The sequence below is a fragment of the Lepus europaeus genome, chromosome X, assembly GCF_033115175.1.
Source record: "Lepus europaeus isolate LE1 chromosome X, mLepTim1.pri, whole genome shotgun sequence".
In the NCBI taxonomy this organism is placed as follows: domain Eukaryota; kingdom Metazoa; phylum Chordata; class Mammalia; order Lagomorpha; family Leporidae; genus Lepus; species Lepus europaeus.
The window spans coordinates 61,113,259-61,256,408 of NC_084850.1; the positions used below are offsets into that span (position 1 = coordinate 61,113,259).

Sequence of the window (143,150 nt, forward strand, 5' to 3'; positions counted from 1 at the left end):
AAAGGCACCCTCAGGGTGGTGGTTGGTAGCAATCACTTCTGGCGATTTTGCTTGGATTTCTGAGTGGTGCGACAATGAGGCCGTGCCCTTTGAAAGGGATGGATTTTACTATTTTTGTTTATGTCAACTCCCCTAAGCATCTCCGCCCCCCCTGCCCCAGAGGATAGCTTGAAAAGCTTTGTGTGTCACACGCATCATTAGCTTTGTAGTTTATTATGAAAACCTGATAAAACTGAAACGCTTGCAAAGAAAATCATTGACAGTGCCTGAAGTCAACCGCTTCTATCGTCCATACTCCCCATTCCGATGGCTTACACGCAGACACTCATGTTTACACAGTTCTGATGTCTCAGTTTAAAATGTAAAAATATTACAGAATATAAAAATACAAAAGGGGCCCCTGCACTCAAGGTGGGAGACCAAGAAGCTTCTGGCTCCTGGCTTCAGATGGGACCAGCTCTGGCCATTATAACCATTTGGGGAGTGAGCTAGCAGATGGAGAATGAAAGATCTCTCTCTCTCTCTCCCCCTCCCCCTCCCCCTCTCCCTCTCACTCTAACTCTGCCTTTCAAATAAAATATTTTTAAAAACAGGGCCGGCGCCGTGGCTTAACAGGCTAATCCTCCGCCTTGCGGCGCCGGCACACCGGGTTCTAGTCCCGGTTGGGGCCCCGGATTCTATCCCGGTTGCCCCTCTTCCAGGCCAGCTCTCTGCTATGGCCCAGGAGTGCAGTGGAGGATGGCCCAGGTCCTTGGGCCCTGCACCCGCAAGGGAGACCAGGAGAAGCACCTGGCTCCTGGCTTCGGATCAGCGCGATGCGCAGGCTGCAGCGGCCATTGGAGGGTGAACCAACGGCAAAAAGGAAGACCTTTCTCTCTGTCTCTCTCACTATCCACTCTGCCTGTCAAAAAAAATTTTTTTTAAAAACAAGTGATTGCCTTTATAGTTGGATTAATTTCAGCTGGTTGAATATGTCCCCTCCAAAATTTAAGTGTTGAAACTGAATAGCCAATGTGATAACCATTAATGTGATTAGATTATGAGGGTTCCTCCCTCCTGGGAAGGAATAAGGTCCTTCTACAAAAGGCTTCACGTAACATTCTGTCGTTTGCCTTTCTACCTTCTGCCACATAAGGCCACAGGATTCCTCCCTTCCAAAGGATATAAGCATAAGGCACTAAAGAAAAACAAAGAGTCACGGAAAGCAACCCTCGCCTGACATGACATCTGCTAGAAACTTGATCTTGGATTTCACAGCCTCCAAAATTGTGAAAAATAAATTCCTGTTCTTTATAAGTTACCCAGTCCCAGGCATTTTGTTATAGCAGCATAGCAGACTAAGACACAGCCTAAGCTGCCAATTGTCATGAAAATCAGCATTGCAATGAATACACACCTCTCCCAGAAAATGATCTTAGAAAAAGAAAAACTTCTTCCTTTCAGCTTGGGTGAAAATTTGTCTATCATGCAGAAATGAATAATTTCAATATGACTTGTGAATTTGGGTTACAAAATTCAAAGTAATGAAGCTGACATAAGAGGCCATCCAGTGGGGAACAGCCATACTGGTTTCCATTTGCAATTTCCTTTGTGGAATAAACGGTTTGATCTTTAGAAAAGAAAGCAAAACAAAAATTTGAGCGATTCTCCGTGACCACCTCTCCTTGGTAATCCTTCCGATAAAAAAAATTCTTGAGAATCATACTACCATAAGATGTTAACGATAGAGGAAGCTGGGTGTGGGGTGTATGGGGACTCTGTATTACTTCATAATTTTTGCTTTGTAAGTTGAAGACTATTATGAGATTGGAAGTTAAAAAAAATTCTTTGGGTTGAGCATTTAGCCTACTGTTTAAGATGACTGTTAAGATACCCACAACCGGACTCAAGAGGCTTCCATAGCCTTGGCAGCTCGTGACAAGAGCTTTGGGTGATCACTGACGTCATAAATAGGAGTGTTAATTGTTAAATCAACAACAGAGTCACTGTGCACTTGCTCCTCATGTAGGATCTCTGTCCTTAATGTATTATACTATGAGAATTAAGGTACAACTAGTCTTCAAATGGTATGTTATACTTTGTGTAAAGTGTGTGGGTACAAACTGTTGAAATCTTTACTTAGTATAGAGTTGATCTTCTGTATATAAAGAAATTTAAAATGAATCTTAATGAAAAATGGAATGGGAGAGGGAGTAGGAGGTGGGATGATTTGGAAGTGGTAGGGTGGGTATGGGGGAAGAACCGCTATAATCCAGAAGTTGTAGTTCCAAAATTTATATTTATTAAATAAAAGCTTTCTATTAAAAAAAGACAAGCAAGCACAACCCACATTGGAGTACTTGCATTCGATTCCCAGCCCCAACTTCTTTTTCTATTATTATTCCATATTTTTTCTTTTTTAAAAATTTTATTTAAATTGAACATGTTCCATATATTTCATATATACAGATTTAAGAACATAGTGAGACTTCCCTCCCTCCCACCCACGTTCCAATCCTTCCTCCTCCTCCCTCTCCTAGTCCCATTCTTAATTTTTATGAAGATTTTTTTTTTGATAGGCAGAGTGGACAGTGAGAGAGAGAGACAGAAAGGTCTTCCTTTGCCATTGGTTCACCCTCCAGCTGGTGTGCTGCGGCCGGCGCACTGCGCTGATCCGAAGGCAGAAGCCAGGTGCTTCTCCTGGTCTCCCATGGGGTGCAGGGCCCAAACACTTGGGCCATCCTCCACTGCACTCCCGGGCCACAACAGAGAGCTGGCCTGGAAGAGGGGCAAGCGGGACAGAATCCGGCATCCCGACCGGGACTAGAACCCGGTGTGCTGGCGCCGCAAGGCAGAGGATTAGCCTATTGAGCCACTGCGCCGGCCGGAAGATCTATTTTCACTTTACTTAATGATTGTATGGTTAACCCTACACTAAGTAAAGAGTTCAACAAATAGTAAGAAAAAAAAAAAAAAAAAACCACTGCCTCTAGCTTCCTGCTAATTCACATCTTGGGAAGCAGCAGGTGATGGCTCAAGTACTTAGTTGCTGCAATCCATGTGGGAGACTTAGGTTGAGTTCTTGGGTTTGGCCTGGCCCAGTCCTAGCTGGTGCAGGCACTTGGGGTGTGAACAAGCAGATGGGAGCGCTCGCTCGCTCGCTCTTTCTCTCTCTCTCCCCCTTTCTCTCTGTATAACTGTTTCATCAGTTTCAGTTGCTCTTTTCTCTCTCTCTCTCTCTCTCTCTCTCTCTCTCTTCTCTCTATATCCCTGCCTCTTTGAATAAATAAATATTTTAAAAAATTGTTCAGCCATGTGGCTGGTGTTGTGGTGCAGCAAATTAAGCCACTGCCTACATCCTATATGGGTGTTGTTTTGAGTCCCAGCTGCTCCACTTCTGATCCAGTCCCCTGCTAAAGCACCTGAGAAAGCAGCAGAAGACAGCCCAAGTGCTCCGGCTCCTGCATGCAGGTGAGAGACCCAGATGGAGTTCCAGGCTTTTGGCTTTAGCCTGGCCCAGCCCTGGCCATTGCAGCCATTTGGTAAGTGAACCAGTGGTTGGAAGATTCTCTCTCTCTACATTTCTCCCTCTTTCTCTGAAATTGTTTCAAATAAATAAATTGTTTTTAAAAAAGATTGTTCAGCCAACCTGTTTCAGCCCATTTCCTTCTCACAAGCCACAGATGGTTTCCCAGTGAATAGGAGATAAAACCTCTAAGCAGAAATAGATTATCTGAATAAAGGTTGAAGAGATGTGTAGGAGGGAGAGATGATATAGGCAGTCATTGGAATACTAAAACAATCCAGGAACCTCCTGTTATCATCCATTCTCTTCCCCCTCCATTGCTATTCTCTGCCATACCATAGGCTCATGCTATTGTCTTTTAAAAACTATTTATTGTAGGGCCGGCGCTGCGGCTCACTAGGCTAATCCGCCGCCTTGCGGCGCCGGCACACCGGGTTCTAGTCCCGGTCGGGGCACTGATCCTGTCCCGGTTGCCCCTCTTCCAGGCCAGCTCTCTGCTGTGGCCCGGGAAGGCAGTGGAGGATGGCCCAGGTCCTTGGGCCCTGCACCCCATGGGAGACCAGGAGAAGCACCTGGCTCCTGCCATCGGATCAGCGAGGTGTGCCGGCCGCGGCGCGCCTACCGCAGCGGCCATTGGAGGGTGAACCAACGGCAAAAGGAAAACCTTTCTCTCTGTCTCTCTCTCACTGTCCACTCTGCCTGTCAAAAAAAAAAAACTATTTATTTGAAAGACTGAGTTACAGAGAGAGGTAGAAAGAGAGAAAGGATCTTCCATCCACTGGTTTACTCTCCAAATGGCCACAATGGCCAGAGCTGAGCTAATCCGAAGCCAGCAACCAGGAGCTTCTTCCAGGTCTCCCACATGGGGTCACATTCCACTGCTTTCCCAACCATAGCAGAGATCTGGATCGGAAGTGGAGCAGCCAGGACTCAAACTGGTGCCCATATGGGAGGCTGGCACTGCAGGCGGCGTCTTCACCCACTACGCCACAGTGCCGGCCCTTAAGATCCATTTTTTATTACCTTTATACACAGAACACCAACTCTATACTAAGTAAAGAGTTCAACAATTTTCACGGTAAAAAGAAACCCATAAACCAAAAAACAAAATTGTTCTTCAACAGCTGAGACAAGGGCTGTTCAGTCATTGCATATTGAAGTTAATTTCACTTTTTTTAAAGAATTAATTAACTTTAACGAAGTACCCAAGAATGATACATCTTTTGGGAGCACATAGACATAGTTATAATACAACTCTTTGAGGACAGAGATCCTGCATGGGAAGTTAGAGCACAGTGACTCTTGTTAATTTAACAATTAACATTCATGTATGACATCAGTCAGTGATCACTCCAGGCTCTTGACATGAGCAGCCTAGGCTATGAAAGCCTTTTGAATCCACAAACACTGTCAGTATTTAGTCAGGGCCATAAGCAAAGTGGAAAATTCTCTCCTCCCTTCAGAGAAAAGTACATCCTTCTTTGAGGACCATTTCTTTCCACTGGGGTCTCACCCACCAAGGTCCTTCATATGGAAGATTTTTTTGGATGCCATTGTCTTTATACCACACACTATACACACACTGACTTTCCTAAGCTTCCTTTTATGGTCTTTAATATAGGGGAGTCTGTAAGAGATCAGAGGAAAGAAACCTGGACCCTGACTAAGCACCTCTCCTATAAACTGTCTCAGAAATTATTAGGTCACCAGAAGTTCTTGACCAGACTACTCTGCATCACAATATGTCCTTGAAGAATGTTTCCTAATAGATTAAAAGCACGAAGTAGGAGGTCAGCATTTTGCTCCATTTCCAACTCTAGCTTCCTGGTAATGCCCACTCTGAGAAGGAGCAGAAAATGGCTCAAATGTTTGGACCCCTGCCACCCATGTGGGAGACCTGGATTGGCTTCCTGACTTCTGGCTTCAGTCTGGCCCAGCCCTGGCTGTTGTGGGCATCTGGGGAGCGAACCAGTGAATGGGAACATCTCCCTCTCCCTCTCCCTCTCCCTCTCCCTCTCCCCCCCCTCCCTCTCCTTCTCCTTCTCCCTCTCCCTCTCCCTCCCCCTCCCCCTCTCCCTTCCCCTCCCCCTCCCTCTCCCTCTCCTGTAAATTTAAGAAAAATTTTTAAAGAAATTACTAGACACGTCCGCTGGCCAAATCTGGGTAATTTGAGGCCCAAAATAATTAAGGATAGTAGTGAATTTTAAGCCATTGAAAAAAATAGGGAGCTGTAAGTCCACAGTGATACTAAGTAGGTAACAAGTGACAGAGAAGGGAGGGCCTTTACTTGTAGTATAATGTTGTGTGCTGACTGGTAAACCTGAAGGGAGTGTTGGAGTTGGAAAATTATCATTTAATAGGTTAATTTGGGCAAGAATTATTAATAGATAACCTAGGGGGAAGTTTTGGTGAGGAATACTATGGACTTATATGCTTGTATGGACTTATATGCTTTTCTCCACAGATTGTTTATTAATACCAAGGAAGAAAGAGAAATCCCTAAATGAGTATATAGTAGAGAAACTGCGCAACATCTTTAACTAACATATGAACATTCTATTTTTTAAAAAATAGAGTTTCCAGGGGCCGGCACTGTGGCTTAGTGGGTAAAGCTGCTGCCTGCGGAGCCGGCATCCCATATGGGCACCAGTTCTAGTCCTGGCTGCTCCTCTTCCGATCCAGCTCTCTGCTATGGCCTGGGAAAGCAGTAGAAGATGGTCCAAGCCTTTAGGCCCCTGCACCCATGTGGGAGACCTGGAAGAAGCTCCTGGCTCCTGGTTTCATATCAGCGCTGCTTTGGCCATTGTGGCCAGCTGGGGAGTGACCAGACCTCTCTCTCTCTCTCTCTCTCTCTCTCTCTCTCTCTCTCTCTCCCTTTCTCCCTCTCCTTCTCTCTCTGTGTAATTCTTTCAAATAAATAAATATTTAAAAAAATTTAAAAAATAGTTTCCATACCTTGGAGTGGAAGTTCTGGTTCATTTAGTAATTGTTTCTTAGGTATGATCTCCAAATCACAGGCAATTAAAAAAAATTGGACTTCAGCAAAATTGAAAACCAGCAGCGTATGAGTTTCACATCAGTAATATTTGAAGGTTTCAGTGTCTCCAGTTACTCCCCACCACTTGTTATTGCCTAATTTTTTTAAAAAAAAGATTTTATTTATTTGAGAGGTAGAGTTACAGACAGTGAGAGGGAGAGGCAGAGAGAAAGGTCTTCCTTCAGTTGATTCACTACCCAGATGGCCTCAATGGCCAGAGCCAGAACCGGTGCCCATATGGGATGCCGGCTCCGCAGGCAGAGGATTAACTACTGTGCCACGGAGCCGGCCCCTATTGCCCAATTTTTTAAGCAGACATCTTGGATGTGCAGTGAATGTTCATTGAGGATTTTCCTAATGACTAATTTGAACATCTTTTTTCTTTTTTGGACAGGCAGAGTGGACAGTTAGAGAGAGAGACAGAGAAAAGGGCCTTCCCTTTCTGTTGGTTCACCCCCCAGTGGCCGCCGTGGCTGGCGCATCGCGCTGATTCGAAGGCAGGAGCCAGGTGCTTCTCCTGGTCTCCCATGCGGGTGCAGGGCCCAAGCACTTGGGCCATCCTCCACTGCACTCCCGGGCCATAGCAGAGAGATGGACTGGAAGAGGGGCAACCGGGACTAGTGCCGGCGCCGCAGGTGGAGGATTAACCTAACGAGCCATGGTGCCGGCCGAACATCTTTTAATGTGCTGACTTTTTAAATATCTTATCGGGAGAAAGGTATATTCAGATACTTTCCCCATTTTAAAATAAACTTTTGTGTCTTAATTTTTTAAAGACTTATTTATTATTTGAAAGGCAAAGATACAGAGAGAGGTCTTCCATCCACTGACCACAATGGCCAGAGTTGGGCAGATCCAAAGCCAGGCGTCAGGAGCCTCCTCCAGGTCTCCCTTTGGGTGCAGGGGCCCACAGACTTGGGCCGTCTTCTACTGCTTTACTGCTTTTCTGGGCCATAGCTGAGCGCTGGATTGGAAATGGAGCAGCTGGGACTTGAACCAGCACCCAAATGGGATGCTGGCACTGCAGGTGGTGACCACACCTGCCACACCACAGTGCCGGCCCCAACTTTTATGTCTTTTTTAAAAAGATTTATTTATTTATTTGAAAGTCAGAGTTACACAGAGGGGAGAGGCAGAGAGAGAAGTCTTTCATCCGATGGTTCACTCTCCAATTGGCTGCAACGGACGGAGCTGCACCGATCCGAAGTCAGGAGCCAGGAGCTTCTTCCGGGTCTCCCACGCGGGTGCAGGAGCCCAAGGACTTGGGCCATCTTCTACTGCTTTCCCAGGTCATAGCAGAAGCTGGATCAGAAGTGGAGCAGCCGGTCTTGAACCGGCACCCATATGGGATGCCGGCGCTTCAGGTCAGGGCGTTTACCCGCTGTGCCACAGCACCGGCCCCATATGTCTTTTTAAAATAAAATAAACTAAGGTCTCAAAACTGTTATGAGGGGCAGGTGTTGTGGTGCAGCAGGTTGAGTTGCTGCTTGTAATGCCCACATCCCATATGAAAGTACAGGTTCAGGTCTCAGTTACTCTGCTTCTTATCCAGCTTCCTGCTAATGCACCTGGGAAGGCAGCAAATGATGGCTTCTGGATTTGGCTTGATGTAGCCTTGGCTGTTGTGGGCATTTGGGGAACCAGAAAATGGAAGCTCTGTCTCTCTCCTACCCAATCTATCACTTTGCTTCTCAAATAAATACACATCTTTAAAAAAAAATATCAATGTTGTGAGAGACAAAGAAAGGCTGTTCCAAAATGAAAGGAGACTAAAAAGGACACAGTGCATAATCCTGGACTAGATCCTGTGCTGCAAGGGTGTTCTTCAATAATGTAACAACATGAAATTTACTGGAGTTGACAATTATCTGTAGTTATGTAAAAGAATACCTTTATTATGTATGTCTATGTATGCATGTGTTTGTAAATATATATTTATATATAGCAAGAGAGCACACAAAATGAAACCAATGGTAGAACAATTGGGAAACATGTTATCAGTTGATGAGTCTGGGTCAAGTATGTGAATGGGGACAGATATTGTGGTGCAATGGGTTAAGCCGCTGCTTGGGATGCTGCCATCCCATATCACAGTGTCTGGGTTTGGGCACCACCTCCACTTCTAACCTGGCCTTCTGCTATTGCACACCCTGGGAAGCAGCAGCTGATGAATCAAGTACTTGGGCACTTGCCACCCACAGGATAGAGCAGGATGGGGTTCCTGGCTCCTGGTTTTGGCGTGGTCCAGCCCTGGCGATTGTGGGTATTTGGGGAGTGAACCCATGGATGAAAGCTCTCTCCTCCTCCCTTTTTCACTCCCTTTCTCTCCAGTTTCTCTCCCTGTTGTTCTTTCTTTCTTTTCTTTTTTTTTGACAGGCAGAGTGGACAGTGAGAGAGAGACAGAGAGAAAGGTCTTCCTTTGCCGTTGGTTCACCCCCCAATGGCCGCTGTGGCCGCGTGCTGCGGCCGGTGCACCACGCTGATCCGAAGCCAGGGGCCAGGTGCTTCTCCTGGTCTCCCATGCGGGTGCAGGACCCAAGCACTTGGGCCATCCTCCACTGCCTTCCCGGGCCACAGCAGAGAGCTGGCCTGGAAGAGGAGCAACCGGGACTAAAACCTGGGGTGCCAGCACCGCAGGCGGAGGATTAGCCTATTGAGCCGCGGTGCCGGCTTATATATACATTTTTAAAAAGAATATGTAAGTATACTTTGTACTGCTTTTGTAACTTAGTTTCAAAATTAATTATTTGTAAAGAAAATAGATTCCTACATTGGTGGAGAACATAAATCTAGCTACTTTTTAATCGTTGTATTGTATGTCAGCATTTTAGTGGGACCTCTGGAGGGCTATACCTGATCTTCCTACTCTTAGGAAAAAAATTTTTTTTTTGACTGGCAGAGTGGACAGTGAGAGAGACAGAGAGAAAGGTCTTCCTTTTTGCCGTTGGTTCACCCTCCAATGGCCGCTGCAGCCGGCGCATCTCGCTGATCCGAAGCCAGGAGCCAGGTGCTTCTCCTGGTCTCCCATGTGGGTGCAGGGCCCAAGGACCTGGACCATCCTCCACTGCCTTCCTGGGCCATAGCAGAGAGCTGGCCTGGAAGAGGGGCAACCAGGATAGAATCCGGCGTCCCAACTGGGACTAGAACCCGGTGTGCTGGCACCGCAAGGCAGAGGATTAGCCTGTTAAGCCACGGCGCCGGCCTACTCTTAGGAAATTTAATGTGACTTTTTTTTTTTTTTTGACAGGCAGAGTGGACAGTGAGAGAGAGACAGAGAAAAGGGTCTTCCCTTTCCATTGGTTCACTCCCCAATGGCTGCTGCGGCCGGCGCACTGCACTGATCCGAAGCCAGGAGCCAGGTGCTTCTCCTGGTCTCCCATGCAGGTGCAGGGCCCAAGGACTCAGGCCATCCTCCACTGCACTCCTGGGCCACAGCAGAGATCTGGACTGGAAGAGGAGCAACTGGGACAGAATCCGGGGCCCCGACCGGGACTAGAACCTGGTGTGCTGGTGCCGCAGATGGAGGATTAGGCTATTGAGCTGCAGCGCCAGCCAACTTTTTTTTTTTTTTAGATTTAAAACGTAAGATTTATTTAGAGTCAAAGACCTTCAGCCAAAGCGGCATGTTGGGGGGGGCTTAACGTGTCTTAAGGAGGATGGTCCCTTAATCAAGACTGAGAAGTCTGAAATTGGAAGAGATCATAATAGGTGGAAAGGGTCAAGGAGGGGCAGTTGTTTGGCACAGCATCCCATTTAGGAGTACCTGCTTCTAATCCCAGCTACTTTGTCCCCCCCCCCTTTTTTTAAAAGTTATTTATGGGACCAGTGCTGTGGCATACTGGGCTAAGCCTCCACCTGTGGAGCCAGCATCCCACATGGCACTGGTTCTTTTTTTTTTTAATTATGTATTTATTTGAAAGTCAGAGTTACAGAGAGAGAGAGAGAGAGAGAGAGAGAGAGAGAGGTCTTCCGTCTACTGGTTCACTGCCCAATTGGCCGCAACGGTCAGAGCTGTGCTGATCTGAAGCTAGGAGCCAGGAGCTTCATCTGGGTCTCCTGCGTGGTTTCAGGGGCCTAAAGACTTGAGCCATCTTCCACTGCCTTCCTAGGCCACAGCAGAGAGCTGGATCGCAAGTGGAGCAGCCGGGACTCAAACCGGTGCCCATATGGGATGTTGGTACTGCAGGCAGCAGCCTTACCCAATAAACCACAGTGCTGGCCCCATGGTGCTGGTTCTTGTCCCGGCTGCTCCTCTTCCGATCCAGCTCTCTGCTATGGGCTGGGAAAGCAGTAGAAGATGGCCAAGTCCTTGGGCCCCAGCACCTGCGTGGGAGACCCGGAAGAAGCTCCTGGATCCTGGCTTTGGATCGGCTCAGCTCCGGCTGTTGCTGCCAAAATTTCAAGAGTGAACCAGCGGATGGAGGACCTTTCTGTCTGTCTCTCCCTCTTTCTGTCTTTTCTTTAACCCTACCTCTGAAATAAATAAATAAAATCCTTAAGAATTATTTATTATATTTATGAGAGAGAGAGAGAGAGAGAGAGAGAGAGAGAGAGAGAATCCTCTACCTCTCCTCCTATTGGTTCATTCTCCAAATGGCTGCATAGCCAAGACTGGGCCAGGCGGAAGTCAAGAGCCTGGAACTCCATCCAGGTCTCCCACATGGGTAACAGGGACCCAAGTACTAGGACCATCGTCCACTGCCTTTCTAGGCATATTAGCAAGCAGTTGGAGCAGAAGCAGAGCAGCACTCCAATATGGAATGCTAGCATCACAAGGGGCAGTTTAACCCTGCTGTACCACAACACTGGTGCAGAGCTATTCTGCTTTCACTCCAGCTTCCTGGTACTGCGTACCCCGAGAGGCAGCAGATGACGGCTCAAGCATCTGGGGCCCTGCCAACCATATGGGAGATCTAATGGAGTTCCTGGCTCCTGCCCTGGCTGTTGTGGGCATTTGGGAAATGAACCAGCTGATGGAAGGTTACTCTCTCTCTCTTCTCATTCAAATACAATGAAAACAAACAAATGAGTTTTTTTTTTTTAATAAGGGCTTCAAGGAGAGATAGGGCATGAGCCTTGAAGGCAGGATTTAAATCAGAGGATATTTCAGAGTGAGCAGTTTGTGTAACTGTGGGAGAAGCCTGCGCAGAGACTGCATGGACTCCAATGGAGAATAGATATTAGCAAGTATTGTAAATAGGATCGAGTTACTAAGATGGGGCCAAGGGCAACATCTCTCTAGATCTCCTGCAAAAGATTTAAGTAAGTCCAAAAGATAAGGAGTTCGTCCCCAGTCCTATATGTAACAGTCACCGTTTAATTTCCATAGGTATTGAGTCCAGGGCAGAGGTGTGGGCACGGTGGGAAGAATGACTTTTTTCCTAATGTATTTATGAGCTACATACAAATTAAAAAAAAAAAAACACTGAAGCTAAATAAGAGGTAGTGCAAAAACAAAAGTGGATACCAAAGGATGGTGGCACAACATTAGGGAGTACTACTGTCCCAGTGCGTAACTGTTTCAAAGAGTGCCCGGAGTATAAAGGATTGGCCTGGCAAGAAGGCTGTCCTCTTAGCAGAAGGATGGTCCTCCCTAAGCAGGGGCATTTCAAATGGAAGACACTGCCACTCCCATCCATGTTCTAGCAAACCTGTATGTACATCTTAGGAAATTCAAACCTGTTTTGCCCTCTAACTTGTGTCAAAACTCCAGCCATTGGTGCTCATTTCAGATTTGAGAGGCTACTTGCTTGTGACACTTTTAGGCTAAACAATGCATAAACAAACATTGAAATGCATGAGAGGTAAGGTCACCAAACTAGCCCACATATCTGGCCCCAGTGCCTGTATTTCTGACCCTTGCAGTAAGAATGGTTATATATATATATATATATTTTTTTTTTTTTTGACAGGCAGAGTGGACAGTGAGAGAGAGACAGAGAGAAAGGTCTTCCTTTGCCATTGGTTCACCCTCCAATGCCTGCCGTGGCTGGCGCACCGCGCTGATATGAAGCCAGAAGCCAGGTGCTTCTCCTGGTCTCCCATGGGGTGCAGGGCCCAAGCACTTGGGCCATCCTCCACTGCAGTCCTGGGCCACAGCAGAGAGCTGGACTGGAAGAGAAGCAACCAGGACAGAATCTGGCTCCCCAACTGGGACTAGAACCCGGGGTGCTGGTGCTGCAGGCGGAGGTTAACCTATTGAGCTGCGGCGCCGGACAAATGGTTATATTTTTTAATGCTCGATAAAACCAAAAGAGGGCCGGCCCTGTGGTGTACAGGATAAAGCCACCCCCTGCAGTGCCGGTGTCCCATATGGGTGCTGGTTGGAGTCCCGGCTGCTCCACTTCTGATCCAGCTCTCTGCTAAGGCCTGGGAAAGCAGTAGAGGATGGCCCAAATCCTTGGGGCCCTGCACTTGCGTGGGAGACCTGGAAGAAGCTCCTGGCTCCTGACTGGCACAGCTCCGGCCTTTGCGGCCATTTGGGGAGTGAACCAGCAGATGGAAGACTTCGTTCTCTCTCTGCCTCTGTAACTCTGCCTTTCAAATAAATAAATCTTAAAAAATAATTCACAATATGTGGAAAACCCTGATTTTCAGATTTCAGTATTCCCAAGTAAAGTTTTATTGGCCCATGCTCACATTCATCCTTTTATGTATTATCTATAGCTGCTTTCTTTCATGCCATACTAACAGTTGAATGCAGAGATCATATGGCCTGCAAACCCCAGAATATTTACAAACTGGCCCCTGACAGGGGAAGTTGGCTGACTCCCATCCTAGAGCAATGTTCTCAACATGCGGCAGTTTTGTCCTCCAGAGGACATCTGGACACTTTGGAAACATTTTTGGTTGTCCCAACCATAGGGGATGGCTAGTGTGTTAGCAACACTTAGTGGGCAGAGGCCAGAGACGCTGCTCCATCTTCTACAATGCACAGGCCAGCCCCCACACAAGGAAGAATAATCTGGTCCCAAACGACCATGATATTGAAGCTGAGAAACCCTAGATTAGGGAACCCTAAAGTGAGTATTTCCTAGCACAAGGAAAGCCCCATTCTTAATAAGGGATCCCATTAGTAAATGCCTAGGTCTTTAATTAGATCAGACAGTCTTCACAATGATCCAGCAAGGGAGTCAATGGTATTCTCTTTTTCTAGAGAAGCTTTTTTTGTTTTGTTTTTAAAAAAACAAACCAAACTGAACCAAACTTGCCCCAGAACACACAGCAGCGTTTTTCTGGCTGCAGAGCTTGTACTTTTCCACAACTCAGTGTTGACTGAGTATTGTCTCACTCTGATGCCCCCTAGTGTGCAAAGAGCACAAAGGCAGGCTGATGTTTCTTCTGGAACCCACACAGGCCTCCAGGCTTCCGTATAAGGAAGATGCACACCAGTCTTGTCTTCGGCATCTGGCCATAGAGCAGATGAAGCGGAGGGAAGGAAACCTCAGCTCGCCTGCAACCAGAATTCTGAAAATGACCACTCTTTCACTTGGCCACTTTTCTCTTATAGACCCAGGGCACATATCTATAGAATGCTTTTCATGTCATAAAGAAGTCATATCCGTGAATTTAGGGGATGCTTACATCACAGGATTCAGCGTGAGAAGGCACGTAGTGCAGTTTTCTTTCTCCTTCCAGAATTGAAACTCACCTGAATAGTGAGTGTTCTGTAGGAGCTGGCGTTCCACTCCCTCCATCTATTATCCTAGGACCTAGATGATAATTAGCTCAATTGATCAGTTAATAAAGGAAAAGTAGAGGACTTCCTGCTCACTCCCACCCTATGTTGGTGGAAACTGCAGACCCAGATGGTAGAAGCGAAAAGACGCAGCCACCCTCCAAACAAGATTTTATGGGCTGCTGGTGCTTCCCCAAGCCCCTCCCAGTTGGGAGCCACAGCCACCCACTCCTCCTATGGCAACCACAGTGGGCCCCGTCACCTAATGATTTAAGATGAGATCACACAGTCATTTAGCATTTCTTTCGGTTTTATTGAAAATTGACATGAACATTAGAAAGGTATCAAGCTAAACAGTGCTGGTTCTGGGATGTTTCTCCTGGAGAATGAAAGCCCTGGAAGGGCAGTGACTGGTCACACCTTGGAGCAAAAAGAACAAAGGAGAAGAAAGGAAAAACAAACATAGATTCTGGAAAACATGCAAAGAGGCTCTCTCAAGAAACACTGGACAGTGGAATGGTGGTGATGGTGGTAGGGATCTGTGGGAGTGGGCACACTCACATGGTATTTTGATACAAGTTAAACCAGTGAATTCAAGGCAGGCGTAGCAACATCAAAGCTCTCCTTCCAGGTCCCAGGTTGAGCAGAAAGCTCTCTCAAAACCCCAAGTGGCCTTGGGTGGTTGAGTGGACCAATTCTGCTCGCACTAGGCTTAACCCCTCTCCTCTCTCCCTTCCCCACCTGAGTGTTAGTGGATCCAGTTTTCCCCGCAGTGGGGTTTCCAGAAGTTCTGTGAAAGCTGAAGGTGACATACATGTCACTTGAATTTCTCTTCTCTATTCAGAAACATGGAATAGTGAACGGAGATAGTCAACCCATTGACCCGAGAATGGTTGTTTCAAAAGAAAGGCATAAAATGCAAAGAAAAACTTGCGAACAACACTTGCACACCCACAGCTGAGGTCTCCTGCCCCAGTCACTTACACTTGGGTGAGTGATCCTGTAGTTGTCTCTCTGAGGATACATTTTGGTCCGTTTTCCAGCTCTGATGCTTCCTTTCCTGCCTTGTTAGTTTAGGACAAGACATTTCCCTTTAAAATACCATGTAAGTCAGAACAGAGCTTCTTGCCTGGCACAGGGACACATGGACACTTGCCGAGTGGTGTGTGTATGTGCGCGCAGTTTGAGGGCAGGGGGAATGGGTTGCTTTCTGGTTTAGACAATATGGAACCCTAACTCTTCTATCATGGCAGTCTTCTCCTTTAGACTTAGTGCAGCGGCTGAAGACAGGATTAAAAAAAGCTGGAAAGGGAGAGAGAAAGAGAAAGAACACATGAAATTCGCCAAAGAAAAAGGTCATTCCAAGTAAGACAGGGCAGGGGAGTGGGCAGCGTGAAGTAGCACAGATTCAACTTGGAGAAGACAGGCTAGGAAACTGGGTCACCCGTGGGCCATCATCAGGGGGAAATCTGCCGAGGAGCTTTGAAGAACACCACACACCAGTCTGTAGCTTCTTGTTTTAATGAAAAAAAAAAAAAAAAAAAAAAAAAGCACATATTAACAGCCGCAGGTGAAGGCCAAAGGAATAAAAGAAAAAAACAAAAACCAAAGTGATCTGCATTGGGAAAGCACCCTTGCTGGCTTCAGGGAAATAAAGGGTGTGTGTGTGTGTGTGTGAAGCCATTCCATTCCATTCCTTTCTGGGCAAATGAAAGCACAGACCATTTCTAATGACTGGTTGTGTTCACCAGAAGTAAACAGAGAAGTTAGGGTATTCTGTTTAAGAATAGTAACAATGGTATTTATTAAAAAAAATAAAAACAGCCTTTTCATGGAAGGACACAAAATTCTGTTTACTTTGGAAAAAAGAAAGCTATCCAATGGAATAAGCATTTTAATTCTTTTAATATGCTCACCCAGCCTTAGAAAGGCCTATCTTCACCCACAGGTTCGAGTTTTCTTTCCCCATCTTCCCTGATTCACAAGGCTCACCCAGAGCACCTGTTATGCGTCTACTCACCCTGTTCCAACCTTGGCGCCAAGGTGACCCACTCATGCCCCTGTTGGCAACAGCATGAGGTTAAGAAGCTGCCCAGGGGCCTTCACCTTGCCCAATGTCACCTCACACACCTCCTCCCAGGATGGTTTTCTGTGGGGAGAAAACTTCAAGGATCCTCTAATACCGACTACGCAGTTTCACTGAGCATCAAAAGGCCTTGTCCCCAGGAACATACACGAGTCTAGAGAGACCACCTGCATCCTTTGATACAGTGGACTGGGAGGCAAGGTGACCTGGAATCCAGTGTGGTTTCTGCTACAGGACAACAGCAGGATCCCAGGCATGTAAGTGCCTTCATTTCTCTGGGCTTCAATTTTCTCTTAGGAACTAAGTGGCTTCTATTTATCTTCCTGGCCAAAATTTCTCCCTTCAGACAAAATTCTTGCTTAGCTTCTCAAAGCCTCTCCAAGACTGTGTGGCTCTAACACTTTGGAAGTAGTTAGAGCTTCTCAAGTCTCAAGTCATCTGTGAACACATGCAAACGAAGGGGCCCCTGTTTGTAATGCAAATAATGACCCAGGTAGTAGTGGTTACCTGGTGGTAATCTCTGAAGGTAGACACACAAACATCAAAGCTACAGAAGCCTTTCTCAGGGAGACTCGGCAGCCCCAACTCAGCATCTCTCTGAGCTACTGGCTGAGTAGCCAAAGGGTTTTGGGGTTTTGGGTGCTGGGGCTGGTTGGTTCTTTTCTTACTTGAAGTCTATGGTCTCCTAAAATGCTCCACCCCGATTTGGCTTTTCCCATGAAATTACTTCTACATTGGCCCTATCACCTCCATACTTCACTGCAGCCACCAGCCAATCTGTGAGTTGCCAAACAATGCCTATCAAAACCACCTTCTTGCTTTGCCAACAAGAAAAAAGTGTGTGTGTTGATCTGCTTTCCATTTTGTCTACTTTTTGCTTATTTTTGGCTTCCCATGATGATCTATTATTGAAAAGAGAAAAATTCCTTCCTCTTTGCAAAAAGGCCTGGAAATTTGGCCTGGCCTTGTTTGCCTGTATGATTTGAGAGTAAGTGATCAAAAAAAAAAAAAATCAAAACAAAAAACAACCTTACAAAAAAAGAGAAAAGAAAAGGAGGTCACCGTCAGTGCCAGTGGGAGTAGGAGGCAGGAACAAGTTGCAGAACTCAAAAAGAAGTGGGGCTTAGAGTGCGAGGCAGGACTGGGGAGCCCAGCTGCCTGGCACCCCAAAGGAAAGCTGTCAGTTAAAATAGGAACCTTGGCTTAAAATGCTAAATGGAGTCCAGTCCAGCTGTAGCGGGGAATACTATTCGGTACACAGCCATGGGTTACTGCAAAGGAAGGGCAGAGAGACGGCATGTTAGCCACAGGTCATTGCCAGGTCACCTCCAGCTCTCATCCTGTCACTGGCCAGACACCAAAAGCCACTCTGCCTCAAGTTCCCTAAATCAAACTGGTTCCCAAAGAAGCCACTACTATATGGGAGCCACTGTGAAAATACAGGCTGGGATCATTTTTTTTTTCTTTAAATACCAAGACTGGAAATAAAGTTAAAGCCCTTCCAAGGCCTAGCACTTCTTTCCTTTGGTCCAGCTGGTCGTTTCTCCTGTTGTCATTGGGGGCAGGCCCAAAATGCGTCTTCAAAGTCATCACCACATTCACCAAATGGACTAGAAGACGTATCAGCGCAAACCCCAAATGCTTCTTCCTCTGTCCCTTTTGCCAGTTAAATGAGAGGAGCCCAAGCCACGTCAGGGGCACCCTGCGGGTATTCCCGTTGATTCTCCCTTCTGCACTGGGAGGCACCCGGAGTTAGAGGAGGGATGCTTTTGTTCCCCAGCAATTGTGGCTCACAGGAAGGGCTTGGGGTCCTTAACCTTTTTGCCAATTTTGAACACAGCTGGTGCACAGGGACTCTGAGTGAATGAAAAGCAGAAAGGGCTGGGTTAAGTGGCCAGAAGGAGAAGCCTCTCTGTGCCTCCCAAAAAATCTCCTGTTGGAGCCCTCTTTGAAGGGGCTGTGGCTTCTTGGGGGCAGGAATGGGGTAGGCCAGGTGAGACCAGTGTCTAGGGTGCCAGAGACTTGGAAAAGCTGTGCTGACCAGTGTGTACCCAGCTATGGTGGCTGCTACCCACTTCAGGAAACACAGGAAAGCTTGTGGGGAAGAGGAGCGGGTGAGCCCCTGGAACATGTTACAGTGTGCCCAGCACGGCCGGGGTGCAGATGGCTGGGGTGCAGAGAGAGATGGCTATTCTTGGACTCTCAGCTTTCTAGCAACCTTGGCAGGAAGGGGGTGGGGGTAGGGGGCACAGGTTGTATCCCCTGGACGTGTTAAAGGGGGATTAGAGAAAAGAGAGGCCTGGTTCTGTTTGGCAGGAAAGGGGTGTCTACGGGAGGCCCAAACTGAAAATGGAAAGAAAAGCTGGGTTAATAAATGGAGGGATTCATGGACAAAAAACAAAAAACAAAAAAAACCCAAAAACCAACAAGGGTCAGAAGCAAATCGTTTAAGTGACAACACGCAAGGAATGAACCAGAGGGTAGTTATGTTAGGTGGTCCTAAGGTCTTTTGGCCTTGGCTTTGGGAACATGCTTTCTCTCACACACCCACACACCCACACACACTGAATGGCAGCACTGGTGGCATGAACTGTCAAATAATGATTACCAGCTACCAAGAGACTTTGCTCTCTTCTTCATTACTAGGTTCTGACTGATGCCTTGTGCAGGAATACCTGCAGCAGATGTCCAGGTGGCTTCAGGGCCCCCGCCAGGGCAGCAGGCTCTCAGCACTGCATTTCCTTCTCCCATACAGAAAACAGCAGAAGCTGAGTTTTTCACCTCGGTTAACCTTTGGAGCAGTCGTGGCCAGTTAACTGCTCAGCTGGGCCAAGGCTTGCCTGGGAAGTGTGTGTGGATGCTTGCTAGGGCCTACCCTAGGGTCCAGGCCACAGTTACCCAACAACCTGAACTATGAAAATACCAATTATTGGTTGTGTTTGCATAGCACTTTGACCTCCCTCCTTAACTTTATTGTGTGACATACACAGGACAAGCCGTATTGATCCCTGATTCCCATATGAATAGACTGAGAAACACACAGAAGTCATCTAACTTGTCACAGAGCATCACGGCCAAGGTCAGAGCTGTTTAATGAAGACTCTTTCCATCCCACCAGTGCCACCAATAATTCCTTGGCCGTGGATCTGACCCCCTGTTCATTACCTCAAGAATATGTTTATCCCATTAAATAAAGACTGAGGTATTGGCAGTGGGGGCAGAAACATCTGCATATGTGAGAATGTCTCTCTTTCTCTCTCTCTCTCACACACACACACACACACACACTCAGGTGAACTACAGTTTATAGCAGGCACAGAAGTTCTGTGTTCTGGCTCCAGTTCCGCCACTACTGCATTTTCAGGCCTTTGCCAAGTTCCTGCTGTACTTCCTTCTCTTACCTCACAGAACTACTGCGAGGACAAATTGGGATATCACACAGCACAACCCTCCGAAAAAGTAGCAAATGCTAAAGGACGGCTCATCTCTTATCTGATTCTTTGACTTAGTCTCCAGGGAAAGAGTAACCTAAGAAACTCTGCACTGGTCTAGGTCCTAGGCTGAATGGGAAAGCTGGCATGTTTAACGTGTGGATACTGTCCACACACTATGCACCTCCCAAAGGGTCACTAAGCACTGGGAGATAGACAGTATCTGCCACTGTGTACTGGTCCCAAAGGAACTTCTTACCACCGGAGACCACTACTAGGAGTGCCCCAGGAACTTTCAAACCAGAGAGGAACAGCAAGCCTCACTCCGGCTGCTTGCTAGGTGGCCTTGGTGATCCAGCCCTGGGAGGAGAATCTGGCCTTTGCTGCAGATCCTGGGGAGCCAGGGCCTCCTCTGACTGACTGAGGGTCTGCTAGGGAGAAGCCTACACCAACTTACTTGGGGTCAGCTGTTGGCTGGCCCACCTGTTCACCAATTGCCTCTCATTTATCAAGTGTGGCTTTTCATTACAGTTTTGCCAGAACTCATTTTGGGAATGGCCACTAAGTTTACTTGGGTAAACCAGAATAAAACAGTGCCAAGCAATGGAGATGGCAACCCAAATGAACTGGGATTTAATTCAGCAGAGTACATTATCCCTGCTCTGCCCATTGAAAATGGGGAGGCAGGGGACGGGGCCCACGGGGTGGCCCAGCAGGTTAAGCCACCACTTGCTAACACCTGCATCTCCTATGAGCACAGCGTTTAGTCCTAGTCACCCTGCTTCCAATCCAGCTCCCTGCTAATGCACCTGGGAAGGCAGTGGAAAATGGAACGAGTGCTTGGGCCTCTGCACCCATATGGGAGGACAGGATGGAGTTCCTGACTCTGGGCTTCGGCCTGGCCTGGACTTGACTGTGGCTATTTGCAGAGTGAACCAGGGAATGGAAGATCTTTCTCTCTTCCTCTCTCTCTATTCATCACCCTGCCTTTCAAATAAATATAAAGAATTAAAAAAATAAAAAAGGGGCTGCCGCCTGCAGTGCCGGCATCCCATATGGGCGCCGGTTCTAGTCCTGGCTGCTTCCCTTCTGATCCAGCTCTCTGCTATGGCTTGGGAAAGCAGCAGAGGATGGCCCAAATCCTTGGGCCCCTGCACCCACATGGGAGACCCAGAAGAAGCTCCTGGCTCCTGATTGGCGCAGCTCTGGCCATTGCAGCCATTTGGAGAGTGAACCAGCAGATGGGAGACTTCTCTCTCTGTCACTCCCTCTCTCTGTAACTCTCCCTCTTAAATAAATAAAATCTTTAAAAAAATGCATATTTCCTCTTCCTCCACTCTTTGAGTCCAGTAGACAGACGGTGCTTATTCACTGCTCTCAGTTTCACTATAAATTATGTGACGCCAGGGACTGCTTTACGAGCTTCTCACAAAGACCACCTGCCTAATGTCCTTGTCAGAGGCTTTCCTGAAACTGGAACTTACACACTTAAATGTAAGGGATTCTCTATAGTATCTGGGGTCTCTTCACTGTTTTCCCTCTGTTTCTATTATGGCTTGTGGGGGGTGGGGGTGGGAGTGGGGCACAGAGCCAAAGGAAATTTGAGAAGCTCTCAGATAAGAAACAGCCACCAGAGGGAAATTGAGAAGGAAGCTAGTTCCTGTTGGCTCTGGACACTCCCAAAACCTGGGGAGAGGGTCAACGTGGGCTGTAACACTGAGGGACACGACTTGTAAACTCAGCTGTTTCTCTCATCACTACAGTTGAATTCCTTTATGAAAGTAAGAGTTATGGCTCTTTAAGAAAAAAACTGCCCAAATTTAAGCCTCAAATATCGATCACAGGATCTGCCTATGTTACCCAAATGTTTTAGTAGCCCCCCTCAAAAAATTGCACTCCCCCCACCCCCACCCCCACTTGCCATTTTAATCAAACAGGCAGGCATTCCACACGTGAAATCACCCCAGGCTATTTCTTAACATTGTAAGTCACAAGAGGAGACCAGCTAGCCCAAAGAGGCAGCTTCCTTTAGGATTAGATATGTGTGCTGGGGTGTGAGATTTGGGGAGTGATGTTCTAGAAGTCACTGCCAGTTCTATTTAGAGTTAATAAAGCTTACCAGGACCCTGGGCCTCATGCAGCATGCAGCAAACAGCAGAGTTAACTGTAAAACAGTAAGAGCTGATGAAGATGGGGTGAGCATGAGGAGAAATCAAATATTATGAGTTGACGCAAACAATGAAGAGTTAGAAGTCAAAGGAGATTAGGGAAAGCAGGTGGGGGGGAGGGGAGGCTGGACTGGTAGGGACCCCTGAAACACTGTTACTTGTTCCTAATCTCTTTAAGGACACCCAAAGGAAAGCCTTCCGGAATATGTGACTGCATTAGGGCCAACCTCCATCTCTCAAAAGGAACGTTGCTACCACCGTCTTTACCCTCCAAACTGCCACCACCGCCATCATGTGAGCAGAGCGACACAGGTCTAATGGTGGTGGGGGCGGGGAGGGTCTTCCAAAAGTTGACCAGTTGTTCATGGAACTCTGGAAGAAGCCCAGACCTGGGGCCACTTACACATCTGGGAGGATGAAGAGGATAAGCCCTTCCCGCTAATGTGAGGTGCCACAGAATTGGGGAAGCTTGCCATCATCAACCCACAAAGAGGACTGGAGACTGGAAAGGGGGTCTTTCTATATGGGGTCTTCGTTCTGGGCTAGGAGGAAGGCATGGGTGGAAAGCTTGGCCTGAGAGGAATTTTCACAGAACATCTCAATAGGGAATTATTCACATCCAGTTTTGTGCCAATGCAATATGAACAAACCACACGATCTCCCAGTCCCTGTGAGCAGGCAGTGACTCTGCCCCAGGATAGAGTTAACAAATACCCCAGGACTACCAAGGCAGCAGGGTAGAGCTGCAGGACAAATTTAGAGTTTTCTGATCTTAAAGACAGGAATCTATTCCTGCTGGTGCAACTAATACACCATGATGGATAAGTAAATATACGGTACATCCAAAGAGACTCTTTTCTAGCTAGCTAGATTGTGAGAAAATGAAATTAAAAAATTAAGGTATTATCAGATGAATAAAATTAATCAGTGAATTTGACACACAGGGATCTTCAAAAAGGTCATGGAAAATGTGTATTATGGAAAAATGATGCACAGATTGTTTGAAAAATTTGGACCAAAATAAATTTATCTTTTAATTTCATTTCTTCACAATCTTTTGAAACATACCCTTGCACAGTGTTAACACTCAGTAATAAATATCTTGACTAATGGGTAAAAAAATGTTCAAGTGACACCTATGAGTGAGGAATCATCAGACTGCAAAAGTGAGTACCTTCAAATACGAAATACTTTACTGCTACACGAAAGTCACCGTGTTATACCTAAGTGATAAGCTAGGCACAGAGGAAAGGGAGATGATTCTTCCTTCTAGAAAATATCCAATGGTTGAATCCATTGGATAAATAGACGGTCCCTGGACATCTTTCAGGTCTCCTAGGACCCTCTAAGTAAGGACATTGCTAACTGCTCCATCCGGGAGCCCCCCAAGTTACACTGCCCAAGCAACTAAAGAGCACAACAGGGCTGCTGGACACGTGCTTGGCGTGCTTTAGGCACCATCACAAATGTTTTTCTCCTTTGTGGTTCTGGGATGACGCACAGGGCCACTTCAGCAGGCAGAGAGCGGGGCTGGGCCAGTATGACTGACCCACATGCTGACCACGAGAAGCCCGTGATACCCTGGTCTTACCACATACTGGGAGAGATAGGATGGTTTTTAAATCATTTCTGGGACTGAGGGTGGGGGCACACAGAGCACACTGGCATCTGAGGGCTCCCCACTAAGTTCTTAGGACCCTAGGCTGGGTGCAATTAAGCAGCCAGCAGGGAGGGCTAGCAAAGGGGAGGGAACTCAGCCTGGGCTGCAGCCTCCAGTGGCAGCCGTTCTGCACTCTGGCTGCAGCTGCGGCGGGCAGGGCCGGACTACAGACATGGCATGGAGGCCTGTAAGTCACATCCCTTCCCTCCTGTGGGGCCGGGTGAGGGGAGGAAGGGGGTGCCCCGGGGCCTTCTACAAAACCACCGTCTCTTCCTCTGCCGTGCGCCCCCCCTTCTTTGTGTCTCTCTTTCTCAGAACTTTGGTCTTCTCATTGCTCCTTGCCTTCTGCTCTCTGAGGGCCTCTGCTTTTCCTCTTTGCCCTTCGGCTGTCATCTCCCTCGAGTTTGCAGGGTTTTCCTAAGCAGGCTGAGGGGAGAGGCTCAGCCTTGTCTCGTCTCAGCTCCCCAAACCCAGGGAAGCAAGGTCGCACAGGGACACTGAGACCAGCACCCAGCCTAGTTGAACAGCCCCATGGTTCCCCGCGGGTCACCAGCCCTCAGCCTCCGAGTCCTGCTCAGAGGGGGATGAGCAGGAGGAGAAAGAAGCCAGCAGTCCAGGGCAGCCCGATACTTACTTTTTCTTCTCTTTGTCTCTTTTCAGAGTCTGTGAGCCTCCAGCCTGGGAACCCTGGGACTGGAGCAGCTCGGCCGCCGTCTTTCTCTGTTTGAAGGCATTCACTTCATCATCCAGGGACTTCTTCTTATCTTCCAGCTTCTTCTTCTCATCCTGGTGCAGTTTCTTGAGGCGATCAAACTTCTCATGCAGCTGGCAGGGAAGCACAGGGAGCTGGGAGGGAGTCCTCCGCGAGCAGCCCCTAGCCCAGCTGAGCCCACGGTGGAGACCAGCAGGGCTGCAGCCCCGCAGGATTCTGGGGCTGCTGGAGACATTTCTGTCTGGGGCCACCATAGTAACACCAAAAGGGATCATGCTCTGGATAGTTCTCTGCTCCTGCCATTTTATCTCTAAGTCTCTGCTCCCGAATAAGGTCAAGGAACAGTGAATTCTGCTTAATCACCCATTTCGATTGAGTCCCCATAGTTACTACTCATGGTTAATAATGTCGATTATAGGCTGGCGCCGTGGCTTGACAGGCTAATCCTCCACCTTGCGGCGCCGGCACACCGGGTTCTAGTCCCGGTTGGGGCGCCGGATTCTATCCCCGTTGCCCCTCTTCCAGGCCAGCTCTCTGCTATGGCCCGGGAAGGCAGTGGAGGATGACCCAAGTCCTTGGGCCCTGCACCCGCAAGGGAGACCAGGAGAAGCACCTGGCTCCTGGCTTCGGATCAGCGAGATGCGCCGGCTGCAGCGGCCATTGGAGGGTGAACCAACGGCAAAAAGGAAGACCTTTCTCTCTGTCTCTCTCTCTCACTATCCACTCTGCCTGTCAAAAAAAAAAAATGTTGGCCGGCGCCACGGCTCACTAGGCTAATCCTCCGCCTTGCGGCGCCGGCACACCGGGTTCTAGTCCCGGTAGGGGCACCGATCCTGTCCCGGTTGCCCCTCTCCCAGGCCAGCTCTCTGCTGTGGCCAGGGAGTGCAGTGGAGGATGGCCCAAGTACTTGGGCCCTGCACCCCATGGGAGACCAGGAAAAGCACCTGGCTCCTGCCATCGGATCAGCGTGGTGCGCTGGCCGCAGCGCGCCTACCGCGGCGGCCATTGGAGGGTGAACCAACGGCAAAAGGAAGACCTTTCTCTCTGTCTCTCTCTCACTGTCCACTCTGCCTGTCAAAAATAAAAAAAAAAGTCAGTTATAATAACACAACATCCACTGAGTGCTTATTATAAGCCAAACCCCAACTTTTATAAACAGTTATTATCTCCATCTTATGAGGAAATAGGGTCTGAGAAGTTAAGGAATTTGCCCAAGGTCAACCCAATCTTTAAAGCATTACATAATAGGACTGCCCATATGTAAGAGGCCCTTGCCTTTTCTTATCCTCTGCAATCAAGAAAGATCACCAAACAGTGCAGAGAAAATTTCAGCAGTGGCAAAGCTTGACCTTGGACATGGAAGAGGGTTTTTTTTTTTTTTTAATTTTTTTTTATTTTTGACAGGCAGAGTGGACAGTGAGAGAGAGAGACAGAGAGAAAGGTCTTCCTTTTTGCCGTTGGTTCACCCTCCAATGGCCGCCGCGGTAGGCGCGCTGCGGCCGGCGCACCACGCTGATCCAAAGCCAGGAACCAGTTGCTTCTCCTGGTCTCCCATGGGGTGCAGGGCCCAAGCACTTGGGCCATCCTCCACTGCACTCCCTGGCCACAGCAGAGAGCTGGCCTGGAAGAGGGGCAACCGGGACAGAATCGGTGCCCCTACCGGGACTAGAACCCGGTGTGCCGGCGCCGCAAGGCGGAGGATTAGCCTATTGAGCCGCGGCGCCGGCCTAAAAGGGTTTTATAAAATGGAATGAGGGGGGCTGGTGCTGTGGCTTAGCAGGTGAAGTCAACAACCCACATGGGCACCAGTTTGAGACCCTAATGCTCCACTTCCAATCCAGCTCCCTGCTAATGCTCCTGGGAAAGCAGCAGAAGATGGCCTAAGCCCTTGGGCCTCTGCACCCATGTGGGAGACCCAGATGAAGCTCCTAGCTCCTGCCTTTGGTCTGGCCCAGCCTTGGCCATTGTGACCATTTGGGAAGTGAACCAACAGGTGGAAGATCTTTCTCTTGGCCTCTTTTCTGTCACTCTGCCTTTCAAATAAATAAATAAATAAATAAATCTTTAAAAAAATTTGTTTATAAAAAAATGAAATTAGTGCAGAGATCTCAGCCTTAACCAAGGAGAGGCCTCACTAGCCCTGAATACAACCAGATACCCAAAGAACAGCAATACTATTTTGGCATGCCGCTGTGACAAGTGGATCAGAGAACAAGGGGCACAGATGATCACAAACCAGAACACGATACGCTCCTCTGAACAGTAAGTGCAGGGCAAGCGTAATTCGTTTCACTTTATTGGAGGATCGAGGAGAGAACTGAGGATTCTGTGGCACATGTAGTATGCCATGAAGATCAGTCCTCTGGGTATCTGGGACTGTCACTTAGTAAATTCTGGTGTATAAACCAACTTTCAGTAGTCACTTGGCATGAGGCTGTCCCCTGGGCTGCCCATGAGTTGCTTAAACCTGGCATCTGTTCATTGCCCTTTTATTCATTCATCTTTGGGAGCCCCTCACCTCCTCCTAAAAGTTCTGGGTAACATTTTTCTTTACAAAACTGAAGCCAATACTCTGGGTTCTCTCCAAGCGTATAAAGTCTTTTACCTTCAAAAGTAAAACCAAAATAAAGTCACTATCCTCGCCACAGGCTTTGGTGATAAGCCTTGAGAATCAGATTAAAGGTGGAAGAGACTTGGAAAGCAATTCAGTGCTTCCCTGCTTTATGGTTAGGGGTTTTGAGGCTCAGGGAGGTGAAGCAGTGGCTGACGCAGGCAAAGCTGTGCCTTAGGCCAGTCGATGAGAAGGAGATGAACTGGCAGAGGACACCTTGGAGGCAATGCTATTAGGGGACTAACGATACAGGTTTACGGACAGCTTAGGTAATGAAAGCCCCCAGACAGGCCTATCAAACCTCAGGTTAAAAGCTAGCCAGGGGGCTGGGCAACTGACACAGTGGTTAACACGCAGCTTGGGACACCTGCATCTTGTTTCCAGTTCAAGCTCCTCTTTCAACCCAGCTTCCTGCTAATGAGAACCTTAGGAGGCAGCAGGTGATGGCTCAGGTACTTGGGTCCCTGTCACCCACATGGGAGACTTAGATGGAATTCTGGGCTGCTGGCTTTGGCCGGGACCACCCCTGGTGACTGAACCAACACATGGAAGGTCTCTCTCTCTCTCAAACAAGATTAAAATAAATAAACTTAAAAATCTGTGAAAACTCTCTAGAGCTGACAGTTGTTTAAAATGCAATGGAATAGACTGTGCAAGGGAATGGGAAATGCTCTCGCTGTTGATGTTTTAGCTTTCAGCAAATGACCCAGGACTGCCTGGGACCATCCTTCCTGACAGGATGAACGTAGGCTGTGGCAAGCCAGCCAAAAAAGTGCTCAGTTGTCCCTACTGAGCTCTGAACTCCCAGGAAGAAGGAAAAGAACCAGCCTGCCAGTGATAAGAGCTTCACTTGATAGCAGTGCAGCCCAGTAGCACTTTCTGTGACACTGGAAATGTTCTTTATCCGTGCTGTGCAGTCTGAGAGTCACTAGTTGCATGGGGACTGAGCAGTGGAAATGTGGCTAATGTGACTGAGGGGCTGAGTTTTACATTTTATTCTACGTTTCAAAATGGCCAAAAGGGTAGATTTTAAGTGTTTCACTCAAAACAGTCTGTGAGCTGATAACTAGCCTGATTTAATCATCCCATAATGTAAACTATGTCAAAGCATCACATTGTTTCCAATAAACATTTACAATTATTATTTGCCTTTAAAAATAAAATTTTAGGGGCAGGTGTTGTGGTACACTGGGTTAAGCCACCACTTGAGACACCTGCATCCCATTTCAGAATGCTGGTTTGAGGCCTGGCTACTCTGCTTCTTTTTTTTTTTTTAGACAGGCAGAGTGGACAGTGAGAGAGAGAAACAGAGAGAAAGGTCTTCCTTTACCGTTGGTTCACCCTCCAATGGCCGCTGCACCGCGCTGATCCAAAGCCAGGAGCCAGGTGCTTCTCCCAGTCTCCCATGTGGGTGCAGGGCCCAAAGACTTGGGCCATCCTCCACTGCACTCCCAGGGCCACAGCAGAGAGCTGGACAGGAAGAGGGGCAACCGGGACAGAATCTGGCACCCCGACCGGGACTAGAACCCAGTGTGCCGGCGCCGCAGGTGGAGGATTAGCCTATTGAGCCGCGGCGCCGGCCCTACTCTGCTTCTGATCCAGCTTCCTGCTAATGTACCTGGGAAGGCAGCAGAAGATGGTCCATGTACTTGGGCTCCTGCCACCCATGTGGGCTCCTGGGATAGAGTTCCTGGCTCCTGGCTTTGGCCTGGCCCAGCCTTGGCTGTTGCAGGCATTTGGGGAATAAACCAGCAGATGGAAAATCAATCTCTTCTCTCTCTCTCTGTCCCTTTATTCCCTCTCCCTCTCTGTCAAGCTGCCTTTCAAATAAACAAAATAATCTTTAAAAAATAGAAGTTTTAAAATTCAAAAAGCAATTTAAACAGCCCCCTATGGCTAGTGGCTACCACGTGGGACAGCAGGGCTCTGGAAAACCGAGTAGTACAGGATGGAAAACATCCTGGCCTTGGGGAATAGGGGTGACAGAGACCCAGCTCTCACAGCCCCTCCCAGGGCCAGCCAAGGCAGGGCTATAGACTTTACGCCCCAGCCCTGCCCAGGGGCCGCTCTCCTCCTGCAGAAGCCGCCATAACAGGCTTCCTTGTCAGGTGCAGCCGCCTCTCCCTTCCTGCCTGGCACCCCAGATCACGCTTACCTCTTTCTCTGCCTCTTTGAGTTCCGCTTCTTTCTCTTTGACTCTCTGAACGAACATCTGTCTCATCTCCTCTTCTTTCTTCTGCAGCTCCCCCAGGAACTCATTCCGTTTGGCCTCATATGTCTCCTGTAAACTGCGAACAGGGTCAGGTTACTCCCTCTGCCTTCACAACGGCTCCGATGTCATGAAAACTGGTCCTTGGGAATCTTCCCAGGGCTTCTCTGCCCCCCACCCCCTCCACTCCGAGACAGGCACAAAACCAGAAGCCCAAGGACAGTCGGCTCGGCACATGACAGCAGGATCACAGGGCTGCTTGGGGGCTGGCGCAGCCCTGGTGAGCTGGAGCTACCTAGAGCATCTGGCTCTGTCCTCTTGGTTTACAGATGAGGAAACTGAGGCCCAGAGACACGAGATGCCCTGCTCAAGATCACACAGCTAGTGAGAGGCAGAGCTGGGACCAGAAGCTGGGTCTCCTGGCTCTTCCTCTGGGCCCGCCCACTGCACTGCACTGCAAGGCGCCGGCTCTGAGACTGACCTCAGAAATTCACTATTTCAACAAACATCTGGTGGGACGCCACCACGTGCTGACCCACTATGCTCGTCACTCAACATCTAGAGCCAGTAGCCACTGTGCCCGCCATCAAGGAACTCAGAGTCTGGCAGATCCCTGGGCTAAGGCTCCCTGCCCCAGCCTGGGCTCGTTTGTAAAGAAATAGGAATTAGGCTGGCACAGAGAGTGAGAATTGTGCCCCCAAAGAAAGCAGCCTGGGTAAAGGCACAAGTGGAAAGAGAATGGCATCCTTGGAGACAGTTCAACATGGTAGGAGGGTGTCACGTAAGCTGCAGGGTAATCGTGAAAGATGAGGTTCCTGAGTCTGGCAGGGGACAGCAGGCGTTAGATACTGCATTAAAGAGTTGGACGTTGGGGGCCGGCGCTGTGGCATAGTAGGTTAAGCCTCCGTCTGCCATGCTTGTATCCCGTATGTGTGCCGGTTCTAGTCTCGGCTGCTCCACTTCCGATCCAGCTCCCTGTTGATGGCCTGGGAAAGCAGCAGAAAATGGCGCAAGTGCTTAGGCCCCTGCACCCACGTAAGAAACCCAGAAGAAGCTTCTGGCTCCTGGCTTCGGATTAGCCCAGCTGCAGTTGTTGCAGCCATTTGGGGAGTGAACCAGCGGATGTAAGACCTGTCTGTCTCTGTCTGTAACTCTACCTCTCAAATAAATAAATAAATCTTTAAAAAAAAGAGAGTTGGACATGTAGCTACTGCGTAATTTCAAGCAGGAAGACTGGATCCAATTTGAAAAGGAAAAGACCACTCTGGCTGTTGCAAAGGACAGATTTTTTTCCCCCAACAATCCAAGTAAGCAACGCCAGGATCTTAATGTTAAGAGCTGGTAGGGAATGGGGGAGCTGGAGGAACAGTAAGGGCAGCAGAACTCCTGGAACTTGAGAGGAATCAAAGATGTTTCCAGTGTTCGGCTCAGGCAACCACGTGGGTGGCAGTCCCATCAAGTGCCACCATCAAGTTTCCACAATGGCAACGTAGTATGTTTAAAACAACAAAAGATGAATTAGATAATGGATTGCTTGAGTTGCAAGTAGGACCTCTATGGAGTATGTGAGTGGAAAGTCCAGTATGCAACCAGACCAATGGGTTTAGAACTCAAGTTAGAGTTCAGCTTGGGAGTCATCTATTTCTAGGAAGTAATTAGAGCTGTGAGAGTGGAAAGGACCAAGCTGCAAGGAGAATACCGAGGGAAAGGGACAGAGGCCCAAGGAGAGACTCCTGAGGAAATAGCAACATTTAAAGCTAAACTAAAGTAAATGAGCCTGCAGAGGAGGGAGGAGGCTCAGAATGGAGAGAGACAGACAGGCCACTAATACAAGAGGCAAAGGCAGAGAGTGTTTCAAGAAGGAAAACAGTGGGAAATAGTATCAAATATCATATTGTGAGTAAAGAAGATGGAACTCAATGGCCACTCTAAAATTGGTCATACGTTCTTGATTGCTGGCCTTTGAGAGGCATTTCAGTAGAGTGCTCAAAGCAGAGGCACTGAGTTGAGCAGTCAGTGAGAGATTAGGAAGAGGATCTGGCAAATACAGTCAGCCCTCTGGATCCATAGGGTCTTCACCTAAAGGGTCAATCAACTGTGAATAGAAAATATTTGAAGAAAATATGTCTGGGGCAGGTGCTGTACCATAGTGAGTAAAGCCACTACCTGTGGCACCAGCATCCCACAAGGGCTCTCGTTCAAGTCCCAGCTGTTCCACTTCTGATCCAGCTCTCTACTAATGTGTCTGGGAAAGCAGTGGAAGATGGCCCAAGTGCTTGGGCCCTTACACTCCTGTGGAGACCCAGAAACAGCTCTTGGCTCCTGGCTTCAGATTGGCACAGCTCTGGCCATTGTGGCCATTTGGGGAGTGAACCAGTGGATCAAAGACCTTTCTCTCTGTCCATCTCTCCCTCTCTCTGTCTATAACTCTGCATCTCAAATAGATAAGATCTTTAAAAGAAAAAAAAGAGGGAAAGTCCCAATTCCACAACTCCCCCGCCCCCCATACCAAGGGAATGACTGCATAGTGCCAAACTTCTTGATAGGGCAGAGAAAGAGCAGAGTTAAGGGAGAGTTGCTCCAGGATGAGAACAGTTACACAGAAAGCAACCAGCAGAGGAGTGCAGAGGATAACATGGAAACAGAACAACTCAGTATGGAACCAAAGATGGAGGGAGGCGACTAAATAACCAGGGAGAAACACGTCTCCTCTTCCACAAATGCACGCAAAAGCTGTTGGAGAGGAAGGAGACAGGAGACAGAAGAGTTCTGGGGACTCCCACAAGGGAGAGTCAGGCATGCCTCCCTCCAACCTCAGCAGCTCCAGTGGTGCCTGTCCCTGCCTGTCCAGGAGCAAGGCTGCCCCTCTTGAGGCAGGCGTCCCCAAAGTACTGGCTGTGCTTAGCCCTGGGCCAGCTTTCCACTGTAATAGGTTCTCTGGGATCTGCAAGACCGCTGACGGCCATCTTCACCCACAAAGATCCCTCCCACTTGCTTAGCGATGCCTGCCGGTTCCTGAAAGGAATCCAAGCCACAGTGAAGGACAGCGCATGGTCATTTCCAATGTAAGGTTTATGTCACACATCATGCACAGAGCTCAGATGCTTCCACCTTGTTTGTCACTCTCATCACATAATAAACTGCTTTCACAACCTCCCCTTTCCCAGAAAGCATCTCAGATTCTGATTAAAGAAATATGTCGCTGATCACTAACATCCTGTGGTCAGAACAAAACTGGCACTTGAATGCAAACACTTGGGACAGGGAATGAAGAGCCTACAGTTCATCAACACACGGAAAGGGACTGCCACCTAAGTCCCATCTGGTTTTGTGAATGGGAAGGAGGGGAAAGAAGACAGGCGAAACCTGCGGCAGGAGCTGAATAGAGAAGATGGGGCAGAGGACAGCTACAAACTGCCACCCTGGGGAGCAAGGCCCCAGCTCAAGCTCCCCCCAGCACAGCTGACTCGAGTTGCTGGGTGCGCGTGTGTGTGAGTGTGAGCGCACGCACCAGCCTTGCTGCTCCCCTGAGCCTCCTCCCTTCCATCACTCTCACAAGCAGCACTACAGCACTTCTTAAGCCTGCCACAGCTCCCCTGGCACAGAGGGGATGGGCTAGTGGAACTAGCAAGTGAATGACCTCTGCTCCTCCGGTCATAGCACCCATGTCTTGCCTCTCCTGTGAATTCTCCAGGGCAAGGTGTCTACACCACCCGGGTGGGCTGGGTTGGGCTGGCATGAGTGGTACCTGAAGGGTTTGCTGTCAGGGTCAGTGTCCTTGAAGCCCATCTCCTCCAGCTTACAGCGGCGGTATAGCTCATAGTGCCGGGTGTGGGTCTGCTCCCGCAGATCCTCCATGTTGACCCGAATCAGCATCTCCCGCAGCTTCACAAAGTCGCAGTGGGCCTCGTTCTCAACTGCATAGCAGGATTAGGGTATTGAGACGATATTGAAAGCAAGGCCAGCAGAAGCAGAAATGGACAAAAATGAGAGGCAGAATGTGTAGCAGTTGACATCATCTTGCAACCTGGGTACACACAGCCTGCAAATTTATATCCTGATTCGCTTCTCTACTGGAAATGCAAGTGAAACGTTAGAAAAATGGCAGTAATGCAAAACTGTCATACCATAAAACTATCTAAGAAATGTTCAGAGCCCCTCAATACAAGTTCACCGGTCACAATCTCACAGGAATGTTTGCTCTGCACCACTTTATGGACAATAGCACATGTACACCCAGCCAGCCAGCCAGCCAGCCAGTCAAGATATTTGTGGAACCTCTGTTCCCAGTATTGTCCAAGGCACTGGAAATTTAGAAATGAACCATGGAGTCTTGCCCTTGGCAGTTTACAACTTAGTGGAAGAACAGATGTGCAAAGACAAATATAATACAATGTAAAAATCACAAAAAATGGAGCTATAGCCATCCTCACAGTGAAAGCTTGGAGGAACTCCTTGGGGAGTGAAGGCTTCACCAAAGAGACAACCCCCAGGATGATTCTGGAAGGAAGACTAGGGATTTATTCAGTACAGAAAAGAACACTCCTTGGAAGTTCTCAATGGGGTTGATGAGGGCACTTAGCTAGTAAGCTGCAGAGTTAGGACTCAAACTCAGGCCATGCAGGGGAGAGGCAAAGGCTACAAACAGGTGACGACATCTTCAAAGAATAGGGGGAGGGGGATGAGGGCACTGATAGATGACAGTGAAAAGGAAGGGAGTGGCCCAAAGGCATGACTCATCTGGATGGCAAAAGCTTCCAAGGCATATTTTAGAGGGCAGGTAATAGCCTGACAGCAGCAATGGTGATCAGGAGAAAGTGGACCCCACTTTCTGGCATGCATGAACAAGCTCCCACCTTGAGAGAATGTGGTAATGATCTATATATGGGTTGAGAATGACAGAGATGTGTGACCAAGTCATAGCAGGACCAAGTCATAGTTTCCAGCCAGAACAGAAGGTCCTGAACAGGCATGACTGCACTGTGTGAGATGTGGGCGTTTGACCTGACCATGTAGAACCAGTGGGGAACAGGTCCAGTCACTCCAGATTCTGGCTCGCAAGGGCTGGGAGAGGGTGATGCGGTAGCGAAGGGGTTCTGAGATCCAGGATCAGGGAGCGTTGTGGCAGACTGCCTTGCAGTCATCAGAGTAATCTTCTCAAAGCTCAACTTGACCCACATAACAACCCCTGTGCTTAGAGACCCGTTGCATTTGAGATAAAGCTCCCCGCTGTCCTGGAACATAGGTTAATATTAAAACTGGCATCGGGGCTGGCACTGTGGCGTAACGAGTAAAGATGTCGCCTGCAGTGCTGGCATCCCATATGGGTGCTGGTTCGAGTCCTGGTTGCCCCACTTCCAATCCAGCTCTCTGCTATGGCCTAGGAAAGCAGTAGAAGATGGCCCAAGTCCTTGGGCCCCTGCACCCACGTGGGAGACCTGGAAGAAGCTCCTGGCTCCTGGCTTCGGGTTGGCCCAGCTCCGGCCATTGCAGCCCTCTGGGGAGTGAACCAGAGGATGGAAGACCTCTCTCTCTCTCTGCCTGTCCTTCTCTCTGTGTGTAACTTTGACTTTCAAATAAAATAAGTAAATCTTTTTAAAAACACTGGCCTCAGCAAGGCAAAGTCTCAGGATCATGCTACATTCCATCTGCATGTCCATCTCCGGACAATGCCGCCTAGTACTCAGTCAGAAGGTGGGAGAGTCCCAGGCCCCTGCAGGCTGCCCAAACAACACACAATTGCTTCCTCATTCAAACCCAACAGTCAACACAGACTCAGAAGCAAAGCTTTCCAAATGCCCCTTGTTGGTTAGGTACAGGGTAGCTCAGCTCAGAGGAAATCACTCATTGGAATCGTGTCTGCTGGCTTCTCTTCCTCTCACCTCAGATTCCTGTCTCTTAGACCACAAAGCCATCCCAAGGTGGGACCATTGCTCTGGAAACCATTTGCAAGTGTTCCTGGTGGAGCATCTCCAGCCCTCAATGGCAAAGAAGAACACAGTTTAGCACACTTCTCATCACTGGAATAGTCCTATCTGTTGAAAATCCAGCTAGTTCCAGTGGGTCTGTAGTGTGCCCAGCTTTGGTATGTGATGTGGACAACTCACCAGCCACTGTCAGCTGTTTGCCCAGTGTTAGGAAGGAGCTTACAGAGAAGCTGCCACACTATCACATGAGGCCCCTGAGTCTGTGGCCCAGTTTACAGCTGTAGACTCTGAGGACCAGAGACCTCTCCCACCCATGGCAGTGTCTAGGCCCTGTCTTATTCACCGCACCAACTAGTCCCAAGGATAACTTAACATGTGTCAGGCAGACCACAAACGGAACATTCTTGAGTGAGTGTTCATACATTATGTCTCAGTTTTTTAAAGTTAGGAAGCAATCATACATAAAAAGAGTGCATGAAATGTGTAGGAGGGCACTCAGAGGTTCATGGAAATGGAATTAAAGATAAATTTGGGGCCTGGCATTATTGCACAGCAGGTTAAGCCACCACTTGTAACATTGGCATCCCATATTGGAGTGCTACTTCCAGTCCTAGAAACTCTTCTTTTTTTTAAGAAAAAGCGATATATTTATTTATTTATTTATTTATTTGAAAGGCAGAGTTTACAGAAAGAGGGAATTATTTTCCATCTGCTGGTTCACCCCCAAAAGGCCCGAATGGTCAGAGCCAGGCCAGTTTGAAGCCAGGAACCAGGAGCTTCTTCCAGATCTCCCACATGGGTAGCAGGGGTCCAAGCACTTGGGCCAACTTCCACTGCTTTCCCAGGCACATTAGCAGGGAGCTAGATAGAAAGTGAAACAGCTGGGGCTTGAACTAGTGCCCCTATGGGATGCCTGCATCTCAGGTAACAGCTTTACCACTATGCCACAACGCTGGCCTGGCAACTCTACTTTGACCCAGCTCCCTGCTAATGTACCTGGGAAGACAGCAGAAGATGGCCTAAGTACTTGGGTTCCTGTCACCCACCTAGGAGACCTGGAAGAAGCTCCTGACTCCTGGCTTTGGCCTGGCCCAGCCCCAGCTGTTGCAGCCATTTGGGGAGTGAACCAGCAGATGGAAGCTCTCTCTCTATCTGTCACTTTGCTTTTCAAATAAATAAATCTTGTTTTTAAAAGGATACATTTACTTGGGTGAAAAATATTTTTGAAACTCATTCTTTTTTTTGTAATGCATATTATCCATAAACTTTTTAACAGACACCTTGTATACACAATTTAGAGAATTAAAATAAAAAAAAAAAAACACTAATATCAATGTCTTCACAACCCAACTTAAGCATTAATAGTACCTTAGAAACTGCTGGTAACCCTTCAGTCTTAGGCCTGCCTCTCCATCCCCCACCTGCGCTGGCAAAGAGAGGCATCAACGGTCTTGACTCTGGTTTATCATCCCTTTGTCTTTCTTTACAGTTTTACCAGTGTACCGCTAAAAGTCTGTCTATCTCTTGTTTACTGTTGCCTACTTCTGGAATTCCCATCAATGAATCCTACAGCATGTACGCTGATTGATTTAGCTCAGCATTATGTTTCTGAGACTCATTCACGCAGATGTAACTATAGTTCGTTCATTTCCCTTCTGCGTAATATCCCATTACATGAGCATGTCAGTACAAACAGCACTGCTGAAAGCATTCTGGCTCACAGATTGATTTATTTATTGGGCTGCTGTGCATGCTTTCTTGCACATGCCTTCCTACCTTGCTTTTGTTTTAGGAGAGCTTTCGCCAGTAGAGACGAAAGGAATGAGCTCACATCAGAGAATCCAGGTAGGGAGCCAGAGTTTGCTTGCTAGCGCCCCCTACGAGCTGTTTGAGATTCTAGCTAAATGGGGACAAGTTAGGGATTTGTCATAGATAGTGGCTGGGGACAAAGAGACAGACAGAAGGTGCTGCTTTCTCACTTACCCTGCACAGTGCCCCAAGGGTACTGCCGAGCCTTCATCATCTTGTTGCCTATTTTCAGTTCTTCTGTGCTTCCAATGACAGCAAATGGCAGGTGAGCCTGAAACAGAAAGCAAAAACAAAAACTTGGGATTGCAGAGAAAGGCACTGAGTATGCCCTAAGGGCCTCTGGCCCCCGCTCTGCAATGCCCCTCACTGTCATCATCACCAGGCATGTGGGGGTAGACGAGGGCAGGGGGTGGGATCAAGAGAAGAGGACTAGTCCAAGCTTCCACTGCTCAGAAATGCCCAACAGAAGCTAACAACCCCATGGCCCAATGCACAGGGCACGGAGAAAGAGAAAATGAGCAGAATAACAGGCAGATACAGCGATCAGCAAGCTGTCCACTTCTAGCTGCTGTTGAGAGAAGAGCCCTTGGAACGTGAATGAATGGGATGAGGGGGTTAGGTGGGACACAGAGGGTGCAGGAAAACTAAGGGGCTAGGATCACTGGCCCTGTGCCCCTTCCCTGGAGGGTGAAAGCCCCAGGCGTAGTGTGTCCCTAAACCACACAGCTGGTTGAGCTGTACTGTCCCTGTTCTCATCTTTCCCTGCAGCAAGTTACATGCTTGCACCTAGAGGGCAAGTCACTTAGTGTCCACCCACATGCCCATGGCTGTGCTCGATTCTGTCTGGGATAGTGTAAGGGAGACAAAAGAACTGGGGGACGGGGGAGGGGCGGCAGCCATGTGGTGCTATGGCTTAGCAACTTAATCCTCTACCTGCAACACCAGCATCTCATATGGAACCTAGTTCAAATCTTGGCTGTTCCTCTTCCCATCCAGCTCTCTGCTATAGCCTGAGAAAGCAATAGAAAATGGCCCAAGTGGGACCCTGCACCCACGTGGGAGACCCAGAAGAAGATCCTGGCCCAGCTCTGGCCATTACAGCCATCTAGGGCATGAACCAGCAGATGGAAGACCTCTCTCTCTGTCTCTCCCCCTTTGTCTGTAACTCTGCCTCTTCAATAAATAAGTAAATCCTAAAAAAAAAAAAAAGTGGAAGATCTACTCCTTTACCCTCTAAGAGCTTAAAATCATTTTGGGGAAGCCACATCATACACACACACATACTCCAAGTCATATGAGATACCATGAACCCAAATGTAGGATCTGCTGCCCCTACATAGCAGGTACTTGTTATCTACTGCTTGAATGGCAGGGGAATGGCGGAAGAAGGAACAGCTTACAGATGAGGTGTGGAGCCTGGCTATGAGGTCGAGAAGCGGGGAGCCGCCCCCATTTGGGAGTGAGAGGCCTGGAAAACACTCACAGTGCCGTGCTCTGCAGGAAGCCAGCCAGAGGGAATCACGGAATAAATGCTGTTGACAACTGGGTGAGCCTAGGTGGGGCTTTCCATGGGCAGGCAAGGAGTCCACTAGAACAGGCTTTCTCAGCCTGCTTGGAGAAAGAGGCTACAGTCTCAGGTAGTCTCACCCATTTGCTCACTCATCCATTTCACAAATATTTACTTAGCAGGGGCCAGCGCTGTGGTACAGCAGGGTTAAAGGCCTGGCCTGCAGCATGGGCATCCCATATGGGTGCCAGTTCGAGTCCTGGCTGCTCCATTTCCTATCCTACTCCCTGCTAATATGCCTGGGAAAACAGCAGAAGATGGCCCAAGTACTTGGGTCACTGCATCCACGTGGGAGACCCAGAAGAAGCTCCTGGCTCCTGGCTTCAGAGCAGCCCAGCTCCAGTCCTTGCAGCCATCTGGGGAGTGAACCAGCAGATGGAAGACTTCTCTCTCTCTGTAACTGTCTTTCAAATAAATAAAATAAATCTTTAAAAAAAATTACATTGGGGGGGCCGTCACTTTGGCGTAGTAGGCTAAGCCTCTGCCTGCGGCACTGGCATCCCATATGGGCGCGCTGGTTCGTGTCCTGATTGCTCCTCTTCTGATCCAGCTCTCTGCTGATGTGCTTGGGAAAGCAGAAGACACTGGGCCCCTGTACTCACGTGGAAGACCCAGAAGATCCTGGCTTCATAGAGGCCCAGCCCTGGCTGTTGCAGCCATTTGGGGAGTGAACCACTGGATGGAAGACTCTCTCTCTCTCTCTCTCTCTCTTTGTAACTCTGACTTTCAAATAAATAAACCTCTTGTTTAAAAAAAATTACATCACTCCTACTGTGTGCTGGGCATTAAGGGGAATACAAGGTTGAAAAAGCAGAGAGCATGCCTCCAGAGAGCTGTAGTTTAACTGGAGGGAAAGAGGCATCAACAATACAGTAAGATCAGGCTCAAGGGCTGGGGGAACCCAAATTGGGGGCAACCAACTTTACAGGAAGTCAAAGCAGGCATCACAGAGTAGGTGGTAGCCATGGTACTAATAGCATTAGCAGCTATAGAAGCAGTAGCAGCAACAAGTTATGCATACAGAGCCATAGGCACTATGTAGCAGGTACTTTACAATGCATTATCTCATTGAATCTTTATGAAGTGGGTACTTATTATCTTCATTTTACAGATCAGGAAAGTGGGGCTCAGTGACTTGCCAGCAGGCACACAGCAGGAAGGGACAGAGCTCGGTGCACAATCTGCCCGCCCCTTCCATTTATGGGATTCGAGCAGCAGATGTGGGCATGCTACGCCCTGAGTAGAACTGGCTGTGCAAGGCCAGACTGAAGGAGGCAGTTCGATTCTGGGAACTGCACAGCGTATCTGTTGTTTGTTTAATCTGCTTGGCCTGTGATCTCACAGCCAAATCCTCCTTTCCACTCCTTTCTAGCTCTGGACCTCGAGAAGGTTCTGCAGAGTGGAAAAACACAGGATTTCGTCAGCGGTGCTTCTCCAGGACGGCCACTGATTCCCCCAAGGAGCTTGGCCATTAGCTGAAGCTGCTCCTCCTTCACTCTCCTGTCTCAGATGATCATCTCTGGTCCTCCCCAGCCCCTTCCAGCCCACTGAGTGTCCTTAAATAGGGACATGGGAAAGAGGGGAAGAGGAAGCTATGGATATGGAAGGTGGCTGTGGGAAAGGTCAGCCCTAGTAGAACGACCAACGGAGGTGACACACGGGGCATCCGGGGAGCCCTAAATTCCCGCAAACACTGCCCAAAGACCTGAGCATCTCCAACTTTACTAGCTGGCTTTGTAGAGACACACTCAGGGACTTCAGACATGTCAGAAGCCTCAAATCCACCCCCAAACACTTTCTGCAAAAGTGTTCCCCCTGCAGGGATGCCACGGCTTCAGCCACATGACACTCCGAGGGGCAGTGCCTGCAGAAGGCTAGACTGAGGGAGGAGGCGAGAAACAGAAACCATGTCACCTCTTGCTCATCGTGGCCTCTCAGCTGGAAGTGATGGAGGAAGAAGGTGTGTGAAGTGGGAGGTACTTTTCCTCTGCGCTCAAGACAAAAAGTGGAATAAAACCCAAGAAGGAAATAAAGGTATAACAGATGTCAGTCTTCCCTTGGGCTGTTATTCTTATCATCAAGAGATGTCATCAGTTAGAATGACAGGGTTGCTTGCTTCCCCTTTCTCAAACGACTGGCACCAGATTCCTCTAGCTCTGTCTCTGCCCTCAAATACACAGCCCTGACTAAATCGACTTCAGAAGCCTCCCCAGACCTCCCAGAGCACATTACTTTGCAACTGACATCAAAGTCTGCTTTGCTAAGCATATGCAAAGAGAGTGTTTCTGGGTACTCTCATTTCATTTGCTTCTAACAACAGCCTTCCAGGGCCATAATTACAAACCCCATTCGTGATTTGGAGGAATTGGGGCACAGAGGGGTTAAATGAGTCACTCAAGTCCCTAACCCCAGGCCCAGTTCTTGCCAGGGAGCAGTGTGGCTGCCTGCTTCCCCCAGCCACCCAGCACTGGCCTGAGATCCGCTCCCTTGCTAAATGGCATCTGCTTGAAGTCAGCTAACCATGACAGGCAGGAAATCATGGGGGACCAGGATATGTGTCCTGCTGCTCTGTGAGAGACAGATGGCTGTGATACCCAGAGTGCAGTTGAGCAAAGCAGGAAGGAGACACACCTTCCAACCACACCCCAGCTCCTACCCATGGCATCCAAATCTGAGGCTCAGCTCCCTGATTTTATTTTGTTGTTGTTTTTGCCAGGTCACTCCAAGAGACTGCCAGGAGTGACTTTTTTGTAGGTGTTGGCCCAGAGAGGAGACTGTGACTGATGCAAGGCGGTGTTGCTGCTGAAATGCAGACCGGCTCTCGTGGAGACAGATTCCATATAACTCTCATTTGGAGCTCCTACGGAGAGCCCAGGTGTCAGGTGTCCTCATCTCAGAAAATGCCAAACGGAATAGCAATGTATTTCTCACGGATCTGTAGGCTAGAAAGTTCAAAGTCAAGGTTCTGGCATTAGGTCTGATGAAGGCCTTCTTGCTGCATACTCACACAGCAAAAGGCAGAAGGGCAAGCCAATCAAATCCTACATGAAGGGTTTTTTTGTTTTGTTTTGTTTTTTGTTTACATTTTTTTAAACTTGAAAGGCAGAGAGAGAGAGAAAGAAAAATCTTCCATCCATTAGCTCACTCTCTAAATTCCCACTCCAGCCAGGGCTGGTCCAGGCTGAAGCCAGGAGCCAGGAACTCCATCTGGGTCTCCCACATGGGTGGCAGGGGCCCAAGCACTTGAGTTGTCAGCTGTTGTCTCCCAGAGTGAGCATGAGCTCAAAGCCGGATTGGAAGTGGAGGCAGCACTCAATCCCTGGCACTCCGATGTGGGATGTGGGTGGCAAGTAGCAGCTTCACCGCTGCACCAAACACCCACCCCGATGCTTCTTTTACAAGGGCCTGCATCCCCTACACAAGGAAGTAGTCCTCATGGCTTAATCACCACTTCTTAATATTATCACAGGGGCGACACTTGAAATTCAGAGGAGCACATCCAAGTTACAGTACTCCCTTTATTGTCTGTGTCTAACCTTAAATTCTTCTTGGTACATCTTTTTTTTTTTTAAAGATTTATTTATTTATTTGAAAGGCAGAGTTACAGAGAGGCAGAGGCAGAGAGAGAGAGAGAGAACTTCCATCCGCTGGTTCACTCCCCAATTGGCCGCAACAGCACAAGCTGCGCCAATCCAAAGCCAGGAGCCAGGAGCTTCTTTCAGGTCTCCCACGCAGGTTCAGGGGCCTGAGGACTTGGGCCATCTTCTACTGCTTTCCAAGGCCATAGCACAAAGCTGGACTGGAAGAGGAGGGGTCAGCGCTGTGGTGCAGTGGGTTAAAGTCCCTGCTTGCAGCACCTGCATCCAATATGGGTGCTGGTTCAAGACCCGGCTGCTCCACTTCTGATCCAGCTCTCTGCTGTGGCCTGGGAAAGCAGTAGAAGATGGCTCAAGCCCTTGGGCCCCTGCACCTGTGTGGGAGAGCTGGAAGAAGCTCCTGGCTCCTGGCTTTGGATTGGCTCAGCTCTGGCCGTTGCGGTCATCTGGGGAGTAAACCAGCAGATGGAAGACCTCTCTCTCTCTCTCTCTCTCTGTAACTCTGTCTTTAAAAATAAATAAAATAAAATTGTTAGTTCATGCTCAGCCAGGCTTTAAAAAAAAGGAAGAAGAAGAGGAGCAGCTGGGACTTAAACCAGCACCCATATGGGACGCCAGCCAGCACTGCAGGCAGCGGCCACATTACAGTGCTGGTCCCCATAATTTTTTTAAAATTTATTTATTTGAGAGGCAGAATTATAGATGGAGAGAGAGAGAGACAGACAGTAAGGTCTTCCATTTGCTGGTTCACTCCCCAAATGGCCTCAATGGCCAGAGCTGGAACGATCCAAAGCCAGGAGTCAGGAGCTTCTTCTGGGTCTCCCATGCGGGTGCAGGGGCCCAAGGACTTGGGCCATCTTCTGCTGCTTTCCCAGGTGCATTAGCAGGGAGCTGGATCAGAAATGGAGCAGCCGGGACTCAAACTGGCACCCATATGGGATGCTGGCACTGCAAGCCAGGGCTTTAACTCACTGCACCACAGCACCAACGACCATGATGGTAGTATTTTGATTGTGCTTGGCTTCCGCCCAGGGTGGACAAGCGAAAGTTTCCCAGGTGTTGTCCCTGTTTCAAGCTCCTACTGGCAGCTGAGAAAGATCATTACCTAATTTGCTCTCAAGTCAAGCCTTAGTGATTCTTCCAAAAGTACAGATGCTCCTTAACTTATGATGAGGCTAAGTTCCAATAACATAATCGTAAGTTGGAAATATCATAGGCTGAAAATGCATTTGAATCCACCTAACCTACCACATACCCTAGCTGAGCAGCACAGAACTCCGTTAGAGTCTCACTTGTTGCCCTTGTGGTTATGAAGCTAACTGGGAGCTGTGGCTGTTGCCACTGCTCAGCACTGCAAGAGACGATGGTACTGCACATGGCTAGCCCAGGAAAAGACACAATTGCAGATTCCGAAGTATGCTTTCCACTGAAGGTGTATCACTTGTCCACCATTATAAAACAGAAACATTCTAAGTGGAACCATTCTAAGTAGGGGGCCATTTGCACATGCCAACAGTCAAAATACCATTGCTGTCTCAGGAGAAGGGATGGGCTTGTACCTGTGGGTCTCCCTGTACCACAACGGCCAGCAATGTGCTCTCACTCGGCCCAAATGCCCTTTGCGGGAGTCAACTCCAAGACCTCAAAAACGGCCAATCAACTGAGCTTAATTGAATAATTGGGCTTTGCCCTGGTTCCTGGTCAGGATTTGAGACATTGAAAGAAAAACATTAAATTTAGACAATTTAGCAATTTTAAATATTAAGCTCTATTATATTAACCTTGAGAGAGATCAGAGCATGGGGTGCAAGTAGCATGCAAGAAACTCTCTCCCTTGTCTGGCCCAACCCTCCTCCCATCTGAAAGAAGGTTTTCCCGAGCCTTCCATGAGCAAAGTGAGAGGCTGAGATCTCACCACTCACATTTACTGCCATAAAAGCCTAGCGATGGGCAGGCATTTGGCCTGTGTCCCACACTGAGTACTTGGGTTTCAGTTCTGGCTCCAGCTTAAGTTATTAGGTCCCTGCCACCCAAACAGGAAACCTGGATTGAGTACCGAGTTCCTGGTTTTAGCCTGGCCCAGTCCTGGCTGTTGCAGGCATTTGGGGAGTGAACCAACAGACAGGATCACATCCCATCTTTGTGTGTCCATCTCTGTCTCATAAACAAACAAATAAATCTTAATCGTGAGCAATGAGATAGCTGGATAATCTCCACTTAGGCAACAGACTTCTTGCACTTCCTCCAATCTAGTTTCCATGACAATTGGCTGGGGTGGCTGAGGCTGTGGAGCTGGACTGTAGTCCAGAATTGAAAGGCCAGCACCCATTATTCCTACCGTCCAAGCACAGGTCTCTGATGAAGCAGCCTCATTCAGACAATCATGACTTGTCTGGGGATTCTGGGAAATTTTTAAAAGATTTATTTATTTAATTGAAAGGCAGAATTACAGAGAAAGAGGGAGAGAGACAGACAGAGATCGATCTCCCATCTGCTGGATCACTCCCCACATGGCAGCAACAGAAAGGGCCAGGCCAAAGCCAGGAGCTTCTTCCAGGAATCCCACGCAGGTGGCAAGGGCCCAAGTAGTTGGGACATTCTCTGCCGCTTTCCCAGAAGCATTATCAGGGAGCTGGATTGGAAGTGGAGCAGCTGGGATGTGAACCAGCACCCATGTGGGATGCCAGCATCGCAGGTGATAGTTTAACTAACCCGCTGAGCCACAAGGCTGGCCCTGAACTTGGGAACTTTTGCCACAGTGGTTCTGGTGGGCAGCAGGCTAAGCAATCCTGTGTGTGTATTTTATAGCAGTAACTCCTCACTCTTTCCGCCATCGCAGCACAGGAAGCACAGGGCACTCCCAAGCAGACCCTTCCCACAGGCATGCACAATTGCAGGCACACTAGCTGTGAGGCCACCCTTCTCTTTCCCACTGTGCTGGGGGGGCCGGCGCCGTGGCGCACTTGGTTAATCCTCCACCTGCGGCGCCGGCATCCCATATGGGCGCCTGGTTGCTCCTCTTCCAGTCCAGCTCTCTGCTGTGGCCCGGGAAGGCAGTGAAGGTGGCCCAAGTGCTTGGGCTCCTGCACCCGCATGGGAGACCTGGAGGAGGCACCTGGCTCCTGGCTTCGGATGGGCGCAGTGCGCTGGCTATAGCGGCCATTTGGGGGGTGAACCAACGGAAAAAGGAAGACCTTTCTCTCTCTCTCACTGTCTAACTCTGCCTGTCAAAAAAAAAAAAAAATAACCACCCAGCACGGTGGAGAACGGCTGCTTCCTGACTCAGGGAGCTTCTAGCCTTGTGATTGAAGCCACTGGAGGGTCAGTCAGGAGGCCAGAGCCGAGTTGAGAACAGGGAGCAGGGTAGCTGTCACTCCCAATCCAAATGCAGCGAGTTGCAGTTTTGTGTGTGACACCTTCAGAGTGCTGAGAACTCTTAGTCCTTTTTTATTCCCAGCAAAGCAAACCACAAGACCGGAAGCTGTTCAGTGACCTAGGGAAGCAGTCTGCCAGATCTCTATGGGGGCCGATGTGCGGAGGCCTCTGGACACTCCAGACATCAGTGCCAACGACACCCAGATAACACTTCTCAAAGGCTCCCCTTCTGCTGCAGGCCAGGCACCCTTTCAGGCTTCCCCAGCAGAATGCCCTAACTGCTCGTGAGGACAAGTGCTACTCTGCTGTTGACTGCCCACGGGCAAGCAAAGAGGACCTAGCTCCACCTCCCACAACCCCCTTGGCCTTACTCTTGAGCTTAATTTGCCAAAGAGGAGGATGGACCTCTAATAACAAACATATCTTGGGTGTACTGAGGTGCAGCAAGTCCAAGCGAGACAATGCCTTGCTGCCCCGCTATGCTGATTTGTTGGCCAACTCCTAGGGGGTGGCTACAGCTGACGCCGTAATGAGAATGTAGAGGGTGGCAGCAGCAGGAAAGTTTTCTAAAAATGGCTTTTATTACAAGGCTTTCCTGAGTTTGGCTGCACCCGGGCATTATGTCATTAGGAAAAAGTGATGCCTCTCAATAGAGAAAAAGAAATCTGTTCCCAAAGTGGAGGCTTTCTGAAAGCTAGTAACTGTCTCCTTGAAATCACAACAGCGAACATTTCACAGCAGCAGCATCAACACGTCGCCAAGAAGCATGAGGAGATGTTTGCCTCCTTTGGTGCTCATTTCTCCAGTAGGGGGCTGTGGGGGAGGAGAGCAAAGAGGGCAGCCTGGTTTTGTTATTCAGTCACACTTCATAAAGCAAAGCATCACCCTAATATTTAAAAACAACAAGTCTCGGCCGGCGCCGCGGCTCAATAGGCTAATCCTCCATCTTGCGGCGCCGGCACCCTGGGTTCTAGTCCTGGTCGGGGTGCCGGATTCTGTTCCGGTTGCCCCTCTTCCAGGCCAGCTCTCTGCTGTGGCCTGGGAAGGCAGTGGAGGATGGCCCAAGTCCTTGGGCCCTGCACCCCATGGGAGACCAGGAGAAGCACCTGGCTCCTGGCTTTGGATCAGCGCAATGCACCGGCCACAGCGCGCCGGCCGCGTTGGCCATTGGAGGGTGAACCAACGGCAAAAGGAAGACCTTTCTCTCTGTCTCTCTCTCTCACTGTCCACTCTGCCTGTCAAAACAAAAATTTTTTAAAAAATTTAAAAACAACAAGTCTCTAGACAGCACGAAGTTCAAGGCTATGCATCATGTCTAACTCTCAGGGCAGGGGACTTGATGGTCTGAGTGCAGATTATCCCTGAGTCTGCAAAACCAACGAACTTTTCACTTCTTTCACTGCACCGATTCGCCCAGCATTGTTTTGGTCAGAGACAAAGACCTGCTTGCATTCCTGCAGGCCCATGGGGACTCCCTGGCCTAGATCAGAGGAGAATCGAGGAGATGGATGGGTGGAGGGCGGGATTGATTTCCCTGCTCCATACTCTTCCTGGAGCCAGCCTTTGCCTTTCCCTCATTCTTTGGCTGTTAACCTTGGCATCTCTGAGGCTCTGCAGCAGCCACCACCAGGAAAGAGGAGATGTCTGGGTTCTGGATCTTCTCACAAATACCCAAGAATTGATCATTGAGAGTTGACTACACTAAGATGGATGGCGAACATGCTGCACTGGTAGTATGTAAAATAACAGTGACAAAGAGAAAATGACTGGAGAGTTAAACCTCTCTCTTCCCACTCACATTCATGGTTCCATTGATCTCTGCCACCGATTCGTCGTCTGTAGGGAACTGATAGATCTGGACGCCGTTGCTGACAAGTTCACTGGTGATTTTGATTTTGAACTTCGTTAGCTCACTCTTAGAGATGGCATCTGACTTGGCAATGATGGGGATGATGTTCACCTAAGGAAAGGAGGAGCAAAGTGGGACTGTTGTTGGTAACTTGCACAAGTGACGGCAGCATGACCTAGGACTTGCAGCAGCCATCAGAGAGAACAGCTCAGCCCAGTGGTCTAGAATGACCATCTCTGCAGACAAACAATATAATCAACAAAAGCAAAGGGGATGTACTGTGTGTTGGGCACTGAACCAAGTATTTCAAATGGATTAATCGCATTAATCCTGAGAGAGTAATATCCAGGGGATATGATGACCACTATTTTACCAATGAGAAATTGAGGCATTGAAAGGTTCAGTAACTTGTCCAAGGTCAAAGGGGGCTGGCACTGTGGCATAGCGGGTGAAGCCACTGCCTGCAGTCCTGGCTGCTCTATTTCCGATCCAGCTCTCTGCTATGGTCTGGGAAAGCAGTAGAAGATGGCCCAAGTGCTTGGACCCCTGCATCCACATGGGAGACCTGGAAGAAGAGCCTGGCTCCTGGCTTTGGATCAGCCTAGTTCCGGCTGTTGTGGCCACTTGAGGAGTGAACCAATGGTTGGAAGACCTTTCTCTCTCTGCCTCTGCTTCTCTGTAACTCTGCCTTCTAAATAAATAAATATATCTTTTAAAAAATTAAAAGAGTAGGCAACTAGCAGAGCTGGAATTCAAATCCAAGTTTACCCTTATCCCAAGTTCACAGTCTTAGCTATGAGCCGCATACCAGTTCAGATCCTAGTGGATGAGCTATGTGATATCTTGGAATCAAGGTCACTTGCTGGGTGACTGGAAGTAGAAAGATGATAGTTGGGAATCTATGGTTGCCAGGGGGAAAGGTGGCCACTCCTTGCTAACAGTAAATTGTGTCAACCCATCCAGCCAGCTACACTTATTGTAATATGGATCCATATAGGAGATGGCAGAGAAGGGAGGTAAGAGCAACACACAGAGGGAATGTAAACCTGGCTCTCTTTCCAACAACAAACAACAATGAACCAACCTAGTTAGGTGAAGACTTTCTCAGTTACCTATTTGATATGAATCTTATGCAAAATAGTTATACTGCCCGAGTCTCTTGGCTAATTTCCGGTAAAAGAGCAGATCTAAATGCTGTATTTCAGACTGCAGGCAAAAGACTTACTGTCATCCTGAAGTTCATCGCACCTGAACCCTGATCCTTAAAATTCCTCCAAGAGAGGACAAAGCTTTTACTGTCTATTTTTTAAGGTTTACTTTTATTTATTTGAAAGGCCCAGTTACACAGAAAGAGGGAGATGGGGGGAGGGTCTTTCATCCACTGGTTCACTCCTCAAAGGCCACAATGGCCAGGGCTGAGCCAAGCTAAAGCCAGGAGTCAGGAGCCCCTCCAGGTCTCCCACGAGGGTGCAGGGGCCCAAGCACTTGGGCCATCTTTTACTGCTTTCCCAGGTGCATTAGCAGAGAACTCGATTGGAAGAGGAGCAGCCAGGACTAGAGCTGGCACCTATATGAGATGGCAGCGTTGTAGGTGGCAGCTTCACCCACTCTGCCACAATGCCAGTCCTCAGCTTTTACTGTCTAGAGGTAAAGAATCCTGAAATGTACATGGCTGTGTGAGACAGAGCACATCTAAGCTCAGATTTGCAGGGAGAACAAAATAGTTTCTGCCAGCAGGCCTCCGTGGGGCAGCACGGGTGATGCTCAGGCCCCGGGGTCTGGGAGCTCTAGACTTGGAAGATCAGTCTTGCCTCCTCTGCACTTCAGCTTCGGGGTGCTTCTGAAGGCTGATATCACACAGGATTCAGGATCCGGACCTTGGGGGCATTCCCTGGAAGTCTCTGGGGACTAGGGGTGGGGTGACAAAGCCCTTACCAAGGTGGAAGGGCAGACCAAGGCAGTTGTCCTTGTCGCTTTCTACCGAGTTCCCATCAGCACATCATACACAGATGTCAAAGGCTGCTCACAGCACCCAGCCCATCCACCAGGCCACCAGTCATATGGCTCGCTGCTGCCATATTTAGGGATTGCAGGGCCTGGCAACATTTCAAAAGCAGCCTCTTACTCATGGGCTGTGAGTTCACTGCTGCAGCCAGTGAAAGACGGCTCCTATTCTAGCTTGAACTGAAGCTCAGTTTTTACAGTGGATGTGCTACTAAATGGCAGAGCTAAAAAGTAGAGTTTTGTAACACAAAATACCTTGCAGTCAGAAAGAATTAGGTTCAATCCCAACCCCATTCCAAGTTATCTGGCTTCGAGCAAGCTACTTGATTCTCTGCACCTCCGTGTCTTCATATGTGAAATCTGAGTAATCACAGTTCTACCACATTGGCTTATTGGAAAGTTTCAATAAAAGAATGCGTATAGGGCTGGAACTGTGGTGTAGCGGGTAAAGCCGCTGCCTGTAGTGCTGGCATCCCATATGGGCGCAGGTCCAAGTCCCAGCTGCTCCGCTTCCGATCCAGCTCCCTGCTGATGCACCTGGGAAAGCAGGGGAGGATGGCCCAGGTCCTTGGGCCCTTGCACCCATGTGAGAGACCACAAGAAGCTCCTGGCTCCTGACTTCAGACCAGCCCAGCTCAAGCCATTGCAGCCATTTGGGAAGTAAACCAGTGGATGGAAGATCTCTCTCTCTCTCTCTGTCTCTTCTTCTCCCTAACTCTGACTTTCAAATAAATAAAGCAATCTTTAAAAATGCATATAAAGTACTCATCATACTACCTAACAATACTAAACGTTAGGGAAAAAGGACCAGATATTAGACTTTTGAAAAGAATCCTTGGGGCCGGTGCTGGGGCACAGCAGGTAAAGCTGCTGCCTGCGGTGCCGGCATCCCATATGGGCGCCAGTTCGAGTCCTGGCTGCTCTACTTCTGATCCAGCTCTCTGCTATGGCCTGGGAGGGCAGTGGAAGATGGCTCAAGTCCTTGGGCCCCTGCACCCACATGGGAGACCTGGAAGAAGTTCCTGGCTCCTGACTTTGGATTGGCACAGCTCCGGCCATTGTAGCCAATTGGGGAGTGAACCAGAGGATGGAAGACCTCTCCCTCTCTCTCTGCCTCTCCTTCTCTCTCTGTGTAACTCTGACTTTCAAATAAATAAATACATCTTTAAAAAAAAGAAAGAAAAGAATCCTGTGGTCAGTTCCTTTGTATAGCAAACAATCGTTTAGCATGATGAATTATCGCCTAATTATACATGGTGTAGGGTGCAGGATATCATGGGGCCATGGATCTGGATTCAAATCTAGGCTCTATCAGTAGCTGGCCATATGACAATGGGCAAGTCATTCAACCTCTCTTCTCTTTTGTGGTGCTCATCTCACAGGGATGTGAGCAATCAGCAAGATTCTCCATGAGATGCATAACGCAGTGGTTGGCATATAATCACGGTTTAACAAATGCTGGCTGCTATTATACAGATTATTATTATTGATAAGAATAATGACAATTCTCAATGTCAAGTTTGCATATTCGATTCTAGCACAGGGCAGTTACTGTTGGGAGAAAGAAGAAGCACCTTTCCCTTCTTCAAGGCTTTGCTCCTAGACCTGCACAGCCATCTTGCACCCTCCTTCCCAAGAGGGAGCAGGGCAGAAAGAAGGCTCGGGGCCATGCCAGCTCCAGTACTAGGAAAATAGATGCCAAAGCCTAAGACACAGGTGCTGGATCCATAACACCATCCTTCTGGAGAAACGGGGAATGAGGGGTGGGAGGAGGATGCCACAGAACTTCTGAAATCTGGCATCGCCTCTGCCAGGAGATCAGGAAGTGTGAATGCAGCTTGTCCAGCCTCCCAGCCCCGCCCCACCTCCATACCTTACTGTCCAGCTTCTTCATTGTCACCAGGTCCAGCGACTTCAGGGAATGACCGGTGGGGGCAATGAAATATAAGCAGGCATGGATTCGAGAGTCATGGTAGGTGTGCAGCACTCGTCGGATCTTCAGCTCCTCCTGCAGGTAGGCCTCAAACTGTGCATCAATGAATTCCACGATGGGCTTGTAGCTAAGGGCGAGAGCAGGGAAACAATCAGAGCCCTTCAAACCCTTGACACAGTCCCTTTAGAAGTTTAAAATGCCCTCCGGAATCTGACTCTCCCCCATCCACATGGACTTGCCCATCTGCCCCTCAGTAGGCCTCCGATCCTGTCAGTCTGGTCACATACCTGGTTCCCGTATGAGCCAAACTTAGGCTCACCTGTGCACCTTGCCTCTGAAGAGCCCATGTCACTCTCCTCATCCAAATCCTGCCCTCCCAGACCTCAGGGCTCAGTTTAATGGCCACCTCCTCCCTCCAGGCAGAAACCCCCTCTGTGAGCCAGGAGCATTAACAATTATATACGGTAACAGGTTCTTAGTGTTGCTTTAGAAGGATCAGTGCTCTCTCAGTCTAACTGTGTCCTCCTGGAGGGCATCTCTTCTCCCCACAGGGTCCCAACACAGTGTGGCGCCTACTGGTAGCATCCGTGGATGAACTGATTGTCCTCCAAGCTGGCCCCGTGTCTTGGCTTTGTGTCTCTCCCCACCATGGTACCCAGGGTGAGAGCTGGGTACACAAGATCTCTCCTTGACCTCCTGCTGGGAAATGCTGGCAGAACACTCTGGGACTTTTGCTAGGATGAGTGGAGCTCCCCAAAGGTTCATATAGTTTTCCAGTTCTCATTTCCTCCACTGTTGTGCCACTGAAATCGAAGTATTCGGGCCACATGTGATAAAGAGACAACCCCCCCCCCCCACACACACACATACACCTTGCACACGTGTGCACACGCATCCCAGCTCACTGTACCCACACACAGCCTTCCTTGGGTGGCCTCCAAGTCTTGCCAAGGCTTCTTAAATGATAGTCAGCTCCCTACTCCTCTGTGTCCAGGGCCCCTCTGGGATGCTTCCCTCTCTCCCTGGACCATCCCCTCCCAGGCCGTTCCCACCACCCCCACAGCCTGCTTCTGCTCTATCTAGGTCAGCTTAGCTTCAGCCCTGCCTCTGTTCTCACCTCCCCTGTCTATCCGCTGCCTCTCCACCTGAGGGGCAGCCTCCCTTCAGCCCAGAAGAGCTTTGTTAACTGGGCACAGGGCAGGGAGCTCGCAGCTCCCACTGGCATAAGGGAACAGAATCAAAGGAGGAACTAGGGCCAAATCAACACCTCCCACCTTCAGAAGCCTCCATCCTGAGCCTTTCTGAAAGATCCTCCTAAAAGAGAAGGGGGAAATAAGTTTAAAAAAAGAATCCCAGAATCCTAAATTCTGAGAGCTGCAGACAGAGGAGAGATCCAGGCGCGAGGAGCCCCAGAGACAAATCTAAAAATATAGTCCATCCTGCCTTCCTTTGATCCTTCCCAGTCCACAGTGTTCTGAAGGGTAAGAGCATCAAAGAACCTGTTGGTTGCAAAGATCCTTAGAAGGTTCCCAAAGAATTCAGAGTGAGGGAGGCGGACATATCCCTTAGCTTTATCTAATTAATTTTTGGATGACTGGCTGCTTTGAATTATCTGAACATGGCACTATTTCATTTTTTTCCTCCATTATATAACTTTTTTCTTTGTAAAAACGATCAAAGGAGGGGAAAGAAAAAAGTAGGTTTTTAGCTTTTCTCTCCCTGAGTCTCTAGTGATACCCTGTGCCTATCTTACTGCCTCTGGCTCTCAGAGTCTCTGAAGATGTGTGTGATCAGCCCAGTTAGACCAGCCAATCAGCCAGCAAGATCTGCTTTAGACGAATCCTAGATGGGTGACTCAGCTTTGTCTTAGTCATCTTTGTGTCCTCAGTGTCTAGCCTGCTGTCTGGCAGGAACCACTCTGTGCTCCCCTGCCCGCACCCCCAGTGGCTCATCTTCCCACAGTGCCCATCGCTCCCCTACTTTCCATTGTGCTCTCTGGACCCTGATCCACGATAAACAAAATCCATTCCCCCACAGGCGGCAACCTCACACCCTGCTTCTTTTCCAAGTGATACCTCAGGTCCTTCGACTGGACATTTATACACCTCCCACACCTAAGTTCTAAGGAGGCAGAGAGAAGGCAGCTCCCCTAGCTCTTTCTTCCCTGCCTTTCTGTGAGGATCCCTTTCATCTCTGACAAAGACCACTTCCAGCTTCCTTCTTAGCCGCTGTTACTCTTTTTGACCTTGTAAGACAGCAGTTCTTAACCTGGGGTCCAAGGATCAGAAGATCCTTGAACTTGGATGAGAAAAAAAAATCTCTTTTACTGATTTCTAACTGAAGTCCAGCAGTTTCTTTAGTTGCAAATGTAGGTAACTATCTACAGTGATGTTTGCAGTACCTGTGATTGTATAACCAAAAAAAAAAAAAAAAAAACAAAACAAAAAACAAAAAACAAAAAAACACACACACACAAAAAAAAACAACCCACTGTTATTTTCATTTTCTGTTCCAGTTGTTGCAAATATCTCAAGATAGCATTTCTGCTCATAACAACTTCTAAATTGTTATCATTGTTAAGCCTGCATATGGATATGGAATTAGCAGAGAAGCACATGGCTTATTAAATCGCGATGCTTAAATATTTGGGTAACTGCATTGTTTGTATTAGTGGCATTATCCAGGCACTTAAAAATGCCTTTTGGACAATGAACCCATAGATCTTACTAGGTTGCTAAAGGAGGCAAGGGCACAAAATACCCCCTGATCTAGAGAATATCTATTCATTTCAAATAATGATATGTATCTATTACACACCCATCTATACAGCTCTGTTAGGCCTTCAGTCCTGCTGAAGCCCATCTTTCATTTCATACAGGCCTCTGTAGCCTCACTCTCTCCATTATCTCACAGGATATCAGTCCCTTCCTGGCCTCATTTCCTTGTTTGCCCAGGCTGAATCCCATGATTAATTACATGAGCCACTTTTTTTATCAACACCCTCATCTCCATTGCACCCCTGACCTTCTACTCTACTTGTCTAGCAAAATTGCTCCTCTGAATTAAGTTGCAGGGTCTGCTTGCTCTGCTGAAGCTGGCTAGAGAGAAATGCAAAACTCTAGGTGTTGACACTACCACAAGTTTACAGTCTCCTATCTCAAATGGGCATTTAGAGCAAAATGACAATCCTTCCCATCGACTGCACTGACCATTCCAAACTTCTACCGCCTTCAAACTCAACTTCCAAAACTTACTTGTAACTCCTTCACGCTCACAAGATGACTGTATCTTCTAATTTACCAACAAACTTGGGGCCATCAGGCTCACTCCGCCTTCACTCTCCATCCTCTAAAAATGACTCCTGGGGCGGGTGTTGCGGGGTAATGAGTTAAGCCACCATTTGGTATGCCTGCCTCCTGGACTGGAGTGCCTGGGACTGAGACTAACCTCCACTTGCGATCCAGCCTTCTGCGAATGCATCTGGGAGGCAGCAACAATGCCCAAGTTCCCGCCACCCACATGGGAGGCCCAGATGAAGATCTCAGTTCCTGGCTTTGACCTGGCCCAGCCCTGGCTGTTGGGAACATTTGGGGAACACGGATGGAAGATATTCTGTCTCTCTCTCACTCTGCCTTTCAAATAAGTAAAATTTTAAAATGCTAAAGTTCACCTTGGTGCAAAACATCATTTTAATTAAAATGAACCAAACTTTCCCTGTTTCTGAACATGAAGGGTTCCTTATCCTGGTCAAGACTCATTGCCCCTGGTGGACGTAATCTCAACCCTTTCAGGCTCTGTGAGATCCTTGCTTCATCTACCTACTTCACCTCCTACTGACTCTTTTCTGGTAACTAATAAACATTCTTAAGTCTTCTCTCATTTCTAAAAAGAACTTTTCTCAACCCATTCCTCCCCAGCCACCCATTTCTGCCCAACTACTACTTCTTTATGTCTTTCCTGCCCTTCACAGCCATGCTTGTCTTCTGCATCCCACACACACAATAGGTACCCAATAACTATTTAATAGATGGATGCAAATTTCTTCAAAGAATAATTTACTCATATATATATATATATATATATATATATATATACATATATATCACATTCTCATGCAGTCTTCAACACATTGTAGGCTGTATTCTATCCTAATACCACCATCCTAGGAAACATATTCGATGGGCACTTTTGGTTTTAAATGATGAAAACTTACAGATATTCTATTTTTTCAGCAATGTATATTTCATTCATTCATGCATGCATTCATTCATTCAACAAATATATACTGAATATCCACCATATGCCAGCTGATCCTGTACTCATCCTACAAGACTTGAAGGCTGAGTTTAGCCTTTCCTGATGACCTGTTCTCCTCTCTCAGCAACCTCTACCCTATACTCTCACCAGCAGACTTGACCAATGGACGCCCTTCCTGTCCCACAGTCCCCCTCCACATACTTGTTACTGTACTTAGCACATTAGGTAGAATCTGCGTACATTTTTGTCCCTCCTCTAAGCTGAGAGCTCCTTAACTGAAGGCAATGCCGTATTTCTTTTCATCTCTAGACTTGCACACTACCTGGCACATAGTAGTTATTTAGTAGTTGCTAAGCTGCACTAGATCCCTCACAGCGACATGGCTACTAAGTATTTTTTTAAAGACTTATTTATTTATTGAAAGTCATGGGCCAGAGCCATGGTGCAGTAGGGTAATCCTCCGCCCGCGGTGCTGACATCCTATATGGGTGCCGGTGCTAGTCCCAGCTGCTCCTCTTCTGATCCAGCTCTCTGCTATGGCCTGGGAAAGCAGTAGAAGATGACCCAAGTGCTTGGGCCCCTGCACCCACGTGGGAGAACTGGAAGAAGCTCCTGGCTCCTGGCTTCAGATTGGCACAGCTCCGGCCATTGCGGCCATTTGGGGAGTGAACCAGCGGACGGAAGACCTCTCTCTCTGTTTCTCCCTCTCACTATCTGTAACTCTACCTCTCAAATAAATAAATAAAAATCTTTTCTAAAAAAAGTCAGAGTTCTTTCTGTAGAGCTTTGATGTCCCGGGACTCCTCGGGGTTTTGCTCCAGCTTCTCCTCCAGCTTCACTGTGCCAGGTGGGGCAGCGCAGGGCTCAGGGGAGGGCCTCCTCGGAAATGCTCCCCACGCCGGCCCCTGCCTTGCCCTCGGGCTGAGAGGTCTCCAGGCCGCCTTGAGGCACGAGGCCCATGGCGAGCTGCAGGGCGCAGGACGCCATTGCTCTGCAGAAGTCATACAGCAGCAGGCACGTGGGAATCCCCCACACCTTGGCGCCCGGCGCAACCCCTGGGAGGGCCCTAGAAGCTCAGCCAGGTTCGGGTGTCCACCCAGCCTGGTTCCGGCCCTCCCGGCCCATCACCGCCACTACCAGTCTGAAGCCAGATGTCCTGCCAGGAGGGAAGGGGGTCTGATGAAATGAGGGCTCCCTAGGGACTGCTCAACACCTCTCTTTCCAGAGAAAGTTTTTAAATGAGCAGTCTAGGGGCCGGCGCTGTGGCGCAGCTGGTTAAAGCCCTGGCCTAAAGCGCCGGCATCCCATATGGGCACCGGTTCTAGTCCCGGCTGCTCCTCTTCAGATCCAGCTCTCTGCTGGCCTGGGATAGCAGTAGAAGATGGCCCAAGTCCTTGGGCCCTGCACCCACGTGGGAGACCCTGAAGAAACTCCTGTCTCCTGGCTTCGGATCGGCGCAGCTCCAGCCATTGCGACCATCTGGGGAGTGAACCAGTGCATGGAAGACCTCTCTCTCTGTCTCTACCTCTCTCTGTAACTCTGTCTTTCAAATAAATAAAAAATAAAAATCTTAAAAAAAAGTGAGCAGTCTACACCCACTTTGCTTCCTTTCTAAAAACTTCATTCTTTTCCATTTATTTTTAATTATGCAAGAAACGCATGCACAATAACTCTTCCCTCATCAGAGGTAACCACTATTTTCAGTTTGTTGGTTACCATGCCAGATCTTTTTTCTATGCATTTACACACATAAATAGAAATGTCTCTTATTTTACTGGGAATAGAGGGGCAGATCTATACAAATGGCTTCATGATCTGTTTATCACTCTGCAACTTTTCTTTTTTCACATGTGCTGGAAATCTATTCAACTGTGTACATACAAGGAGACTTCAAAAGTGTGTGAAAAATAAAATTAAAAGATAAATCAATTTTGGTACAAAAAAATTGGAAATCCATACAGCTGAGGGATTTTATTTTTTATTTATTTTTTAAAAGATGTACTTATTTATTTGAAGGTCAGAGTTACAGAGAGAGAGGAGGAAAGGCAGAGAGAGAGAGAGAGAGGGAGAGAGAGAGATCTTCCACCCACTGGTTCATTCCCCAAAATTGCCACAACAACCAGGGCTGGGTGAGCCAGGAGCTTCTTCCAGGTCTCCCTTCTGGGTGCAGGGAACTGGATCAGAAGTGAAGCAGCTGGGATTCAAACCGGTGCCCATATGGGATGCTGGCACTGTAGGTTGTGGCTTAATCTGCTGTGCCACAGCACCAGCCCTGGGATTTTCAAAAAGTTTATGGAAAATGGGTATCATGAAAAAAAACTATGCGAGAATTTCAGAAGTTATTCTCATCAAAATAAACTTCTTTTAATTGCATTTTCTACAAATTTTTTGAATTATCCTCATACAGATCTACCTCATTCTTTTAAACTGCCAAATACAATTCCATGGTGTAGCTAAACCACAGGTCATTTAATTGCTCTATTGATGGATATTTAAATTGTTTAAATTTTTTATTTTCAAAATTTAAAAAATTTATTTATTTGAAAAGCAGAGGGGACCAGTGTTGTGGTGTAGCAGGTTAAGCCACTGCCTGCAACACTGGCATCCCATATGAGCACCAGTTCAAGTCCCAGCTGCTCCACTTCAATCCAGGTCCCCGCTAATGTGCCTGGAAAAGCAGCAGAAGATGGCCCAAGTACTTGGGCCCCTGTACCCACATGGGAGACACGGATGAAGTTCCTGGCTCCTGGTTTTAGCCTGGCCAACCCCTGGCTGGTGTGGCCATTAGGGGAGTGAACCAGCAGATGGAAAGGGTATCTCTGTTTCTCTCTCTCTCCCTCTCTGCCTCACAAATAAATAAATAAATCTGTTCTTAGAAAAATAATTAAAGGCAGAGAGACAAACAGACAGAGATCTTCTATCCTCTAGTTCACTCCCCAGATGCTCAAATCAATTAGTGACTGCCCAGGACAAAGGCACCCAAAACTCAATCCAGGTCTCCACTGTGGGTGACAGGGACTCAACTACTTGAGCCATCACCTGCTGCCTCCCAGGATCTGCATTAATAGGAAGCTGGTTTTGGGATCGAAGCAGGGACTTAAACTCAGGCACTCCCATATGGGATACAGGAATCCCCAGTGGTGCCTTAACCACTGTATCAAATATCTGCCCCTGTAGAAATTTCTCAAATTTGATAACCAGTGCTGAAGTAAACACCCTTTTTGTATGCTTCTTATGAACACATACAGTTGTTTGCCTGGGCTGTTTGTTTCAAAGTAGAACTACTGGATGCTAAGTCGCTCACACTTTCCATTATAATAGACTGCCAAATTCGTCCTCCAAAGCCTGTAACAATGTACTCTCCAAGCAACATGAAATGACCTCATGTCAGTGGGCATATGTCATCTTTTTTTTTTTTTCAAATATGATGAATAAAACGCATTTCATTGTTTCCTGTCGTATTTCCTTAATTACTGGAGAAGCAGAATAAGCATCATTTCATGTGCTAATTGGCCATTTGTAGTTCCCTGTTCTGTCAATTATCTGTTTATTTCTCAGTGAATTGTAGAAACTCATTTTATCTTTCAGAAAAATCTTTTGTTATACAGGTTGCAAATATTTCCTCCCTATATGCATATAGCTTGTTTTTACATTCCTTTCTGATATCTTTCAATGTACAAAGTTTTTTTAAAAATTGTTTTAATGAATTTAAGTCTGGCAGCCTTCACTTCTACTACTTTGGATTTGTGTGAAAATTGGAAAAGCTATCATTAGCCCCAAACTGCAAAACTATTATCCAATATTTTCTCCCTATATTTTTAGAACTTACTGTTTTAGTCCGATGAAAATCTGTTTTTGTGAATGGTGTTTGTGTGGGAGGGTCTCATTTTTTTCCCCTAAACTGATGGCCTATTTTCCAAGTTTCAATTTGAATAGTCCATTGTTTCCCTGCAGACTTACATATGCTAAATTTCCACATAAACACGAGTCTGGTCTTGGACTTACTCTTCTGTTCTGTTGTTCTTTTTGCTATTTTGATACCTTTATGTCCTCACTTCCATGCTCTGGGTAGTCATGTCAATCTATCCACATTACCCTGGAAATTATTATTCCTAAACATAGCAATGACCTTCATGTTGCCAAATCTAATAAATAGTTTTTGGTACTTATCTTCCAAGACACCATTTTTCATGCCTTCTCATATACTACATGATACAACACTCCCTTGATTCTTCCATCAATAAAAATCATGATCAGAGTAATACAGTCTGTTTATTAGGTAGCTCTTCTGTGCCATGTATTGCTAAAGTATTTCATGAGCCATACACAAGTGTGTTTCACCACGACCTTCTAAGGCATTATTGTTAGGTAGGAAGTCAGTTATGAGCTTATGTGTGTGTGACAGGCCTAAAGAGAAGACATCTATATGCATCTGCATCTCAAAGTCATCCTAACAATGTTTCAGGGGAAGCCCAGATTTCGCATCCTGCCTGCCCTGCCCCCTTCTACCTGATAACCTGCCAGGTGCAGGCCCTCACCCCTCCTGCTTCCTGCCTGATAAATCTTCCACAATCTCCCAGGTGCAGCCCAGTATCTGCATCTCAAACACCCTGCTCGCTTCCTCAGGTCTGATAACATTTGCATCCATAAAGTCCTTTGTTTCAGACCTTCAAGAGAAGTTTTTCTATTTACATCCAAAAAGCCCTTTGTTCCAAGAGGAGCAGAGGTGGGGAAGCAAGACCCATGTCCTTAAAAACCCCCAGCCTCAACTGGACTGGGCGCTCAGCTCTCTGCATCTTTGCTGAGCCGCCCGCCTGGCCTGGCCGGGTGTACTCTCCACTCACCCATGCAGCCCCCCCACTCTCCCCCAGTCTGAGGGACTGGGCACTCTCTCTCAGGCCCTGTCTGGAGAGGTGCCCATCCGTCCTTACAGATGTTCCTTCTTAATAAACCTTGCTATTTTACCTCCCACTACTCTCTGTCTCACGCCTGAATTCTTTCTTGCGCGAAGACAAGAACCCTGCAATTTCTCCGGTAACATTATTATCTTTTTTAAGTTTATTTTTATTTTTTATTTATTTGACAAGTAGAGTTGTAGACAGTGAGAGGGAGAAACAGAGAGAAAGGTCCGTTTCCCAAATGGCCACTATGGCCGGTGCTGCGCCGATCTGAAGCCAGGAGCCAGGTGCTTCTTCCTGGTTCCCATGTGGGTGCAGGGGCCCAAGCACTCGGGCCATCCTCCACTGCCTTCCTGGGCCACAGCAGAGAGCTGGGCTGGAAGAGGAGCAACCGGGACTAGAACCGGCACCCATATGGGATGCCAGCGCCGCAGGCAGAAGATTAACCAGGTGAGCCACGGCGCCAGCTCCTAAGGTATTATTATCAACATCATCATCCTCACCAAATAGCTGAGAAACATCATCATCTTCACTAAGTGAGAAAACTGAGCTATAAAAAATTTAAGTCTCTTTTCCAAGATCCTTAGGCTAGCAAATGGTGAGATGTGATTTGAACCCAAGCCCGTCCTCAGTTTTCCCCTTTGGTTCCCTTCTTTCCAGCATTCTTTGGTAGCTTTTCTCACAATCCAGCCATCCACCCTTAGTCACTGATCTTTCTAGTTTATTTTATTTTATTTTTTATTTTATTTTTTTGACAGGCAGAGTGGACAGTGAGAGAGAGAGAGAGAGAGAGAGAAAGGTCTTCCTTTACCATTGGTTCACCCTCCAATGGCCAACGCGGCCGGCGCACCGCGCTGATCCGAAGGCAGGAGCCAGGTACTTCTCCTGGTCTCCCATGGGGTGCAGGGCCCAAGCACTTAGGCCATCCTCCACTGCACTCCCGGGCCATAGCAGAGAGCTGGCCTGGAAAAGGGGCAACCGGGACAGAATCCGGCGCCCTGACCGGGACTAGAACCCAGTGTGCCGGCGCCGTTAGGCGGAGGATTAGCCTGTTGAGCCCAGGCGCCGGCCTCTAATTTATTTTTAAAATGAATTTTATTTGGGGGCCAGCATTGTGGCGCAGCAGGTTAAAGCCCTGACCTGAAGCACCGGCATCCCATATGGGCGCCGGTTCTAGTCCTGGTTGCTCCACTTCCAATCCAGCTCTCTGCTATGGCCTGGGAAGGCAGTGGAAGATGGCCCAAGTGCTTGGGTCCCTGCACCCACGTGGGAGACCAGGAAGAAGCACCTGGCTCCTGGCTTCGGATCGGCGCAGCTGCGGCCGTTGCAGCCATCTGGAGAGTGAACCAGCAGATTGAAGACCTCTCTCTCTCTCTCTCTCTCTCTCTCTGCCTCTCCTCTCTCTGTGTAACTCTGACTTTCGAATAAATAAATAAATCTTAAAAAAAAAATTGGTTTTATTTGAAAGAGGAGAGACAGAGGTATCTCTAGCTGCTGGGTCATTCCCCAAATGGCCTCAACAGCTGGGGCTGGGACAAGGTGAAGGTGGGAGACCAGATCTGAATCCAGGTCTCCCACATGATGCGTTTCCTGAATGAAGCAGAGCATTCTGATGCTGGGCTCCAACGTGGCCGCACTGACCTTTCTGTGCTAGAATGGCCCTGACAGTATGCAGAAAACACTGCTTTTAGGCCGGCCCCACGGCTCACTAGGCTAATTCTCCGTCCGCAGCACCGGTACCCGGGGTTCTAGTCCCAGTTGGGGCGCTGGTTCTGTCTGGTTGCTCTTCTTGCAGTCCAGCTCTCTGCTGTGCCCCGGGGAGTGTGAAGGACCCTTATGGGGGAGAGGGACAGGAAACTAGGCCTGGGCAAATATCAGGGGCTTCTTAAGAGGTTAGATGCGCCCCAGAGCAGAACTGCCCCTCCCCTCCAGGAAACCTCTGGGCGCGCCCCAGAGCAGAGCTGCCCCTCCCTTCGGAGGGTCTCTAGGTGCACACTTATGATGTCACTGCGACCGGCCAATCCTGTAACACCTTAGCACTCTCCCTCAGCATTCTCCGGTATGCTAATTGTCCCTCCGAACCAACCAATCCCGTGCCACCTCTGCATTTTATACCAGCACTCTCCACCAGCATTCTTCGCCAGCATTCTCCCATATGCTAACGGTCCCTCTGAACTGACCAATCCTATACATGCGTTAGGAATATGCTAATTCGTTGCCTATATAACCTGTGTAAAACTGCCGCTCGGGGCTCTCCTCACTGCCTGAGGTGGGGGGCCCGTTTGCGCAAACGTACAATAAATACCTCATGCTTTTTGCATCAGCTGGTTTGGAGTCTGGATTTTTGGGCGTCCTCTCGAGCAAGTGGGCATCTCTACTACTGAGGGGCCCAACATTTGGCGCCCAACGTGGGGCTCGAGGTCGCCCTCAGACCCATTCTCTGCGGACCAGTTGGAGGTATAATTAAGTGTTTTCTGTCTGTTGTTGTCTTCGTCTTGAGTATTCTGACTGGCCAGTATCTGACCTGACTCTGTGGGACCAGTGGGGGAGGCAGGCGTGCCCAGCAACCCCTGGCCCGTTACCCGGAGGACGCTCCGGGTTATGAGGGGAAACCCTCGGTCTGTTCCCCCGGAAGACGCACTCGGGGTGGTCTGGAGGTGGGTCGGAGACTAAGTCTCCCTCCTTCCCGGGGAGGGCTGGTCAGGCAGCCGCTCCCAAAAATAGCGCAATAGCGTTCGATTTGTCCTAGCCATGTGTTTTGTCTTGCTTACTGTATATGTCTGTGCATTGGCTGTTCTTTTTGTTTGGGCTGAAATCCTTACACGCAAGGGTCAACAAATAACCACCCCTTTAAGTCTCACTCTAGATCACTGGAAGGACGTTCGAGAACGCGCGCGCCACCTCTCAGTGGAGGTTAAAAAGAAACAATGGGCAAGATTCTGTTCCTCAGAGTGGCCGGCCTTCGAGGTCGGCTGGCCAAGGAACGGCACTTTTAACCTCGATATTATTTTACAGATTAAGGAGCGCGTCTTTCAGCCAGGATCCGATGGACACCCTGATCAGGTGGCCTACATTACCACGTGGGAGGATCTTTTCACGTAACCCCCCTCCCTGGATAGAACCCTTCTCCTTCCCGACGGAGCCCATACGGACCCCGATACCCCCTCCTCCTATCCCGGTTGTGCCAACCTCCTCCCTATTCCCTCTGAAGGAGATTCGAGGTCCAAAACCTGACAAGCCACCGGTTCTTCCGGCTGATCAGGACTTTCTGCTCCTTGACTCTCCCCCACCCTATCTTCCCAGCCAACCTGCTCCCCCGCAGGAACCCCCACTACAACCAGAGCGGGATGTGCAGCCTTCTGCACCATCCCCTGATTCCACGAGGGCAGGGGAAGAAGTCTCAGCGCCTTCCCCGCCCTCCAGCCGCCTGCGCCTCCGTCGGGGGCAGGCAGGGGGCTCGGGAAGCGTCTGGACTTCGCAGGCTTTTCCTCTTCGCTCGGTGGCTGGCCAGATGCAGTACTGGCCATTCTCTGCTTCCGATCTTTACAATTGGAAAACCCATAACCCCTCTTTCTCTCAAGACCCCCAGGCTCTGACTGGGCTGATCGAGTCAATTTTATTGACTCATCAGCCCACCTGGGATGATTGTCAGCAGCTTCTGCAGACCCTCCTCACTACTGAGGAAAAGCAGCGCGTCTACCTCGAGGCACGGAAAAACGTCCCTGGAGCAGATGGCCGACCGACCCTACTGCCAAACGAAATCGAGGAGGCGTTTCCCTTAACCCGTCCTGATTGGGACTACACCACCGTTGCTGGTAGGGAGCGACTTCGTCTTTACCGCCAGGTTCTCCTTGCGGGTCTCAGAGGGGCTGGAAAGCGCCCCACCAATTTGGCCAAGGTACGTGCAGTAGTGCAGGGGGCTGAGGAAACGCCGGCAGGCTTCCTAGAAAGATTAATGGAAGCCTACCGTATGTACACCCCGTTTGACCCCCTGGCAGAGGACCGGCAGGGAGATGTAATCATGTCCTTTATAGGACAGTCAGCGCCGGACATCCGCAATAAATTGCAGCGGCTAGAGGGGCTTCAGGGATATACTATACAAGATTTAATGAAGGAGGCAGAAAGGATTTACAACAAAAAGGATCCACAAGGAGCAGGAGGAAAGGGAAGGCCTGCACTGGCCTGAGGGAGGCTCGTAAATCCCCAGAGGCAGTTAAAACTAAGGTGGAGCCTTCAGGTGTGGCAGCAACCCCTAAAAGCCCAACACTGCCTCAAGGCACTGCGCCTCCAATTCCGCCCATGTGGCCACCCCTTTTTGGTTATTCCCCTCCCTTGAATCACCCGCCGCCATCTTGTAAACAGCGTGCCTACCCAACCTCACAGCCAGTCCTACTAGGCCCCGACGTGCACAGTCTTCCCTGTAAATGGGGGACCACGGCCTTTCTCTGCACTCTCTTCCAGTCAGTGTAGCCTGTTGCACCCTTGCAGACCACAGCCAGATACTCTAGGGGAGACTAGTCCTTGGGCTGCTTTTTTTCCTCTCCATTTACAATTCAATGCTGTCCTCACTAGGAAGAAAAAAATGCCTTTGGCTACCACTGGCCTTACCTAAAGGAACAAAAACCTTCATCCATTAACCCTTTCCAACCTAATGAGTCTTTATTTGCAGTTAATGAAACTTTTTCTCCAGCACTACGGAAGCCTCTCATTCCCTGCCGCTTTGTTTCAGATGTGTTTCCCTGTCCTAAGCAACGGGCTTCTATGCTGATGACCAGCTCTTTTCTGTGCTGCTGTAGTTAACTTATCTAAGAGTTTGCACGTGTCTTGAAGGTTTCGTGTTTTATTGGATTTGTCTGTCTTTAATGTTTGAGTGATTACCTAACTCTGATCAGATCTGCCCCACAGCTTTGGTTAAAATATTCAGGTTATACGTACTAGTTTTTGGCTAAGCGGTTGACTCTCTAACAGTTTAAATTCTCAAATGGAGTCTAACAACTTTGGGACTTCCAGTAGGATCCCTGGAACTCTCAAAGGATGGGACTCTAAATTTGTTAAAGTAACAACTGTTTAAGTCTATTTAAATTATGCAGTGTATTAAAATATTGTAGATGATGTCGGACCTATGTTGTATTCGTGTTTTTGCTTTCCAGCTAAGGTGGTCTTACAAGTTTTTATATGTCCTTAATATGCTTTAAACTTGTTTCTTTTACAGATCTGCTTTTGCAAAAACTATAGTGTCTCTTTTTAACAGTGTCTGCTTAGTGGGTTACTCTGCCATTTCTAAAGTTAGGTCATGTAAGCTCTTTTTAGCTCTGTTAAATAGTTCTAAGTTATGTGCGGATTTTGTGTGCTAACTCTTATGTTCAAGGTGTTTATTTCTGGTTTCCAAGGTAATCTAGTGTGTACTCCAAAAAAGCCTCTTTTGGATGAGCCTTAATGGACTCTTTCCCTACCTCTTCTCTCTTCTTGGACTGCTTCTTGCCCTGCTTTTAATCCTTGCTATTGGCCCATGCATAACGAATAGGCTTATACAGTTTATACAACAGCGCATAGAGGCAACTAGGGTAAGACAGGTTGAGGTTCATTACCAGAGGCTGCTAGCCACAGAGGGCTATGATCCCCTGAACTGGGGAAGCACCCCCGGTGCTCTCCACATTGCCAATGACGGGTAAGATTCCGGATGGACCGGAACAACCTAAGACAGGCGGTGGAGAAAGCTCACCACGCCCCCATAATTACAAGTCACGCGACACCCCAAGACGGGTAAAGCACCCAGCGTCCTGCACCAACCTAAGACAGGGCTCATGGCCAAGCTGCCTGGGTTACCAATGACGGGTAAGGGCAAGGACGGCTGGGGGCAACCTAAGACAGGGACCGCGTGCTAAAACAAAAAGGGGGAATCTGTGGGGCATGAGCGCGGCCAGGCCAGGCCAGGCCAGGCCCGGGGGCTCTGCATGCGCAGCTGCTCCAGGGTGCCCCCGACCGAACTGCGCGAAACGAAGCCACGCGGAGCCAAGTAAGATGGCGCCCAGAGGAAGTAAGATGGGCGGAATCCAAAGTTGTTTACCACTAAAACTAATTGGCTGCGCAACAACAAGGGAGGTAACAAAACTAGTAACAAGTGTATAGACATAGGGCTAGTCCTATAGAAATCCCCCCCCCCAAGGTGTTTTTTAAGTAATTGGTTGGTCCTTAGCCTTGCCCCAATGACTCTGCAGTTTTGTGTTATAAAAGGTACTATTATGCAGAAGGTGACTGAGTCCTTGCTAGACTTGACTCCCCGCTGCGTCTGATTGTCTCCGGGACCAGGAGGCTGGGGAACGGGCGAGCGGCGCGCACTTACCTTTCCTCGGACCCAGTCCATCCTTGTACGGGTGGACTAAGACCCAACATCTGGTGCCTTGACCAAATTAGCGTTGGAGACTGGCGTTAAAGACTGGGTCCAACTCCTCCCTATGGTGTTGTTCCGGGTCCGAAACACGCCCTCTCATTGCGGACTGACACCATGCGAGGTCCTTTGTGGAGGGCCCCCACCAATAGCAGGCTTGCTTGACCGTGCCAGTGACTCCGTTGCCGATGCCCCTAGGTTACAGGCCCGGTTGAGAGCGCTCCAGATCATCCAGAACCAGGTCTGGAAACCTCTTGCAGCAGCCTACCAACCCAAGACGACAACTATCCCACATCCTTTCCAAATCGGTGATGCCGTGTATGTCCGAATCTAAAACTCTAGAGCCCCGGTGGCAAGGCCCTTTCACTGTGCTGTTGACAACTCCCACCGCTCTCAAGGTCGACGGAATCGCTGCGTGGGTCCACGCCTCACACGTGAAGCGAGCACCACCTCCCCAGGGCCCCGAGGATCCGGATAGACCAGCCAAATGGAAGCTCCAGCGCACTCAGAACCCGCTCAAGCTAAGACTTTCAAAAACTGTTTAATATTTGTGATGTTCCTGGCCTTTCCCCATTGTTTTTCCAATCCCCATGCTCCACAATTGTTAACGTGGGAAGTAATTTCCTCCACAGGATGGGTGGCCTGGTCTGTTAGTGGTTACATACCCCCAGGGCATGGTGGCCCACCTTATACCCGAACGTATGTCAACTGGTTACTGGGTTAGATACCTGGGATGTACCTGACCAGAATAATTTGACAAAAATCCCTAAAAATAGTCTTAACTATTGGGGCGTGTATGGCTCCCAGTCCCCAGTCAGTGGGACTCAACCCAGTCCAGCAAGAACAGAGTTCCCTCCCTCCAGTGAGGCAGGCTCTCCCCAGACCACCCCTCTTGCCAGCCACCCTTTCGCCTAGCTTGGCAAGTTTAACTCCAAACCCAGGTGCTGACTCAACAGTACCAGTGTCAAGCTTCAAAGATCTCCGAGGTCCAATAGATTTTAGGATTAAAATCTGTGCAAAGAGAAAAGGAGGGAATGAAGGACCCTTATGGGGGAGAGGGACAGGAAACTAGGCCTGGGCAAATATCAGGGGCTTCTTAAGAGGTTAGATGCGCCCCAGAGCAGAACTGCCCCTCCCCTCCAGGAAACCTCTGGGCGCGCCCCAGAGCAGAGCTGCCCCTCCCTTCGGAGGGTCTCTAGGTGCACACTTATGATGTCACTGCGACCGGCCAATCCTGTAACACCTTAGCACTCTCCCTCAGCATTCTCCGGTATGCTAATTGTCCCTCCGAACCAACCAATCCCGTGCCACCTCTGCATTTTATACCAGCACTCTCCACCAGCATTCTTCGCCAGCATTCTCCCATATGCTAACGGTCCCTCTGAACTGACCAATCCTATACATGCGTTAGGAATATGCTAATTCGTTGCCTATATAACCTGTGTAAAACTGCCGCTCGGGGCTCTCCTCACTGCCTGAGGTGGGGGGCCCGTTTGCGCAAACGTACAATAAATACCTCATGCTTTTTGCATCAGCTGGTTTGGAGTCTGGATTTTTGGGCGTCCTCTCGAGCAAGTGGGCATCTCTACTACTGAGGGGCCCAACAAGTGCAGTGGAGGATGGCCCAAGTACTTGGGCCCTGCACTTGCATGGGAGACCAGGAGGAAGCACCTGGCTCCTGGCTTCGGATCGGCCGTAGCGGTCATTTGGGGGGTGAACCAATGGAAGGAAGACCTTTCTCTCTCTCACTGTCTAACTCAGCCTGTCAAAACAAAACAAAACAAAACAAAACAAAACAAAACCACTGCTTTTACTATAGATCCCTAGAGCTTGCTTCACTCCTGGCCCCCCAGCTTGATTCAGGGAGGCTTTTCATTTCTGTGTATTTCTATGTATCTGAGTTTATATTTTTAGGAGCAGGATTATATTTTTGTAATCAGGAAAACAACAGGGTTTTTAAAACTGTAACAGCAATAGATTAGCCTCTAAGGGGCAGCAACAGTTCAGTCCTCCTAAACCATCATTAACAAGGCACTGTCCAATGCCAGATGTGTTGAATGTGTGTAACTGAAAGAATGGTGAGAAAGGCAATGGAGGAGTTCCTGAGCAACCTGCAGCTGAGATGAAGCAATGATATTCTGGCTCAAATGTCCCCTGGGGTCTAATTTAATTTTTTAAATTTTGTTTCTTGGGGCCAGCGTTGTGGTGTAGTGGGTGGGGCTACCGCCTGCAGTGCCAGCACCCCGTATAGGCGCCAGTTCAAGTCTCAGCTGCTTCACTTCCAATCTAGCTCTCTGCTGTGGCCTGGGAGGGCAGGGGAGGATGGCCCAGGTCCTTGGGCCCCTGCGGCCACGTGGGAGACCCAGAGGAGGCTCCTGGCTCCTGGCTTCAGATCGGCGCAGCTTTGGCCGTTGCAACCATCTCAGAGGGTGAACCAGCAGATGGAAGACCTCTCTCTCTCTCTCTGCCTCTCCTTCTCTCTCTATGTAACTCTGACTTTCAAATAAATAAATAAATAATTTTGTTTCTGATTTATTTAATCCATTCATTCATTTGAAAGGCAGAAAGCCAGAGAGGGATAGAGACAGAGAGACCTCCCATCTGCTGGTTCACTCCCCAAATGTCTGCAACACCCAGGACTGGACTAGGCAAAAGCTGAGAGCCAGGAACGAAATCTGAGTCTCCCATGTGGGTGACAGGGACCCAACTACTTCAGTCATCATCTGCTACCTCCCAGGATCTGCTTTAGCAGGAATCTGGAATCAAAAGTGGAGCCTGTTGTGGCACAAAGGGTTAAGCCACCATCTGTGACATCAGCAACCCATGAGTCCTGGCTACTCCACTTCCGACCCAGCTCCCTGCTAATGTGCCTTGGAAAGCAGTGGAAGATGGCCCAAGTACTTGAGCTCCTGCCACCCATGTGGGAGACCTGGAAGAAGCTCCTGGCTCCTGGTTTCGGACTCCCCAGCCTTGGCCATTGCAGCCATTTGAAGAGTGAATTAACGGATGGAAGATCTCTCTCTCTCTCTCTGTAATTCATTTCAAAAATAAATCTTATTTAAAAAGTGGGGCCCAGGGTCTGGTGTTATGGCATAGCATGTAAAGCTGCCACCTGTGATGCCAGCATCCCACATGGGCACTGGTTCATGTCCTAGCTGCTCTACTTTCCATCTAGCTTCTTGCCAATTGCCTGGGAAAAGCAGTGGAAGGTAGCCTGAGTTTTAGGCTCCTGCCATCTGCATGGGAGACCCGGATGAAGTTCCTGGCTCCTGGCTTTGGCCTGGCCCAGTGCTACCTATTGCATCCATCTGGGGAGTGAACCAGCAGATAGAAGATTCTCTCCCTCTCCCCCTCTCTCTGTAACTCTTTCAAAATGAATAAATAAATCTAAAAAAAAAAAGTGGAGCCTGGATTTGATCCCAGGGAAGAGTGCATTCCAACTGGTGTCTTAACTGCTAAGCTCAAAGCAGCCCACCTCCCCTAAGCCCCCTCCACCGCCAGGGTCCAATTTATTCTCAAGGAAACAAAATTAGCACAACAAGCAAGGCTATAAAAGGCAGAGAAGTCATTCTTCTGGAATTTCATACAGAACACAGAATTCAGTTCAATTAAGAAGCTGCACAGATGTATTCATTGTAAGGAAATGGGTATGGCTGTTGCAGCTTTAAGGAAGAAACAGGAAAATTTGGGATATGGTTCATCTCAGAAGCAAGAGAATCTTCCAAGGCGGAGTAGACACTGTTCCACCTGATGTGTAGCCTTTTCTGAATCATCGCCCACCTGACAGCCACGTGACTTCTGGTTACAGGCAGATGGTGCGTGACCCCCACCCCCTCGCTGACCCCAGGACTTAGCACATCCTCCTCTCTCAGCCTCGCCACACCCCTCACTTGCCCACACTGTCAGGGCCGCACAGTCTTTCCTGGACCTCCTACCTCCCTTTTCAGCATGGGTTTTCCTCCAACTGCTGACTTAACACTCCCAGGTTTTTGTCTTCCTCCCAATGTTCTCACTCTACTCTGCTCCCTGGGCTACCTTACATGCGTCCATGGTAGGAACATATCCCTCATGCCTTAGTAACCCAAATCTGTATTTCCAACTTAGACCTCATGTGAACTCCAACTCTGTATTCAACTGCCTACCACCGAAGGTCATCATGTTATCTTGATATTCCACAGAGAGCACAAACTCAAAACCTATCCAAAACAAAGCTGATTATTTAAAAACCTGGTCTCTTATATCACCTTATATGACCTCTCTTGCCGAACACCTGGCACCATTTGTCCACTTTCCAAAGTCAAAAATTTGAGCCTCATTTTAGAGCCTTCTTTTGCCTTCACATTCCTACACCAAGTCTCTTCCAACTCCCGTAGGTTTTATCTACCCAATATTTAGCAACTCTGTCTCCTCTTCCCTACCTCAGCATCTATTCACCCTTACTTTGATCTAACTGGTTGACTAGTGTTTTTTTTGTTTTGTTTTTTAATTTGACAGGTAGAGTTATAGACAGTGTGAGAGAGACAGAGAGAAAGGTCTTCCTTCTGTTGGTTCACTCCCCAAATGGCCGCCACAGCCAGCGCTGCGCTGATCCGAAGCCAGGAGCCAAGAGCTTCTTCCTGGTCTCCTATGCGGGTGCAGGGCCCAAGCACTCGGGCCATCCTCCACTGCCCTCCCAGGCCACAGCAGAAAGCTGCACTGGAAGAGGAGCAACCGGGACAGAATCCGGCACCCATATGGGATGCCGGCGCCGCAGGCAGATTAACCAAGTGAGCCACAGCGCCGGCCCCTGATTAGTGTTTTAATTGATCTTCTTGCTCTTTTAGCTTATCTCCATACTCTCCCAAAGCATCTTTTTCTATTTAACTCTTCAAACAGTTCCATATTTGCACATTGTCTAAATCCCTCCACGATCTGGCTCCTGCTTTCCTCTCCAGGCTCATCATCTGTACTTTCCTCGAGTTCACTCCAAGTGCTAGCCCACAGGCTGCCCAGGTTTTGTAGGGCCTCATGTTTATACAACATAAGGGCTTTCCCCCAAATAATACAGTATTATCACAAGTCTTAGAAGGGACTTTATGTACTTAAGGGCCCTGGGGGCTGGCACTGTGGCGTAGCAGGTGGGGCCGCCGGTTCGAGTCCCAGCTGCTCCACTTCTGATTCAGCTCTCTGCTGTGGCCTGGGAAAGCAGTAGAAGATGGCCCAAGTCCTTGGGCTCCTACACCCTGGTGGGAGAACCGGAGGAGGTTCCAGGCTCCTGGCTTCGGATGGGATCAGCTTCGGCCACTGAGGCCAATGCAGCCAATTGGAAAGTGAACCAGTGGATGGAAGCCCCCCCCGCCCCCGTAACTCTGACTTTCAAATGAATAAATAAATCTTAAAAAAAAAGGGCCCTGAAGTTTATGCTCCATTAGATCCACAGTAACTGGCTCTATTTAGCCAAACAGAAGAAACTGCAGTTCCCTAGAACATACCAGAACCTTCCGCATCACTTTGCCTTTGTCCAAGCAGTTACCTCTGCCAGGAGTGCCCTTGTCTCCTTCCCTCATCTGGCTGAGTCAGCTCAGGGAGTTCGCCCTCCGTGAAGGTTTCCCTGACCTCCCTACACGGAATCGACTGTTCTCGCCTCCGTGCTCTCATTGTCACTTGTCCTTTACCTTGTTTGTACCACATCCTTTACAGAACAAATCACGCTCTATGGAAATTATTTGCTTAAAACTGGTCTTGCCTGTGAGTGCAAGTCCCAAGGGCAGGGACTGAGTTGCTCCTTTTTAGATTGTCAGAGCATGGCAGCACCTGGCCCAAGATAAGAGCTCAATAAATGTTTGTGGAACACAATTGAGACCCCATTCGTGTAGGAGGGGGGTCTTCACACTATTCACAGAAGATGACGCTTATGAAAAACAATGCATGGATTTCAAAAATGTTCTGTAGCAAAATTAAACTTATCGTTTAATTCCACTTTGCCATGAACTTGTTGAAATCGCCTCCTGTATTGCAAAGAAACTCTTCCTTCGGCAACGCAGATGGAATGGAACTGAGGACAGAGGCCCTGGGTGGGGGCAGTGTATGCGGGGCATTTGTTGCCAGCCCACACCCTCTGGGAGGACAAGCTGGGGTCCAGCATCTGTGCTGTCTCCCTGACCCCTGTGGTAACCTCCACTCAGGGGCACCAACAACGTCCTCACCCCACTGCCTTCCTTACCTGTCCTCCTTGTTGATCTGGTCCCCAAAGCCCACTGTGCTAACAATGGTGAGCTTTAGCCCCACGTTGCTCTCTTGAAGGTCATAGGTATTGGACCGAAGCTGGACACCGGGCTGTGTGTGGGTGGCTGGCTCCCCCTCGAACTTTGTGTTGAACAAGGTGTCCATGAGAGTAGACTTGCCCAAACCTGTCTCTCCTGAAAAGAGAAAGGATAAATTATGGTCCGTTCACATGGTGACTAAGCAGTCATTACTCACCACATTTCAGATGTACATTTATTGATGTGGGAAAATTTACATAATCATAGACTAAGTGTAATAAAAGTATTACAGGGCATGTGTTTGACCTTCATCCCATATTGGAGTGCCTCGGTTCCAGTCTCTACTCTGAGCTCTGCTCTGGATTCCAGCTTCCAGCTAATGCACACCCTGGGAGGCAGTAGATGAAGGTTCAAGTACTTGGCTCCCTGCCATCCACATAGGAGACCCAGAGTGAGTTCCTTGCTCCCAACTGGTTCTGCCCAGCCCTGGCCATTGCATGCATTTGGGGAGTGAACCAGCAGATGGAAGATCTCTCTCTCTCTCTGTCTCTCCCTCTCTCTCTCTGTCTGTCTCTCCCTCTCTCTCTATAACTCTGCCTTTCAAATAAATAAATAAGTAAATGTTTTTAAAAAGATAGTGAATTACAGTACATTTCATTTTATTCTTTTCTTTTTTTAAAGATTTATTTTATTTATTTGAAAGACAGAGTTACAGAGAGAGGTAGAGACTGAGAGAGAGGTCCTCCATCTGCTGGTTCACTCCCCAAATGCATGCAATGGCCAGAGCTGCACCGATCTGAAGCCAGGAGCCTCCTCCAGGTCTCCCACGTGGGTACAGGGGCCCAAGGACTTGGGTCATCTTCTACTGTTTTCCCAGGCCATAGCAGAGAGCTGGATTGGAATAGGAGCAGCTGGGACTAGAACCAGCGCCCATATGGGATGCTGGCGCCTCAGGCCAGGGCTTTAACCCACTGCACCACAGCGCCGGCCCCATTTTATTCTTTTCTATTTTCCACCATTTTATTTTCTATTATATCTATTATTTTCTATTATTTGAAAAGCATTGTTGCTATAGTCATAAACAGAAGTTGTATATATATTAAAAATTTATTTCTGGGTGATAGGATTATAAGTGGTTTTCATTTCTTTCTTTATGCTTCTCTGTATTTTCCTAGTTTGTTAAGTGGAACGTGTATAGTTTTTGTAATAAAAATCAAAGAGCTATTTAAATTTTTCAAAAGAGACACTGGCCTCTGGTCTAACACATGTCCTCTCCTCTAGCCCCTCTCTCACCACTTCCCTGAGGGCCCAGGAAGGGCTCTGACCATGCACTCTGTGTCTCCCAGTGGGGAGACTGCGTGGGCCCCTGCCTTGTCCTCCCAGCCTGGTTGAATTTTCAGTGAGACTGTATTTTAGCTAATGGGAACTTAGCAGGCCACAGATTATTCTTCTCCTTTAATTTCAAACAAACCAGCCATTGGTGTGTTTAACAGGCTGCAGAACACTAAGAAATTAAACGACTGGAATTTCAAAAAGACTTCAATTTCACACTAGGGACAGGAGTGGGCGGGGGGGCTGGGGCAGACTGGTGAAGGTTAGGGAGGTTATTTCTGGAGACCAAGGGCTATCAAGGCACTGCCAGGAGTCAAGGAATCTTAGGGAATGGGACATCACAAGGAAGTCCTGAGTAGGAGGGAAGTTGGTGACATGGGAGTTGGGCAGGAATCTAATATGAAGCTGCAAGCTGGGCCAGGCACTGAAACCACTCATCATCTCCATAAACTCAGACTACATCGGCCCCCCAGCCAGCCCAAGTGATTCAGGAATCGCAGAAATAGCAGTCTGTAGTTTCTCACCCCAGACTTCCCTTTGAATATATAGACTGCCCTACTATTCTGCTAGCATCAGCCCTCCTCTTCCCTCCACGTCCCCAGCCCAGGGGACTTGAGCTTGAACTTCTTACTCTAGTCAGTAGTAGGTTTGCACTGGACAATTCCTGGCCTGGCAAATGCCCCCTTGGCACCCATAGCACACACTTACAAAGTGCTCCAGGGCTAGGGTTAAAGCTGCATGATGAGAAATGAGAAATGCTCCCTCTGCCCTCCGCTCTCTGGGTGTGTCAAGCTTTGCATCTTCCAAGCTTTTTTTTTTTTCATCTTGAATAATGAGCTATGAATGCAGGAGGTGCTTTCAAATGTGTCTAGGATGTCAGCTGTGTGTGCAGAAAGAGAGAACAAGAACACTCAATTCAGCCCTGCTCTCCGGCCCCCAGCCCAATTCACAGCCAGGTCTGAGCAGTGTGTTGCATTGCCAGAGTGTGGGGAGATGGTTCCTCACACAGATCCTGTTTCCAGCAGGGTCTGCTATGCCCATAAGCTGCAAAGACTCTCCAAGAAGAGGCCCCCCTTCTCCCTCCCTTAAAGGAACAGGAAGCGTTTGATTCCCAAGAAAACATGGATGAAGTGGGAGCCTTTGCCATGGGAGGTGGCAGCCTTGGCCACACAACAGAATGTATCGTCCTCTACCCAGCCCAGGGTGGGGATGCAGCTCAACTGCACGTGAGGCCAGGAGCTCCGAGTCAGGAGCCCAAAGGTGGCTCCCTACACCTAACTCACTTCCAGGGACATCCCTATCTGCTCTTCTGTCCCGGAGCTCCTGGCTAAGTGCCCTGCACCTCCCACAGAGGACTGGGCTGTTCCCAGCACCCCGAGCAGACTTGCTGGCTCCCTGAAGAACTCTCAGGCAGAATCTTCCTGTAGTCCTGAGGGTCACACAGCAGGCCTCAGGAGCAGCTCTGTGGAGCCAAGGATCCACCCTGTTTGCACAGCTGGAGAACTGGAGCCAGGGCAGGCAGGGCAGGCAGCAGGGAGGCACCGGCGGGACAATGACCACCCAGATGCCTGCCGGCACAAAAGGGCTGTGGAAGTCAGCTGCCCAACAGTGAATGTCTGCAGAAAGAAGTGGCAGGCGTTAGGGAAATGGTGCTAAAGGCAATGCTAAAAGAGGGCAGCAAATGGAGCAAGCTTGGCCTCTGGCTGCCGAGGGCTCCCGCTGCACTTTACTGGGGGCGGGCAGGGCGACTCTGCCAATGCCTGAGCCTAGGGTGCTGCCCCTCCTGCAGCTGCCCTGGGCCCAGTGTTGGGGGAAAGGCATACACGCAAGTGCCCTAAATGGGATCAGGTCAGCAGATTCCAAGTCCCTGTAAGCAAGAGGGAAACTGGCCACTAGTCTGCAGCAGGAAACCTGAGGAGTCCCAAGGGCTCCATTTCTGGCTCCTCCTCGCCAGCCCCTCCAGGGCTCCTCCCAGTGGACAGGAGGGCTTCTTAACCTTTCCAAACTCACACCAGCCGAGAGAACCTCATGCTGCTGGCTTAATGGAGATGGTATCCTGGATACAACAGTTGTCTTTTTTAAAAAAAAAAATTAAAACATATAATATGAAATACGCATTTTCAAACCATGTGCCCTGGGACAATCCAACGTGGACCTCCAGGCTCCACATCCTGGGTTTAAAAAGCACTGTAAGGGGTCGGCGCTGTGGCACAGCAGGTTAATGCCCTGGCCTGAAGTGCCGGTATCCCATATGAGTGCCAGTTCAAGACCCGGCTGCTCCACTTCCGAACCAGCTCTCTGCTATGCCCTGGGAAAGCAGTGGAAGATGGCCCAAGTCCTTGGGCCCCTGCACCCGCGTGGGAGACCTGGAAGGAGCTCCTGGCTTCTGGCTTCGGATTGGCGCAGCTCTGACCGTTGCAGCCAATTGGGGAGTGAACTAGTGGATGGAAGATCTCTCTCTCTCCCTCTCTCTCTCTCTCTCTCTCTCTCTCTCTCTGCCTCTCTTCTCTCTGTGTAACTCTGCCTTTCAAATAAATAAATAAATCTTAAAAAAAAAGCACTGTAAGAAAGGAAAGCTCAGCCCTTCTTCCTCTGGGCTGCTAACAGGGGCCTTCTCCAGCTCCGTATGCAAGTGATTGCATAAAAGTCACTTACAAGTGATTAAATGAAGAGCCCTGGCTGGGTTATCAGGATTACTGTGTGATCTGCATTGAGCCCTTTCCTTTCTCTGGGTCCCAGTCTCTTCTCCGTAAAAGGAGAGTCTGTTTAATGGAGCACTTTCTTCATACCAGCACTGCTGGTATCAGTTACACGTATTTTCTTACTGAGCCTCACAACAAGCCTGAGCAGAAGATACTATGGTTTGTCCTCAGTTTACAGGTGGGTGAACCAAGCCCCTCACTCGCTGTGCAAATCTCACCAACTCCTCAACCTCTCTGCACCTGGACTTCCTCATCCATAAAACGTGGAGGAAGTAATTGGTGCAAGGACATAAACTAACAAGTAGCTCAGCCAGCATTTAAATCCAGGCAGTGCTGGAGCCCATGCTTTCAACCAATATGTTCTAGCAAGTTCCACAGGCATATGTTTGTTCATCTGGTCATTCAACAAGTAATTAGAAAGCCACTAAGACGAGCTAGGCGCAGTTTCAGGGGCTGAGGTTACAGTAATGAACAAGACAGCCACAATTCCTGTTTTCACGGACTTAAAGTCTCTTCCAGCTCCGTGAGTATTAGAATAGACCAAGAGAAATGTCTCTGAGTTCAACGGGGAGGTGTCCGAAAGGAAACACTTCAGGAACTCCAGCTGGCCAGGAGAGCCTATGGACAGGGCGGAGGTCATGGCTGGCCTGGCGGCCCCGCCCTTTCTCTTTCCTGATCTTGCAGAGGGTTGGCAGACGCTGGTGTACTGGAGCCAGCTCCTCCCACTTCCTGCATCTTTTCCCATGCCCACGTGTAGTGACATCATATTGATAGCTTAACATCAGCTACAGGAGCCGGCGCTGTGGTGTAGCGGGTAAAGCCGTCCCCTGCACTGCCAGCATCCCGTCAGCCTGTCTTCAATGGGTGAGCAGATACCTTTCCCAGAGCCAGAGGGATGAAACAGTTGACCCTTGATCTTGGCAGAATGCTGGCTGCCCTCTCCCCTCCTCCTGCAATCCTGATTCTCTTGTGTGTGTTTTTCCCCCAAGTTCAACAGAGCCCAGTTGAGCCTGGAATCCTGAGCAGCTTCAAAGTAAATATTATCATTATGACCCTTTGTGCCTCTCACAGCCATTACTGTTGCTGGCACATTTGGACAGATGAGTCTCTTTCCCAGCAGTGCAAAGCAACAGGCCCCGGCACATTTGTACTGCCGCTGCCTCTGGCGGGTCCTCTGATGCCTCCAGTACTATGGCTAGAATCAGGGGACAGACGAAGTTTCCAGAGCTAAGGGATGGGCATATGGTTGTTTCTTATGGACAGGATGGGAACTTTATCCCACTTGGTGATTATTTTCAGCCCTAGAGAATCTATTGGAGCAGAGTTGTACTATGTTCATGCCCATGTACTTAGCCCTCTTAAAAGAATACTTGTAAGCTCTGCTATTTGTACCCTTATATATCAATTAGGCTCTGGATTCATAAAAAATTCTCTCTCCCTTTCTCTTGTTCCCAACATACACCTGTTCATGTGCACCCACACACGCACATATGCATGTGGGATACTTACTCTGCTAGGCGTGGAACTACAATCTGCAGCCCAGCACCAAAAGAAATACCAACGTGAAAAAATATCCTAGGCCTCTGTTGACAATCAAACATAGCACTGCCATAACGTGACACTGAAAAGGTCCTATCAGAAAAGAAAATATTTTGGAAAAACATACAAGAGTTAATTCAAAAAATTTTGTGGACAAATGGAATTAGAAGATAATGCGTGTTTCCACAAACTCTTTTGAAGAGTCCTAGTATTTTATGCTCAAATAGAATTTTTTTTTTTGACAGGCAGAGTGGACAGTGAGAGAAAGAGAGACAGAGAGAAAGGTCTTCCTTTTGCCGTTGGTTCACCCTCCAATGGCCACCGCGGTAGGCGCGCTGCGGCCGGCGCACCGTGCTGATCTGATGGCAGGAGCCAGGTGCTTCTCCTGGTCTCCCATGGGGTGCAGGACCCAAGGACCTGGGCCATCCTCCACTGCACTCCCTGGCCACAGCAGAGAGCTGGCCTGGAAGAGGGGCAACTGGGACAGGATCGATGCCCCGACCGGGACTAGAACCCGGTGTGCCGGCGCCGCAAGGCGGAGGATTAGCCTAGTGAGCCGCGGCGCCGGCCTCAAATAGAATCTTTTTATAACAGGCGTTAAGGAAGTAAACCTGACTGTTAAGCACAGGCAGTAGGCAGGAAAGTATGGTCGCAGGAAGTCCTCTGAGAGAAAAGATTACCCTCAGCAGCCAGGCTAGGAGCGCTTTGCCAAATTAGCAACAGGACCCAGCCCCGTGATTGGGCTAAGACTGCAGTCTCAGATGTACTCCACTCATGACCTTGGCCCAAACTGTGGGTTCTCAGAACAATGACGAGGTTATAAGCACAGCAAGAGGGCAGGATGCATGAGCTATAGGCTTTTTTTGGATCAGGGATGAGGAATGAAATTATGGCAGTCTCTCCAATGGTTATACCTGCAGGTGTAAGAGGGGAGCTCCTGGGACAGCCATTTAGTGGAACTTGACGAGTGGCGAGAAAAAGAGAGGATGTGATTCCTTGGGAGTGAGAGGATCCCTTTCCTACGCCTCCCCTCCCAGAGAGTCTGTCCTCATGCCCGAGCAATCCCACCCCAGCAGGTACATACTGAGGCCGTTGCAGCCGTGCAATGTCTGGGTGGGAGCTAGAGGACAATGGTTCACTATTTTCCCCCTCACTTTGCCTTGAGCTTGGCTGCCTCTTCCACTGGGCCCCAGGAAGAACCTGTGATCCACATGTCAAATTACCCTGCACTTTGCCACCACAGAGCCATTCTGAACCACAGCCTTCCATTAAAGTCTTATCAGCCCACCCAACTGCACTTGCTTGAAAAGTTAACGCTTAGAGAGGGTCTGTCACTTCACTTCTCATCTCCTCAGCTTCAGTGCAGGTCATACAGAACTCTCAGAGGAATGCCAAGTGACTCCTGTACGTTTGTGCTGAAATACTGCAGCCATCAAATACTAGGTGAAATAAATTGGCCAGCAGCAATACACTAGAGGTCTTGTTGGTTAAACAGAGATTCAGTGGCGCTGACATTGGATGTGGTATCATTTGTTCTTGATGTTGATCACTATGACTTCTATTTATTTTATATCTCTTCTCTTTTTTTAAGATTTATTTATTTATTTATTTGAAAGTTAGAGTTACAGAGAGAGAGAGAGAAAGAGGTCTTTCACCCAATGGTTCACTCCCCAATTGGCCGCAATGGCCAGAGCTGAGCAGATCCGAAGCCAGGAGCTTCTTCCTGGTCTCCCACGCGGGTGCAGGGGCCCAAGGACTTGGGCCATCCTCCACAGCTTTCCCAGGCCATAGCAGAGAGCTGGATGGAAAGTGGAGCAGCTGGGATAGAACCGGCGCCCATATGGGATGCCTGTGCTTCAGGTCAGGGTGTTAACCCACTGCACCACAGTGCCGGCCCCTATTTTATATCTCTTCTAATAGCACCTCAACATAACCATGAGTGAGACCTGCAGCATTTGAGGGGTTAACAGCTCAGATTTGGACGTGCAAGCCCCTGGTGCGTAACCTTGTGAAGCACATATTTCCACCTCATAGGTTCCAAAGCTGAGGCGTGGGCCCGGGGATTTAGCTCGTGAGTGAGCCTGGCTGGCTGGCTGTCATCCATATTTACATGTGGCTTTGTTGTTCCCTACTTGTCCTGGAACGTGCAGTGAATCTCCTACAGAAAACGACCTGGAAAAAGAGTGCTGGGGGCATTTATTCAAAATAAAGAGTCAGAGTAAATGAATGACTTTAGTGGGAAAACAGAATTTCTGAGTACATGAAAGAGTAAAACAACCAATTCAGTGGTGGCTCAGATCTACAACATGAATGAGTGCCCCATACACTCTGTACAAAAATGAGAAAAGGCAATTAACAAAAGCGTTTGAGTGTTGCAACCAGTGTGAACACTGGCTTTATTATAGTATTTATGATCATTAAGTTTTGGAAGGAGGCCACTGAAAATATACAGGTATGCTTGCCTGCACAGTAGGGTAAGAATTATATGCTATGCTTATGTTTGCAAATTTGAAATGTTTAAGGTGGAAGGACAGAGTCTTATAGAGTGTCAAGGAACCGTTGTCCCTCATGCTTGTTTGATCGGTGCTCAACGGTTTCCCAAGTGCTTTCGTGTTCTCAAGAGATGTTGCTGGCAGCAGTTAAGAGAAGCAGTGGGAGGGACAAGGTGTCTCCCAGATCTGGGTCCTTGTTAAAGCTCTGACACTTTTTCTGTGTTGACTCAGATAAAAACCTTTGCCCTCCTCGAGTCTCTGGTTCTCCATCTATTCCATGAAGACATGAATGCTACTCTCTCTGCCACATTACAGTCTAGTAAGTACTGAAAGAGCTAATGTTAGGGCCGGCGCTGTGGCCCGGCAGGTTAAAAGCCCTGGCCTGCAGCGCCAGCATCCCATATGGGTGCCGGTTCAAGTCCCGTCTACTCCTCTTCCGATGCAGCTCTCTGCTATGGCCTGGGAAAGCAGTGGAAGATGGCTCAGATGCTTGGGCCCCTGCACCCGTATGGGAGACCTGGAAGAATCTCCTGGCTCCTGGCTTCGGATCAGCCCAGCTCTGGCTGTTGCAGCCATTTGGGAAGTGAATCAGCAAATCAAAGACCTTTCACTCTGTCTCTCTTTGTCTGTAACTAACTAACTAAATAAATAAAATCTTTTAAAAAAATTTTTAAAAAGAGCTAATGTTGAGAAAGCATGTGAGAAGTATAATAGTTGGTTCCTATGGGGTTAACCCATTCATCCCATTTCACAAACATCACTGAACTCTGTATGCTTCCATCAGCACACAGAGGAGACTAAGATGAGGTTCCCACAAGTTGAGAGTCAAGATCTAGGCAAGAGGAATAAAAGAACTCTGTACTTGAGCTCAAACTGTACCAAGCGTAAGATGCAGAGGCCTCTGTCCTCAGCCATCACCTCCCTCTCAACTCTGCCCTGAATCTTGTCTTCTGTAGTCAAAATGGACTTACTAACGGTAACTAAGCAAGCCAGCTCCCTTATATAATGTCCACTGGGTTTCATATAGTTCAGGTTTCCCCAAGGTGTGGCCCCATATTCTGATCTGGCCAAGGAGCAACTGGTAAACAACCACTGCTACCAAAAAGACGCAGAGGGCTAAAAGAAGAAGAGGGGAGGACACATTCTTCCAACCAGATCAGAATGACACATTATTTAACCTAATTACCTGCAAAGCCACATCCAGCCATTAAGGATCCATATTCTGTAATAGAATTTCCTGCTATGGAAATACTCACCCACGCACAGGATGTTGAAGCAGAAGCCCTGGCTGACTGACTTATTCACCAGCTGGTCAGGCAAGCTGTCAAACCCCACATGTCCAGCCAGGGGGACAGTTCGGCAACCTTCACCCTAATATGGAAGGAGAGGGAGAGGAGAAAATGAAAATGTGCATAAAAGCCATCTGAGATTCGCTTCTCCATCCAAATGTCCCTCGTGTTAGGAAGTAACACTCTCCAGAGCCCAGCGTGTCATTTCTTCCCTCGGCTACTCCCAGCCTCAAAGCAAAATGGCCCATCAGCTTGGACATCAGGGGCTCCTGGGCACAGGCAATCTCTAAGCTCAGTACTGGATGTCTGTCTCCACAGCTCCAGACAGAGCAAACTGCAAAGAGGCTTTATCAAGGGCAGCGAGGCAGGGGCAGAGGAGGAGAGCGCTGGCCGTGAATGCTCACAGAGTTGAGCTAAATCTCCACTCACCAGCTAGACAACCTCTCAGAGATTCGATTTCCTTCCATGTCTGTCATATAAGATGACCTATCTTAGAGGTGACTGGGAGATTCAAACGTGCTCATTCATAGAACCAGCTCAGTGCATGCAGAAGTGATCTGTAAGTATTACAAAGAGACTTTACAAAGCAATTACTCTGCACTCTAGGACATTGCAGGGACCTACAAAAGTGCAAAGGTGCAAAGCACAGGCCTTTAAGTCAGGCATGTCTGAGGTCGGGCCCCACCTCCATCACCTTCTGCTTGTGTGATCTCAGGCAAGTGACTTAACTTCTTCAAGTCGCCCCACGTGTAAAATCAGAAACCTGCAGCTGCTATGAAGACTATTGAGGAAAATGCTCCGCAAGCACTTAGAATAGTGTCTTCTAGCATGTGGGAAGCATTCAGTCAACAGTGACTGCTCTTATTATTGCCCTGAGGTTATCCTCAGCGCTCTAACCTGACTTGGAGTGCCAGGGAGCACGTGGCTCCCTCTAGCTAGAGGGTGCGGCTTCCATGCCTCCTCCCTGCTCCCTTTACTCCATAGGGGTCAGCCAGGCCACTCCCAGCCCTGGAAAGCAGAGGGCGTTTGCTTTGCCTGCGAGGCCCAAAGCTTCTTATAGTTAATGGTTTTACAAAACAGGGAGAGTCTCAAACCGGGGCAGGCTTCCAAGGAGCCAGGCAGAAGGACAAAAGGGGCCTGCATGTACTCAAGAAACGTGCCAACTGCCAAGGGCCGCAGGGGTGGGGAGGGGAGAAGAGAAGCTGGAGACAGCCAAGCTAGAGGAGTAGACTATGTAAGGAGTCAGAGTCTCTGTTAGGTGGGGCTGCACCAAGCTCTCCATAACGAGAGCAATGCCAAGAGCAATCCAAGAAAGGCACGCTTAGTGCCAGGAGGTCTGCGCCAGCATCCCAGGCTGCGCCAGTAGGCAGCTTTTATGGTGGACTGGACCTGCTTTTAGACTAGGTTCTTCGGTAATCAGGGTGCACTTTCACACTGGAGGGGGCGGGCTGCAATGGTGGAGGAGCCTCGCGGTGGCAGCCAACATTGCCGGAGCCTCTTCCGACGCAGCCCCTTTGCCCAGCTTGGGATACCACTCCCGTTGGTATCACGGGCTCCCCCAAGAACAAGCAGCAGAGCTGGCGCCGGTAACTGTCATCTGGAAAGTTCCTGACCCTCTCCCATTTCACCACACACCCTCCCCAGCGGGGCATTCTCGACAGACAACCGCATGGCATCATCCAGGCCGAGTGGGTTATTCTGGGTCCCTACCTGAAGACAGCGGAGTTTCAGGAGGAGCCCACGTCACTACAGGCTTCCTTCTACATTCACCCCTTTCCACTTTCCCTTGCCCGTTTCCCCTTCTTCTCTTCATTCAGGCAAAGTATGAGCTAAGGTCCTACTACTGGTTCTCAGGCCCCAACCACGCAGGGGAGAGAGGGATTTAACAGGCTTCCTTGACGGAGCCTCCTACGTAGCAGGCATCGGAAATTGAGATGGCCTCAGAGTTGAGGTTTCCTGAGCCATATTTTATCGCCCCCGGCTGCCTCTTCCTGTCTCCAAATTCAGCAGCATTGAAACGTCAAGTGCTCCAAAGCTTCTGGTCCAAGTGCCAAAAGAGAGGAACGGCATTTTCAAACTGAAGCCAGTGGAGAGCAGTGGGCACAGCTTCCACACCTTCTTCTGAAAGCTCAATTTCACGGTCAAAAACTTCCCACCCAACACCTCCCATGTGCCCAGGATTATCCCCACTAGGCACAATGCTGTAAAGAGCCCTAAGTAGCAAAACAAAAGAGTATGGGCTTTGGGTTTGGGGGGATCTGGAGTTTTGAGCACAGAGGTCCATAATACAAGGTAGTATTTTCGAAAGATCCATTTCAAAAGGTCCTTGGCTGAAAGAGAGATGAGGGGCAGCGAGACACTCCAATGACACTGAACAGTTCGAGTGACATCCAGACACTGGGGCAATAAACGCCAGCTGAAGTGAACTGACATGGCTCAGAACTCAAAAGGAAGGACTAAATTCAAGCAATGTCCTAAAGAAGGGATGAGACTCAATGAGTGACTGGGCAGAGAGAGTGAGGGAAAAATCAAAGCTGACTAAACATCTAAGGAGCTTGGAGTGATAGCACCATGGATACAAAGAGGGAAGGCATGGGGCCGGTGCTGTGGAATAGCGGATTAAGCTGTCACCTGCGATGCTGGCACCCCCTTTGGGCACTGGTTCGAGTCCCAGCTGCTCCACTTCCGATCCAGCTCTCTGCTATGGCCTGGGAAAGCAGTAGAAGATGGCCCAAATCCTTGGGCCCCAGCACCCAGGTGGGAGACCTGAAGAAGATCCTAGCTTCTGGCTTTGGATTGGCCCAGCTCTGGCCATTGCAGCCATTTGGAGAGTGAACCAGCGGATGGAAAACCTTTCTCTCTGTCTCTCTGTAACTCTGCCTGTCAAATAAATTAATTAATCTTTAAAAAAGAAAGAGGAAAGCCAGGGAAGTGAGCTTGTTTAGTGGGGACATTGAGAAGTTTGTGGTTTTTTTAAAAAAGATTTATTTATATATGAGGGGCTGGCACTGTGGCGTAGTGGGTAAAGCAACCGCTTGCATTGCCAGCATCCCATATGGGTGCTGGTCCAAGTCCTGGCTGCTCCACTTCCAATCCAGCTCTCCGCTGTGTCCTGGGAAAGCAGTAGAAGATGGCCTAAGCCCTTGGACCCCTGCACCCACATGGGAGACCTGGAAGAAGCTCCTGGCTCCTGGCTTCAGATCAGCACAGCGTCGGCCATTGCGGCCATTTGGGGGAGTGAACTACTGATGGAAGACCTGTCTTTCTCTCTGCCTCTGCTTCTCCCTCTCTGTAACTCTGTCTTTCAAATAAATAAACAAAATCTTTTAAAAAAATATTTATTTATTTGAAAGACAGAGTTACAGAGAGGAGGAGGAGGAGAGAGAGAGAGTGAGAGAGATTGATTTATCTTCCATCCACTGGTTCATTCCCCAAATGGCCACGCCACAATAGCTGGAGCTGGGCCGATCCAAAGACAGGAGCCAGGAGCTTCCTCTGGGTCTCCCCCCAGGGCCATCTTCTGCTGCTTTCCCAGGTGCATTAGCAGGGAGCTGGATCAGAAATGGTGCAACCAGGACTCAAACCGGCACCTATATAGGATGCTGGTGTCCCAGGCATCGACTTTACCTATTACATCACAACGCTGGCCAGAGAAGTTTGGTTTCAAATCAGTGTTTTATTTTTTTAAAGATTTATCTATTTATTTGAAAGGCAGAGTTAAGAGAGAGTGAATGAGAGAGAGAGAGAGAGAGAGAGAGAGAGAGAGAGGAGGAGGAAGAGAGACAGAGAGATCTGCCATCTACTGGGTCACTGCCCAAATGGCCACAACAGCTGGAGCTGGGCCGATCTGAAACTGGGGTCCAGGAGCCTCTTCCAAATCTCTCACATGAGCAGAGGCCCAAGCATCTCGGCCATCCTCCACTGTCTTCCCAGGCACATCAGTAGGAAGCTGGATGGGAAGTGGAGCAGCCGGGACTTGAATCAGCGTCTCTATGAGGTGCCAGGTACTGGATTTATCTGCTACTCCACAGCACCGGCCCCTAAATCAGTGTTATTTTAAAAATTATTTGAGGGGCTTGCGCTGTGGCTCACTTGGTTAATCCTCCGCCTGCGGTGCTGGTATCCCATATGAGCACCGGGTTCTAGTCCCTGTTGCTCCTCTTCCAGTCCAGCTCTCTGCTGTGGCCCGGGAAGGCAGTGGAGGATGGCCCAGGTGCTTGGGCCCCTGCACCAGCATGGGAGACCAGGAGGAAGCACCTGGCTCCTGGCTTCGGATCGGTGCAGTGCCAGCCATGGAGGCCATTTGGGGGGGGGTGAACCAACAGAAGGAAGACCTTTCTGTCTGTCTCTCTCTGTCACTGTCTATAGCTTTACCTGTCAAATAAAAAAAAATTTAAAAAAATTACATTGATCAGGTTTTAGATTTTATAAAGGAAATCAAGGTTCATTGTCTTAATTTGCAAACATACAGGTCTTTTGATGGGCTTTGTCCTTGCTTTGTAACTAAATGTCAACCTGATTCTCAAATTTTTTTATTCCCCAAAATTGTACTTAAAAACCCCAGTAACACCAGCCCCTTCAGGTTTTGCCACTTTGCTAGGAGACTTCTGACTTAAATAAGTCTTGCTTTTAAATTAAAAAAAAAGGATTTATGTACTTGAAAGGCAGAGTGAGAGAGGGAGAGACAGAGAGAGGTCTTCCATCGACTGGTTCACTCCCCAAATGGCCACAACAGCTGGGTATGGGCCAGGCTGCCTCGTCTCTCCAGCAGGGGCCCAAGCACCTGGACCATCTTCTGTTGTTTTCACAGGCACATTAGCAGGGAGGTGGATCAGAAGTGAGGCAGCTGGGACTCGAACCAGCACTCTGATAAGGGATACCTTCATTGCAGGTGGTGGTGTAACCTGATGCGCCACAATGCTGGCCCCTCTGATGCTCTTTAACCATTTTTGTTGAAAAGCAACATTGTGTTGTTTAATTTGCATTTTATTACTGAGGGTGAGCACTTTTTATTGTTCAACTGTGTATGTGTTGTGTGTGTATCTGTAAATTGCCTTTGACTGCTTGTATTTCTCTTTTGGATTTGTCAAAGCATTTCATATATTAAAGAAAATAAGGTAGTTTTAATTTTATGGTGAGATATCCAGGAGAAGAAATCTAATAAGTAGTTAGCAATGTGGGATTTTAGGCTCTGGGGGAATTCAGGACTGAGAAATAAATTCAGGACTGAATCTGAGAGAGATGAAATTGGATATATTCTTCAGAGAGAGAAGAGCTGAAGACTGGATATAAGACATGGCCTGAGTAAGGACGGAGAGATGGACGGATTCTTCCAAGAAGAGGAAATGATCAGCAAAGTAAAGAGAGGATCCAACAGTTCTCCCTCATCAGAAGTCAAAGGGAAAGAACAATTGCAGAGACAAGGCCCCTGCCGCCCACGTGGGAGACCTAAATGGAGTTCATAGCTTGCCCCAGACCTGGCTGGCATGGCCATTTGGGGAGTGAACCAGAGGACGGAAGAGACCTGTGTGTGTGTGTGTGTGTGTCTGCCTTTCTCTACTGCTCTAGCTTTCAAATAAATAAATCAATCTTTTTTAAAACAAAGAAGGATTGCAGAGAAATGGCCATTGATTTGGATTTGGTGAAGGTCACTGATGACCCTGAGAATCCTTACTTCTTCTGTATCTTTTACTTAGTACCCACTATACCAAAATTAACTGAAGATGTTGTGGACAAAGAAAGGGGCATGGGACTAGTTAATATATTTTTCTTGCTTCTCAAGATTTGAGCAGCAAACTTTTTGTCTCAGTCTCTGTGGTTAAGAAAACTTTGGTTGGCCGGTGCCGTGGCTTAACAGGCTAATCCTCCGCCTTGCGGCGCCAGCACACCGGGTTCTAGTCCCGGTTGGGGCGCCGGATTCTATCCCGGTTACCCCTCTTCCAGGCCAGCTTTCTGCTATGGCCCGGGAAGGCAGTGGAGGATGGCCCAAGTGCTTGGGCCCTGCACCTGCATGGGAGACCAGGAGAAGCACCTGGCTCCTGGCTTCGGATCAGCACGATGCACCGACCGCAGTGGCCATTGGAGGGTGAACCAACGGCAAAAAGGAAGACCTTTCTCTCTGTCTCTCTCACTATCCACTCTGCCTGTAAAAAAAAAAAAAGAAAAGAAAACTTTGGGGACTGGTGTTGGCTTAGTGGGTTAAGCTGCCAGCATTTTGAGTTTGAGTTCTGGCTGCTCCACTTCTGATCCAGCTCTCTGCTATGCCCTGGGAAAGCAGCAGAAGATGGCCCAAGTCCATGGGCCCCTGCACCTGTGTGGGAGACCCAGAGGAAGCTCCTGGCTCCTGGCCTTGGATCGGCATAGCTCCAACCATTGTGGCCAACTGGGGAGTGAACCATCGGATGGTTCTCTCTGCCTTTCTTCTCTCTGTGTAACCCTGACTTTCAAATAGATAAATAAACCCTTAAAAAAAAAGAGAACTTCAATATTGTATCTGTGTAGTTCCTGCTTTAGAAAATCCTGTCTAGCGAGCATGAACTCTTGCTTTGAAGAATCTTGTAAGATACCAAGGTCTTCATTATGAGTATCAGTCCTCATTGTTCAAAGCTGAATGTGTAGCGGGGTAGAAAGGACAAAACATTGGGCTGAATGTAAACTGACCCCAGGAAGACCTCTGAAGTTTCTTTCCTCCTCCCTAAGCCGCTGATTTCTTATCTCTTTCCTCTTTCTCCTTAAGGTGGTCTGATTGATTGAGAACCTGATTACTTTGATTGCAGTTAATTGAATGGTTCCTTGACTACAGTGTACCCAAGAGGAGATGGAACCGGCAGCTTGGCCCAGCATGTCTGACACTAAAACCTCAAGCTGTCATCTTGAGTAGCAGTTGATGCCAGGTTCAAGACTTGAACTAAGATGCCAGAAAGATCAGTCGCCAAAATTGTAAATTGCACACCACCCATAACCCTGCAACCTCCTCTCAGAATTTACCTGCAGGAATGCACAAATCTGGCCAAAGACCTATGCACAAGGAAATTCATTACAGTGTTGTTTATAGTACAGGAAAACTAGAAAAAACAAAACCCTAAATGTCCAAAAGCAGGAAGATATTTAACTACATCATGGCACATGCTTATTCTGGAATGTTCTGCAGCCACTAGAAGGAAAAATGGTGGTTCTACATGTGTTGATGTGAATCTTTCCAAGACACATGATAAGGCAGAAAACAGGTTGCAGAACAAGCACCATATATGAGCCCTTACACACACAAAACCCTGTATATGTGTATTTACAAGGAATGTGATGTGATAGAGGATTGCGAAGATACTCCGCAACCCAAGAAATGTGGCTATCTCTGGTGGGGGAATGGAACGAGGGGCCCAGTCAGAGGGGCAGGCAGGCTGCTGCCGTATTGTCGGACTCTTTTATAGCGTGCAAGTACTCACGTATTACCTGTGTAATTTAAAAAGATTTTTAATAGCAGAAAAGAGAGCCTTCGTTCGGCTTTGCAGAGGGGATAATTAGGATGCAGAGAGCCTGAGAGGCGCTGAAAGGCAGGCAACATGAAAGAGTGCTCCTGAGAACTGGGACAGCGCCCACGGCCCGCCCCAGTCACACTTCCTGTTTTCCCCTCCTCTGCAGTCACCTGCGGTTTTGCAATACGTTATACCACATCTCATGTCACGGGCAGAAAACACTGCTCTTTTGCTCTTCCTCCTCCTCCCCCAAGACACACCGATTTGGGTTTTTAATTGAATGTTCGTAAGGTTCCTGTTACGAAGCGCGAGTTATGGTGCCTGCAGCTGTGCATCTCCCTCCCACTGCTGTTCTTCTGAAAATAAAGAAATCCATAAGCACCCGAGTACCCCCCCCAGGTTCCCTGCACCTCCTCCGACCTCAGTGGTGGAGTAAGCAAACAGCATGTGAGGCCTCTGGGAACTGAGGGTACGTTTGTGTCCACGGAGACTCTCGGGTCCCCATTTCAAGCCAGGGTGACTGAGTTAATAGCTGCTATTCTGAAGGAGGACAGCAAAAAGTTTGGAACTCATTGCTGATGACGAGCTCTGAGGAAACTTTCTCCCCTGGCCTTCTCTCCGACTCTCCCCCCACCTAATACTGAATCTCTGTGAGAGCCTGCAAATCGCCACGACTGCCAAAGCCAGTTCATCAGTTCAGTGATGAACCAATGATGCCCAGTGGACTATTAAGTAGCTGACAAAAAAGTTTTCTAAGAAAACCTAATGACATGAGGAAATACTCACTGAATATTGATAGGCAAAATGCAACAGAAAACCAGCACACCTTAGAGCATCATCTGGATGATGGTGGGAAAGTCGACTCACACTTTTTAAAAAGAGTGGAAGAAGAGACACCAAAATTATGACATTGGTTACTTTGGAGTAGAAGGGCTGTCAGTGATGTTGCTTTTCTGTGTTTTCCAAATTTTCTTCAATAGGCATATTTCAATTTTATAATTAGGAAAAAGTTTTTTTTTTTTTTTTTTAAGATTCTACGGTGACATGTTGCTAGGCAGGAGAGTGACCTCAGACGTTTTAGAAAAACCCCAAACTACACTCAGAAAAGGTGCTTCCTTCACAGATAGCCAGAAAATTTGGTTAATCAGAGCATTCAGCTTTTGGGCAGTTTTAATGTATGTAAGATATTTACTTTACTAATAGTACAATAAAACCCTATTCTCATTCTAACTTCTTATTGCATATAATATGCATAACGAATATCACTTAAAATTACAAAGATTCATGCGAACCAGAAGTCAAAATCACATATAATGAAATAGGCAGCTAAAAGTCTTGAGCTGATATCAGGAGGCTCATAGCCCAGTGTGCTGCCTCCAATGTTGTCAAGGGAATGGAAGCCATCGTTTCATCAGGTATATGAACCACAAAAGCCCTGTCAACTTCTCAGAGGTTTTAAAAAAAAAAGCATAAAACAACACTTCCAATTTACCCAGCACGTCAGATATGAGGATTTCCCTCATGCTCATTATGCCAGGGCTAGAGAAACTGACAGTAGTACTAACGCCCTGTGCTGGCCGAGAGAAATCTGGAGGTGGTCCCAAGAAGAAATACGCCTTGCAAAAGCTGGCAGTGCCCTTAAGCACTGTCGAGAATGTTTCTCAGTGGAGGAGCAGCGTGGGGACCCTAGGAAGCACAAAGGAGACCACCCTATCACACAGGGAGAGGGTGGAAGGGCCATTTTTGGCAAATCCAATAGAAGAAACTCTGATGTACAAGGTAAGAGGCCGGTGCTGTTGCATAGTGGGTTAAACTGCTGTCTGCAGTGCTGGCATCCCATATGGGCACCGGTTCGAGTGCTGCTCCACTCCCAGATGCCCCACTTCCAACCCAGCTCCCTGCTAATGTGCCTGGGAAAGCAGCAGAGGAAGGCCCAAGGCCTTGGATGGGGCTCCAGGCTCCTGGCTTCAGCCTGGCCCAGCCCTGGCCGTTGCAGCCATTTGGGGAGTGAAGCAGCACATGGAAGATCTCTGTCTCTGTCTCTCCCTCTGTAACTCTGCCTTTCAAATGAATAAATAAATCAAAAGAAAAAAACACAGCAACCCTTCAAATACACACACACACACAAATACACACAGAGAGATAAATTCCAGAGTGGTTTTTCATTCTAGAAAAGGATTCACAGTAGGATTCCATTAACTAGCCAGCTCTCCTGGTGCATTGAAAATGGGATTCAATCGACGAACACTGAGCTGTCATGTACCTTCATAGGAAGACACTAGCGATCCACACCTGCCCGGACAGAGAGAGCTGGAGTACTGTTTCTACTCCACTTACAGAGCCCCTGCTGAGTGGAAAGCAGACAGCGGCCTTCTCGCCAACTCTCTCCCCACCCAGCTCAAGGAGTCAGAGCAGGGAAGGGGTGGAGTTCCAGTCTGCCACCTCATTTGGAAGCAGAAGCAGGCAAAGGCCTAAAAGAAACTAGGCTGGAAGACAAGGAAACAGAAGAACCATACAATGCTAAGGGCTGGACACGCCCAGAAGGATCACCTCATCCAATAGGCTCTTTTTGCAAAAAGGGAAACAGAGACCCGGAGAGAGGAAGTGACTTGTCCCGAGTCCGAGTGATTGAGTGGCGAGGAGCGGCGCTGGGATCCAGGCCCCTGTCAAGCAGAACGCCACACTTAAATGGAAACGCTGACTCAAGAGGCACAAGCAGCTCTCCACGCTGCTGAAGTTCTGGAACATCGCCCTTGATGCCGGTCAGCAGAAGGTTCAGGCAACGCGACGCAGAAGCCCGTGGGCTCACCAAGAGGCTCTGGCCCACAGAGGGCAACTGAGGCAGTGGACGCCACAAAGGGCCTGTGCTCCTTTCTCCTTATTCCCCCCCACCCCTTTTCTTTCCCATTTCCCTCCTCTTCTGATTCTGGCCCAAGCCTCAGCCTGGCCAATTGCCAGCTCCGCTCAAGAGCCCCAGAGCTGGGAGCCCCTACCTAATGCCACAAGCCCGAGTCCAGGTAAATGATCTCCACCTCAGAGCAGGGCAACTGGTGATCAGGACTGGTTAACTTTCCCACAAAAGCCAGACAAATCGCCTTCAAGCCAGGCGATCTCAACAGTTTCCTGGGTGTTCTAGCCTTTGTTACGTCCAATCTGTTAAAGAAAAGGCAAAGAAACAAGAAGAAAGGAAGGAAGGAAAAGAAAGAAAAAGAAAAGCAAAGGTTTACCCACAGGCCTCTGGGTGAATGCCCAACTGCCCTCTGGGGAGTGTGAATTTGCCTCTGCCTCCATCTGGTCTCGTTTAATGGGGAGCTTAAAAAAAAAACCCTAGTTCCTGCCTCAGCGCCAGTGTTCAGGGCTAGGGGCCTCTGCTGTGAAAGGAAACCGAACACCACCTCACACCTCATCAGGGCTGCGAAAGCACAGTTCTGCTCCTGTTACCCCAGGGCCTTCGTGAGGGGTCAGAGAGGGCCCTAGCAAGGGAAAGCTGAGCCCTGAGGCCTATCCCTGAGAAGGCCTGCAAATCCCCACCCTCCCCGCCCCCAGGCACCTGAAGTGACTCCCAGGCCAGCTGAGAGCCCACTGTGTGGTTCGGCAGATGGCTGCCTCTAATGAACAGACACCGGAGAAGGGGGTAACATTATTTTCTCACCCTCCTGAGCATGTGCGGGGTGCCGAGAAGCCCACGATTTCCAATGCCCGCAGCACAGGCCGCCTCCTGCCAAACTCAGGAGGAAGGGTCTGTCTTTCTCATTTATTCTGCACCCCCCCTCCAGTTGTTACTTAAAATAACCCATCGTTACATGGCTGGTGGCTCCAAGATTTTTATTTAAAGCAATATGGAGAGGAAAAAAAAAAAAAAGAAAACCCACACAACCCGTGACTGTGCTATCTTGGATTGAAGCTGAGAATCTTTTTAACATCGGTCTTCAAATCCCCCAAGTATACTCTTCTCTGATCCCTATGAGGGCGCTGGGCAGCAGGGAAGGGAGAAACACAATCAGAAGAGGGAGAAGGGGGCAGGGCAGGATTTTAGTTTCTTAGAAACATCATTTGAAAAAAAAAAAAAGGAATCAGTGTCATCTGGTAGGTGTTTCAGTGCTTCATCCGCTTTGGACTAAGTCACTTGGTCTCCCTGCAGCCATAAAATGAAGAGAACAATAAGACTTGTCCAGGAAGCTGTTGGGAAAAATGAAATCATACAGATGGAAGCATTTTGAGATAGCGGAGAGACACATGTTCCATAGATCTGCAGTTTTCTCTCTTTTTCCCCTCCCCGCGCCCCCATCCCACAACATGCAACTCAAAGTCTTTCTCAATGGTTCATGCTAATGCTAAACCGTGGCTCTGAGACTCTAGAAACCCAGGCAAGTTCAGAAATCAGTCCTATTTACTTTTGGAATACCTTTTTCCAGGGGACTTATCTTCCTAATTAGTTTTGCTCAGTCTAGTGCAATGGGTTTGCTCCCTTCTAGCACACAAAGGGAGGGACGAGCTGCGTAACAAAGCTCGTAATTAATAGAAAATTGACAGCAGAGACTCCACAAAGCCAATGTTGTGCACATGACTACGGATCAAAATCTCATTCTCCTATGCAGGCAAATCATTCCGCTGTGATGCAGTTTTGTAATAAGGAAACCACTACCACATTTGCAGGATTTAGGATGTGAAAAGGAAACACGGCTTGTTCCTGCCTCTCATCTGGAAGCTCTGAGAGGGCAGAGTTCCTGCGTGCCTTGGCCACCACGACATCCCCAGCACCTGGCACAGGGCCTGGCGGAATTCGTGCCCAATAAAGACAATGAATGGATGAATGAAAATAAAAGCTGGTAAATTAACAAATGAAATGTTCCCAGCCCAGGAGAAGAGGTGAGATCTCCCTCATCCGAAGCTCTCAGGAAGCCTTTCTGTCACCCATGTCCCCATCCACTGCTGGAGTAGGTCCCTTGTAATGACATCTCGTGGCAGGCAGTCTCTGCCTGTGTGGCACTTATTACAATGATAATTGGATAGTCATTTGGGTCAGTCTCCACTGCTAGATTGTAAACTTCTTGAAAAAAGAAAAAGGAGACATGTGTGTTTGGGGAATATTTAATTCTCTCCTAACTTTTTATGTTGAAAACTCTGACACACAGGAAAGTTGAAAAATAGTGTAATGATTGCCCATCTATCCTCATTTTTTTTTTTTTTTTGTATTTGGAGCCAGGTAAATTTTCTTCAGAACTGAATCTCCAGTAGACCCATGGGTGAACATGGAGGTTTTGTTTTCTCTGCGTGCAGTATAGGATTACCTTTCATGTGCAGGGGTAGGCATGGCTGAGGCAGGGAACGGCGAGGGGAATCAAAGGGTAATGGCTATTTGATAACAAGAGCAGCTTGCAGTAACAATCTTTGCCCCACTTGTAAGCAGTTGGCCTGGGACACTGGCCCCAGGCCAAACTTTCTAGGGCACACGGGGCCTCCACCCGGTCTTTTATTAGGGAGAACAGCCATTACCTAAATTGCCACAGGAAAAAGCATCATTGTTCACATTGTAGGTTACAGTCAAGCCAAAATCAACAAAATCTTCTCCCTGTGGGCCAGCACTTACATATAGCCTGGGCTCCAAAATGCAGCATTGAAAGAAACAGCGCAGTGTAAGAGCCATAAGCAAGTCGGTAACCTTTCCAGAGAATATTAATAGCAGCCCTCAGCATCTTGCAGGCAAGGGGGTGCAGTGGAGCATCCTAAGGATCGTCTATACTTTTCTGATTATTTCAGTGTCCACAATTTGTCTCTCCAACTAAGCTGTGAGCTTAAAAGCCATGAATCGTGTCTACTACCTTTTTTTTTTTTTGTATAGTTGTCATGGGTTAGTTTAGTGCTGGACACCTATCAGTCATGGACACAGTGGAGAAACAGTGTTGGTAGACAGAATCCTTGATGATTTTCATTCAAATGGGATGGAATTGTTACCAGAGCACCTCAAAGTTCATGGGAAAAAAATTTTGGTGTGAAAAATTTCAAAAACCATATACAGTTTTTTCAAAATACACATTTTTATGAACTTTTTGAAGACCCCCCCTGGTATGCATGAATTTCAAAAAGGTTTTGCACCAAAATAAACAACTTTGAATTCCATTTTCCATGAACTTTTTGAAGTATCCTTATATTATATACCTAATTTCCAAGTTGTATCCATGTCCAAATGTAGACCTTACCCAAAAACTCTAAGGCCTGTTTTAGGCACTAAGGGTGTTTAGCCACAGTGACCCTCACCTGACCCTGGGAAGGACATCTCCCATCTACACCAGGGTGCGACTCAACATGACAACATGTCTCAGACCTCATTACAAATAGCTCCTATGCTAGCCACACTCAGGTTTCTTCTCTAGTCTTCTCTTCCCAAACCCTGGACAAATGTTCCTTGCAAGAAACCAGCAGCAACCACCCAGCCAAGGTCTCTTGAGTTAATTCCATCTTCCTTTGGTGAATTACAATTACTTGCAGGCACAAAAGAGAGCAGAGAGACAAATGACACATAAACAAGAGCTTCCCTGGATGGGGGGAGGGGGCACGGAGAGTGACGTCAGTTTTCCCAGAAACCCATTTATCACGATAACAAGGTCTCAAGCGCTTGGGCTGCTCCTCCAGCTTCAGAGTCTGGTGTACAATTATGTTCTTCATCACACAGAACGGCAAGGCCAGCCAGAGCAAACTGGAGCCATGCCAAGAAAACCAAGTGGCCCTAACCCACCCTAGAGCCCTCTTCTGCAGAACAAAGGGGACCTGGGATTGCCAGAGTTGTGCCTGAGATGAAACACAACCTTCTGGAATGTTCCCCCTTGCAACAACTGCCTGCAGACCTAATCCAGGCAAGGGGAGAGTATGGACAGCTCGATGCAAATTCATTAGCTGACAAGAAAAATCATTCATGTCATTTTTGGTCACTAAACATGGACTGAGTGTAATCCAGGCGACTGCCCTTCTACTTCAGCTATGCAAGCTCTCAAATACAGGCAACGAGGATTAGCAAATCACTCCCAGAGGCCTCGAAACATGAAAGCAAGAAGTAGTACAGTGTCCGTCTTGGGGGAAGAGAATTCTCTCAAATTCCATCATCACACACCATTGTCTCCTATCGACGCCTGGTTCTCCCACATCATGACTACATAGAAAGCCGTGTTGAGGTGTGTGTGTGGGGAGGGGGGGGGGGAGATTCCAAGAAACGACCCTGCCCCTTCCAAACTGGGACAAGAAGATCAAATAGATCAACAGATCCTCTGTAGAGGAAATACTATCAGATTCTGGATCCAGATTTTTAAAACAAATCCATTTCCATTACAACAAATACCTAGAGGTGGGTGTGTTTTCTTTATTTTGTTTTGTTTTGCACTAGAATTGCACTGGATGGACGATTTCCCTAAACAAGTAAGCTACAAGGTTTTAAAATAGTTTTTGTGTGGTTTGGAGATTTTCATCTAGCAATATCTGGGGTCCTGGGATCTGACCAGCTCTACCTCACTCTCCTCACCTCAGTGTAGGTGGGCTTCTTAGAATGCCAGGTGCTCAAGAATGGAAAGAAAAGCTAGGTTTCCCCTCAAATGGAATCACCTCCTCCCTTTCAAAAAAAAAAAAAAAAAAAAACCACCATGGAGCCTCAGGTCATTTCAGTATGATTTCCCTGCATAACCCAGCCTGGAAAACTTCAGTTTTGTAAATGAAGATGTTTTTTCCAGAGTTGGTCGCCAACAAAAAGAGAGACAGCGGCGCTTCTGCAAGTCTCACACTTATTTTCCCGAGTCCCCGTGGAAGGAAGCCAGCTCCCCAGGTTTTGGCTCACAAGCCCAGTCGAGTTACACATGCACTCGGGACAGACCCCCAGAGGCCCGCTCCGGAATACGCCAAATACGCAATAGGCCCGCGAACTGCACCCCGCAAACACGCACCCAGGGGCACACAGCACGAGCAGACAGAGAGGCATTGGGACACATGGACATACATCAGAGGTGAGCACACTCTCACAGGCAGATTCATCTGGGGTCACCCGGCCGCCCCGACAGGCAGAAGTGCGCGCGCGCGCGTGCACAGATACGCGCATACACTGATACACACAGACGCAGTCACATATGCAATGCATATGGAGAAACCCTACCCCAGCCAGTCACCTCCCCGCCCCCCTCGCCACTCACCGCTTTCGGCCCCAGGCCAGCCCCAGTCCTGCGTCCCTCTTCCTGAACAGACCCGGGTCCCGGCCGGCAGCTGTGCGAAGGAGAGCGGCAAGGCCAGGGTGCCAGGGCCCCGGGAGCACTAGGCAGCTCGTGCGGCCATTCATTCGGCAACGCCCCAGCGGCTGGGCTGCAGCTGCTGCGAGGGAGGTGGCGGCGTTGACTGCAGCACTCCGGCAATGCAAGTTCAGCCGCCGGCCCGTAGGCTGTGGCCACCAGCCCCGGCAGCCCGCCACCACCGTTTCCCCGGACCGGCTAGGGGGACTGAGACATTGACCCCTGGAGCAGAAGTCCCGCCGTACCGCGGCTCTCAGATGCTACCCAATGCCCTCCTCTCCGTGGCGGTGGAGGTGGCCAGGTCTGCTCGACCCTCCCCAGGCTCCCGGCCCTGACGCTGACACCAAAGCCCCGCACTCACCACCTGGCGAGCTATATCGGTCGCTGCCATCGCTCCTGCGTCCGCCAGGGCTGCCACGGGCGCCGCCGCAACGGGAGCTACTGCACAGGAAACAGAGGAGCTCCTCCGACAAAGAGAAAGTGTTACACTTCGGGCGCGACCAAGTCCGGTGGGGGGAGGTGCAAGGGAGGGGCCCCCTCACCGCTGCTCCAGCCCCAACCTCGCCTCTATCGCCCACCCCCTCGGAAGTAGGGTATGAGGAGGGGGTGGATTTAACGTGCCGCCGTCTCCCTACAGCGAGCCCAGTTCCAATTCTCCGTGCAACCCCAGCCACAGGCCTCTGTGAAGGGGGGCGGGGGCTCCCCTCGGTGACCAAGTCCTTTGCCCCCCCCACCACTAGGCTCCATGGTACGTCCCGACCTCTGCTGAATTGTCACACCCCCCTGCTCTCCTTTACATCCCTGAGTCTCCAGACCCTGAAGGCTGGAAGGGAGCCCCTGCCCCTCCCCCCTCTGGCTCTCAGTTCGGTGGCTGAGCTCTGTGGTCCTCCTCCCCTGCTCCTAGCCCCCTGTACCCTCTCATCCATTCCATTGAGATCCCGGGGTGGTTGGATGGGAGAGCTGGACACTGGAGTCTCAGTGCTCCACTGTGTCCCCTCCCCACCCCATCCATGGCCTGAGAACATTGCTGAAGCCAGGGCCAGGCAGGGGACAGGGGGAGGGGGCTGCAGCACCTGCAGCTCCACAGTGGAGCTTAGAAAGGGGCAGCTGGGGGCCAGCCGCAGTGCGGCCGGCAACTGAGCTGTGACATGTGGAGTCCCAGGCCAGGGGTCGGGAGATGTCCCTTTTGCCCCTGGATTCCCAAGCCTCCAGTGCCGTGGACTATAATTTCATGGAGCTGAGCTCACCACCACTGGGTATTTAATACAAACAGAATCTATGCCTCCTCTCTTCCACCCAGCTTTAGATGCTCAATGAGAGCAGAGGCTCAGGCTACCCACCTCTCCTAGAGCCAGGGCTCATGGGGAGTCCCCAGCTCTGTTGAGCCGGATGGAGGGGCAGGTGATGGGAGGTAGCCTGGAGTCGCTAAGATTTCCCCTTAACATGAATTCAGGCCGGGACAAGGCAGCGGACAGCGCGCAGCAGAGGAGAGAACCTCAGAAGGCAGGGATTGTGCCTGCCCTCCTTTTCCTTCTGGCCAACCACAGTCCCTTACTCTCCACATCTCTCCACCTCCCCAGCCCTGACACCCTCCCCTCTCTGCCGGGATTGGCCCCTTGCTAGCTGCCTGTGACTGGAGAATTGCCTTGGATTTGGCATGCCCCAGGGCTCAGCGGGCGGGGACACTCCACTCCTCAAAAGGCCAGGCCTCAGACAGGGACCTGGCATGGGGAGAGGTGGCAGGCCTATGTGGGAAAGCTGGATGCAAGATGACACTCCCCAGAGGCTCATGGCAGGAGCTGCTGAGGAAGGAGGCAAAGCAGAGGGAAAAAGAAAAGTAGGAACCAGGGAGAGATGGGGAGAAGGGTCGGGCCTCAGAGGAGAGGCAAGGCAATGGAATGGCTTCAAGCAGTGCTTCCTTGGCCCCTGAGTCCACCTGCCAGACAGTGCTTGTCACACTCTAACTAGTTCTTCACTTACCCAGGGTGCCTTGAGAACAAGGTCTCTGCAAAATATATGCTCAGTGCCCAGGGTGGAGCCTGGCATCCAGGAGGTACTCAGCAAAGAGTTTCCTAAACAGGAGACAGAAGATTCAGATGGGGGGAGGGGAGGGAGCATACAGAAAGAAGGGAGAGATGCCATGATGGGTTAGCAGTAGGGATAGTCCTTATAGCCAAGTACTCAGATGGTGCCCCCTGGGGCCGGCATTGTGGCACAGCAGGTTAAGCTGCCACCTGCAACCAGCATCCCATATGAGTGCTGGTTAGAGTACTCGCTGCTGCTTCACTTCTTCTTCTTTTTTTTAAAGATTTGTTTATTTATTTGAAAGGCAGAGAGAAAGAGAGGTCTTCCATCCACTGGTTCACTCCTAGGTGGCCACAATGGCTGGAGCTGTGCCGATCCAAAGCCAGGGGCCAGGAGCTTCTTCTGAGTCTCCCACGTGGGTACAGGGGCCCAAGGACTTGGGTCATCTTCTACTGCTTCCCCAGGCCATAGCAGAGAGCTGGATCCGAAGTGGAGCAGCTGGGACTTGAACCGGCATCCACATGGGATGCCGGCACTACAGGAGGCGGCTTTACCTGCTATGCCACAGTGCCGGCTCCTGCTTCACTTCTGATCTAGATTCCTGCTAATGCACCTGGGAAGGCAGTGGAGGATGGCCCAAGTGCTTGGGCCCTGGCACCCCTGTGGGAAATGTGGATGGAGTTCTGGGTTCCTGGCTTCAGCCTGGCTCAGCCCCAGCCATTGCAGCCATCTGGGCATTATACCAGTAGATGGAAGATTCTCTCTCTCTCTCTCTCTCTCATCTCTCCCTCTCTCTCTTTAGCTCTTTCAAATAAATGCCTTTAAAAAAAGAAGAGCTAAAGGTTGTCCATTTTGATCCATCACTGTTCTGGATACCCAGCGGTGGCCTGAAGAGAGAGGCCTGGCACAGTCAGGGACCAAAACAGGGAAGTTTTGTGAGACAGATGGCACAAGACCGCAGGGCAGATGGCGGTGGCAAAGGGGGGCAGCTGGAGTCTCTGAAACTGGTCAGGGCCTGGGGGAGGGGCCGGGGCCTGGATTAGGGTGGCAACAACGACGACAGACAACACTAGGCGCCAGGGCTAAATATGAGGAACCTCTGTGAGGTTTGGCCCCACCCGGATGGGGGCGGGGATTCCAAGTGATTGGCTGGCATCTGGCAGGGAAACAGCTCTTCCCGTGCAAAGGTGGGGCATGGCTGACAGGAAAGGGCCTGAGGCCACTGGCTGTGATCTGGACGTGGGGTTTGGGTACTGGGGGCAGAAGCCTACATTTGGGAGCCAGAGCTGAGAATTGCTGCCGGGAGGGCTAAGCCACTGGGTACCGGTGGGCTGTGGGGCTCCCCAGGAATCCCTGCCTGCCTTCCCAACTCCCGTGCTCTGAACCCTCCAGCCTAGCGCTCCTCGAGGACCCTGGATCCATGTTTCTGGCCAGCGCTGAGGGCACCTGAGCATGGAATCCTTGATGTCCAGCCTGTGTGCCCCGACTCAGCCTGCCTGTCTCAAAAGACTCCCGGAACCTCGCCGAGGCTTTCTGATCCAAAACGCCGGACATTGTAGATAGAACCAGGTATGTAATTCAAGTCTCCTGCAACCTTCTGATTCCTACAAGACCTGCCACCGGCGCCTGCAAACCTCTGCCGGCTTGGGGGTGGGGATGGGGTGGAGTGGGTTGGGGGGTCTTTGGGCCTCTCCTTTTCCCTGTGTTTGTGTGTGCGTGTTTGGTATGTGTTGATATGTCTGTAAAGGTCTGTATGCCAGTTTTGTGTGTTACATGTCCATGTGTGTATTTCAGTGTGTGTATGTGTGTGTGTGTGTAAAGAGGGCTTAGCTTAGTGTTTTGTACTTTACATCTCTTGCCTTACTCGACACAGTGGGCCAATGACTGGGAGGTATAAATTATAACACTTATTTCAACAAAGAGGTGTGGAAACTCCTTAGATCCGTGTGTCTACTCTTTGGTCCTGGGTTACCTCTCCAGGCCCAGGGATGACAGAGGGTAGGGGTGGGGGTCTGAGGAGACCCGAGGACTCATAAGCAGTCAGCTGTTGGGTTTTCTTCCTTAAGTGTCTATCCCCACAGATGAATGGGGGCAAAAGACCCCCTTTCTATAAGCTGAGGTATTTTGAATGTTTAGACACTGCTGTGAATATGTGTTCATGTCTAATATGTCCCTGCCAGGTCCCCTGGGCCCAGCACAGTGTCTGGCAGGTGTTCAATCCATGTTTGTTGACTGAAGGCATGGCCGGAAGTGTGTAAATGAGGCATTTTCAGTATTTCCACTGTCCATAAGGAAGCGGGAGCAAGCTGCAACTTCCTGGGGCCAGCAGGTGACTGGCATTAGCAGGCTATATTGTTTGTGGAGCCAGACTCCCCGGCCTGAGAGGGGAAATGGCTACCCCCGCTAGATGGGAGTGGGCCTTGATTGCAGCCAAGCTTTGGAAAGCTCATTCTGATTACTAGATAGACACTACCGCTGTATAGGCATGCCATGAGGGGACAGGGAGGGAGAAGAGGGCAGTGAGTCGGAGCTCAGAGCTCAGGAAATGGCTTTGTCCCGAAAACTGTAGCTTTATGAAAGGAGAAAAGAGAAAGACAGAAGAGTTAGTCTCAAGAGGAGAAGCCCTGAGAACAATCTGAAAAGCAAGATCAGAAAGTTGAAGGAGAGGGACCGGCACTGTGGTAAGTCCACTGCTGGCAGTGCCGGCATCCCATATGGGCACTGGTTCGAGACCTGGCTGCTCTGCTTCCAATCCAGCTCTCTGCTATAGCCTGGGAAAGCAGTAGCAAATAGCCCAAGTCCTTGGGCCCCTGCACCCACGTGGGAGACCTGGAAGAAACTCCTGGCTCCTGGCTTCGGATCGGCGCAGCTCCGGCCATCGCAGTCAACTGGGGAGTGAGCCAGAGGATGGAAGACTTCTCTGTCTCTGCCTCTCTGTAACTCTGCCTTTCAAATAAATAAATAAATCTTTAAAAAAAGAAAGTTGAAGGAGGAAGACAAGGAGAAACAGAAGCGAAATGATCTGGGATTAACCAAATCCATACAGTGTCAAGGGAACTAGAAACTCAGATAAGGGACCCAGTGAAGATGAACTAAGGATTCCCTTGTGCATTATCCCCTGCTGCCCTGGTTTTTCACTGGCTTGTTCCAGTGGTTTTCTTTTTCCTTCTTTTTTTTTTGACAGGCAAAGTGGACAGTGAGAGAGAGACAGAGAGAGAAAGGTCTTCCTTTTTGCCGTTGGTTCACCCTCCAATGGCCGCCGCAGCCGGCGCATCTTGCTGATCCGAAGCCAGGAGCCAGGTGCTTCTCCTGGTCTCCCATGGGGTGCAGGGCCCAAGCACTTGGGCCATCCTCCACTGCACTCCCGGGCCACAGCAGAGAGCTGGCCTGGAAGAGGGGCAACCGGGACAGAATCCAGCGCCCTGACCGGGACTAGAACCTGGTGTGCTGGTGCTGCAGGTGGAGGATTAGCCTAGTGAGCCACAGCGCCGGCCGGTCCAGTGGTTTTCTAAGTATAGTCTTCGGCTAGCAGCAGCAGTACCATCCAGGGGGTTATCCTTTTTTAAAATTTTTTTTAAGATTTATTTTATTTATTTGAAAGAATTACAGAGAGAGGTAGAGCTAGAGTGAGGAGACAAGTCTTCCATCTGCTGGTTCACTCCCAAAATGACTGCAATGGCCAGAGCTGAGCTGATCTGAAGCCAGGAGCCAGGAGCTTCTTCTGGGTCTCCCACGTGGGTGCAGGGGCCCAAGGACTTGGGCCATCTTCTACTGCTTTCCCAGGCCGTAGCAAAGAGCTGGATTGGAAGTGGAGCAGCAGGGACTCGAACCTGCACCCATATGGGATACCGGCACTGCAGGCCGGCTTTAACCTGCTGTGCCACAGCATTGGCCCCCTGGGGAGTTATAAGAAATGCAAATTCTCGGTCCCTACCCCTGACCTACTGAATCAGCACCTCCTAGGACTAGGACTCAGCAATCTGTGTTTTAACATGTCCTCCAGGGGATTCTGATTGATGCTAACATTTGAGAACCATTGATTTATCTGAAAATCAAGCCGAGGTGGGTTAGGAAACAGGACTGGTAAGCTTTGGTAGGATACTGAGGGAAGTCTGAAGCCTGGGCCATTGCCAATAGTGGCAGATCCTGGTGGATTTCTGTGATGGACAGCAAGAGAGTGTGGAGTGCTTAGGATTGCGGAATGGGTGCCAAAGAAGGGAGTTCGGGGGACCCTTGTAGAGTTTTTACAATACAGTGTTGCATTCATTCTAGAAATTCTCACTGAATCCTGGCTGCACATTGGTGACTGTGCTAAGTACCAGAAGACTCAAGAAGGAATAGGTAGGCCGGCGCCGCGGCTCACTAGGCTAATCCTCCGCCTTGTGGCGCTGGCACACCGGGTTCTAGTCCCGGTCGGGGCACCGATCCTGTCCCGGTTGCCCCTCTTCCAGGCCAGCTCTCTGCTGTGGCCAGGGAGTGCAGTGGAGGATGGCCCAAGTGCTTGGGCCCTGCACCCCATGGGAGACCAGGAGAAGCACCTGGCTCCTGCCATCGGATCAGCGCAGTGCGCCGGCCGCAGCGGCCATTGGAGGGTGAACCAACGGCAAAAGGAAGACCTTTCTCTCTGTCTCTCTCTCACTGTCCACTCTGCCTGTCAAAAAAAAAAAAAAAAAGAAGAAGAAGAAGGAATAGGTGACAACAACTCCCACCTTGACCTTCAGGAGCTGCCAGGCGGTGATAAGTGATGTAATCAGGCAGGAGCAAGATCCCCAGGGTGGAAAAGACCCTGAGAAGTAAGGAAAGGCACCTCAAAGAAAAGCCCTTTGGATTGAATCCTGAAGAATGAGTACTGGTTTATTCAGCAGTCTTGGAGGTAGAGAGAGCAGCACATGTAAAAATCACAAAAAGAAGCTCCAGAAAACACTTAGGGAATGACAAGTCTGGAGGCAGTGGGCCCGGGATGGGGTGGGGAAACAGTGGCTATAAATGAGACTAGAAGATAAGATGGGGCCAAATCTCATGGACCGTGTCACACTGGTCAAACCAAATTGCTTAGACGTTTTAGCTCCAGAAGAACGGTTCTCAAGCTGTGCTCTCCAGGGACAATGCCTACTCAGTCAGTGCAGTGCCTGGAACCATGCCTGATACAAATGGGATGCTCATAGTGCAAAACAAAAACAAAAACAAAAACAAAAAACAAAAACAAAAAATCAGTTGATGGGTAGAAATTTCTCTTATTCTAACTTTTTTAACCATAACTTTTCCCTAAATCTTTGACAGATGCTCTTGCTTATCTCTAGCAAGCAACAAAACGGATGAACAAGTAGCAAATGAATATTAAACAGACAATCCCAGTACTGATCATGCTTAATTCAACAGTTTATTTTTTTCATGGACATCTGTGCTTGTGGCTATGATTTCATATTGCACACACATAATGTAGACATATTTTCTGCTAGAAGAAGTGTTCTTTTGAAAACTATTTTATTTCATATGGTGAGACTTAATATATTGATTACTTCATGACGTTCTGGAAAGAACACCATGACATGCAGATGCTGGGCCACCTAAGCCAGTTGGAGAAACTGTCCCTTAAATGGTGAGGAGCCACCGAAGAGTTTCAAGCAGAGGAGTGACATGAGCATACCTGCGATATTGAAAGGTCACTCTGGCTCCGGCTTGGGGAAAAGGTTGGAGCAGAGGGTGATTAAATGAGTTAGGGCTTGGGGATTGGCACTGTGACGCAGCAGGTTAAGCTGTTGCTTGGTATGCCAGTATCCCATATTAGAGTGTGGGTTCAAGCCCCAGCTACTCCACTTGCAATCCAGCTCTCTGCTAATGTGTCTGGGAAGGCAGCAGAAGATGCCCCAAGTATTTGGGCCCCTGCCACCCATGTGGGTGACCCAGATGAAGTTCTTGGCTCCTGGCTTTAGCCTGGCCCAGTTCCTGGCTGTTGTGGCCATTTGGTGAGGGAATCAGCAGATGGAAGATTTCTCTCTCTCTCTCTCTCTTTCTCTCTCTTCCTCCCTCTGTAATTCTGCCTTTCAAATAAATAAATAAATAAATAAATCTTTTTACAAAAAGAGAAATGACATGGGAGTGGAGTGGTACAGAGGGAATAGAGTCAGCATGAAAAGGGACCATCCATCAAGGGCCTTGTGTGCCCTTGAAGTTTCCCCCAGTAGGGAATAAAGACCCTTTGAGGCCTTGTTTCTTAATGGGTGGTACCTGAGCCAACAGCAACAGGACTACCTATGGTGCTTCTTGCAGGTGCAGAGGCCTAGGCCCCAACTCAAATCTGCTGAATCAGAATCTCTGCAGGGGAGAAGAAATATGGGTACATAACAAGCTCTCCAGGTGGTTCCGTGCACACCAAGGCTGGAGAATCACTGTGTGAATGGTTATTCACAACAAGATCTGTATTTATGTAAATTACTTAAATGACCACATGAAGAATTGATTGAACGAAGACAAGACTGGAGACAAGCAGACCAGTTAGGATACTGCAGTAGGCCTAGGCTGGAATTATACATTGGCAAGAGCCAGAAATAGAAAGAAGCCTGGGCTTCCTGCCCACATCATGATATACTAGTTATCCTCATATCATGGCTTACATATGCTGATTTAGACAAATAACATAATTTTGTATTTTCTCAAACAATTCTTGTTTGCTAAAATTAGTCCTCAGCAGTCTTAGCAGAGTCCTAGAGTACACTTTTGTAAAATGTATCGAGCATCTACCATATATAGGGCATTGCAGTAGGCACTGTGGGCTGTATAAAGCAATACAAGGGTGGGAGTTTGGCTTAGCAATTAAGAAACCAGTTAGGACAAATTAGGACACCCACATCTCATAGGAGAGTGCCTGGGTTTGGTTACCACCTCCAGCTCCTGACTCCAGTTTCCTAATAATGCAGATCCTGGGTGGTAGCAGGTGATGGTTCCAGTACTTGGGCCCCTGCCATTTACATGGGAGACCTGTACTGAGTCTCCAGCTCCCGGATTCAGCCCTGGCCCCACCCCTGGCCAGTACAGGCATTAGGGGAGTGAACCAGTGAATGGGAGTTCTCTCTCTCTCTCTTAAATAATTATAGAACATTTTTACAGAAACAGAAAGTACAATTTTTTAAAAGATTTATTTATTTATTTGAAAGGCAGAGTTACAGAGAGGCAGGGAGAAAGACAGAGAGAGAACTCTTCCATTCACTGGTTCACCCCCCAAATGGCCACAATGGCTGGAGCTGGGCCTATTTGAAGCCAGGAGCCAGGAGCTTCTTCTGGGTCTCTCACATGGGTGCAGGGGTCCAAGGACTTGGGCCATCTTCCACTGCTTTCCTAAGGCACATTAGCGGAGAACTGGATTGGAAGTGGAGCAGCTGGGACTCGAACCGGTGGCCATATGGGATGCTGGTACTGCAGGCAGCAGCTTTACCCACTATACCACAACGCTGGCCCTGAAAGTGCAATTTCTGATCTCAAGGAATTTACTGTCTAACTGGGGAAAGTATACACACACATACCACAGTCAAATAGCAAATGCTAATTATACCATAAGGCAGTATCCAAGGTATAATATAGACAATAAATACCAATATTCTACTTACTAAGTTGATGGTAGTTACATGAGTGTTTGCTTTTTTAAAATTTATTTATTTAATTCTTTTTTTGACAGGCAAAGTTATACAGTGAGAGAGAGAGACAGAGAGAAAGGTCTTCCTTCTGTTGGTTCACCCCCCAAATGGCCGCTACGGCCGGCATGCTGCGCTGATCCGAAGCCAGGAGCCAGGTGCTTCTCCTGGTCTCCCATGCTGGTGCGGGGCCCAAGCACTTGGGCCATCCTCCACTGCCTTCCCGGGCCACAGCAGAGAGCTGGACTGGAAGAGGAGCAACCGGGACAGAATCCGGCGCCCCAACCGGGACTAGAACCTGGAGTACTGGTGCCGCAGTTGGAGGATTAGCCAAGTGAGCCATGGCGCAGGCCTATTTATTTAATTGAAAGGCAGAGTTATAGAGAGGAAGAGCAAGAAGAAGAGGGAGAAAGGGAGAGGGAGAGTGAGAGAGGGCTTCTTCTGCTGCATCACTCCCCAAATGACTGCAACAGCTGGAGCTGGGCCAATCTGAAGCCAGGATCCTGGAGCTTCATCCTGGTCTCCCACATGGGTGGCAGAGGCCAAAGCACTTGGGCCATCCTCCTCTGCTTTCCCAGGTGGATTAACAGGGAGCTGAATCAGAAGTGGAACAGCCGGGACTTGAATCAGCGCCCATATGAGATGCTGGCACCACAGGTGCTGGCTTGACCCGCTACATCATAATGCCAGCCTGTGTTTGTTTTATAAATATTGATTTTGGGCCGGCACTGTGGCTCAATAGGCTAATCCTCTGCCTGCGGCGCCAGCACACCGGGTTCTAGTCCCGGTCGGGGCACCAGATTCTGTCCTGGTTGCTCCTCTTCCAGTCCAGCTCTCTGCTGTGGCCCGGGAAGGCAGTGGAGGATGGCCCAAGTGCTTGGGCCCTGCACCCACATGGGAGACCAGGAGAATCACCTGACTTGGCTTCAGATCAGCAAGGTGCGCCGGCACAGCATGCTGGCCGCAGTGGCCATTGGGGGGTGAACCAACGGAAAAGGAAGACCTCTCTGTCTCTCTCTCACTGTCCACTCTGCCTGTCAAAAAATAAATAAATAAATAAATAAATAAATAAATGTTAATTTTGTGGGACTGGCACTGCGACATTGTAGGTTAAGCTTCCTCCTGCGGTGCCAGCATCATATATGGGCACCAGTTCAAGTCCCAGATACTCCACTTTCAATCCAGCTCCCTACTAATACTCCTGGGAAAGCAGTAGAAGGTGGCCAATGTACTTGGGCCCCTGCATCCACATGGGAGATCCAGATGAAGCTCTTGGCTCATGACTTCGGCCTGGCCCAGCACCAGCCATTGTGACTATTTGGGGAGTGAACAAGTGGATGAAAGATGGCACGCTCTCTCTCTCTATCTCTATCTCTGTAACTCTACTTTTCAAATAAATAAAATAAATCTTTTTAAAAAAAGTTCTCATCCTAATCCAAAGGCCTAAGAACCAAGGGTGCTGATAGTGCAACTACCCATCCAAGAGCAGAAGACCAGTGTCTCAGTTTTGCATTCAGACAAGGAGAGCCAATTCAGCCTCCCTCTGCTTTTTTGCTCTATGCAGGCCTCAACAGATGGGATGATGCCCACATTGAGAGGGCATCTGGTTTACTCAATCCACCAACTCAAATGCTAATCTCTTCCAGAGCCATCCTGACAGACACACCCTATTTATGGGCATCACTTAGCTCAATGAAGTTGAAACATAAAATCAACCAGCATCAATTTTAAATATGATTCCTAGCTTCCTGGAAATTGTAGCAAAAGTAGAAATACTAGCTGGCATAGCTTTACATATTTCCAATACACAAAGGTCATTATATGCTATATTAGTCCCACAAAATTCTTACAATTTTTTTATTATTTATTTGACACACAGAGAGAATGTTGGCTCATTCTCCAAATACCAGCAATGATCAGGGCTGGGCAGGAGCCAGAACCAGGAACTGGGAAAGCAATCCAGCTTTCCCATGTGACCAGGAACCCAATTACTTGAGCCACCACTGCTGCCTCCAAGGATGCACACTGGCAGAAAGCCGGAGTCAGGAGATGGAGCCAGGAACTGAAGCCAGGCACTCTGACATGGGGCATGGGCATCCAAACCACTAGGCTAAATGGCTGCTCCTAATTCCGCCAATATTTATTAAGTCCCAACCGTGTGTCAAGTCTAGAACTCGATACTAGAGATCAGTGGTAAGCAAAAACAGACGATTCCTACCTTAGTAGAGTTTATAGTCTGGTAGAGAAGACAGACAATAATGAAATAATCAGACATAGAAATGTCAAAAGAGGTTCTAGTACCGGTTGGGGCACCGGATTCTGTCCCGGTTGCCCCTTTTCCAGGCCAGCTCTCTGCTGTGGCCAGGGAGTGCAGTGGAGGATGGCCCAAGTGCTTGGGCCCTGCACCCCATGGGAGACCAGGAGAAGCACCTGGCTCCTGCCATCGGATCAGCGCAGTGCGCCGGCCACAGCCCGCCAACCGCGGTGGCCATTGGAGGGTGAACCAACGGCAAAAGGAAGACCTTTCTCTCTGTCTCTCTCTCTCACTGTCCACTCTGCCTGTCAAAAAAATTAAATAAAAAAAAAAGAAATGTCAAAAGAAAAAGGCAATAAGAGCAATGAAGGATATATTGATGGTGCCCTGAGAGCCTATAATGACAGTTGGGGGAGGGGCTAGGGAGACATTTGACTGAGTTTAGAGCCTAGCAGGTCAGTACAACAGGTTTCATGTGGAATTGAGATTTGAAGATTCAATAAAAATCAGCAAGGTGGAGCGAGGATGGGAAGGCCAAGAGCATACCTGGCAAAGGGAAGAGCATTGTGAAGGCTCTGGTCATGAAGTGGAAAGAAAGCCGATGTGGCTGGAGCACAAAGGCACCAGAGTGATATGAAATGAGACTGGAGAGGTAGGCATAGAGCAATATCACATAGGATCCTAGACCATAAGAGTTTGGTTTTGTCCTGAAAGTAATGGGAAGCCACTGAGAGGCCTATGACAGAAGTATGACATGATCAGACTAGTGTTTTGAAAAATTCCCTTAACTGCAGGGTGGAAAGGGTATTGAAGGGGAAGAGAGGTGAATGCAGGCTACTGCGCTGGTTCAGCTGAGAGAGCATGGAGATTACACTGGGGTACAAGTGTGGTAGAAGAGCAGATGGAGAGGAGAACTTACATGGGAGAAACTTAAAGGTAAAGACAACCCTGACTTGGTGACTGGGGAGATGAGGAGCACAGTGATGACTCCTAAGTTTCTGCTTTATATGGTGGTGCATTTTATTGAGATGAGGACCTCTGATTTGCAGAAAGGGACAAATTTTTCTGGCTCTAACTTGGAATATGTTGACTTTGAGATTCTATGGAGTCATTGCAAGGGAAGATGTCAAGCAGGCAATAGTAGCTCAGAAGAGCAATATAAATATAGAATCATCATTTAACCCTATGGTAACAGATTAAACTGCCTAGGGAGAGAGTAGAGAAGAGACAAAGATTTGAGATTAATCCCTGGAAACCACCAGAATTTGGAGGTGGAAAATGGGAGGAAGAACCTGAAAAGAACCAGAGAGATTAGAGGAAAACCAGGATCATGTGTCACTGAAGCCCAAGAAAAAAGGCATTAGACAGAACTGAATGCTGCCAAGAGGTCAAGGACGGTAAGAGAAAATTGTACAGAGAATTTAGGGTTTGGGGCTGACGTTGGGGCACAATGGGTTAGGCTGCCACTTGGGATGTCCACATCACACAGTGGGCACCAGTTCAAGTCCTGGCTGCTCCTCTCCACTTCTAATCCAGCTCTCTGCTGTGGCCTGGGAAAGCAGTAGAAGATGGCCCAAGTCCTTGGGCCCCTGCACCCACGTGGGAGGCCCCGAAGAAGCTCCTGGCTCCTGGCTTTGGATTGGTGCAGCTCAGGCCATTGTGGCCAACTGGGGAGTAAATCAGCGATGGAAGACCTCTCTCTCTCTCTCCCTGCCTCTCTTCTCTGTAACTCTAGCTTTCAAATAAATAATTTCATCTTTTAAAACAAAAACAAAAACCAGAATTTGGGATTCATGAATTCTGGTGTGCATCATGTGCTGACTCCCATAGGATAAATACTCTCACCATGATTGATTTCAACAAGCTGTCAGTGTGACTTCTCAAGCCCTGTAAGCAAGTTCTAGAGTACTCCTGACAGGGAAAAAAAAAGGATTGCCATTTTCATTTATTGGCCAACTATATTGTTTTTTAAGGTTTATTTATTTACTTGAAAAGCAGAATTATAGAGAGCGGGAGAGACAAAGAGAGAGGTCTTCCATTCCGCTGGTTCACTCCCCAAATGGCCACAAAGGCTGGAGCTGAGCCGATTTGAAATCAGGAGCCAGGAGCTTCCTCTGGGTCTCCCACGTGGGTGCAGGGTCCCGAGCACTTGAGCTATCCTCTGCTGCTTTCCCAGACCATAGCAGAGAGCTGGATTGGAAGTGGAGCAGCCAGGTCTTAAACCGGCACCCATATGGGATTCCAATGCTGCAGGCGGAGGCTTGGCCTACTATACCACAATGCTGGCCCTATGTATTGTTTTATTTTATGAATTCTCTGTACAAGTCTTTTGCCCATTTTTATATCAAAACACTTATCTTTTTTTCTTATTAATAGATATGAGGTCTTGGTATCAGTGAGTAGCAATCCTTTGTCATTAATTTTTTTAAAAGATTATTTATTTGAAAGTCAGTTACACACATACACACACAGACACACACACACAGAGAGAGAGAGAGAGAGAGAGAGAGAGAGGTCTTCCATCTGCTGGTTCACTACCCAATTGGCCTCAACAGCCAGAGCTGCACCAATCTGAAGCCAAGAGCCAGGAGCTTCTTCAGTCTCCCACATAGGTGCAGGGGCCCAAGGACTTGAGCCATCTTCTACTGCCTTTCCAGGCCTTAGCAGAGAGCTGGATAGAAAGTGGAGCAGCAGGGACTTGAACCGGCGCCCATATGGGATGCTGGCACTGCAGGCGGCGGCTTTACCCACTACACCACAGCGCCAGCCCCTGCCATTAATTTTTATGATGGATTTTGTGTAAAGAGGTTTAAAATATTTAGATAATCAAATTTATCAATATTTCCTTTTATGATTTTTGTCTTTGGTGTTCTGCATGTTATTCTAAATTGCTAAATGGACACTCTGCTTTGATTTTGCTAGCATGAATTAGCTTTCTGTGGCTGAGGTGTTTTCAATTGCAAAGGTGAAACCAGATTGTGGCTCTCAGTAAATTCACCGAGGCACTAACATCCTGTGAGGTCTCTTCTTGGGCAGGTAACACCCCTAACCTCATCTTCTCAACTAAGCATTTCAGAGATCACAGTGGAACAGAAAGCACTTGCAAAGAGGCTGCCCCTTCGTTTCACATCTCCACTGCAGGGATTTAAAACTGTGTTTCAATCCCTGGTGGATATGCTCCCTGCCATGGCAAATACATGTTCGGTGACCTTTGTAAGCTGGTGATATGGTTTTATCAACAGATAATCAGCCATAGTATGTTGCTCCTATTAGAAGTAATTACAATAAAATTGTAATCATTGACTTTGGCACTTATTTCCTGTAATTCAATGGGTCAATATTAAATAACTTTATAAAGTAGGTTCAGTCACCTGGGGGCATATTGACTTGCCACTAATTCAAGCAAGCACACTCCTGGGGAAGTCATGTTACTTCAGATCAGACGTTCCATAGAGGTACTCTCCAGCTGATGGACCAAGTCGAGGATACGGTCAGGGTTTACAGAGGTGGGTGAGCCAGTGGAATGATTCACTTGTTCCTTCACTCAGCCAAAGTTTATGAAGCACCTTCTACGTGCTGAGCACCGCTTGTGGCATTGGGGATACAGCAGTGAGCAACTGTTGCTATGGAAATCCCAGTCTGGACAGGAGTAGGGGAACAGAAAGACACACAGGTTATTATAATACAGAGAAGACTGGGATGCTCTCGGACCCCAACTCAGTAAGGCTTTACCGACGTGGTGACAGCTGAGGCGTGAACGGCAGTAGAAGATGATAAAAACAGGCAAAAGAAATTTCCCAAATTATCAGGATAAGGTCGTAGTAACCACTCAGAACCAGAGATGAGCTGGGAAATGCCAACCCATGGAGGATCTTCGTGTGTGTGCATTGGCGGTTAGTTTCTCAAACTAAGGACTTCAGTTCCTCCTGCAGAGGCAAGGGGCTTGGGCGTTTTGAAGAAATCTCTAAAGTAAGCAAGGCAGAAACACCTTGCTTCAAGTGCGGGTGGGAGCTTGTTCGACAGGATAAACAGCCTTCCCTTCGGCTTGCTTTTGTACTGCATGTACCACCCCACCTCCGTGCAGGAGTCCTTTAGTGTTCTTTGTGGTCCAGTAATAGCATTGAGGCTTTCCTTTGACCATGGTAAGTGACTGGCTGAATGCCTTGCTCCATATTGTGGGACTCGATGGAGCATGTTTCGAGATGTTGGCAAAGAGCCACATTTGCTTCTCAAGGAAGATCTGGGCTGCAGTGCAAGTGGCTTCAATGCTCACCCCCATGAGAGGTCTTACGACTTTCCATCTGAGGTCACGCTTCTCAGCTCTCATAACAGGACATCCACAATTCACCTCCTCTGTCGGTTTCCAGAATAAATGCATTAGCCTTCACTAAACAATGGAGATAAAGATACTAGTTCTCTAAGCCCTTGTCAGAGATTACAAGCTTAAACAACTTGTCCTGGAGCTCTGGGCACAAATTTAGTCAAGAGAATTGACATTTTAGGAAGGTTTGTTTAAGGCAGTGTACACACATTTTTTCTATTGTAGGTCACAATAAAAAATGCAGATATGTAAAGAACTCATAAATGGACAATAATGGTGAACTATGGTTTGCTGGTTATTCAACAATAGGTATTGTGGGGACAGTAACACAAAAGCATCACCCGAAAATTTAATGAATTGTGTTCACTCAAAAGTCCACATTTATAGACCTATTGTTGGTCATTGATCACTTTTGATTGATCGAATAATAAGAATAGAACACTGGGATTTAAAAAAAAATGAAATGGAGTAACAGGAGCTATTCTGCATAAGCCTACCTCACGCTGACTCCAGAGACAGACTTCTGAGAATCTTGGCAGTTCTAAGAAAGAGAATGTATTTTCAGCTGCATCAGGAAGACTTCAACCTTGTCTACAGCTTGGCCATCCAGCCAGAGAGGTTGGGATAATGTTCACCTGAAAAATTCTAGGGATGGTGTACTTCTTGGTGGATTCAGTACACCAAGCTGAATTCTGACACAAACTGCTAGTAGATTTGATCTTTTAGTCACAGATCGGTATAAATAAATAAGAGAGCTATACTCCCAAGGCAATCATAAAAATGTCTTTAAAATTATGTTTTAGGTGCAGGGGTTATGCACAGCAGTTAATATGCTGCTTGAAATACCTATGTTCCATGTTGGGGTGCCTAGATTCAAGTCCTGGGTCTGCTCTTGATTCTAGCTTCCTGCTAATACAAACCTTGAGAGGCAGTGGTGATGAGTTCAATTAATTGTGTCCCTGATACCCACATGAGAGAGCTGGATTGAGTTCCAGGTTCCTGGCTTTGGAGTGGCCCAGCTCCAGTTATTACAAGCATTTGAGGAATGAACTAGCAAATAGAAGATATTCCTCCCTCCCTTCCTCTCACCATACCTTTTTTTTTAAGATTTCTGCATTTGTTTGAAAGGCAGAGTGACAGAGGGAGCAACAAAGAAACAGATCTTTCATCCACTGGTTCATTTCCCAAATGCTTGCAGCAGCCAGTGCTAGGCCAGGCCAAAGCCAGGAGTCTGGAACTCCATTTGGGTCTCCCACATAGGTAGCAGGAACCTAAGTAGTTGGACCATCATCCCTTGCCTCCCAGGCCCATTAGCAGGAAGCTAGATTGAAAGCAGTGTAGGGGCCAACACCATGGCATAGCAAGTGAAGCTGACACCTGCAGCGCCAACATTCCAAATGGGTGTCAGTTCTGGTCCTGGCTGCTCCACTTCCAATCCAGCTCTCTGCTCTGGTCTGGGAAAGCAGTAGAAGATGGCCCAAGTCCTTGGGCCCCTGCACACATGTGGGAGAACCAGAAGAAGCTCCTGGCTCCTGGCTTTGGATGGGCGCAGCCTCAGCCATTGCAGTCATTTGGGGAGTGAACCAGCAGATGGAAGACCTCGCTTTCTCTCTTTCTGCCTCTGCCTCTCTGTAAACTCTGCCTTTTAAATAAATAAATAAATCTTTAAGCAAAACAAAACAAAACAAAAAGTAGTGTGGCTGGGACTCAAACCAGCACTCCAAGTTGGGATGTGGGAGTGGTGATTTAACCACAATGCCCTCAGCCTCTCTGTCTTCCAAATACTAAAAGAATAAAATTTTTAAAGCAATAAACTAAAATAAAACTTTATTTTATTTATGAAAATAAAAGACTGGTAATACTCAGCAAAATCTAAGAAAGAGAACTGTATGGTATGTGAATTATATCTCTATAAAGCTCTTGTATTTAAGGAAAACAACATATGAATCTCTCTGACCATCCCATTACTTGCTTTAAATTGAGCTGGGCCCTATGCACCCTGCCAAGAATGCTACATGACATGCGGGACAATCTACCATGACTCGTGTCTGCCAAGCATGACACAAGCCTGGAGGTTGGCTCTGGCCCTGCTGTTACTGCTCTGGTCTTTTTGGCTTGCAGGTTTCTGGGTCTGCATAGTTAGCCTAAGGAGAGGCTCCTTCCTCTACTCCTGGGATCTCCAGACCCCATGCTAAACTCTCCCCTGCACTCCTCCCCCTGCATCCAGGGAAGGGAGTCCTCACAAAATTGTGAATTATTTTTCACCAAATATAGTACAGTTCTTCAAAATCTATGAATGTATTGAATTCAAGATAGCTAGGCAAGGGAAAATGAGAGGTTTCCAGTAGCCATCTGCGCAAACCACATGTCCAGTTGGAGTCTTTATTTCCTTGAACAAATCAACAGAGCTTTTGTTTGCCTCCTGCAGCTTCAAGTTCAATGTGTTCAGATGTCTTGTCACAACCATAAGAAAATAACTCACTGCAGGTCTAATTGTGAGGAGTCAGACAGGTTAATAGGTAGTCAGGTTGGTCCCAGTGGAGATTTAGGGTGTAAAATGCTTTCTTCTCCCAAAAATTATCTTTAGCAAGGTCAAAAGTACCTGCCCATCTCCTTGGGGGCTTCCAATCTTACCTTGAGAACAAATGAAACATCCCACTCTTCTGATGGCTCTTTTGTTTTATCAAGAGCAAGCCAGACAGGGTAATTAAGATTACAAATCATGTCTTGCGATGAGTTTGTCTCCAACAGTTTTTTTCCCCAAAATTGTGCTTATAAACCTCACTACTACCAGCCCCTTTGGGTTTTGCCTCTCTTGGAATCCCCTTCCAGGCCGTTTTGGCTGGAGGTCTCTGACTTAAATAAATCTTGCTTTTAAATACATTTTGCTTTTCTCTTTACCTTGTCTGCTTGGAAATTCTTCTTCCATGTGAGACAAAGAACTGAGGTAATCTTTTCTCTGCCATAACATAATGAATTGGATTTGGGAGCTCTTTTATTCCAAAACGTCTTTGATTGGAGATGTCAGCTCAGTAAATCTCTGTATTTTGGATCAATGTCTTCCAAGTAGCTCATAAACTAGTCATGGTTAAAGGCATGAGCACAGAGAAAATTCATAATCCTTGTTGTTTTTCCCAACACAAAATGCAGGAAGCCAAACTTGCACTGTGTGGGGCACGAGGCGTGAGGCACTGACAGCTGGGCCCACCCCACTTCTCTGGGCTTGAACTCATTGTTTAAATCTTGTTTGCCTTTCAATGCACATGCCTTATGTATAGTAACTGAACATTTCTATGGTTTGACTTTTTAAAGTCTTTACTTTGAGCTGATGGTTGCCTACAAAGTCCTGTAGATTGGCATGAAAAGCATGGACTCTAGAGTCAGACCGCTTAGGCTGAAACCTCAGTATGCCTCTTGCTAGTTGTGTGATCTTAGGCAAAACACTTAACCTCTTTGTGCCTTAGTTTCTTTCCCCATAAAATTCAGATAGTGACAATAAGAGTATTTATGTTTATAGAGTTGTTACGAGGGAGGATTAAATATGTTGAAATTTGTAAAATGCTTAGAATAGTATTGGCACACAGTAAGTATTGTGTTAGTAAGTAAATTAGCTTAGTGAATTATTGTTATGGACTGAATGTGTCCTCCAAAAATTCCTTTATTGAAATCCAAAATGATGCTATTTGGAGGTGAGGTTTGGGGAGGTAATTGTTAGGTAGGAAGTTAGAAATTAGCCCATGTGTATGAGAGGGGCCCGAGGAAAACAAAGCATCTGCAGAAGCTCACCTTGGAAGCAGCACCGTATTTTACACTTCAAAGTCGTACCCATACCCTGGTAACTTTACAGCTGGTCTCAGTCCTCCCCCACAAGGAAAGCTCCCCAGGAGAATCCTCTCTCCTTAGCATCAAGTGGGTTACCTGGCCTGATAACATGAACAGGAACCAGCGTAGTAGCGTAGTGGGTAAAGCTGCCTGCAGTGCCGGCATCCCCTATGGATGCCGGTTCGAGTCCCAGCTGCTCCACTTCTGATCCAGCTCTCTGCTATGGCCTGGGAAAGCAGTGGAAGATGGCCCAAGTCCTTGGGCCCCTGCACCCATGTGAGAGACCCAGAGGAAGCTCCTGGCTCCTGGCTTCGGATCAGCTCAGCTCCAGCCATTGCAGCCATTTGGGGAGTGAACCAATGGATGGAAGACTTCTCTCTCTCTGCCTCTCTGTAACTCTGCCTTTCAAATAAATAAATAAATCTTTAAAACAAACAAACAAAAAAAAAACAAAAACCAGTATGTTCTTCCTCCAAGGCAGGCACCCTAGTGGAGGCTCCTCTGCCTGGAACCAGAAAGGCTCCCCAGTCTGATAGTGCTGAGCAGTGAAACCTTGGGAAGAATTTTTCCTAATTCACACTCAGCAAACCCTTTGTCGAGGAGGAAAAGAAGGGGAAGAACTGGACCCCTTTCCCATATAAGCCTCAGTCTGACCACAGACTGCGTGCTCCAGCTCTCAGCTCTCTGCTAAGCTGCCCACCTGGCCTGCCAGGTGTATTCTCTCCATTCAATCATGTAACCTTGCTTCTCCCATTCTGAGAGACTGGGTACTCTCTCTTGGATTCTGTCTCATCCATTCTGATGGATGCACTACCCCATTCAACTTTGCTACCTTGCTTAGCACTATTCTATCTCACATCTGAATTCTTTCTTGTGCAAAGACAAGAACCTGTGCCCCTCATCTGGGCTAACAATTACGTCATGAGAGTGGAATGCTCGTGAGTGGAGTTAATGCCTTTATAATACAAGACAAAAGAGCTAGCTGGTTCTCTTTCCATCACAAGAGGCTACAACAAGAAGTCAGCAGTCCACAGCCCAGAAGAGGGTCCTCACAAGAACCTAACCATGCTGGTACCTTCATCTTGGACTTTCAGCCTTCCTAACTATGAAAAACAAATTTCTGCTCTTTATCAGCCACTCAGTCTATGATGTTTTGTTATAGAAGCCTGAACAAAAAGAGCTATTTTTTTAAAAAGATTTATTTGTTTATTTGAAAGGCAGAGTTACAGAGAGGCAGAGACAGAGAGAGAGAGTTCTTCCATCCGCTGGTTCACTCCTCAGATGGCCGCAATGGCCAGAGCTGCACCAATCCAAAGCCAGGAGCCAGGAGCCAGGAGCTTCTTCTGGGTCTCCCATGCAGGTGCAGGGATCCAAGGACTTGGGCCATCTTCCACTGCTTTCCCAGGTCATAGCAGAGAGATGGATCGGAAGTGGAGCAGCCAGGTCTCAAACCTGCGCCCATATGGGATGCTAGCACTGCAGGTGGTGGCTTTTCCCACTATGCCACAATGCCAGCTTGAGAGAGCTACTTTTGCTAAAAATCTCAGGTAGGCACAAATAGCTCCTTCCCCTCCCCCAACTCATGTTTGAGTCTCCAAACTTCATGTTAGACATCCTGAGTAAGAGATATATAGTCCATTCCTTCTCCTAGGTACTCTAAGTTCTTTTCTTGGAAATCTGTATACTTAGCCACCTTCGCAGAATCTCTCTCCCTGAGTTTTACTCCTGATATTAGTCCTTTAACATTTTTCAAAGGTCACTACAATAAAGAATTATGTAAAATACATTTCTGCATTGGCTGCAAACATATGTTGAGAACAATATCCATTATAGTATATAATTATATTTCCAACTCGAAGCTCTCCTCTGAGCTCATGTATCCAGCTACCCATCTGGCATCTTCACTTGGATATTTCAAAAGAAACAAACTCAACACATCCAATAACAAATAAGATCTCCTCCTCCTGACCCCAACCTGCCCCCCTGCTTCACCTCTCAGAGACACCACCATGTATCCTGTTGTACAGATCAGAATCATAAGAGTCACCCATGACATGTCCTTTTGCCTTAACTCTCACATCAACTCATTGCCAAAACAAATCGATTTCACTTCCTAAATCTCTTGAAAATGTCCAAATCCTACACACCTGTTTTGATAGCACTGTGACCAGTGTATACAAACTATTCTCGTGCCTTTTCACATAACAATCCTGCCACCGAGCCCAGATGCTTGTTTGTTTATTCAATAAGACCTGACACTCCCCTCTTTGTTCAGCCCTTTGATGGGTGCTGGAGAAATAAGAATGACTCACATCCGTTACTTCCCTAGGGAGCTCCCGGTCTGGTGGAGAAGACAAATTTCCAATTCCTTATTTAGAGGAGAAGCAGTGTGAAGTAAGCACAGGATACTGAGCGATCAGAGATCAATAAGTTAATCAAATGTGGATTTAGAAAGACTTCCCAAGCCTGAAGGATAAGGTAGGCTTAGCCAGGGCAGAGGCGGTTCAGATTAAAGATCATCCAGGAGCAGAAGAAAGAATACAGTGTTTTCAAGGAACTCTAAAGTATTCAGTGTAGCTATAAGTCAGAATTTCAGAAGACTGGAAATTGGCAGCAGCCATATCATTGCTTTGAGTGCCGTATTGAGGAGCCTTCTCTACCTTGTGATGACAATTCAAGGTATCCAGAGAAGGGACACAGATATGGATGGTTAAATGATTTCTGTGGGGCTGGCGCTGTGGCATAGCAGGTAAAGCTGCTGCCTGCAGTGCCGGCATCCCATATGGGTGCCGACTCAAGTCCTGGCTACTCCACTTCCAATCCAGCTCTCTGCTATGGCCTGGGACAGCAGTAGAGGATGGCCCAAGTCCTTGGGCCCCTGCACCCACATAGGAGACCTGAAGGAAGTTCCTGGCTCCTGGCTTCAGACTGGCCCAGCTCCAGCCATTGCGGTTATTTGGGAAGTGAACCAGTGGACGGAAGACTTCCCTCTGCCTCTCCCTTGTTCTCTCTGTAACTCTGCCTCTCAAATAAATAAATATTTTTAAAAAAGATCTCTATGTGCACCTAACAACAAATTCCTTAGGGGGATAGAATGGATAGGGAAATTTTTTAAAAAGGAAATATAAAGCGTGAACAACATTATAAACTAACTTAACTAACAGACATCTATAGAACACTAGATCCTACCACAGCAGGATGCATATTCTTCTCAGGTACACATCCTTTAGGATGGGTCATACACCAGGTCATAAAACAAGCCTCGGGCTGGCGCTGTGGCGTAGCGGGTAAAGCTGCTGCCTGCAGTGCCGGCATCCCATACGCGTGCTGCTTTGAGACTAGACTGCTCCATTTCTGATCCAGCTCTCTGCTATGGCCTGGGAAAGCAGTGGAAGATGGCCCAAGTGCCCAAGCCCTGTACCCACATGGGAGGCCAGGAAGAAGCTCCTTGCTCCTGGCTTCAGATTGGTCCAGCTCTGGCCATTACGGCCATTTGAGGAGTGAACCAGCAGATGGAAGATCTCTCATTCTCTCTCTTCAAACAAGATAAAATTTTTGGAAATGTACAAATGTGTAGGAATTAAACAGCACACTCATATATGAGTACTTCAAAAAGCATTGAATTCCTGGCATGATTCCATCCTGCATGGCTGTTCTTTGCAGCAGTGGGCATCTCATCTCTGTCCGCCTTCTCTCTTACCTCTCACCTAAGTTCATCCTTCCATACCATAGAAGATCCGATGGACATGACATGAGCCCCCTGAGGCCCCAGAATTATTTTTTTGGTTGTGAACTAAAAACTGACAAAGATTATCACTTTAAAGTGGACAACGGTGAAAAATGAGCCCCAGTTATCATTTTTTAAAAAATATTATCTGAAAGGCAGAGTTACAGAGACACAGAGGAGAGAGAGACAGAGAGAGGTCTGCCATCCGCTGGCTCACTCCCCAGTTGGCTGCAATGGCTGGAGCTGTGCTGATCTGAAGCCAGGAGCCAGGAGCCAGGAGCCAGGAGCTGCTTCCAGGTTTCCCACACAGGTGCAGGGACCCAAGGAATTGGGCCATCCTCTACTGCTTTCCCAGGCCATAGCAGAGAGCTGGGTTGGAAGTGGAGTAGCCAGGACTTGAGTCGGCACCCATATGGGATACCAGCACTGCAGGCGGTGGCTTTACCCACTACGCCACAGCTCTGGTCCTGCACAAGTTACCTTTAAGAATAGTCAGTTTAGGCTTTGGTACAAAGGATGAACTGCACATTGTTGAAGGAAATGGATTAGGAAGGCAGTCCAATTAAAGCAACACTGACAAATTTGAAAATGTCTATCCAGCCACTGGTTTCCCTTGAGGGCTTTAGAATAACACCACCTGTGGTCTTGGGGCTGAAGAGTGGTTCAGGACCTGTGCACATTAGAAGACAGCCCTTAGGGCCGGCGCTGTGGCTTAACAGGCTAATCCTCCTCCTTGCGGTGCTGGCACACTGGGTTCTAGTCCCGGTTGGGGTGCTGGATTCTATCCCGGTTGCCCCTCTTCCAGGCCAGCTCTCTGCTATGGCCCGGGAAGGCAGTGGAGGATGGCCCAAGTGCTTGGGCCCTGCACCTGCATGGGAGACCAGGAGAAGCACCTGGCTCCTGGCTTTGGATCAGCGAGATGCGCCGGCCGCAGCGGCCATTGGAGGGTGAACCAATGGCAAAAAGGAAGACCTTTCTCTCTGTCTCTCTCTCTCTCTCACTATCCACTCTGCCTGTTTAAAAAAAAAAAAAAAAAAAGACAGCCCTTAGTAGCTATGGAAAAAAAAAAAAAAAAGATGACGACAGCCCTTAGTAGCTATGGAGGAAGAGGCAGAGTCAGAAGACGAAGAGGGGGAGGACGTGAAACTATTAAGAATATCTGGAAAGCAATCTGCCCCTGGAGATGGCAGCAAGGTCCCACAGAATAAAGTAAAGCTTGCTGCTGCTGCTGCTGCGGAAGATGATAACAATGACGATGGTGATGATGATAATGACTTTGGTGAGGAGGAAACTGAAGAAAAAGATACAGTGAAGAAATCTAGATGAGACACCCCAGCCAAAAATGCACAAAAATCAAACCACAATTGGAAAGATTCAAAGTGATCAACATCAAGATCAAAAGGTCAAGAAAAGTTTAAACAAACAAACAAACAAACAAAAACTCCTAAAAGGCCAAAAGGACCTAGTTCTGTAGAAGACAGTAAAGCAAAAATGTAAGCAAGTATAGAAAAAGGTGGTGGGGCCGGCGCTGTGGCGTAGCAGGTAAAGCTGTCACTTGCAGTGCCGGCATCCCATATGGACGCCAGAAAATAAACAGTTTGTCAGAATTTTCTGTCATTTCATTTCTGTAACAGTTGATATCTAGATGCCCCCCCCCCCTTTTTTTAAAAGATTTATTTATTTACTTGAAAGTCAGAGTTACACAGAGAGAGAAGGAGAGGCAGTGAGAGAGAGGTCTTCCATCTGCTGGTTCACTCTCCAATTGACTGCAATGGCCGGAGCTCCACTGATCCAAGGCCAGGAGCCAGGAGCTACCTCCAGGTCTTCTTACGCTGGTGCTGGGGCTCAAGGACTTGGGCCATCTTCCACTGCTTTCCCAGGCCATAGCAGAGATCTGGATTGGAAGTGGAGCAGCCAGGACTAGAACTGGTGTCCATATGGGATGCCGGCACTGCAGGCAGTGGCTTTACCCGCTATGCCACAGCACCGACCCCCTGGCTGTCCTTTTTATAATGAAGAGTGAGAACTTTCCATACTGTGTTTGATAAATGTTGTCCAGGTTCCATTGCCAAGAATGTGTTGTCCAAAATTCCTGTTTAGTTTTTAAAGATGAAACTCCACCCTTGCTTGGTTTTAAGTATGTATGGAATGTTATGATAGGACACAGTAGTAGCAGTGGTCAGACGTGGAAATGGTGGGGAGATAAATATACATGTGAAGTAAACTCAGTATTTTAATAAAGTAGAACTGTTACTCTTTCTTTAAAAAAAAATTGAAAAAGTATGACACCCTTTCATGATAAAAAAAAAAAATACCCACTCGGAGCCAGCGCTGTGGTGTAGTGGATAAAGCCATTGCCTGCAGTGCTAGCATCCCATAGGAGTGCTGGTTTGAGTCCTGACTGCTCCACCTCCAATCCAGCTCTCTGCTATGGCCTGAGAAAGCAGTAGAAGATGGCCCAAGTCCTTGGATCCCCGCACCCACATGGGAGACCTGGAAGAAGCTCCTGGCTCCTGGCTTCTAGCTCCAGCCGTTGCAGCCATTTGAGGAATGAACCAACAGATAGAAGATCTCTCTCTGTGCCTCTGCTATCTGTAACTCTGACTTTCAAATAAGTAAATGAATCTTTTTTAAAAATGAAAATAAATCCACTCAATAACTAGTAAAAAGCAATGGGTCAAAGAAGAAATCACAAGATAAATTAGAAAATGCTTGGCAATGAATGAAAATGATGACATCATATGCCAAAACTTATGGGATAAAGCTAAAGCAGCATTTAGAGGGAAACATACAGCTGTGAACACCTACATTTAGGGAAGAAACAAAAGCTCTCAGATAACTAACAAACTCTTACCTTAAGAAACCAGAAGAAGAGTAAACTAAACCCAAAACCACCAATCAAGTATTTAATAAAAATTAGAGCAGAAATTAAATAAGAAGAAAACAATCAAGAAAATCAATTAAACCAAAAATTGGTTATTTGAAAAGATGAGGGGCTGGCGCCGTGGCTCACTTGGTTAATCCTCTGCCTGTGGCGCCAGCATCCCATATGGGTGCCGGGTTCTAGTCCCGATTGCTCCTTTTCCAGTCCAGCTCTCTGCTGTGGCCTGGGAAGGCAGTGGAGGATGGCCCAAGTGCTTGGGCGCCTGCACCCGTGTGGGAGACCAGGAGGAAGCACCTGGCTCCTGGCTTCAGATTGGTGCAGCGCCGGCTGTAGCGGCCATTTGGGGGGTGAACCAACGGAAGGAAGACCTTTCTCTGTCTCTCTCCCTCACTGTCTATCTGTCAAATAAAAAAAATTTTAAAAAAATGAAAAGATGAATAAAGTTAACAAATATTTAGCTAGACTAAGGAGAAAAGGGAAAACAAACTACTAAAATCAAGAATATAAAATGGGACATTACCACCAATTACCAAATTACCATCAAAAAGATTATAAGGAAATACTATGAACATTGTATATCAACAAACTAGACAACTTTGATGAAATGTCAAAATTTTAGTAAGGCACAAACTACAGACAAGAAGAAATAGGAGGGGTTGGCATTGTGGCACAGCAGGTTAAGCCACTGCCTGCAACTTCCCATATGGACACCAGTTCGAGTTCTGGCTGCTCTACTTTTGATCCAGTCCCTGCTAATGGGTCTGGGAAAGCAGCAGAGGATAGTCAAGTGCTTGGACCCCTGTGCTCATGTGGGAGACCCGGATAAAACTCTTGGCTCCTGGGTTCGGTTTGGCCCAGCCCTGCCTGTTGCAGCCATTTGGGGAGTGAACCAGCAAACGGTTTCAAATAAATAAATAAAAATGGTTTCACTTTCAAATAAATAAATCTTTTTTAAAAAGTAAGAAGAAATAGGAAATCTGAAGAGATATGTAAGAAGTAGAGAGTTTGAGTTGGTAATCCAATCACTTCCAACAAAGAAAAGCCCAGGACCACATGTCATCACTGGTAAATTATGCCAAACATTTAAAGAGGAATTAACACCCATCCTTCTCAAGTTCTTCCAAAAATAGAAGAAGGAATGCTGCCAAACTCATTCTGTAAAGCCAGCATTATGCTCATACCAAAGAGACTACAAGAAAAGTACAGACCAGTCTTCTTTATGAATAATGATGCAGAAGTATTCAGCAAAATACTAGAAGCTGAGCTCACTGGCATATACACCATGATCAAATGAGATTTATTCCTGAAGTGCAAAGATGGTTCAACACACGGAAAATGTAATGCACCACATAAATAGTGTTTATATGGAAAGAGGACAAAGATAATAAAATATCATTAGAAAAGAAAAAATAATATCTCTTATGAATGTAGATATAAACACTCAACAACATAATAGCAAACTGAATGTGGCAATGCATAAAAAGGATTATTCTTCATGGGGATGTAGAATTTATTACAAGGATGCAAGGTTGGGTTAATGTTTGAAAATCAATAATGTGATACATTTATCAACAGTATAAACAATAACAAAATGAACATATTAATAGACACAGAAAAAGCATTTGATGGGACCAGCGCCGTGGCGCAGCAGGTTAACACCGTGCCCTGAAGTGCTGGCATCCCATATGAGCACCAGTTCAAGACCTGGCTGCTCCACTTCTGATCCAGATCTCTGCTATGGCCTGCGAAAGCAGCAGAAGATGGCCCAAATCTTTGGGCCCCTGCACCTGCGTGGGAGACCCGGAGGAAGCTCGGATTGGCACAGCTCCAGTGGTTGCGGCCAATTGGGGAGTGAACCATCAGATGGAAGACCTCCCTGTCTCTCTTTCTCTTTCTCTCTCTCTCTCTCTCTCTCTGCCTCTCCTCTCTCTGTGTAACTCTGACTTCCAAATAAATAAATACATCTTTTAAAAAAAGCATTTGACAAAATTCAAACATTTCATGATTACAAATACAATACACTGGGAATATAAGGGAACATATTCAACCTGACAAAAATAATCTATGAATACAATCCACAGCTAACATCACATTCAACAGTGAAGGACTGAATGCTTTCCCTATGAGATCAGAAACATGACAAGGTTGCCCAATTCCACCACTTCTACTTAACATTATGCTGGAAAGTCTAGGCAGGGCAATTAAGCAAAAAACTGCAATAAAAGACATACAGATTGGAAAGGAAAAAGTAAACCTATATTTGCAAGTGACATGGTCGCATCTAAAGGAAATGCTAATGAATCACCAAAGACTATTACAAATAATAAATGAATTCAGCAAGCTTGCAGGATATAAGGTCAGAGAGAAAAAAGTCAGTTGTGGGGCTGGCGTTGTAGTGCAGCAGATTCAGCTGCCACTTGCAGCGCTGGCATCCCATATGGGCGCCAGTTCAAGTCCTGGCTCTTCCACTTCCGATCCAGCTCCCTGCTAATGCACCTGAGAAAGCAGAGGAAGATGGTCAAATACTTGGGTCCCTGTCACCCATGTGGGAAACTCATATGGAATTCCAGGCTCTTGACTTTGGTCTGACATAGTTCTGGCCATTATAGCCATTTAGGGAGTGAAACAGGGGACGGAAAACCTCTCTCTGTTTCTCCCTCTCTCTCTCTCTCTGTAACTCTTAAATAAATACAATCTTTTTTGAAAAAAAAAGTTGTATTTCTGTATACTTGCAATGAACACTTGAATAAAGAAAATTAAAAACTATTCCAGGGGCTTGTGTTATGGGTGTAGCGAGCTAAGCTGCTTCCTGCAATACCAGAATCCCACATGCAAGCACTGGTTCAAGTCCTGGCGGCTCTGCTTCCAATCCACCTACTTTCTAATGTGCCTTGGAAAGCAGTGAGAGATGTCCTGAGTTCTTGGGAGCCCATTACTCATGTAGGAGATTCAAATAGAGCTCTGGGCTCCTGGCTTCAGCCTGGCCCAGTCCTGGAAGTTGTGGCCATTTGGGGAGTGAACTCGTGATTGGAATCTCTACTCTCTCTCACTCCTTCAAATAAATAAATATTAAAAAAAATTCCACTTATAGTAGCATCAAAAAGAGACTAACTGGGAATAAATTTAATAAAAGAAGTGCTAGATTTATGGACTGGAAACTGCAAAACACTGTTGAAAGAAATGAGAGAACATCTGATGTTAATGGATTGGAAGATTTAATACTGTTAAGATGGTAATGATGCCCAAACCAATGTGCAATTTCTTTTTTTATAGATTTATTTGTTTATTTGAAAGGCAGAGTTACAGAAAGGCAGAAGCAGAGAGACAAAGAGAGAGAGAGAGAGAGGTCTTCCATGCACTGGTTCACTCCCCAGATGGTTGTAATGGCTGGAGCTGCGCCCATCTGAAGCCAGGAGCCAGGAGCTTCTTCTGGATCTCCCATGTGGGTGCAGGGGCCCAAGGATTTGGGCCATCTTCCACTGCTTTCCCAGGCCATAGCAGAGAGCTAGATTGGAAGTGGAACAGCTGGGACAAGAACTGGTGCCCATATGGGATGCTGGCACTGCAGGCGCAGGCTTTACCTGCTGTGCCACAGCACTGGCCCCCAATGTGCAATTTCAATGCAATCTCTGTCAAAATCCCAGTTACCTTTTTGCAGAAATTGATACGGCTGATACTAAAATTCATATGGAAATTCAAACTACCCAGAATAAACAGAATAGTTTTGAAACAGAAAAAAACAAAGTTGAAGAAATTATACTTCTTCATAGCAAGAGTTATTACAAAGCTACAGTAACCTACACAGTGTGGTCCTAGCATAAGGATAGACCTGCAGATCCACAGAATAATAGACTGGAAACCCAGAAATAAACCCTCTGGTTTACAGGCATTTGGTGGTGTTTTTTTTTTAATTTTAATTTTTTGACAGGTAGAGTTATAGACAGTGAGGGAGAGACAGAGAGAAAGGTCTTCCTTCCACTGGTTCACTCCCCAAATGGCTGCTGCGGCCAGCGCGCTGCGCCAATCCGAAGCCAGGAGCCAGGTGCTTCCTCCTGGTCTCCCATGCTGGTGCAGGGACCTAAGCACCTGGGCCATCCTCCACTGCACTCCTGGGCCACAGCAGAGAGCTGGCCTGGAAGAGGAGCAACCGGGACAGAATCCGGCGCCCCGACCAGGACTAGAACCTGGTGCCCACCCGGAACTAGAACCCAGGGTGCCGGCGCCGCAGGCGGAGGATTAACCAAGTGAACCACGGCGCCGACCAGGCATTTGGTTTTCAACAAGAGTGTTGTCTTAGTCTGTTCAGGCTGCTATGACAAAATACCATAAATTGGGCAGCTTGTAAACAATAAACATTTGTTTCTTACAGTTTTGGAGGCTGCAAAGCCCACAATCAAGGTGCCAGTAGACAGAGTGTCTGGTGAAGACCCACTTTGTGGTTCGCAGATGGCACCTTCTCACTGTGCCCTCACATGGTGGAAGGGACCAACTAGTTCCCTGGAGTCTCTTTTATAAGGGCATTAGCTGGGGCCGGCTCCACGGTGCTAAAGCCATGGCCTACAGCACCAGCATCCCACATGGGTACCAGTTTGAGTCCTGGCTGTTCCACTTCCCATCCAGCTCTCTGCTACAGCCTGGGAAAGCAGTGGAAGATGGCCCAAGTGATTAGAACCCTGCACCCACGTGGGAGACCCGGAAGGAGCTCCTGGCTCCTGGCTTTGGGTTAGCCCAGCTCCGGCCCTTGCAGCCATCTGGGGAGTTAACCAGCAGATGGAAGACCTTTCTCTCTGTCTCTCCCTCTCTTTGTCTGTAACTCTACCTCTCAAATAAATAAATCATTAAAGGGGGGGGCACTAACTTTTCAAAGCCCCTGCCACCTAATACTATCACCTTGAGGGTTAGGATTTCAGTCAAGGCCATAGCAGGAATCAAGACAATTCAATGGGGAAGAAAATGTTCTTTTCAACAAATTATGCCAGAACAACCAGCTATCCACGTGCAAAAGAATGAAACTGCCCTCCAACATCGTATATAAAAATTAATCTTTTTTAAAACTTTAAAAATATATTTTAAATCAATTAAAAATTAAATTTAAATTAATTTTAAGATAAAATATTTGAATTTAAAATTAATATATGTATTTGATGTATATACAATTAATTTAAAATGAAGAGGTGACGCCTGGGGAGACCTAGGACCAAGAGGGGAGTGGCAGCCGCGGCCGCTGCAGTGCGTCCGCCGCACCGCTGGGGGCCAGCGCGGGCGGTCTCAGGAGGCGGAGTCCGAGACCGCGAGATACCGAACCGCGCGCAGCGAGGACGCGGTTCGTCCCGGAGCCTGCAACAACATGCCAGTACCGCCCCCCTCCCCACGCGCTCCCTGTTCGTGCTTCACGTGCGTGAGGCCCCAAGTGGCCTTGCCGCTGCCCCCCGCCCCTGCGCGCACATACCCTCCCTGCGTCAGTCGTTCCCTCCCGAGCACGTCCAGCCACACACACGCACCCAGAGTCAGCTCTCACAGCCCCCCATCCACAACCTGTGACCGCTTAGGAGAGAGGGGGAAACAGGCACGGGAGAGACGGAGTACCCCCTCTCTGAGAACGCAGGAGCCTCACCCCTCCCACAGTGGGTGGGGTCAGCACTGTAGGCCTTAATCCCTCCTAGAAGCCTGGGGCTTCCTCCCTCCGGACCCAGGAGTGCGTCTGGCTCAGCTGAGGTTCTCAGTGGGATGTGTTATGTGCGGGGTGGGGGTGGGGAGGGGAGCCAGGAGGCCCCCTCTGGAGTGCGTGAGCCAACAGGTAGGGCCCTCCCCCCAACAACACACACACCCCACAGAACCCCCGCCTGCCTGCAGGACCTGGAGTAAGGTGGTCAGACAGTGGGGTTTGGGTACAGGAGACCTGGGCCCCGGACCTGGTGGCCGTTGGACACCCTGTGGATAAGGGAAGGAGGATGTGGTCTTTAGAGTGGCGAGGCAGCTCAGGCTGGTGGGGAACCAGGCCTGCAGAGGCAGCACGGCTGTGTGACTGTGGGCCCGGGCTTGTGCTGAGGGGCTGGTGGGTTCGTGCCCAAAGTGTCCTCAGCTGGGCAGATTTGGATGCGCCCCAGCCAGGGAAGGCAGTGGAGAGGAAGGCGGAACCTGATGGGTGGGCGAGTGGGACCCCAGGACTGCCTAGACAGTGGCATGGCTTGGGGCGCGGGCGGGGCGGATCTGAAGGAAAGCTGGAAGGTAGGGAGAAAGAAAGGACAGGAAAACTGGAGGCAGTGTTTCAGCTGCAGGCAGCCCGGGGTGGGTTTAAGTAGCGGGTGTGATATCTGATTGGCACCTGCTTTCTGAGGCCAGCCAGCCATGCTGGTGCACTGCTAGAGACAAGACGGCCAGCAGGTAGGCTGCGTCAGCTGGCCTGGTGTAGCCGGGTCCCGAGGAGGACACATTTGTAGCCAGAGCAGGCTGGAGCCAAGACTTCTGGGTTCAGTTCACCATCGCCCTCAGCCTCTTTCCAGTGTGGGGCAAGACACTTGGATCACGCACCCTGCTCTCCACCTGAGTCAGTGCCCTCAGATGTAGGGGAAGGGTCTCATCAATCAGGTGAGTGTGGAATTATATATATATATACATATATATATACATATATATATTATATATCTTACCACTTCCCAGTTCCATGACCTCTATCAGCCCCTCCCTGCCCCAACCTACTGAAATGCTACTTCCTGGAGACTGTAGTTTTGCTCTTCAGTCTAGCACCGAGCCACCTGCAGCCTGTTAGGAGCTGGTCTTGGCTCCCAACCTGCCTCAGCTGAGCCCAGCTCCTACATGGAGACAAGAGCTGACTCAGGCCTGGCCCAGCCAAACTGATCCATATCCCTGACCCTATACACCAGATGGAGCTGATCCTGAGTACCAGCCCAGCTGAGCTGACTCTGGATCCTACATGCCAGCCAGAGTTGATCCTGAGATGCAATATGAGCAAGCTAACCCTGGATCCTGCACGCCAGCCAGACCGACCCTGAGCCCCAGGCTAGCTGAGCTGACCCCGGATTCCACATGCCATCCAGAGATGACCCTCAGTCCTGGCCCAGTTGGGCTTGCCCTGGATCCTGAACAGTAGCCAGAGGAGACCCCAACCCCCACCCTGGCTGGGCTGAGTTGACCCTGAAGCCTGGGTACTGCTGACCTCATTGATGAGGTCAGCCCACAGCCGTGTCTCCTGCCTGCACTCCCTGGGCCAGTCCTCGGATGCCTTCCCCCTCTGTCTGATGCTGCTGAGCCCCGGCTACACACCGCAAGCAGTCCCCACTGTGGTGGGCCATGCCCTTCTGTCGCGCGTGCTGGGTCAGCCCCAGAGCCTCCTAGTGGAGACAGTGGTGGTGGCCCAGGCCCTGAGGGGCAATGGCTATGGCTGCTGCCTCATGGAGAGCCTGGGAGTCTTTGCTTAAGCCCAAGACTTCCGCAAGCTGCACCTCACCACCCACAGCAAACTGCACTTCTGTGTCTAGCTATGCTACTGGCTGAGCAAACCCACACGGGGCTTGGCCTTCCCCAGACGTTGGCTGCCGGCCACCCTGCTCAGTACCTTCTCGAGGGCCCTTTCCCTTTGGTGACCCTGTAAGGCTCCCAGCCTGACTGCCCAAGCTGCCCCAAGAGGCCCCAAGGCACCCCCATTGCCACCACCCCCTCCCCTACCTGAGCCCCTGATCACCTTACCCTTGCCTTCAGCAGTGTCATCCTCACAAAGACGGCTGGGGACGCAGTATCGCGACCTGAAGGGCTGCCCCGTATTCTGGATGGAGAAAGACATCTGAGCACCAGGGCGAGATGGTTTCTGGGCACGTGGACTGCCCAGCACAGTACTGGCCACAGACCATGGCCCATACCTCGGTCCCTAGCCCCTCAGGGGCAGCTCTAGCCTGGACGTGTTGTCCTGATACCAGGAGGGCCAGGAGCTGGCTCTGTAGCTCTGGCTCGGAACCATACATGTGGCTGAATAAAGGCTTCCATCAGGTAAAAAAAAAAAAATAATATAAAATGAGCCAAATATCTAAATGTAAAAACTAAAATTATAACATTCTCAGAAGAAAACAAGAGTAAATCCTTGTGGCCATGTATTAAGCAATGGATTCTTAGATATAACACCAAAAGCACAAAGAAAAAGTAGATACATTGAACTTTTGCAAACTTTAAATTTTGGGGTCAGCAAGTAAGGCCGCTGCCTGTGATGCCAGCATCCCACATGGGCACAGGTTAGAGTCCTGGCTCCCTGCTAATGTGCCAGGGAAAGTAGTGGAAGATGACTTACTGAAGTCCCTGGGCCCCTACACCCACCCACGTGGGAAAGCGGGATGAAGCTCCTGGCTTCAGCCTTGCCCGGCGCTAGCCATTTTGGCCATCTGGGAAATGAACCAGCAGGTGAAAGATTCTCATTTTCTCTCTCTCTCCCTCTCCCTCTCTCCCTCCCTCCCTCTGTTTCTGTAACTGGCTTTCAAAATAAGGAAAATAGAGGCCGGCGCTGTGGCACAGCAGGTTAAAGCCCTTGCCTGAAGCGCCGGCATCCCATATGGGCGCCAGTTCGAGTCCCAGCTGCTTCTCTTCCGATCCAGCTCTCAGCTATGGGCCTGGGAAAACAGTGGAGGATGGCCCAAGTCCTTGGGCCCCTGCACCCACGTGGGAGACCGGGAGGAGGTGCCTGACTCCTGGCTTTGGATTGGCGCAGCTCCGGCTGTTGCAGCCATTTGGGGAGTGAACCAGTGATGAAAGACCTCTCTCTGTGTCTCTACCTCTCTCTGTAACTGTTTCAAATAAAAAAAGATAAAGAAAATAAACCTTTTTTCCAAAATAAATTTTTTGTATCTTTTTAAAAAAGATTTATTTACTTTATTTGAAAGGTAGAGTTACAGAAAGAGAAAGGGAGAGACAGAGAGATCTTCCATCTGCTGGTTCACTCCCCAAATGGTCAATATGGCAGGAGTTGGGCCAGAACGAAGCCAGGAGTCTGGAACTTCTTCAAGGTGTCCCCATGTAGGTGCAGAGGCCCAGGGATTTGGGCCATCTTCCACTGCCTTCCCAGGTGCACATCGTCAGGAAACTGGATTGGAAGTGGAGCAGCTGGGACTGGAACTGGTGCCCATATGGGATGCCAGCACAGCAGGTGGAGGCTTAAACTTCTATGCCACAGTGCTGGCTCCATTTTTTGTATCTTAGAGGATACCAACAAGAAAGACTTCCCACAGATGGGGGAAAATATTTGCAAATCACTTATCTGATAAGAAACTTGTAACTAAAATAGATAAGGAATTCTTGTAACTCACAAATAAGAAGCAAAGTAACTCAATTTTCAAAATGAGAAAGATTTGAATAGACACTTCCCCAAACAAGATAGACAATTGGTCTAAAAGCTTTTGACAAGATTCTCACTATCATTAGCTATCAAGAAAATGCAAATCAAAATCACAGTGAAACACCACTTCATACCTTGTAGGATGGATGTAACAAGTACTGGCAAGAATGTAGAGGGGCTGGTGCTATGGTGTAGTGGGTTAAGCCACCGCCTGCAGTGCCAGCATCCCATATTACTGCCAGTTCAAGTCCCTGCTGCTCCACTTCCAATCCAGCTCCCCGTTAATGCGCCTGGGAAGGCAGCGGAAGATGACCCCCTTGGACCCCTGTACCCACATGGGAGACCTGGATGAAGCTCTTGGCTCCTGGTTTCCACCTGGCGCAGCTCCAGCCATTGCGGCCATCTGGGGAGTGAACCAGCAGATGGAAGACCTCTCTGTCTCTGCCTCTACCTCTGTAACTCTGCCTTTCAAATAAATAAATAAATCTTCAAGAAAAAAAATGTGGAGATACTGGAACACTCATTCACAGCTAGTGGTAATGTATCATGACACAACCATTTAGAAAAACAGTTTGGTAGTCCTCCAAATATTAAGCATGGAGCTATCATGTCACCCATCAATTCTACTGGGTATTTTCTGAAGAGAAATTAAACCATGTCCACACAAATGCATGTACACAAATACAGCAGCATTAATCATGGTAGTCAAAAAGCCAAAACACCCAAATGTCCCTCAATGGATGAATGGATAAATAAAATGTATCCATACCTTGGAATGTTATTCTGCAATAAAAACCAATGGAGGGGGCCGGCGCTGTGGTGTAGTGGGTAAAGCCACTGCCTACAGTGCTAGCATCCCACATGGGTGCGGTTCTAGTCCTGGCGGCTCCACTTCCAATCCAGCTCTCTGCTATGGCCTGGGAAAGCAGTGGAAGATGGCCCAAGTGCTTGGGCCCCTGCACCCGTGTGGGAGACCCAGAAGAGGCTCCTGGCTCCTGGCTTTGGATTGGCGCAGCTATGGCCGTTGCAGCCATCTGGGGAGTGAACCAGCAGATGGAAGACCTCTCTCTCTCTCTCTCTCTGCCTCTGCCTCTCTGTAACTCTGCCTTTCATGTAAATAAATACATCTTTAAAAAACAAAAATAAAAACAAAAAGCCAATGGAGGGGCCAGGGCTGTGGTGTAAAAGGTTAAGCCGTGGCCTATAGCACTAGAATCCCATATGGATGCTGGTTCAAGTCCCGGCTGCTCCACTCTCTTTTTTTTAAAAAATATTTATTTTATTTAAAAGGCAGAGTTACAGAGAGGCAGAGGCAGAGAGAGAGAGAGAGAGAGAGAGAGAGAGAGGTCTTCCATCCACTGACTCACTCCCCAAATGGCTGCAACATGCAGGCGGCTGCTCCACTTTCAATCTAACTCTCTTCTATGGCCTGGGAAAGCAGTGGAAGATGGCCCACATGCTTGGGCCCCTGCACGTGTGTGGGAGACTCAGCAGAAGCTCCTGGCTCCTGGCTTTGGCCCGGCCCAGTCCTGAAGATTGTAGTCATTTGGGGAGTGAGTCAGGAGATGGAAGATTCTCTTTGGATCTCTCTACACTCTTTCCCTGTAACTCTGCCTTTCAAATAAATAAATTTAAAAAAAAATTTTTTTTAAAAGCAATGGAGGGGATCAGCGTTGTGGTGTAGTAGGTAAAGCCGCTACCTACAACACCGGCATCCCATACGGGTTCCAGTTTGTGTCCCAGCTGCTCCACTTCCAATCCAGCTCTCTGCTAATGGCCTGGGAAAAGCAATAGAAGATGGCCCAAGTGCTTGGACTCCTGCACCCATGTGGGAGACCGGATGAAGCTCCTGGCTTCTGGCTTTGGCTTGGCCCAGCCCTGGCCATTGTAGCCATCTGGGGAGTGAACCAATGAATGGAAGATCCCCCTCTCTCTCTTTCTCTGTAACTCTGACTTTCAAATAAATAAATAAATAAATAAATCTTTAAAAAGCAATGGAATTCTGGTACCGGCTACAATACGGATTAGCCTTGAATACATGATGCTAAATGAAAGAAGGTAGTCACAAAAAAATCCACATATTGTATGCTTCTAATTTTAGGAAATATCTAGAATAGAGAAATCTGTAGACATAGAAAGTAGACTAGTAGTTACCAAAGGCTGGCAGGGTTGGAAGAGAGTGGGTAGTGGCTGCTAATGGGTATGGGATTGCTTTTTGAGGTGATGAGAATACACTAAAATTAGCCCATCGTGATAGTTGCACACATGGTATGTGAATTATATCTCAAAAAATTTGCTATTTTTAAAAATTTCTGTGGTAACAGGTGCAGAAAAGAAGCTGGAGCAGGCAAGACTGGAGGCCACAGAAATATCTGGAGCAGAGTCTGGGCAGGAAAGGATGAGGCCTGAGCCAGAATGTGGTTTATCAAGTAGATTCAAGAGAGGCCCGGATGGGCAGAGGCCCGGACTTGGTGACAGTTTGTTTTTGGCTGCATTCCTAGTTCCATAATATCTGTCCTGAAACTAGCAGAGTCTGTGTCCACGTGCTGCTGTCAGTTAGACTACCTCACTGGTCCGAGCCATCTCCCATTTTAACTACTGCCCTCTTGCATGGTCTACCTGCAGGCACTCATGCTCCCTGCTAATCTTTGCTTGGTGCTGGAGCCACGGTGATCTGTTCACACTGCAAATCTGACCATGTGATTCCCTTGATTTAAACACTTCAATTCTTCCCAGTTGAACTTAAGATAAAGATCAAAATCCTTAATTCACTTGACCAGCTCTGAATGTCCTGACCCTTGTTAACCTCTCCATCCTTTTTATCACTGTGGCTGCAAGTGCAATAAACTGCTTTCAAGTGCCCTGTCGTATTCCCTCCTACCACAGGACCTTTCCACATGCTGCTCTCTTTTTTAAAAAAGTTTTTTTTTTATTAATTTATTTGAATGCCAGGTTCACAGAAAGTGAGGGAGAGACACACAGAGAGAAACAGACATCTTCTATCTGCTGATTCACTCCCCAAATGGCTGCCATGGACAGGGCTGGGCCAGGCTGAAACCAGCAGCCAGGAGCTCCTTCCAGGTCTCCCACATGGGTGCAGGAGCCCAAGCCCTTGGGCCATCGTCCGCTGCTTTCCCAGCCACATCAGCAGGGAGCTGAATTGAAAGTGAAGCAGCCAAGCCTCAAACTGGTATCCATGTGGGATGCCAGCATCACAGGCAGCAGCTTAACCCACTATGCCATAATGCTGGCCCCACACATGCTACACTCACCATGGGATGCTTCCCTACCTGCTTCACCTGCTGACTCCAACATCCCTTCAGTTGCTCCCTGAATCATCATTCCCCTAGGAAAGCCTTCCCTGATGGCCTTTGTCTCCTTAATTTTGTGCTCCCAGAGCTCTTTTTTTATTTGACAGAGTTAGACAGTGAGAGAAAGAGAGAGAGAGAGAGAAAGGTCTTCCTTCCGTTGGTTCACTCCCCAAATGGCCACTATGGCCAGAGCTACGCTGATCCAAAGCCAGGAGGCAGGTGCCTCCTCCTGGTCTCCCATGCGGGTGCAGGGCCCAAGCACCTGGGCCATCCTCCACTGCCCTCCCGGGCCACAGCAGAGAGCTGGACTGGAAGAGGAGCAACTGGGACTAGAACCCGGCACCCACGCGGGATGCCGGCGCCGCAGGCGGAGGGTTAACCAAGTGAGCCACAGAGCCGGCCCCTCCCAGAGCTCTTTGTACTTCTCCTTCATGGCCCTTATCATAGTTACCACTTTACCTTTATTTGTGGTACCATTTGATTGTTGTCTGTGCCTTTCATTATACTGTAAGTCCCATAAGGCCAACATCCATGGCCATTTTTGTTCATCATTGCATCTTCGATGCCTAACACAGTGTTTAGCACACAACAAGTCCTGAATCGCATTTGTTAAACAAATGAATAAATCTCCAGAACAATTTAAATGCTAATTAAAGCAACAATGTGCTTGCAGATTGGCAATGATTTTAAAAACACCCACTGTAGAGGAGACTTGAGGAAAATGAGCACCCCATACTCTGAGTGGTGGGGATGGAGACTGATATGCTGTGGAGGTCAGTTGGATCTTCAACTGCTTCCCAGGAGAATTTATTCCAAGAAAGGTATCACTCATGGGCATGACGGTATATGCAGGAGGATGCTTATTGAAGTGCTGTTTGTAATAAAAGTAGATTGGAAACAACCTAAACGTTCAGCAAGAGAATATTGGTTGACTAAATCATGGTGCATTCACACAGTAGGATAGCATATGATCATTAAAATGATATTGTTCATTGTATTCATTGGCAGAAGATGTGCAGGATAGAATCTTAAAACAAAACAAGAGGTTATCAAAATATATGATGGTAGAATCCTAAGTCTTCTATTTTCATAATAGCGAGATAGATTTCCGAGGACACAGAAGAAGAACTGCAAGGATAAATACAAAGTGATTTATGATGAGTTGCTCAGGGGCTCTTCACATTTTACTCTATATAATTCTGTATTGTGGGGCCCGGCGCTGTGGCGCAGCGGGTAACACCCTGGCCTGAAGCGCCGCCATCCCATATGGGCGCCGGTTCTAGTCCTGGCTGCTCCACTTTCAATCCAGCTCTCTGCTATGGCCTGGGATTGCAGTAGAAAATGGCCCAAGTCCTTGGGCCCCTGTACCCGCGTAGGAGACCCAGAAGAAGCTCCTGGCTCCTGGCTTCGGATTGGCGCAGCTCTGGCCATTGCAGCCAATTGGGGAGCGAACTATCGGATGGAAGACCTCTCTCTCTCTCTCTCTGCCTCTCCTCTCTCTGTGTAACTCTTTCAAATAAATAAATAAATCTTTTTTAAAAAATTCTGTTAGGTAGGAAGTCAGTTATGAGCTTATGTGTGTGTGACAGGCCTAAAGAGAAGACATCTATATGCATCTGCATCTCAAAGTCATCCTAACAATGTTTCAGAGGAAGCCCAGATTTCACATCCTGCCTGCCCTGCCCCCTTTTACCTGATAACCTGCCAGGTGGAGGCCCTCACCCCTCCTGCTTCCTGCCTGATAAATCTTCCACAATCTCCCAGGTGCAGCCCAGTATCTGCATCTCAAACACCCTGCTCCCTTCCTCAGGTCTGATAACATTTGCATCCATAAAGTCCTTTGTTTCAGACCTTCAAGAGAAGTTTTTCTATTTACATCCAAAAAGCCCTTTGTTCCAAGAGGAGCTGAGGTGGGGAAGCAAGACCCATCTCCTTAAAACCCCCAGCCTCAACTGGACTGTGCGCTCAGCTCTCTGCATCTTTGCTGAGTTGCCCGCCTGGCCTGGCCTGGCCTGGCCAGGTGTACTCTCCACTCACCCATGCAGCCCCCCCCCTCCCCAGTCTGAGGGACTGGGCACTCTCTCTCAGGTCCTGTCTGGAGAGGTGCCCATCCGTCCTTACAGATGTTCCTTCTTAATAAACCTTGCTATTTTACCTCCCACTAAAAAAAAAAAAAAATTCTGTATTGTGTTAAAATCTTTTACAAAAATGTATGCATATCATTTGCATAATCAAACATTTTATTTTATTTTTTAAAGATTTATTTATTTGAAAGGCAGAGTTACAGAGAGGCAGAGAGAGAAAGAGAGGTCTTTCATCTGCTGGTTCACTTCCCAAATGGCCACAACGGCCTGAGCTGCACTGATCCAAAGCCAGGAGCCAGGAGCTTCTTCCAAGTCCCCCATGCGGGTGCAGGGGCCCAAACTCCTGGGCCATCCTTTACAGCTTTCCCAGGCCATAGCAGAGAGCTGGATTGGAAGTGGAGTAGCTGGGACTTGAACCAGTGCCCATATGGGATGCTGGCACTGCAGGCGATGGCTTTACCCACTATGCCACAGAGCAAGCCCCATAATCCAACAAGTTTTAAATCAAAAAGAAAAATAAATCTAGAACACTGAAGGCAAATAGACACAAATGACCATGTGTATCATGTTACAAGTATGTATATGGATGAAAACGTCTGAACTAACAGGAAAGCCTTAACAGTACTTGTGCTGGGTTGTAGGAGTATAGGTGATCTTTGTGCTCCCATTTCTGCTTTCCTACATTTTCTATAATTAGCATATATTACTCTTTGTAATAAGAGGACATAATCAAATATATTTCATTTTGAAAAAGCATTACAGTGAGAATGAAAGGTCAAGAGAGAAGGACTACTCATGCTGGTGAGCCAGCCCATTATCTCCCCATAGGCAGATCGCTGTGGGGCCACATTTTAATCAGGAGGTTGCTTAGTGACCACAGAACCAGAGCCAGAGACTTAGCTGGATGACTCTAATGTTGAAAGGCAACAAGCAACGATAGCCGGATAGCAACATCTCCACTGCTGTGAGAGACTGCCTGCCCCGGCTCCTGCTGTTGCAAAGCCCAATGCACCCAATTCCCCAGGAACCCACCCCAGGGCTGTTTGCTGCCATTGCTCTGGACCCTCCTGGCTTGTGCACCACTTAGCTTTCCTGGCCTTGCCCTTGGTCTTCCTAAGGTCGCCTTTGCAGCGCCTTCACTTTTCCTGCTATGCTTCTCAGCTACAGTCCCTTCCATAGGGGTCCTGCCTCTCCTTGTCCCACTCCAGGCTGGGGCCAGGTCATGAGGATCCAGACATAACAGTTAAGTTACAATCAATTTCTTTTCTTTCTCTTTGTTATGTCTGATCTTCTCCATTATATGCTAATCTTGTTACTTTGAAGGATTGCCCTGTTAATGTGGCTACACAGATTGAAAGTTGCTAAGCAACAGAAACCAAAACATATCTTACACTTCTCATACAGGTACAAAGGATATGTGGATAACTGAGTGGGAGTATTGAATGAACCAGTCTTTAAAGTTCAAGTCTTAAAATATAAATTTATTATCAATTGCACAAGCAATACATGAATCTAGCCTCACAAAAAAATCAGTAATGTAAAAGTTCCCTCTCATCAGCCCAGTCTCTGAACCTAATCCCTCCCTGGAAGTAACCACCACTTGCTATGTATCCTTCTAACACACATTTTATCTAAATATATATTTACATGTGCATTGACATACAGTAAACTCAGATATATATTTTTTTAAATGTAAGTTATAGGGGCCAGCGTTATGGCACAAGGGGTTGGGCAGCCCCCTGTGACATTAGCATATTTGTTAAAGATTTATTTATTTATTTATCTGAAAATCAGAGTTACACGGAGAGAGAAGGAGAGGCAGAGAGAGAGAGAGGTCTTCCATCCATTGGTTCACTCCCCAACTGACCACAACGGCTGGAGCTGCACCGATCTGATCTGAAGCCAGGAGCCTCTTCCGGGTCTCCCACGTGGGTGCAGGGGCCCAAGGATCTGGGCCATCTTCTACTGCTTTCTCAGGCCACAGCAGAGAGTTGGATTGGAAGTGGAGCAGCTGGGACTCAAAGTGGTGCCCATATGGGATGCCGGCACTGCAGGCGGCGGCTTTACCTGTTATGCCACAGCACCGGCCCCCTTGCCCTAACTATGAATTGTGTGCACCCCAAGTGACAAGTTTATGATATTGAGTCTTCCCATTCTTGAACATGGAGTGTTTCTCCAAACAGGTCTTCATTTACGTCTCTCAGTCACAGTACAAATCTTCACTCTGGCTAACCCAGTGTCTTGTCAATCACTAGCATATAATCAAGGTTTGTTGATAACTATTTGATGAGGGTATATTTAGTAATTGGAGATCAATGACATAGGGACCACCTTATGTGAAAGCAGGCCCTATCTGAGGCAAGTTTGTGTTAGAATTGCAGTGTTTTTAATTTCTGAATCCTGATCTTGGCTCAGTGTCCACAAACACTGGCACTCCGTCGTCTGCAACTCCCAAACATAGGGCAGAAGTGAGAAGCTGGCTGTGCCCTTCTGGGCTGTTCCTCAAGGAGAGTGACCGCAGAGGGCTCTGACCTACCAGGGACTTGCTGAACATAATGGTCACTTTGTTAATATCTTTCTGTCCTGTAGCCATGCCTTCCCCTCTCTTTGAACCACTCCCGTCCATTCACAAGGGCAGTGCTTACATTAGCTTCCCAGGGCTGCCGCTGAAGGAAAGTGCTGCAAACTAGGTGAGTGAAAACGCAGTCTTGTCTGACTGTTCTGTGGCCTAAAAGTCCAAAATCAAGGTGACAGCAGGGCCATGCTCCTTGAAATGCTCCTTTCCCTCTTACGAGTTTTGGGGTTTGACAGCAGTCATGGGCACCCCATAGCTTGTTGAGGCTTCACTCCAATGCTCCGTGCCCACGTGACTGTCTTCTCCCATGTGTCTTCACAGCAGCTTCCCCTGTGCATGTCTATCTCTGCATCCAAACATCCCCTTTTTATAAGGACACCAGTTACATGGGAGGAAGGCCTGCCCTGATGACCTAATGCTAACTTGATTACCTGTTCCCAAACAAGGTCATGTGCTGGGGTAGTGAGGGTTAGGATTTTAGTATATCTTTTTTTGGGGGGGGCACACAATTCAACCCACAGCAGAGCAAGCAACTGTGTTTACATTTCTGGGCTCCTTTCCCTCCTCTTCCCTTCTCCCCACCATGGCTCTTCACACTAGTAGTGAACTCCTGGCCCAAGGTGCACCAATCAGGCTTTTGCTCTTAGGAACTGAGATTTGGGAATGAGAGACATATGAGGGTATTTCCAAAAGTTTATAGGAAAATAGAATTAAAAGATAAGCTTATGGGTCTGGTGCTGTGGCATAGTGGGTAAAGTTGCCACTGGCAGCACTGGCATCCCATATGGGCACTGGTTCAAGATCCGCTTGCTCCACTTCCAATCCAGCTCCCTGCTAATGCACTTGGGAAAGCAGCAGAAGATGGCCCAAGTGCTTGGACCCCTGCACCCATGTGGGAGACCTGGAAGAAGCTCTTGGCTCTTGGCTTGGCCTGGCCCAGCCCTGGCCATTGTGACCATCTGGGGAGTGAACCAGGGGATGGAAGACCTTTCTCTCTCTCTCTCTCTCTCTCTCTCTCTCTCTCTCTCTCTGCCTCTGCCTGTCCCTCTCTGTAACTCTGACTTTCAAATAAATAAAATAATTTTTGTAAAAGATAAGTTTTTTTAAAATCCATACATAGTTTTTCCATAGTATACATTTAAAAAATATT

General features: G+C 48.3%; 1 protein-coding gene and 2 pseudogenes across 7 annotated transcripts; 2 read left to right on the plus strand and 1 right to left on the minus strand.

Moving 5' to 3' along the window:
- Nucleotides 1-14,522: 14,522 nt before the first annotated feature.
- SEPTIN6 (septin 6) lies at nucleotides 14,523-98,493 on the minus strand. Of its 7 annotated transcripts, none has more exons than XM_062182931.1 (11): nucleotides 98,394-98,493; nucleotides 82,264-82,378; nucleotides 72,903-73,098; nucleotides 51,098-51,284; nucleotides 47,170-47,331; nucleotides 37,008-37,104; nucleotides 32,846-33,014; nucleotides 29,044-29,176; nucleotides 24,200-24,390; nucleotides 21,857-21,918; nucleotides 14,553-15,733 (listed from the first exon to the last, which is right to left on the minus strand). In XM_062182931.1, the coding sequence occupies exons 1-11, from the start codon at nucleotides 98,421-98,423 to the stop codon at nucleotides 15,678-15,680; spliced, it is 1,398 nt and encodes a 465-aa protein (XP_062038915.1). In that variant the 5' UTR covers nucleotides 98,424-98,493; the 3' UTR covers nucleotides 14,553-15,677. The 7 variants fall into 7 exon arrangements, with proteins under 7 accessions (XP_062038916.1, XP_062038915.1, XP_062038919.1 ...); XM_062182930.1 differs by lacking the exon at nucleotides 14,553-15,733 and adding an exon at nucleotides 15,748-17,577; XM_062182936.1 differs by lacking the exon at nucleotides 14,553-15,733 and adding an exon at nucleotides 17,543-17,577 and having other exon boundaries at nucleotides 21,857-21,901.
- A 23,340-nt stretch (nucleotides 98,494-121,833) lies between these two features.
- Nucleotides 121,834-123,348, plus strand: LOC133752629 (nucleophosmin-like; annotated as a pseudogene).
- Nucleotides 123,349-131,538: 8,190 nt separating this feature from the next.
- On the plus strand, nucleotides 131,539-132,498 carry LOC133753786 (N-alpha-acetyltransferase 80-like; annotated as a pseudogene).
- The last annotated feature ends 10,652 nt before the right edge of the window (nucleotides 132,499-143,150 follow it).

Excerpts from the sequence above, each read along its gene's own strand:
- SEPTIN6 (XM_062182930.1), bottom strand. The coding sequence starts at position 98,423 with ATGGCAGCGACCGATATAGCTCGCCAGGTG. Across the intron at positions 82,379-98,393 it reads CCGATATAGCTCGCCAGGTG|GGTGAAGGTTGCCGAACTGT; the intron begins GTGAGTGCGGGG and ends CTTCCATATTAG. Across the intron at positions 37,105-47,169 it reads AGATCAATGGAACCATGAAT|GCTCACCTGCCATTTGCTGT; the intron begins GTGAGTGGGAAG and ends TTTCTGTTTCAG.